Source organism: Mustela nivalis (genome assembly GCF_964662115.1).
Source record: "Mustela nivalis genome assembly, chromosome: 18".
NCBI lineage: Eukaryota > Metazoa > Chordata > Mammalia > Carnivora > Mustelidae > Mustela > Mustela nivalis.
This window is the reverse complement of record NC_139037.1, coordinates 47,731,264-47,853,659: the sequence shown is the minus strand read 5'-3', so window position 1 is coordinate 47,853,659 and position 122,396 is coordinate 47,731,264. Positions and strand designations below refer to the sequence as shown.

At 48.3% G+C, this 122,396-nt stretch overlaps 2 protein-coding genes across 42 annotated transcripts; one reads left to right on the top strand and one right to left on the bottom strand.

Moving 5' to 3' along the window:
- Nucleotides 1-69,035: 69,035 nt before the first annotated feature.
- DUXA (double homeobox A) lies at nt 69,036-91,741 on the bottom strand (the record flags this gene model as incomplete). The annotated part of the gene is given in 6 exon segments (XM_082711124.1): nt 69,036-69,170; nt 84,798-84,908; nt 84,912-84,977; nt 90,113-90,258; nt 90,905-91,013; nt 91,598-91,741. Coding segments are annotated over 6 exon segments (711 nt in total).
- A 10,326-nt stretch (nt 91,742-102,067) lies between these two features.
- LOC309852581 (uncharacterized protein) lies at nt 102,068-121,139 on the top strand. Of its 41 annotated transcripts, none has more exons than XM_082709506.1 (8): nt 102,073-103,092; nt 103,357-103,552; nt 103,995-104,278; nt 104,614-104,740; nt 111,214-111,297; nt 113,180-113,275; nt 114,160-114,514; nt 117,041-121,139. In XM_082709506.1, exons 7-8 carry the CDS (start codon nt 114,439-114,441, stop codon nt 118,666-118,668), a joined length of 1,704 nt encoding a protein of 567 aa, XP_082565632.1. In that variant the 5' UTR covers nt 102,073-103,092; nt 103,357-103,552; nt 103,995-104,278; nt 104,614-104,740; nt 111,214-111,297; nt 113,180-113,275; nt 114,160-114,438; the 3' UTR covers nt 118,669-121,139. The 41 variants fall into 41 exon arrangements, with proteins under 41 accessions (XP_082565626.1, XP_082565627.1, XP_082565624.1 ...); XM_082709505.1 differs by having other exon boundaries at nt 103,357-103,711; nt 104,060-104,278; XM_082709500.1 differs by lacking the exons at nt 111,214-111,297; nt 114,160-114,514 and adding an exon at nt 105,138-105,413 and having other exon boundaries at nt 102,068-103,092; nt 103,360-103,402; nt 104,060-104,278; nt 117,041-119,422.
- The last annotated feature ends 1,257 nt before the right edge of the window (nt 121,140-122,396 follow it).

Below are 122,396 nucleotides of genomic sequence, written 5' to 3'. Positions count from 1 at the left end.
GGAGCCTGGATGTTTCTGTGTCCTTAGCCCCTCCCTCCCTCCCTCCCTCATTCCCCCTCTGTGTCCCAGCAATTCTGCAGGCCCCTCCCTCCCCTTCCCTCTCCCCTCACCCCCAGCTGTGGTTCCCATGGCAACAGGCAAGGGTGGCCTTTGTCCTGTAAAGGTCTTCAGGGAGAGCAGCAAACAGCAGTGAACAGCAAAATTAAGCGGCATGGGGAGGGCTCAAACCTGCTCCTTGTCCATCCACCGGAGGCCCTGGCATGTTCTTTTCTGGATTTAAAAAGCACCATTGGGTGTTTGTAGAATGTCGCCTCATTGGCCTCACTACCTTAGACACCCACGAGCACCATGATGCAAGCATTATCTGCTACAATTACTCATCGGTAGACTATGGATTCACGCCAACAGTAATGGCAGATCTGTTCTAGGATTCGGGGATAGAACAGTGCTTTTCAGCTGGGGCCAATTTTGCCTCCCCAAGGAGGCATTCTGGAATATTCTGGTTGCCACAAGCAAAGGGGGCGAGTGCTGTCAGCAACTAGTGCATAGAGACGTTGTACAATGTGCAGGACGCCAGCCCCCGACAACAAGGAGCGACCCAGCCCCTAGCGCCCGTCGTGCCCAGGTTGAGAACCCCTTGGCTGCAGTGATGCGGAAGAACCTGCCCTGAAAATTCTCGTGGTGCTTACTTTCTGAGGAAGGAGGCAGACCACAAAACTGAATACGATTTGTGTGCTCTGATAAGGAAAGAGGGAGTTAGTGGACGAGAGGGTGACTGGTGTCAAAGTGGTGGAATGGTCAAGGCAGCCTTTCTCGGGTTGTGGTAAATGAAGAGAGAGAGGAATAAAGCCAGGGAGCAAGTCGTGGGAAAAGAATATTCCAGGGAGATGGTAGAGTACATGCGAAGGCCCTGGGGCAGAAACACATTGAGCACACTCAGGGGAGAGCAATGAGACCACAGTGGTTGAAGCGTATTATTAGGCAGGGCGAGGAAGTGGAGGGGGCAGGGGTGGATCAGGAAGGGCCTTGTCAGTGTAAGAATGGTGGAATTTGCAGGTCAGCTTTTAGAAATTTTAACATTTTTAGTGTCATCAGGAGTAATTAAACATTTACTGTATGTCGGCCTTTCTCTGGGACTCTGGAGATCACCAGGGCACAAGGCATGATCACTGCTTTCTTGGGGCTCCAAGGCCACTGGGAGAAAGAGACCAAACAGTCACACAGAAGCAAACTGCAAGAAGAACAAATATGTGTTCAGTGACTTCTCTGGGCTGTATGGCCTCTGGGCCGGGGATGGGGCCCACAAATGACAGAGGGTGGGCGCCTCCATTAGTGAGGTAGCCAAGACACAGGAAGAAATGCATGTCTTAGATGGTGGGGCGAGTCACTGAGATGAAGAATCCTGGAGTTTTTAGAACCGAGCAGTTTCAGATCTGGCTGGGGCTCCGATGGCTGGTGCATCACCACTATCATCATCACAGTCACTGTCATTATTAGACGGTAACTAATGTGTATTACGCCCACTGTGTGCCGGGTACGGGCCTGGTGTTGCACGCCTAGGACACAGCTGCAGGTGAGTGCGGGGACCATCCCACTTTACCAGCAAGCTCCAGAGCGCAGAGGAGAGAAGGGTGGTCCTGTCCAGTTCCAACTGCAGAGTCAGGCCGCCCTGCATGGAACCCATCGCACCTCGACCCCCACACCCTCTGAGCTGCCTCCTCACGTGAAGAAAAGAGGACCTGCCTCTCAGGGTTCACATGAGCCTTACATGAGCAAAAGCACAACCGCCACTCAACAGACGCGATCAGTAACAGCACACAGCACTCGGACTTCAAGGTAAACAGTTACTGTAATATTTAAAACATTTAAATGAAAATATTTTTTAAAATATTTTTATGTAATATTTTAAAATCAATAATGAAAACCCTTCATGATGAACCAATTATTAACATTTTATCTATTTATTAAAGGGAGTTTAATTCATTTATTTATTTTTTTTTTAAGTAATCTCTACACCCAACATGGGCTTGAACTCATGACCCCAAGATCAAGTGTCACACGCTCTATCAACTTAGCCAGCTGTGTACCCCACCTTTAAATATATTTTTTAAATTTCCTCACAGTATCTATCACTTCTTTTTTTCCTCCCATAGATTTTGTTTATTTGTTATTTATTTGAGAGAACTTGAGCAGAAGGGAAAGGGAGGGAGAAGCAGGCTCTCAGCTCAGGGACATGGGGCCCGATCCCAGGACTCTGGGATCGTGATCTGAGCCAAAGGCAGAGGCTTAAACCACTCAGCCACCTTGGCGCCCCTTAAATGTATTTTTAAGGGGTAATTCTTTTCCAGAAATAGATTTTGAATATATTGTTGATGAATTTGCTTCCATTCAGTCCGGGAAAGTAAAATTATACTACTCCTGAGGGTTTTTTTTTTCTTTTATATAACTAAGCTGTTTAAACATAAGATAATGTTATAAGGTTTAGTATATTTACCTCCAATTTTTCAGTATTTATTCAGTGAGTTTAATGTTCTGGGGGGAAAAAAATCACTCATTAAAAATTTACATAAAAAGCATATATTAGGGACACTTGTGTGGGTCAGCGGTTAAACGTCTGCCTTGTGCTCTGCTCACGATCTCAGGGTCCTGGGATCAAGCCCCACATGGGGCTTCCTGCTCAGTCGGGAGCCTGCTTCTTCCTCTGCCTGTGGTTCCCCTTGCTTGTGCTCTCTCTTTCTGGCAGATAAGTAAGTAAAGTCTTTAAAAATAAATAAGTCCCACATATATAGGAACTCACATTTTTTCCTTAGCCCCAAGCTTTATCATGGCACAGCACACATGGGACTTTATTTAAATTTTTGACATTCCGTCCTTCCATCGTGGCTTTTTTTGGCATTCATTTTGATTTTTAGCTTAAGATGCAGATCATGCAGAGATGTCACAGAAGCAGGAATTCAAATCTAAGATCAGGGCTGGAGACGGTTTTTGTCAAAGTGGCTCTGGGTAAGGGCAGCTCCAAGGGAGTAGAAGGGATGTGGAAGCTGACCACCAAAGTGGGCCCTAGTGACTCATGGTCCTGGTCCTCGACCCTCAGTGCGGTCCCCTCCCGCAGAGGAGACAGCTAGCTGAACTGTGTGACCAGTAGGACATCCCAGAACTGTCCACGTGGGGTCTCCAAGGCGGGCATATAAGCGTGGCATCTTCCCACGTGTTCTTTCCCAGCTCGCTTGCTCTGGGGAAGCCGCGTCGTGTGGGCACTGAGACGCTCTGGAAGCCGCTCTAGGCCAGGAACTGAGGCTTCCTGCCCCTGGGCTGCATAACCTGCCAGGATTTGAGGAAGCCACCTTGACCGTGTACCATCCAGCCCCACTCAAGCCTCCGGCTGACCACAGCCCTGGTCAGCATTGTGCCGGCGGCCTTGGGAGAGATTGAGCCAGAGGCGCTCCACTGAGCCGCCCCCGATTCCCAGAATCATAGGCGTGTCGCCCGTGGTCCTGGGTATCGGGGTAGCTTGTTAGACGCTGTGGGTGGCCAGCGCAGACCGGAAAGTGGACCTGGACCCAGTCCGGAGCCTCCGCTGGGTAGAGGAGCATGTGGGGGAGGAGGATAGATCGGAGGGAGCTTAGTGTCCCTATGAGATGGCCAAGGCCAGTGAGCTGAGGGCAGAGGACTGAGCCATCGGATTTAGGAATGTGGAAACCACTGCCCCCCTTCTCGGAGGGCCGTGCTGGGGAGGGAGGGAGGGGGAAGGCGGCACCCACCAGGAGAGTGGAGGTCTCCACAGTGAGCGCACACTCAGAGCACATGCATGCAGCCCTGGGCCTCGGGGCGGCGCAGAGTCAAGTTCCTCTGACTTGCTTCCAGTCACAGAGGGGACCTGTTCTGGGATGCCTCTTGACAGGAATGTGCTGAGCGGACTGTGGCTGCTCTGTTCTGTGAGGCTCCCGTCTCGAGCACAAGACTCTGCTGTTTGGAGGTTCAGGGCAGGAAGGAAGGAGAGGGCTGAGAGGCAGGAGGCCGGGTGCCCCGTACCCCGCCTTTCACACAGTAGAAAGAGAGGCTTTCTTCTGTGTCTCTGCTCACAGACGCCCCTTCACACACACACCCGGCCCGTTCCAGGAACCGCCGTGCTATCCGCGGGCCAGAGAGAGCCTTGAACTCCCAAATCAACAAACTCTGGGAGTATGAATTGAAAACAGACCCTCGCAAAGAGGCCGTGTGTACATTTGGAAACAAGAGAGCTCACAGTATTTCTTTCTTCACAAGACAGAGCGTGGCATCGAAGAGCTGAAAGGAGGGAAGGAGCTTCAAGGACGTGTTTGTTCTGGAAGATTCGGTCCCATATGGGACGTGAGGTTTGGGGAGTCGCGAGGCGTTGATTTCCTCGTCGGTGGGCGTGTCGGAGGCGGGTCTGTCCGAGGGCACAGCCTCCCAGGCACGCGTGTCAGATCACAGAGTGCAACGGCGTGCACACACACACGTTAACAGTTCTGGGCACTGTTCTTACTTACGTCGGGCAGCACCACGTGAGGGTTGAGCTGCGGGCTCGAGGCGAACCCCTAGCCCTGCCTGCAGGGCACCTCCCAGGCCAGAATTCAGAATTTGGTGTTCACTCTGTTAGCCGTGGGAATTCCTCAAGGGACGGTCCTACCAAAAGCACACGCTGTCCTGGGACCACCCACAAAGCAGTGGCAACATATAGAGCCCAGCGACGAGGTGGTACCCGGGACCTCAGAGACCCAAATCAGCTTCCAAGGTATTCATGAGCCCATCTCGTCAGGACTCCATGACGGGAGCGTGGGGAGTGTGGGAGGGAATGCTGAGGTGGAGGCCGTGGTCCTGTGCACAAGTGGGTCCTGAGACAGGTGTCCTGCTCCACCGCTGGAGCGTGCACTCCGGGGTGGGGCTCCGCTCCCCTCGAGCGGCCAGTTCGGGCCCGGACGTGGTCGTGCGCACCAGGCTGCACCTGACCTTTACAAATACGGGTTGTCTAGTCTTTGCTGTCCCCCGCAGGCGCAGAATCTGTGTCGTGCCCATTTTACATATGAGGAAACTCAGGTACAGACAAGGAGCGCTTCACGAAAGAGGAACTGGTCTGCTCTTGTGCCTTGATTACCTTCCAGTGCCTTGCAGATTGTAGACGCTTGGTAAATGGCATCGAAGGAGCGAGCGTACGAATGACTAATTGAACCAGTGAACCCTGGGGGCCCCTGGCTGAATCAGTTGGTGCAGCACACAAGGCTTGATCTCGAGTCGTGAGTTCAAGCCCTACACTGGGGGTGGGGATGACTTAGAAACAAACAAGCAAACTTTAAAATAAACGTATGAAGGCCGGGTGGTAAGAGGTGGTGGGTTTTGTTTTTGTTTTTAAGATTTTATTTATTTATTTGACAGAGAGAGACAGAGATCACAAGTAGGCAGAGAGAGAGGGAGAAGCAGGCTGCCCACCGAGCAGAAAGCCCAAGGCGGGACTCAATCCCAGGAACCTGAGATCATGACCTGAGCGAGAGACAGAGGCTTAACCACTGAGTCACCCAGGTGCCCAGGAGGTTGTGTTTATGGCACCAGCACCAGCAACCGCTACTCAGCTAAGCACCTGCAATGACAGAGTCAGCAAGAGCTTGCAGCAGGAGCTTACAGGAGCTTGCAGCGGGTCTGCAGAGGCTCCCACCACAGGAAGCAGATGGCAGGCGAGCAGGACACCCGACCACTGGTGGGAAAGTGCCATGGGCAGGCAGCCGTGGGGAGAACCATGTGGCAGGGCTGTGAGACCCAGCAGTTCCGCTCCCAGGTCTGCACCCCAGAGAGCTGGAGATGCCTGCACACCCATGTTCCCAGGAGCCAAAACGTGGAAGCCTTGTGTCCACGGAGGGGTGAAGGGATGAACAAACGTGGCACAGCCACGTGCGGGACCATGATTCAGCTTTAAGAGAGAGGGAGGTCACTCACCACAGCCTAGGGCTGTGGAATTTGGAGCCACAGAGGCAGGGTGGTGGCTGTGAGGGCAGGGGCAGAGGGGGAGCTGTGGGATGATGGGGACGGCTTCAGTTTGAGGATGGTGCACGGCAGTGTGAATGCACTCAGTCCCACAGAACCGCATGCCTAAAAAACGGTGGAAAGGGTAAATTTTATCACATGTATGCTTTGCCTCCATGAAACATTTTTTTAAATGCGCATTGACTGTTGGTGAGATGTCTGCACCTTTAAGGGTCTCCTCCCCTCGGAGGTGCCCAGGCTGGTGGGGCCTCAGCAGCTCCCTTCCCCAGGAGCCTTCACCAGCCTCTGCATCAGGAGCCTGTTGCCATGGAAACTGCAGCACAGCGGAAGGAGGGGCTGCGAAGGAGTGGAGGGAGCCTGGGAGCCTGGAATTTTCCAGGCTCTGAAATGGCAATAAATGAATCAATTAAAAACATGGGTCTTTGTCCCCAGTAAGACCGCTGCCCTTCCTTCCTCACTAGGGATGGACACGGTGCCCGCCTAGGGGCCAGATCCTGTCCAGGCAGGTGTCCCCCATGGGTCCCCCTGAGCTTGCCATCAGTGAATGGAGCATGCCAAATGAGTCTCATTTTCAGGCAGACTCTCTCCACTACTTTTCCTGAAGTAAAAGTCTTTGTAAAAGATAAAACATCCTGACGGCCCTCCTCTTTCACATGTTGACTTATGAAGTTTTCGTGCTCCTAGAATTCAAGTTAGGCCCAGGTCTTGGCTCACAGTTTCAGTTAGTCTACTTGACAGGGAGCCTAACTGGGGGCCAGGAGCACGCCTCCCTTCAGAGGAGTCGTCCAACCGCTCCATCAGCAGACGGGCCTGCGCATTGTCTGGGCTTGCTGGCCCCGCAGGCAGGGCTGTGTCCCCTTCTAGGTCTTAAGGTCCTTTTCTAACACTGTGCACTTGTTGGTGGAATTTAGTTCCCTGAGGCTGAAGGCTGAGGTTCCCACTTGCCCACAGGCATCCTGTCACATATGTGGCGGCTTCCTTCTTCATGTCCAGGTCACTGCCTTTGTGGAGATCCTCTGAGGCTCCGGATGAAGCTGCCTTTTCGTCTGCATTCCACTGCATATTCTCATTGACAGGTGGGGCACCTCCCAAATGAAATACAGGCAGTTCTCCTGGGCCCCCAAGGTACCTGTATGGGCTGAACGGCAACCCCCCAAAACTCATGTTGAAGCCCTAGCCCCCCTGTGTGCTGGTATCAGGATGTGAGCTTTGGGGGGTAATTAGGCTTAGAGAGGGTCACAAGGGTGGGATAAGTGGTGTTCGGAAGAACAGGGGGAGACCCCAGAGCATTGTCTTCCCATAGAACAAAGACACAGCCAGAAGGCAATCGCGGCCAAGCTAGGAAGAGGGTCCTCGCTTGGACTTCCCACCTCCCTGCCCTCTTGCTTCAAGTCCACTTAGACATACTGCAGCGGGGCCCAGCCTCCTCCTCTCCGCTCCCCCCCCACCCTTGCTCTATTTCTGACATTTCTCACCCCGACTCTCTTCCCAGGTCTCCAGCTAGATGCAGCTCTGGGAGGGCGTGGCCTTGGTCCCACCCCACGCTGACTCCTGCGTGTAGCACAGCCAGTAGTGGATATCCCCCAAATCCATGTCGAGGGAGTAAAGGAGTTTTCTGGAGTAAATGAATGAATGGTTCTTCTGACTGCTGAAGGCCTAGGCCCATTCAGTACCTGTTGTTGCTTCCCTTTCTAGTCCAGAAGCCTCGAACAGAGCCCAGCACACAGCTGGACTTGGTATTTGTTGACCAACTCAGTGAGTAAATGATGAGGACAGGTGACCCCTCGTGCATCCCTGGGACTTGGGGCAGAGGAGTGGTTCCTCAGTAGGGTCTGCAGAGCCCATGGGGTGCTCTTACCTCCCCCCATCACTCCACAGCACCCCGGTACATTGTGATGGGCAGCCTCCCCAGTTTATGGTAATTCTCCATCCCCAGGGAGCCTGGCTGTTAGTTGGCCAGCCAGCCTCTTCTCCTTCAGTGGTGACTGGCCAAGGCTGTTGCCATGAAAACAGCTGCAGTGGGAGGAGGGGACAGAGAAGGGATCCAGAGAACCTGGAATGTTCTAGAATGTGGCTAAAGATTGTGTGTGATCTAGTAATTGTGGCCCAGCCTACATCAGGAACTTAATACATGTTTTGAGTGAAGGAATACCTGGGCCTCAAGGAGTGACCCTGTGTTAGGGGAGGGGTGTCAAATGCCTCATTTCCACTTGTACTTGCAATTTTCTTCTCAGTTTGGGGACGGAAACCGATATAGTTGGCATTTGAAGTCGTCCATCCACTTACCTACCCACCTGCTTGCACACTGACCTGTCAGTCCACCTGCATTAATTACGGTTTTTACCTTTCCGGGTCTTAGGATGTTTTGGTATCTCTGGGGGGTGGGTTGACGATGAGACTTACAAGAGAATTCTTACAAGAGAAGTCTCCCAAGGAGAATTAACAGCTGCCATATGCAGACCGACTGATCCTACTCACCTCCTTCCCCTGACTCGCCGAGCCTCGTCTCCCCTGAAGTCATCTTGGGGCAGATACGATGCATGGGAGCCCATCCCTTCCCTCCCTAGAGACAAAGGGCTCATCTCAGTCCACCTCTGAGTGCTCAAAGGATGCTGCTTCTACCAGAGGCCTTTTTGTTGTTGTTGTTGACACTTGGGATTTCTTTAGGGGTCCACAGAGACCCAAATAGTCAAATTCTGACCCTGCCCCAGAATGCATTTTTTTAAAAAATCAACTTATTGGTGTGTAATTTACATACAGCTAATGGTTTTTGTTTTTTTTTTTTTTAAAGATTTTATTTATTTGACAGAGAGATCACAAGCAGGCAGAGAGGCAGACAGAGAGAGAGAGGGAAGCAGGCTCCCCGCTGAGCAGAGAGCCCGATGTGGGGCTTGATCCCAGAACCCTGAGATCATGACCTGAGCCGAAGGCAGAGGCCTAACCCACTGAGCCACCCAGGCACCCCCAGCTAAAGGGTTTTGACAAGCGTACACACCTGGGTAATCAACACCTCAGTCAAGCTGTAGAACATTCCAAGGATGCATTTTAATAAAAAATAAGGTCTGTGAGGCACAGCTGAGGCACTGGCTGACTGACCCCACAACTGTCACCTCCAGGGAGCTCGAGTTTTCCTCTTCTCCTACTCACATAGTCCAGCCTCAGGTGGACCTAAGTGAACACCTGTAGGATAAAATTTCGAATGGAAGCATCTCCAAGCAGGCTCTTGTAGAAAACAAAACAAACAAAAAACACACTGTAAGGGAGGAAAGATAATTTTCTCACTACCCTTCTGAGTTCTTGGCTGAGATCCCTGTAATGAAGGACAGATTAACGAGCGTAAAACACAAGTTATTAATGTGTACACCTCGCGTGTATGTGGGAGATTTCCAGGCAAAAAGTAACTCCCGGAGGTGGCCTAGGATGCAGGCTTGCATACCATCCTGATAGGGAGAGGGACAGGGATGTGGGCCTTTTCTGGGAAAGTAAATGATTTTTAGGAAAGGAGATGTGATGGTTTGTGCCAGTCTGTCTGGGGATGGTGTCTGCTTCTGGTCACCCCTCCTGTGACAAGAGCTAGTCTTCCCCAGGTGGTTAAACTCCCCAGAGGGACTGACGATGTTGCGTTTCTGTCATGACTCGGGGGACTGTACTGTAGATCGATGAGGGGCTCACAGAAAGCCCTTCCCTGCATTTGCTCTTTTCCAAGGGCCTGCAGCTCAAAATAACCCACATCCCAAAGTGGAGTATTTGGGGGCAGTGCATTCTGATATCCGTCTACATCATACCTCTGTCTTCCTCATCATGCTGCTCCCAGGGTCTGGCATACCAGAGCAGGCTCTCAATGCATGTTTGTTGAGTGATTAAGTAAAAGAAGGGAGGAGACTATGGTGAGGACACTGAATGTTTACGGCACCGGGCACTTCTGATGTGAAGACATGGGACTTTCTCGACCCTGTGAGCTCAGAGCCAACTTTGTGCCCTTGCACAAAGATGCTGTAGAAGGACAAGCACAGAGGATGTGCAGGAACCGCTGATGAGGGCCCCTCAGCTCCCCACCCCTCACCCAAGCTGACTATACATGGGGAGCTACAGCCTGTCCCTCCTTGGAGCCCTTTGGTTCCTTAGCAACCCAGACAAACTCAGCCTGTTACCATGGAAACTGCTGCTGGGCTGAGGAGGGGTCAATAGCTGAAAATCAGCAGAGAGAACCTCAGAGGATGGAATATACTGGAAACTTGTATTAAATCAAGTGTATGTTTAAAATCCCTGCCTGGAATTCGCTCGTTTCTCATTCATTACTTGTGAATAACTAAAAATATGGGTCCTTCCCCTGTGCACGGCTGGTGGGAATACAAAATGGTGCAGCTGCTGTGGAAAATCAGTCTGCTGGTTCCTCAAAGCAACCAAGCATGGAATTACTGTAGGATCTAGCAATTTCGCTTCTAGGTACATTGCCCCGAGAATGGAAAGCAGGGTCTCGAAGAGACCCCTGCACACCAATGTTCATGCAGCATTATTCACCAGGTGAAAGCTGCCCAAAGTCCATGGACAGATGATGGAGCAGAAAAACGGGGTGTGTGCAAACAGCAGGATATCATTCAGCCTCAAAAAGATGGGACATTCGGGCACATCCCACAGCAGGGATGAACCTGGGGACATGATGTGTGAAATAAAAGCGCAGAAAGCCGATCCCACGTGAGTCCCCATAGCCGAGGTACTCGGAGTGGTCATAGTCCGAGAGACAGCCAGCAGGATGGCAGGCGCCCTGGGCTGGGGAGCGGCAGCGGGACACCACTTCGGTTCTGCCCGCTGGAGAGAGTTCAGCGATGAGGGTCGGGTTGCCTCTGCGCTGCACTGAACACTGGAAGTGGTCAGGACGACAAATTTTATGTGTGTGCATTTCACCCCAGTTGAAAAAATAAATACAGAAAACTGCAGGTTCTAGGGCAGGTGTTTCCATCTCTCTGAAACGATTCTGGTTGAACTCTTTTTGTGTAAAATCAGAATATTAATCAGTCCTACCTTGGAAGACGATAGTAACAGCATGGAACACATGGGCTAGCATCTTTTCAACTAGAATTTGACCAAAAGTGGTTGGTGGACTGGCCAGTGGGCTTCCTTTGGAGAATTTTCCCTAAAGGTGAAGCTTCCACTCATCACAGACTGTTTAATTTTCCATACCGGGGATCCCTTCCCTCTGTAGCTTTCTTTAGCAATGGCGTCCCCGCCATGTTAGCATTTCGTCTGCCACACTGGAGTCAGGCCAGCTGTCTGTGTACATGCCCTGTCTACACTGGCTTCTGGTTTGGGACTAAACATGGGTGCGAGGAGCACCCCTACCAGCTGAAATCCTGGGCTGCAGAGGCCATATGGCTTCTGTTCCAACCCCAGTGCCATCACTGGCTAGCAGCAGAATGTTCCAGAGATTGTCCAACCACTCTGCCTCATGTCTAAATTTAGGATAATAATATCATCCACCTTGTCCCTGGGCGCCCAGCACAAGCAGACACCACAAGCCGAGCAAACGCACTAAATACGAACATGATACTCTTGAAAGGCTTCTGTTTTTGGATGATATGATTAATCTAAGGGTCCTCAAATAACTGTGAGCTCCACGAGGGCAGGGAGCACATCTGACTTGATGTTCCGTGTAAACCCAGCTCCTGGCCCTGGATCTGACCCACAGAAAAAAGTCAGCAGCACTAGGATCAATATTAATAATTTGTTAGCAAAGCCACATGTTTTGAGAAGCATTGCATGATGTGGTTACCTTCGACTCCCTTGCACACACCCGGCATATTTCTGCTGCAGGACCTTTGGACCTGCTACTCTCTCTGCCTAGATTTCTCTTCCCCCAGAGGGTCTCGTGTTTACTGAACTGCTTCTTGCTCACATAGTACCATGGCCTTAGCACTCGTCGAAGACAGTCCTTGCCTTCCATATTAAGGCCTTCCCGTTCTCAGGCCTGGTGAACGTGTGAGGCTGTGTTAACCCTGCTGTTCCTCATCTCTCTCCCTTGCATCAGGGTAGGGAGGCTCATCGTATTCTCAACATCTTTCTTAAGGCAAGGGCCAATCTTTTAGAACCCACGAATGTGTCTCCCACTGGAACAAAGCACAGGGTTGCCCAACATTAACTCTCTGCCCTAGACAGGAGCATGGTGCAGGGAAAGGCCCCAGTCTATATCTACCAGACAGACAGCCTGACGGATCCTGAGGACAGACAATGCTGTTAGAACCGGAGGCTGCAGGAGACGTGTGATTTCTACCTGACTCTCAGAGCCCCCCGCATGTGTGTCTTTGTTCTTGTGCAGACCCCGTTCAGAGGCACCCAAAGACGTGCCTGGACCATTGCGGGGGTGTAGAGCTGAGCCCCTTTTGAGTCTCCGTGCCCACCCCTCCTGTTCCCACCGCCCTGTATTGGTGAGATTAGCCAACCCTTGGCCTGCTCCGTCTTGTCTCCAGATTGCTGTGGCCCTTAGCAACAGAGGGAGGCTCAGGCTGTCGCCATGGAAACTGCAGCTGAGTGGAGAAGGGAGGGTGGGAAAGGGGCCCAGAGAGCCCCTAAAACTGGAATGTTCCAGTCTGGAAGCCTGAGCTGATGCACAGTATGCCTTCCTTAAATAGTTACTCATTGAATGGAAGAGCCTCAAGGCAGGCTCTCCCCGCTGCTCATTTTATCTCCAGTGGAAAAAGAAACCCCTTTGCTGAGCAGATTCTCTCCAGTGCACTTTTTTCAACGGTAGTGAAATGCACAATCCTAACCGCTGGGTGTTCTTATTTACAGAGCGCTAACCCAGAGCTAGGAGCTTTCTAGGGATGGCACGCTTGTGCCCCACCCCCCGCCTCAGTATGATGGTATTCGGGGATGAGGACTTTGGATGAGAACTTTGGGGGTGATTAGGTCACGAGGGTGCAGCCCTCCTGGTGGGATCATGCCCTCTTGAGAAGAGACAGGAGAGATGATCTCTCTCCCCGCCCCGAGAGGACACAGGCAGACAGGAGCAAACTAGGGTCCTCACCAGAACCAGCCTATCTGGTACTTGACCTGGGATCTTCCCGCCCCCAGAACTGCAAGGAATATGCACTCCTGCTGGGGCAGCGTCCCAGCCTGGGGTAGCTCGGGAGGGCAGCCCGCACTCCGCTGGGCAGGACAGCAGCTGAGGCTGATTCCCGCAGCCCCCCACCCCACAGCCCAGCCAGTCTGCAGTTGCCCTGTCGCTGAGGAAGAGAATGGTTGCCATGGACACAGCGCTCGGTCAGGGTCCCGGAGACCCATCCATTTGCAAACCATAGAGTCTTTAAATGCTAGCCATCTGTCTGGCAAATTATTTCCTGGAATGGCATCTTGCATGTGTGTCCCTAGCTTTCTTCCCAAGCGTTGCAGTCTTCTGTGAGACTCCCCCCATCAACCGTTCAAAGCAAGTCTTATGGGGAGTCTCTATTTCTGCCTCTTTTGCCACAAAGAAACCTAATCTAAAGTGCCTTGGCTTTTGTCCCCCCAGCAGTAAGAGATCTGTTTGAATGCATTGAAACTATCTTGCTAATTTGTTGTTTTTCTCTTGGTGAGGCTGTGGATTTTAAGGGGCAAATTATTTCAGGCACCATTATAAAACAAAAATGCAATCTCCTAAATTACAGCAAAAATGACAAAAATCTGAAAAATGTCTCAAATTAATGAGATTCCTTTTTTTTTTCTTGCGCACACCTTTTACTCTGTTCTTGTCTAGGATTTCACTATGATCTTCGCTGTCACTGTGTGATTTTGGGGCACTCTACTTTCGTTTTTTGCCTGCCAGCCTCTCAGAGCTCTCCGCAGTGTCTGACACACAGCAGGAAGTCAGCAGCGTCAATGAACTAAGGAATGAATTTTGCTTTTGAAAAACTAGAGTCGTAACATTTTATATTTTTTGGCTTTCCGTCTCTGTCTCTCTTTTTTTTAAAACCTGAATTATAACCCAAACACATTGCAAATCATTAGCTGGCCTGGTACATTGCTAAGATGAACACGGATATGATGCAGAACTTTAAAAAATCAAAATGTACACAAGGATTTTGTCAAAGAGCCGGTGCCTAAAATCACAGTGATGTCCTTTCATTTATTCTAAAACATATTTTTTTTGTTGGGGGGGGTTAACATCTTTGTCATAATTGAGTAGATGGTAGCTTTCTTTTGCCAGGGTGCCTAAAATAATTCACAACTTAAAAATCCGTGGCTGCAAACAAACGAAATAACCAGGGAGTTAGCTTTTGCGGTCCCTGCTGCAAGCACAGAAACTAGTTTTCAGCGTGTAGGAATACACAGTTTACGGATGAAAGCTCTACTCTCAGATGTAAATATACCGAGCAATTTTCTTTTACAGATTAATGACATTTAAAAAGCATCTATCATTTCTTAAAGAAAGATTGGCCTGAATGGGACCTCAATTATGATAATTAGATAATTCTAATTATCTAACAAATTAATGCATAAATATTTTCTGAAGACAGAGGGTTGGTTTTTTTCAGTCATTACAACTTTTTTTTAAGTGTAAAAGAATTTCTTTACATTTCCCCACTAATGACAATTAATACACTTTGTAATGAGCTCATTAAAGCAAACAAAAAAACCCCCACGATGTATCAGTTATAAGGCAAGTCAGAGTGACTGAGAAAGAAATCTGGAAACCTGTATTCTGTTTTTACTTTCGTAATTTTGTTACAGTGAAAAGCTTATCTCATTGTGTCACAGACGTCCTACACATTCATATTAGAAAATAACCTTATATTTGAATAAACACAAAATATGAATCGCAGCATTTCCAAAACACAGAGAGTAATGTTAGATGTTACCAAAAACAGGAAATGGAGCGAGCAAAGCCAGCACACCTTTTTCAGACCCCAAGCGATCAGAACAAGAGCTTTCAGCTTCAGAATAACAAAAGACACCTGTCACTCTCCTAAAATGTCAGATATCTACAGAAGGCTTTCTTTCTTCTTCTTCTTTTTTTTTTTTTAAATAAATGCACTGCAATGTTTCAAAGTTTACATTTTAAGGTTTGGAGTTTATTAAATATATCAGCACATCTGGTCACCAAATTGTGGAAACTGACACCTCACAGCTGGAAACACTTAGGAAAAATTATGTTTGCTTGTTTTTAGTTGAAAGTGTTAAGATTAACAGGGATGGGTACATTAAATGAGTTTGGAGGTTGGTATGCCCCAAGATGGGTCTTTATAAGCAATTCTTGGCGATTCAGAGATGTTCTTTTAGAAAATGAGGTCCATTATTTTTTTTCTCCTTAAAAATACTACATCCTCTTTAAATGTGCATACGTGCTTCTTCTACAGAGAAGCAGCTTCTGCCCAAACCCCAATGCGACTGTCCCCATCATCCCCTCCCCCGACTTTGCAAAATTCCTCTGCATCTCAGGCCCTCCTGGACTGGAAGACATTCAAACTAGACATGCCCCAGCACTCTCCCCTGAAACTCAGACCTACGTGCAGGAACTGCCTTGCCCACCCCCCTGAAGAGGTTTCTGCTGCCCGAGGAAGGGGGAGAGGAAGACTCAGGACACCCAGAGTTGGTGCAGGGCACCCCAAGCTGCAGGAAGTAGACCCTTAGCCCACACCTGCCCCTTCCGTGTGAGAGTGCCGTGTAGGGAAAGAGGGAGAAGGGGACAGTGGAGTCTTCCCTGATTCATGAGATACACGGGAGTTTCTTGTACAGTGAGTCTAGAGGACCCTGCCTGTGTCTGCCAGAGCCTCACAGAGGTGCTCTGGGAAGCTCTCACTTCGTTCATTCCTTCATTCATTCATTCATTCATGCAACTGATACTCGCTGTGTTCAGGCCTGGGAATACAGTGGTGGACAAGACAGGAACAAGTCACACTTTCACGGGGTTCAGATTCCCCTGGACAAGAAGCTGATCAGCAGAGAAACAAGTAAGAGTGACTTCTAATAGTGGTCCCCGCCATGGAGAATGGACAGCAAGTGCTGTGATTTTGTCTGCAGAGGTTACTATAGCTAAGATGCTGGGAAGGGGGCAGGGATTTCTCCTGAGACCACTGTGGAGAAGAATCCAGCCACAGGAGACTCCAGGCAGAGTAGAGACTGGAGGAAGCACTGAGCACAAGGTCTCCGAGGGAGGGAAGGGCTTTGCACGTCTAAAGGGCAGTGAAAAAGGCCGGTGCTGGTGGAGAGCAAAGTTTTTGGGGAGAGTGTTGCAAGCATGACTGGAGAAATCAGCTGGAACAGAGCCACCCCTCTGTATATCTGTTAGATAATGTGAGTTTGAAAAAACATGAAGGTCTTTCCCGTTAGGCAGATACAAGGGCTATAATAATATTCTAGGATTGCCATAACAAATCACTGCAGATGGGAGGTTTAAACAATAGGAAATTTCTTCTCTCCCCGTCCTAGAGGCTAGAGGTCCCAGATCAAGTGTTGCCGGGGCTGGCTGCTCCCCGGCCTCTGTCATTGACTTTCAAACGCCGTCTTCCCCCCATGTCCTCACATGGTCTTCCTTCTGCGTGGGTCTGTGTCTGCATCTCCTCTTCCTGGAAGGACACACACCAACTGGATTAGGTCCCACCCGTATGGCCTTGTTTTAACCTAATGACCTCTTTGGAATTCCTCTCTCCTAAAGGACTAAGAATTAGGGCTGCGACATAGGAATTCTGAAGGGATACCATTCAGCCATAACCAGGGCAGAGCTGACAGGCATGGGAGGGTCGTAGGGTCGCTCAGACCTTGAGTGCATCCTGGCACCGCAGGCCAGGCCCCCAACCCCATGTGTGGGATGCGTGGGTGAGTGGAGAGAGGGGGCAGTGCCCCTGCCAGGGCCGTGGCTGGGTGGGGCATGATTTCCGACCCTTGACACAGAGAAGCACTGTGGTGGGCTCTGGTCCAGGGACTGCTCCTGGGTCCCCCACGGCCCCCCCTGCCCTGCCTCCACCCTGGCTGGACGGGGGCTCGGGTTGAGGCCACAGACACCTCAGCTGCATGAGGAAGGAGGGCATGGCAGAGTGAACAGAGGGAGTCCCCAAGGCTGGGCCTTTCCAGAATCGGGTGCAATTCCTCCGCCGGGCATGCGGGCGACACTGAATCAATTTTGCCAAACGAGGACACGCACCTTTCCAGGCAATTCGGCTCCAAGCACCTCAGAGCCTAGAGTAGGCCCCTTGCGCAGGGGAGCGCTGGGAGCGCAGGGAGCACAGAGAGCGCAGACGCAGGCAGGAGGCTTTGTTCATGTCTTCTCCATTCTTGACATTTACTGGCCACACTGGGACTTGAGATCTCAGAAGGAAGCCGTTTGGACATTGCTCGGGGACCAGGCAGCGGGTTAGGGGCACGTGCAAGATTCTCCCTGCAGCCAGGGGTGTGTCCGGGAGGATGGAGGGGAAGCTTCTGGAAGCTGAGTGGGGCGTGGCCGGATGTGGGGGAGCCTACGCACAGCAGACAGCACTGGGCAGCCTCCTACACATACACAGCAACAGCAATGATGACAACCGGCCTAGGAGGGAGCTCTGCGAGGCGTTAGAGATGTTTAGGGCTGGGATGGTGACGACAGTTTCCACATGGGCATGCTTATCCCTAAACTCATCCTGCTGTGTACACGAAATATGTGGATTTTTACGTGTCAAGAAGAAGGGCAGGAAGAAGGTGACAGAAGCAGGCTGGCCTCCTCAGCACCCCTCACCAGCCACCTCCCATGTGACTGCGCCCTCCGAGTCAGTTCCTGCCTCCCACGCCCACGCCAAGTGTCTGCTCTCCTGGAGGAGGGAGCCCCGTGTGTGGGATGCTCAGATCACTGATGACACTTTTTTTACATTGTCTCAGAAAGCTGGTGGAACATGGAGTGTGCGCGTTCACTCCTGCTGCCCGAGGGGCCACCCAAGGCCCGAGACCCCTACTTTCCCCTCCTGCTCCTGCAGCTCCTGCCCCCAAGCTGCCAGGTCCCTGTGCAGCCGGAAGGATAGGGAACAGGTGTCTGGGGCACTGAGACCCTTCCCAGGGGCTCCCCGGCTGGCCCAGAGCCAACCATATCTCAGTGCACTGGCCCACGTGGAAGGAGGTCCAGCGTGAACAAAGACCCGGGATTCGATGTTGTGGGGACAGCATCTGGGACCTTCCCACGCCTCCCTGCCCTCCACAAGCCAGAGCCAGGGCCTGCCACAACACCGAAACTCGCTGGGAAACGTTCAAGGGTTTTTCCAGCTGGTTAAGCACATTCTTCAGGAAGCATTAAATCACATACACTTAAAATGAAATAAATTACATGAAAAACAAATGCGTCCTTTCCTAATTAGGTTACCCGAGTCCATGTCCTTGAGGCTGCTTCCAGGCATGGAATCTGTGGGTGGGAGAAGTGACACCACGTGCTGCCGGGGTCCCTCTTGTTCCTTCTCACCGGGTCTGAGCACAAAGGCCAGCTCAGCACAGAATGGGGGTGTCCTGCTTACAATAAGCACCCCATTTTTCAAAGACAGGTGGCAGGCAGTTGGCCGACCCCTGCACTAGATGGTAGGCCCTCTTGACCAGAATGGTCAGGCTCCTAATCTCCTCCAGGGTTCTCCCTGATGCCTGCACTCCAGCCACACTGGCCTCCTTGCAGGTCCCCAAGCAGGGCAAGCGTCCAGCCTTGGGCCTTTTCAAGGTATAAATTCCTTTGTCCAGAGTGTTCTTGATTTTCCATGACTCCCTCCCTTCCTCACCCCAGTCAGGTCCAAATATCACCACCTCCAAAAAGCCCTCCTTGACCACCCACTCTAAAATATTGCTCTCTGTGCCTTTTGTCCATCCTAGCATTCACCGCCACCTGAAATCTTGACTTTATGTTCAACTTAAGACACGCCCCCCCCCCAACCCAACTAGAATTTAGCTCTAGGGAACCGGAGCTCTGTGGGTTGGTTCTTTGCTGTTGGGCCTGCCGCAAAATACGCTCTCAGCAAGTATTGTCTGAGGAAGTGGGTGGGCGAAGGAATCGTGAGGGCCTGGAAAGCTGCCTCTCCTAGTCGTCTCTCTGCTCCGGAAGGGCAGACAAGGGCTTTCTTTCGGCTCATCATTTCATTCAATTGTCCAGTGAGGGAGAGGGAGGGGTGTTCCATCAATATTTCTGATCAATCAGTATTCTGGCAACGTGACTCACTGGTGTGTAGAAGACACTCAGGATTTCTAAGCACGACCCCAAAGGCTCCTGACGCCAGTTCTCCCCTTCTGCAGGGACTCTGCTGATGGTGACGCATTTCAATGCGCAGGAAGTACGCACAGAGCCTCTGGTGCAGACTCTGGCCTGTTGCCATGGAAACTCCAGCCTGAGTGGGAGGCCAGGGGCTGGGGAGGAGGAAGGGAGGGCAGCAGAGGGTGGGACCCTGCAGGCTTTGCCAGTGAGATGGTGGGTTCCAGCCACCGACCCCAGCCGGGGCTCTCTCCTGCCGGACACCCCTCCAGACCTCTTCTCACGTCGCCGTCCTCACTCTTTACCCTGTGCCCCCCACCTCTTGTTCGTACTCCTTGGGCATAATAATATCCACCCCGCCTGTGCCACTGTCCATTCACCAACCCCCTCAAGTTTTTTTATTGTGGGAAGACACACATAAAATTTATCCTAGTCGCCATTTTCTGAAGCGCATAGGTCAGTGGTAATAGATCGAGTCACACTCTTGGGCGGCCATCACCACCATCCGTCCACAGAGCTCTGCATCACACCCAACCGAGACCGTGTCCTGGGGAGATGCCCTGTCTCCAGCCCCGCCCCCAGCCCCTGGCACCTGCCCTGCTGCCTCCTGCTTCCGTGACTCCGACTCCCCTGGGGACCTCACAATCATAGTGTTTGTCCTTCTGTGACAGCTTGCTTCACGTTGCACACTTTTGTCAAGGTTGGTTCACTCTAACAGGTGTCAGGATGTCCTTCCTTTTAAGGGTGAGTCATGTTCCACGATGTACACACGCACCCTCAAACACACATTTTGTTTCGTCATCCATCGATGGACATTTGAGTCTCTTCCGCTCTTTTGCTGTTGTGACTAATGCCACTCTGAGTATGGCTGCGTGGATATCATTTTGAGACCGTATTTTCAGGGCTTTGGGGGTGTATACTCAGAAACTGGTGGAGTTACTGGATCATAGGATAATTCTTTCTTTAATTTTTGGGCGGACAGCCATACTGTTTTCCAGTGCCCCGTAGCCCCCCAGTTTTAACCACGATAAACAAGCTCACTGAGATGGGCTTCCAGATCTGGCATTTACCATGGGCATATCCGTGGTGCCTTTTAGGGAAACTAAATGTGTGCCCTGTTCCCTTGGTTCCCAATGTTGAACCCATGCAAGAATAATAAAAATGATGTATGGTGTCTAGTTTCACGGACAATACTATAACACTTACTCTATACCGTTCAGCTCTCTGAATTCTCATTTCTTCAAACGCTCTTGAGATACGTTCTGATATTACCAGGGTACATATAAGGACATGGGGGGACACAGGAGTCAGGAAGTTGTGGAGACTCACAAAGCTAGTGAGGGACACCTGAGTGTCAGAGGATTTGTCTTGGGGAACCTTGACCTGCTGGCAGTGAGCTGGGCTTGGTGGTGGCTAGGCTTGCGCTGCTCATGCTGAGTGTCGTCTGAGGCGGATATCCGGTTCACAGGTGAATGCATGTCTCTGCATCTCATGAGGGAGATCTGGACTAGGGATGGGACTCTGGGGGGCACTGGAGACCACAGAGTTGTATTACTCCAAGGATGCTATCCAAGCAGATAACACTGTGAGTGGGGGTCTCACTGAGGCCACCTGGAGAGAGTGGGGCACACGACAGGGGCACTCAGACCCTCACCAACTACTCAGAGTAACAGCACAAACATTACCCAACTCCACAGGTGTTTGCATGCAAGGAGGAGGCCGTTGGCAGCCATCCTTCTTCTTTCACCACCGCCGTAAATACATACCTATCTCCCGAAGTCGTCTGCACAGATGAGTGGTGCAGACAGAAAAGAAGAGGCGAGTTCTTGGATTCAGAACTGATGGAGAAGCATCCAGCCAGCCAACCCTCATTCCTCTAAATACCCACCCAGCCTTCACTCATCAGCCTCTGTGTTCACCCACCCACTAACCAGCCATCAGTCTACCCGACCACCCATTTATGGACCCATCTAACCACCCACCCTCCGTCCACCCAACAGAGAACTGGAAATACGTCTCAGAAAAACAGTGGCGAACACCTCAGTGATAAACTGAGTTGTGTGTTTATTCACCACATGGAAGCTCAAAAGCCCAGCATGTCTTGCCACCAGGGACTGTGACGTCACCCCTGGGGCCTGTCTTCCTTATTCTCTCCTCATCAGACCCACTGGCCTCTGTGTCCTTCAGCATCACAAACACGCTCCGTCTTCAGACATGGCCAGATGCCACCCTCTCTGCGCACGTGTCCTGCAGACGGAAGATGCACGAGGAGGACCTCGGCCTTGGATTCACTCCATTGATCACGTTTAACTCCACGCTGACCCACGCAGGACCCTGATAAATGCTTGCAGGAGGAACAGGATTGTGCGGCTGAAAGAAGGAGTGATCCACCAGTGGTCAGAACCTGGGCCTTATTTCTCACAGCTCTGTTTTCCAGCATCTAGAACCTCGCCCCACCCCTGGCCCTGCACCCACCCGTCTGCTCCACCAAGCTCAGCCGACTGTGACTCAGGCTGTTGCCCTGGAAGCCAAGAGGCAAGGGGCTGGAGAAGGGGACACAGAGAGTCTATCGAGGCCCGGACCCTGGTCCCACCTGGTGTGCAGCACTCCCTTAACACATGTAGTAAAGCCAATGTCGTGCATCCCTAAAGCACAGGGAGTCCCTTTATCCAAGGGACCCTGTTCTTCCAGGTATTTCTGGTGTTTCTATCCCAAGTCCTGGGTCTTGGGATGTCTTCTCTGCAGCAACTCTGTACCAGGACCAAAAGCAGGTCTGAGAGCAAACCTGACCTCTGTGTTATCCACCATAGCACAACAGTGACCAGAGGCTCTTACCACCCGGGGAACTGATGGGGGAACCCCAGGCCCAGGGTCAGCATGTGCAGCTGAGCTCAGGAGGGCAGGAGGCAGTCACTGACGACCCCCGTGAGGCTGTTCCTGCCACAGGGAACAGCAGGTGCGAAACAGAACAAGTCAGCGACGGCCAGGGACCTCTGGAGCAGAGGCTGGGAGGAAGGCGGCGGCAGGTGGCTGAAAACCAGACACCAGGGCCTCCCAGGGTCTCCCTGAACTGGGGTTTAGTGCTCTGAGGTCACCATCATGAAAGTCTTTGTCTTATCTTTGAGGTTCTGTTCTGCACATGGAGTCCACCGGGGCAGGGAGCATGGCTTGGAGAATCACCTCCCAGGGATAGGTTGTGGGCCCTTGGTTCCCTGCCCCCCGCCCCTGAGTCCCTGCTGCCCTCAGAGTATGGGTCCTGGCTGGGGGGATTGGGGGTCAGCCCAAGCCACACAGCAGGAGACCCCGTGTGGGCCCTGCCAGGGCAGAGTCCGCACCGGGGGATGATCTAGTACCCCAAAGAACAACGCCATCGAAAACCTTGTGTTTGCTCCCCGCAGGGAAAGGAAGGGACGGCAGCCAGGCAGGAGGCGCTTGGACCAGGGGCTGGCAGAGAGTAGGCCTGTTAGCAGAGGACGAGGGAGGAAGCTGGCAGCAGAAAGAGAGGCTCCAGAAGAGGCAGAAGCCGGAGGCCTTTCTTGCTACCATCTCCTGCTGCCCGAAAAGAAGCAGATGTGGAATTTGCCCTTGGCCCCTGACCCCGAGCCCCCAGGCAGGGAGTCCAGCCAGGCCTGGAGGCTCCACCACAGACCCGGCCTCTGCCCGGGGAAAAGACTGGTTCTCTTGGAAACCACAAACCTGGGTCAGAGACCTGGAGGTGCCCATTTGTAAACCATGTTTGAGTTTCAGACACCACTGGAGCAGCTATCCCAGGCAGATACGAAATAAGGATCGACCATCTCCAAGCTGCGTCTGGCATGTACCCTAGGTGCTTCTTGGATCCGTGGGGAGAGTCCCCCTGTGGCTGCTGGCACTCTTGTTCTGTGTACACTGCAGGGCCCACCTCCTGACACACCATAGGTTCCAGACCTAGGAGCTTGGTGAGCTCAGAGTCGGTGGGGGGTCTTGGTGGAAGACAGTCCTGGGCAGAAAGACCAGGAGGTTCAAAGGCCCTGGGGCGGGAGCAAAGCCTGGGGATTCAAAAATCAAAGGAAGAGGGCCATACAGCCAGAGGTGAATCTGGGGACACTCTGGCTAGCCAATTACCCAAAGCTGACCCGTGGGGAGATGCAGTTTATTTCAAGAGCAGAAGGGAACTCCTGGGTCTCACATGTGTTGCTTCTTTTATTTTTGCCTGGCATCTGAAGGAAGCATCCTCTTTAGCCTGCAAAGTCCGGGCCAGCTCCTGGTGATGAGCGCCAGAAAGGGCCCTGCAGGCCCACCCCCTCAAGTGGTGGAAGGACGGAGGGCCCTTGAGGCCCTCGGGATCTTATTTTATTTTATTTTTAAAATGAACATACAGCACAGCTGACCTTTTCTGAGTGTGTCGTTCTAAGCTTCAACCCAGCCACGGACTCTGTAGCCAGCGGTAGGAGTTCCTCAAGGCTCCCCAGGAGTGCCCTTTTCAGTCACATCTCCTCAGCCCATCTGTTCTCTGTCACCACGGCTTTGTCTTTCTGAGAACTTGTGTAAATGGGAGGCGCCTGGGGGGCTCACTCAGTTGGGCGACCGACTCTTGATTTTAACTCCGGTCACAATGTTGGGTCTGGGGATCAGGCCCCGGGTCGGGGCTCACACTCAGTGGGGAGTCTGCTTGAGGTTCTCGCTCTCCCTCTGCTCTCCCCCCTCCGCCACCCTCTCTCCCTCTCTAAAATACATACAAAAATAAAAAGAATTCATGTAAATGGAATCAGACAGTGTGTAACCTTTCAAGGCTGGCTCCTCTCACTCAGCATACTGCCCTGGAGAGAATTCCAAGAATCCGCTCTGTTTTTATTGCCAAGTAGTATTCCATTGAAATGCTAAAGGTTTTTGGTCAACCTACCAGTTAAAGGGCATTTGGGGCTGTTTCCAGTTTGGGGCTATTAGCAATAGAGCTGCTGCAAGTCACTCACGGATAGGTTTTAAAATTTATTTAAATAATATTCTTTATATAAGTCACTGTGTATAAAGTCATATCCTTTCAATATCTAATTAATATGCAAAATTGTGAATAAGATAGGCAACATTAATTTTTGCATTAAAAATTTTCTGTCATAAAAAAAATAAATTTTTCTGTCATGGGGGCGTCTGAGTGACTCAGTAGGTTAAAGCCTCTGCCTTCGGCTTGGGTCATGATCTCAGGGTCCTGGGATCGAGCCCCTCATCGGGCTCTCTGCTCAGCAGGGAGCCTGCTTCCCCCCCCACCCCCCCCCCGCCCCACCTGCCTCTCTGCCTACTTGTGATCTCTCTCTGTCAAATAAATAAAATCTTTTTAAAAAAATTTTCTGTCGTGGTAAAGGGTACATCACAAAATTTGCCGTCTTGGCCGTCTTCAAGTGGACGACATGGTGACCCCAGCAACTCGGGACCTCGTGCCCACATCGCTCCTTTCCACTTTCAGGTTTCCCATCGTCCCAAACACGCACAGGCTCCCTGTTTCCCCTTCCCCGACTCCTGGAAACCAGCGCTCTTTTCAGACTGGCCTATTCTAAGACCAGAGGAAAGTGCCCTTGCGCCCAGTTCACATTTTGTGCCTGGCTCGTTGGTGTCAAGTAATGTTTTCAAGGCCCCACGAACAGCGTAGCAGAGCAGTAGGATAAACCCCATTGTCTGGGCAGGTCCCGCTTTGTTTGGGGCACGATTATTCACAGTAATGCTGCTCTGAAAGGAGGGACAAGCACCGGGGTGAGTCCCTGGTCCTTCAGGTATGGACCCGGACGTGGGGTCCCCAGAGCACATGGTAACTGTTGGCTTCCCATTTTGAGGACCTGCCCCATTTCACATTGCCATTGGCCACACACAAGGATTTTCGTCCCTCCATACCTCTCCCGACAGTACACAAGCCCCAGGAGGCAGGGACTGTCCCCTTGAGCCCCTGCAATGCCCAGCATTGTGCCCGACATACAGTCAGTGCTCAGTCAGATATCTCTGATGGAGACTAGGCTATGTCACCCCAACATATGCCACGTCGGACGCCAGTTATCTTGAGCTGAAGGCATCTGAGTTCCTGAAGTCCCTTATCTGTGCAGAACCAGAGCCTCTCAGAGGGACTCAGTGTCACGACTCCTCCCAGGATCAACTCAATCTCTTGTGGGAGGCGGGAGGCGCACCCCACCCACACAGGCGCCTGGAGGATCCTCCAGCTGCCTGACCCCCTCCTGCTCCCCGAGGGGCCCGGTTATCTTCCCAAACACCAGTGCTGCTCTGACAGTGCCTTTCCTCCCTCCCCTCCCCTGCTACGTGAAGTGCAGGGGCCCCGAATCCTGACAGCTTTGAGTCAGTGCCCGGCTTTCTCCCACGTGTCACCCAGGGCCGTGCACGTGTGACTAGACCAGGACATGGGAGCTGGTGAGGAATGAACACTGGGTTCTTTGGGGCAGGGGACCGGCAAGGACAGGGACGGGACCGTAGGGGACATGGAGTCTGGAAAGGTGCAGAGCCCCCGACACCGCTGAGAGCTTTGGGTTTTGTTATTTGGTCAGAGTGAGTGGCTAAGGCTGATGACTCCGGGAGCACAGAGGAGGAAAGAGTCTCTTCCTCCCACACCTCGGGTTCTCGGGAGTGCGGGGAAGAAAATCAGGGCCCAGCTCACGGGAGGCCCCTCATAAATGCTGACTTCAGGCCTGGGCCTCCAGGAATGACCCTGAGAAATGTCTGTCACATGACTGTTATCAGAACGTTATGGGGAGAATTTGCCCCAGCCTGGGGGCAGAAAACTGTCGGACTTTCATCTCCATTCCAGGATACAAACATCTTCATCTCTGTTTCTCAGAAGAATCCCATAGCTTCAAGTCAGATAGCAGCCAAATGTTGTTTGGGCAGGACTGTAAACCCGGATTATAAAGGCGGATGAGTTTTCCAGGCATATCTCAGTGAATCCCCAAAGAACCATGATTCTCCTTTGCTAATGAGCAGACTTGTGGCTCCAAGAGCTTAGGACACATCTGGCTGGATCGAGCTGGCCGTGGGAAGATGTTTGGAGGAGACCCTTCCAGGAAGGGAGAGCAGCAGTACTGAGGCCCTGGGGCAGACTGATTTCGTTCTCTTTGTGGAGCAGGAGAGGGGCAGTAATACAGGAGACGAGTGAGAGTGGGCATCAGGACAGGACAGGGAGTGGGGGAAGCCGTGAGCAGGAGATAAGCAGGTTTGATCCTGCTCTAGCACTCGTGAAGGGCCTCCTGGCTCCTCAGCCCTGGATTCAAACCTCCCCAACCCCCTTTCCTTTCCTGTACTCCAGCTGCAGGCTCTAAGGTCACCCCCGAGCCTGCTGGGCCCCCACAGGCAAGGGTCACTCCGTGGGAGGATGGGGCTGCCTCACCGGCTTCAGACCAGCCTGGCGGGGGAGGGCGACGCTCCCCCATGCTAGCTCTGCATCAGAGGCCACATTAAATGTGAGCGGGGCTGCTTCAGGAAGACAGGACAAAGTCCTCTAAGTATCTCCATTCTGTTGGAAGAATCCAGGGAGGCCCTCCTGTGGGTCGGAAGCTATTCTAGACACACGGAGTATGTTGAGACCCCAAATGGGTCCCTCCTGAGGTCCGGGACTGGCTGGAGAGACGCCTTCTCCCTCACTCACTCATTCAGAAATGCATTTACAGGCACACAGCGGGACATTATTCAGTGCTAAAAAGAAGTGTGCTTCCAAGCCCTGAAAGGAGGAGGAGGAAACTTCCACCACATTACCAAGGGGAAGGAGCCAATTTGCAAAGCCCGCAGCAGTAGGTAGGATTCCGGCCCTGCAGGCAGGAACGCTATGGAAGCAGTGAAGAGAGGAGAGGTTGCCAGGGGTCAGGGAAAGGGAGAACAGGGGGAGCACAAAGGTCTTCTAGGGAGTGAAAGTACTCTCCGTGAGACCATAATGATAGGTTCGGGATTATTACTGTACATTTGTCCGAACCCACAGAACGTGTAACACCAAGGGGGAACCCACAGCTTCACAGACCAGTGGTGTCTGAAACTCAAACATGGTTTACAAATGGGCACCTCCAGGTCTCTGACCCAGGTTTGTGGTTTCCAAGAGAACCAGTCTTTTCCCCGGGCAGAGGCCGGGTCTGTGGTGGAGCCTCCAGGCCTGGCTGGACTCCCTGCCTGGGGGCTCGGGGTCAGGGGCCAAGGGCAAATTCCACATCTGCTTCTTTTCAGGCAGCAGGAGATGGTAGCAAGAAAGGCCTCCGGCTTCTGCCTCTTCTGGAGCCTCTCTTTCTGCTGCCAGCTTCCTCCCTCGTCCTCTGCTAACAGGCCTACTCTCTGCCAGCCCCTGGTCCAAGCGCCTCCTGCCTGGCTGCCGTCCCTTCCTTTCCCCGCGGAGAGCGAACACAAGGTTTTCGATGGCGTTGTTCTTTGGGGTACTAGATCATCCCCCGGTGCGGACTCTGCCCTGGCAGGGCCCACACGGGGTCTCCCGCTGTGTGGCTTGGGCTGGCCCCCAATCCCCCCAGCCAGGACCCACACTCTGAGGGCAGCAGGGACTCAGGGGCGGGGGGCAGGGAACCAAGGGCCCACAACCTATCCCTGGGAGGTGATTCTCCAAGCCATGCTCCCTGCCCCGGTGGACTCCATGTGCAGAACAGAACCTCAAAGATAAGACAAAGACTTTCATGATGGTGACCTCAGAGCACTAAACCCCAGTTCAGGGAGACCCTGGGAGGCCCTGGTGTCTGGTTTTCAGCCACCTGCCGCCGCCTTCCTCCCAGCCTCTGCTCCAGAGGTCCCTGGCCGTCGCTGACTTGTTCTGCTTCGCACCTGCTGTTCCCTGTGGCAGGAACAGCCTCACGGGGGTTGTCAGTGACTGCCTCCTGCCCTCCTGAGCTCAGCTGCACATGCTGACCCTGGGCCTGGGGTCCCAGCGAGGCACCTGGGTGAGATTAGAAAGGGACAGGGGGGAAATTTGCAGCATTTCCTACTTTGTGCACTGTGACCTTGCTTCCCAGCCTAGGGTGATGCCTCCCTCACCAGGGAACACTTGGCAATGTCTGGGAATGTTTTCTGTTGTCACAACTGGGGAAGGGAGGACAGGCTCCTGACATCTGTTGGGGGGTAGTGTGCAGGGGATCAGGGACCATACAGAGCACGAGAGGGCCTCCCCAACAGAGGATGGTCAGGTTTGACATGTCCGCAGTGCTGAGGTTGAGAAAACCCATGCTTGTGTGGGATTTCCTGCAACAAGCGTATCTGAGAGTGGGTCTGCCTCACGGCAGGGAACATGAACCGTGCTCAGGGCCAGCTGTGTGCTGAACCCCCTCCCAGGCACGTAGGACAGGAATCCGTTATGTCAAGCCCTGAGGAGAAAAGACAGCCGGCCCCAGGAAATTCGGGAAAAGCTGGCTATTGGCAGCCTCAAGGGACCTAATCTGCGCACGGACAGCTGCAAGTTGCCGTTTGGCGGGTTTGAGGACAGACAGCCCAGCCCTGCTGGCCATGCCGTGCTATTCCTGAGAAGGTCCTCTCTGCCTGAGGTCTGCAGATATGCATAGTTTCCTGGGTGTCTTCGTGGGCCCAAACAGGCAACCCTGGGAAAATTCTACCAGGGTTGTCGAGCTGAGCCTTTGTCTGGCAAATGGGCCAAGTCTGGGATTCCAAGTGCATCTTCTGGGGCGCCCGTCAGAATGTTCCCTTCATCTGCGCCCCCCTCCCTGCCGTTCAGGACTGGACTGAGCCCTCCTGTGAGGTGTGTGGGAGGGCAGGGTCGTAGTGCAGAAGGGCTCTGTGAGTGAGGACCCCCCAAACCCCAACCTCCTGGTGTTCACCTCCCCCGCCACAACCCGAAATCGGTAAACCAGAACATGGTAAAGGCAACAAGCCCTCACTCCCGTGATCACATAATGTTACTTAAGATGCGATCTTGCCCGCAGACTCCCTCGAGGGGCCCCTGTGGGTTTATAAAGTGTCCATGTGGGGAGAGCACAGGCAGCAAGCAAAGGTGGGTGGCCACTGGGGGGGGCGGGGAGTGGGGCCTTCAGCAGAGGCCGGGTCCTGGGCTCCACGGCCACAGGCAACAAAGTCTGCTAACGAGCCTAGAGTGTTTGGCATCAGATCCAGGGAGGCTCCGAGGCCTCCACGCCATCCTGTGGCCACCTTGACTTTAGCCTCATAAGGCCCAAAGCCAGGGACCCAGTTCAGCTATGCCTGCATCACTGACCCAGGGAAATGGTGGTGGTTTGAAGCCAAGTTTGTGGAGAGTGTGACACGATTGGAAAACTCCAGTACTGACGAAAAATGGGTGGGTGGTTTTCTATTTTGCAAAGGATACAAGAGGCCTTGTGAACCATGATTCCAAAACCATCCATCAGAAAAATAATAGCTGAACGCATCTGACCACATATGCTTTGAAGATGTATGTGGGGTGGGGCAGTGAAGGGAGGGAGAAACTGCCATCATCAAGGTCGATGCTGAGCTATTCTTGGGGAGCCGTCAGACCCTGTGATCACCCAGCACAAACCCCCAGTGGGTTCCCAATGTTCGCATAGCAAAGAGGAGGAGTGGGTCCAATGGGCGGTGAGGCCTGTGGAATTTCCTCTGTGGGGGAGCATGGGGGAGCAACATTTTGCAAGACGTGGGGAGTTTGGAGCATATCGGGAAGCTTCCTTTGCTTTACCTTCTTGATTCATGCTGCATTGCTGTGAAAAAAAGAAAACAAATGGATGATATTATTCCTGTGTGCATGTAAATACACACAATACTTTTCCTTTAAGTAGGGGCTGTTTTTAAGGAACTCACAGCAAGGAGTGAGTACGTAGTGACTACGTGTGGGACATTGCCATTAGCACCCAGGATGCTGGCCATTGCATTCCAAATGGAAGGGCGGGTTTTTCAGCCTCTGAGAAACCTGGGAATGATTACAGCCAGCGGTACCCATGGAAACAATCAGCAGAACCATCTCAGTGGATTGGGACGCCTTGCCTTTCGTTTTCTTTTTTCTTTTTTGCCATGTGGAAAGAGACACCTCATGCGTGCAGAGGTGACCGTGCTGCCCCTGAGAACCCACCGTGTTATCCTTCACGTCGAGTAACAACGCATGAGCTTGTACAGCCCGGACCCCCGTCACGCATTAATCGTGAATTTGGGGAGTGTTGTGTGCCCCCGCCTGGGCCATAGTTCCCTGTGCACACGCTGGGCAGGGGACGATGTTGTACTTGGGAAGAAATTGCAGACCAAAAAGCCTGGCCTGATTTGGAACTTTTGCAACCTCCGTCCTCTCTGAACCTCCGTGTCTCCCTGAAATCCATCAGCACATGCCGTCTCCACGGCAACCCTGGGTGGTCTCAGGTGCACCCTCTGTCTGCAGGCGACCTCTGTGGTCCCCCGTCGCGTCTCCTCATGTGGATACCCTGTGCACCCCCTCCTCTCCCTCCTCTGACTCTGCCCTCAGCCACAGGTCTAGCTCACATCAATATGTCACTCGATCACGCAGAAACAGGACAATTTACTCTTGTCTCTGGTGCAATCGCTCCTCTTAGGAGACGAACACACTCGCAGGATGTGTCTCAAATGGAAATCTCACATCAGCTACCTCTTAACAAAAGCAAGAGGTTTTTCTGTTAAAATAACTCATCTCCCCCACCCTGACCCAGTGTCCTGAGCTTCCGTTGGGCCTCACTGGCGCAGGGCTGGGCTCTAAGGTGGCCGGGGGCAGCCTCCCAGGCGTCTGCCAGGCCTACATTCAGGGAGCCCCATGTCTCCTCCAGGGGACCAGGTCCACCTTCCTTCCTGCCCTCAACCCCCCATCTCACAGGTCCAGACCTTCTGTACATTGCTTCCCCCCCACCTAAATGGCACATGCCCGGAGACAGCCAGCTCGGTCCCTTCCGCTCTTTCCCCCCCAGATTTTCATCACAAAGCTACCTTAAGTGAGTACATTATACATTTTTTTAAAAGTCAACACCGATTTGTGCATGACTGAGGAAGGAGAAAAGGGGGAATCCTTCATTGTGGCAGAATGGGTTTTCAGCATTGCTCCCAGAGATCACATCACTGCTGCAGGGGTACCAGGCTGACAACTGGGAGGGGTGAGGCCATGGAGGCCGAAGTCCCCACTCCCATAGCCTCCTCCCCGTCTCGTCCATGGCTCTCTTTCCGTTGGCCTCACTTCCTGACTTTTGCTGCAACCACCTGAATGTGTATGGTGTGTTCACTGGCATTTATGCCCTGGTTTGTCCCGGCACCAGTGTCAGCCCCCAAGCACCGAGATCCTCGCCTGTCCAGTTCGCTTCTGCGTTTCCAGGACCCGAATCACACTGATCCTTCCTGATGCTCCTTGACGTACACACTGTGAATGAAAATAGGGGGCATGTCCTTTGGTTCAACAATACTGCTTCTAGAATGTATCCCGAATGTGTGCCAGATAACAGATGAAGTGATTTTCTCTGGCTTTTCTGGAACCAGGAAACAGTGGAAACACCTCCACTGTCCATGGTTGGGGAACGGCTTAAGGCAATGTTGGTGTCGTCACACTATGGAAGATTCTGCTAAAGTCCAGAGCCGGTGAAGAGCCCAACGGGAATTGTCGCAGGAGGAGGACATGGTGCCACATTGTAAAGACTATCATTTTGTATAATGTGCAACTATGAGAGTGTACTTATACAGAACAACACAGCATGGTCCTATTTGTAAAACTAAGCTCTAGGGTGAGATAAGAAATTTGTGTTACAGGAATTGACTGGATAGGCAGAGTGAGAGGTGGGAGAGAGATTTCTTTTCATCCTGTCGGTTCAGTACTTTTGTCCTTCCTTCAAAATGAATTACCGAGAGCAAGTATAACTACATACAATTAATGATTTCTGTTTTATAAACTGAGACAGAGGTTAACATTTATGTGATGTGCTCAGTCCTTTCCAAGTAAGGGTCAGGAAAAAAAAAAGATTAACAAATATGATAAAATTATTTACAGTTTTACGTCATGGAAAGAAATGTAAACAGCATCCAGACAGGGGTCATGCAAAAACAATTGGAAAGTGAAATTTTAAAAATACCACTTACGTTAATATCTGACAAATATGCAATTCCTAGTGCAAATCTAGCAAAAGATATGAATGACCTTCACTCTTAAAAAAAAAAAAAAACAACACAAAATGCTGCTGAGAGAAATTATATGAGACCTAAATAAACAGAGACCTAAGGCTTTCTTAGATGTGAGAATATTAGGACAGCCATTGTCCTGAAGTCGTTTTTACAATCCTGGTGCCATTTTTTGTGGGAATGGATACATTGATCCTAAAGTTTGTATGGAATGAGGAGGGACCGAAAATTATCTCCCCCCCAAAATCTTTGAAACAAAACAAAGGACCAAAGGTGGGGGGGGGTTACTATCAGCTTTCAAGACATCATATAAACCTACAGTAACAGCAATAAAATGGTGTGGTCTCTGCATCCTGAGAAACATATAAATCAATGGAACAGAATAGAGAGTCCAGAAATATATTCACACGTATATGGTCAATCGATTTTTTTAAAATTATTTATTTATTTGACAGAGAGAGATCACAAGTAGGCAGAGAGGCAGGCAGAGAGAGAGGAAGGGAAGCAGGCTCCCTGCTGAGCAGAGAGCCCGATGCGGGACTCGATCCCAGGACCCTGAGATCATAACCCGAGCCGAAGGCAGCGGCTTAACCCACTGAGCCACCCAGGCGCCCTGGTCAATCGATTTTTGACCAAAGCTCTAAGACAACTCGACAGGAATGGACAGTCTTCCCAGGAAATGGTGCTAGAACACACACATAACTTAATTCAAGATGGATATTAGACCTCAGCATGAAAGCACTTCTGGAAGGCATGTTAGAAGAGTATTCTCATAACAATGGAAAAGGTGAAAGTTTCTTAGGAGACAAAAGAACTAACCATAAAAAAATGTAATAGATTGGACCCCATGAAAGTAAACATCTCTGCATCAATATGCAAGCCGTACACGTATATAATAGGTAAATCTGCGAAGGACACGGAAAAGAATGCCTACAACTCAATCAAAACACAAGGAACATGAATTTAATAAAGAAGATATGAGGGCTTCTGGTTGGCTTTGTCGGCAGAGTGTGCAACTCTAAATTTTGGGGTCATGGGTTGCAGCCCCACGTTCCAGCCCCACAAGTGTAGAGGTCACTTTAAATTAAAATCTTTAAAGAATTAATTAAAAAAAAAAAGATGTGTTAATGGACCATGAGTGAGTGCTTCAAAAAACACACAACTCAGTTGTTGGTGTGAAATACAAATTGAACCCAAAACGAGATATTTGAAATTGAAATGGAAAACCCTGGAAACACCAAATGTTGGCAAGGACTTCAAGCAATGGGAACTCTCACACGGCATGGAAAAGAGTGTAAAACGGGGCAAGCATTTTGGAAAAAAAGTGTGACAGTTTCTCAGAATATGATCTCTACACCTAACATTTAGCCACTTTACTTGTATGTATTTCCCTCAATGGTTTGGAGACCCACCTCCACTGAGAGAGTTAGACAAAATCGTTTGTAACAGCCTTATTCACGATAGCCCCAAACTGGAAACAACTGGAATGTCTGTCCGTCAACAAGAGGAGTGAGGAACAAATTTTGAAACATCCATACAATAAAAAATACTACTCAGAAAAAAAATTTACTGATACATGTCATAAAGGTCTCACCTCTAATGTCACTCCCTCGAAAAGTCATTCCAAACCCACCCTGGCTAACATAGTCCTTCCACTCTGGTCTTTGTCATCATATTACTTTGTTTTACTTCCCCCATCATTTATTATTTTTGAAAAGTGTCGTTTTTATCTTCCTGCTCAAACACACAAGAATTTAATCTGAGGTCAGGTATCTCGTCGATTTTGTGATCCAATGACCAAGTGGGCGTTCAATTACAACTAAACAAACAAAAAAGACATATTCTTGAAATGTAGATGTATTGGTTTCCTGATTAATAAATCACAAGAAATGCAAGGGGCACCTGGCTGGCCCTGTCGGTGGAGCAGGAGACTCCTGATCTGGGGGTTGAGTTCAAGTCCCACATTGGGTGCAGAGATTATGTAAAAAAATAATAATAATAATAACATTTTTAAAAGAAATCACAAGAAATGCTCAGTGTTTTAATCCTGGTGTCTCCAACAGTACCTGATCCATATTAAGTGTTCTCTCTAAATATTTTTTTGTATGAATAAATGAATATGTGAAGAAACAGAATATTATTATTACACTTAAAGAAGCTGCTCATCCCAAAGCTGGTGTCTTTGGAAGTCTGAAAAGGTCCTCACAGCCCTTTCTTGGCTCTCTTGTAAATACTGTGTTCGAGTCCTGTCTTAATAAGTAATAACTATATGTTCTGCTGGGGACACAAGCCCTCGAGCTGGCTGCTGTGGCATTCCTCTTCCCCTGAGGCCCTAGCCTGCAGTGGGGACAGTGGGTGATCAGACTGTACCTTCAGAGAGGGCAGCTGGAATGGGGAGGGAAGGACTTGGGACCCAGCAGAGAGAACCCAGCTAGGCCTTACAAGCTGGAGTTCCTTTTAAAATAAGGATATGGGGCACCTGGGTGGCTCAGCGGGTTAAGCCTCTGCCTTCAGCTCAGGTCATGATCTCAGGGTCCTGTGATCGAGCCCCACATCAGGCTCCCTGCTTAGCTTGCTTCTCTGCCTACTTGTGATCTCTGTCTGTCAAATAAATAAATAAAATCTTTAAAAAAATAAAATGAGGATATGAAATGACCTTTTATTTATTTTTAATTTTTTTTTTTTTTAAGATTTTAGAGTAATCTCTATCCCCAAGGTGGAGCTTAAACTCATGACCCCAAGAGTTTCACACTCCACAGACTGAGCCAGTCAGGTGCCCTTAAAGTCACCTCTTATTTATTTCTATTTTTAATTTATTTTCTTAAATCACTTTTTAAGATAACACTGTTCACTGGGATAAAATAGGCACAAGGGTTAATTTCCCAAACGTACAGACTTCTTAACAATTAGGAGACAGAAGACCGGCAACCCAAAAGAACAATGGGGAAAAGACATGAATTCTCAGATAATTCACCAAGAAATTAATGAAAATTATATAAAAGTAAATAAAACCAAAGTTGAAAATAAAGATAACACATAAAATAAAAATATTATAAAAATGAATGTAAAATGTTCACACTCACAATAAGACTAACACAGGCTGAAGCGATACTGAGATACCAATTCTCACCTGTCAGACTAAGAAACCTTTAGCGCATATGGACAGAACATAAATACTTGGACAACGAAACACATGAATATGTACATGTAATGGTGAGGTGACGGAGAAACAGCTTCTCTCATCTGGTGGGACTGCGGAGTGGGATGATCCTTCAGGACAAAACTACACCCCCACTTTCCTTTCAGCTGAACCACTTCTGGAAATCTACCCTAAAGGGACAGCTCCAACAGCAGGAAAACATGTTGGCACAGAGTAATTCACTGGAAGATTGAGATTGCAAACCATCAGAAACCCCTTAAACTCCTGTCCGTGGTGGGGAAAAGTCACCCCCAAATTCAGAGGGGTTCCAATGATAAGTCATATCTATCCATTCTGGCCCATGGAGAATTATCCCACAGCTCCTGGCTCTGGGGGATATAATCACCCCCCTTGGGGGGAAGAGAACCGCCATTCATTCAGTTACTGGTGAGCTACTGATCTGTCTCCAACTCTATGCTAGGCACCATTTAATGCCAACACCCCCGGACAGAAAGAGCCAATGGATTTTGCATTGTTTCACAATTTAAAAAAAACAACAACTTAATTTGTGAATAGTTGCTACATTCACGTGATAGGAAACTTGACTGATGTAAAAGGGAAATTACCACAGTTTCCTTCCATCCTCGATCCCCAACTACTGAGTCCCCTTTTTCGAGGCCACAGGGTACCAGATTCTTGGTGGATCCTTACAGAGATCCTGTATTTGCCGAAGAAACGTTTTCTGTTTGTTCCGTTCTTAACACAAAACATGATGTTATGTGGGTTAGGTTTTGTGTTTCACTTCTTTTCTGCACGCAATGGTGCATCTTAGTGCTGGGTCCATAACAGCATGTAGGAATTTGCCTCGCTCCTTTTCATGACTGTATAGTATTCCACTGCTGGCCCCACCACAATCTGTTTTATTCCCTCTGCCTAGACGTTTAGGGTGTGTCTAATCTCGTGCTGCCACAAATTCTGCTGATGGGAGTAAAGCTGTTAAGCAAGTGCAGGCACAGCTGGGCAGGGAGATCCTTGCACAGCAGCTTACGCTGGACTTACCCGGACAGTGTGGGCACCCACCAGAGTCACCTCAGGAACGCCTGGATGTGTCGGACTCTACTTTGCATATCCAGTCCATCACTGAACTCTCCCTGAAGCTCTTTGTCTCCCTTGCAAGGTAATCTGAGGTCTACTTAGGCTTATAACATTTTAGGGCCAAAATCATTACCCTGATTCTGGACTAGTATGTATGTAGGATTTATTTACTTACTTCATAGAAAAATATTTTATTTATTTATAAATATAGAGACAGTGTGTGTGTGAGCACAAGCAGGCAGAGGGGCAGAGGGAGAAGCAGGCTCCCCACTGAACAAGGAGCCTGATGTGGGGCTCAATCCAAGGACTCTGGGATTGTGACCTGAGCCAAAGGCAGATGCTTATCCGACTGAGTCACCCAGGCGCCCTGTACTATTTCTTAAAATAAATGAAAGCCAGGGTGTCTGGGTGGCTCAGCTGGTTAAGCAAACAACTCTTGATTTCAGCTCAGGTCATGATCTCGGGTTCCTGGGATAGAGCCCCGTGTTGGGCTTGGCACTTGGTGGGGAGGGCCTCTGGTCTAGGATTCTCTCTCTCTCTGTCTCCCTCTGCCCCTCCCCCTGCTCACACACACTCTCTCTCTTCTTTCAAATAGATATCTTTAAAAATAAAATAGAAAATAAACGAAAGCCTATTCGGTATATTGAGAAGAATCTATAATATTTGATGAAGCAGATGTTTTCAACTTCGTGTGCTGTTCCCATCAACCTCTTCCTGGGTTTCCAAGGCGGCATGCATTCCCCTTGCCAGTAATTGTTCTGCTTTGCCTTCCTGTCTAAGGGGCTGACATTTACGTGATAAATGTCATGTCTCAGAATCCGGCACAAAAAGACATCTCTGTGGACCTGCTAAGAGCCATTTTCACTTGCAGATTTCCAACCTGAGCTGATCTCCCCGTGTTCACATTACTCAGACAATTTGGAAAATGACTCGTCGTTAGGGAGTCGTGATTCTCTGCAGGGCACGATCTCTTAAGTTGCTGCAAAACAGAAAAGCTCTCCACATCTTTCCAACAAGGCAAATATTCACCTTTTTTCTTTTGGGTATTACGGGATTGTCTTTTCTTATAGCAAGGGCTCACTCACTAATTTTTTAAAATGTCCACATCATTTTTCCTCGTGAGATACACAATACAAGAAAAAAGGTGCATCTAGCTCATTTGTTCAGGTCAACATGTAATTGGAGCTATTTTCTTTTTTCTTTTTTTTTTTTTTTAAGATTTTATTTATTTATTTCACAGAGAGAGATCACAAGTAGACAGAGAGGCAGAGAGGCAGGCAGAGAGAGAGAGAGAGGGAAGCAGGCTCCCCGCTGAGCAGAGAACCCAATGTGGGACTCGATCCCAGGACCCCCAGATCATGACCTGAGCCGAAGGCAGCGGCTTAACCCACTGAGCCACCCAGGCACCCAAACTGGAGCTATTTTCCAGGCTGATGAAGGAGAGCTGGCTTCCCAGAAGCCCACTCCCCTCCAGAGCTAACCACCATCTTGCTTTTCATAATAATAATTTCTTTGCCGTTCTTGATAGTTTCACTGCCTGGGTAAACCATCGTTTTGTTGTTGTTGTTGTTGTTGTTGTTGTTGTGTTGTTGTTGTTGTTGTTGTTTTTGAAGCGTAATCTTAATTGTTAAAATTTTGGTAATCTTTCTTTCCTTTTCTTTTTTTTTGTTTTTTCCTACTTCTCCACATCTCTCCCTTCCCTTCCGTTCATGGCAAGTGAAACTGGTTTGTTTTCCAATCTGTTGTGGGGAGTCAAGTATCTCTTTCTATCTTTTTAAAACTTGAATTGTGGGAAAACACACATAACATAAAATTTACCCTCTCGTCCGTTTCAAGTATACGTTCAGGGCATTAAGGACTTCCATATTGTTGCACAGGATATCCCGCCGCCGCCCCCCGCCCCCCGCCCCATCTGGAGCTCTGGGTCTTTTCTACCTGGAGCTCTGTCCCCATCAAACACCATCTTCCCACCCATGCCCCACCCTGCCCCAAGCCCCTGGCACCAGCGTTGACTTTCTGTCTCTAAGCATTTGAGAACTCTAGGGACCTCACAGAAGTAGGATCACATAGTATTTGTCCTTTCATGACTGGCTTACTTCACTTGGCATAATGTCCCCAAGGTGCACCCATGTCGAATCTCTTGTCCAGATTCCCTTCCTTTGTAAGGTTGGTCACATCCACTGCGTGGATACATGTGGCTTGTTTATCCGGGCATCTGCCGATGGGCACTGGGTTGCTCCCACCATGTGGCTACTGGGAATAAGGGGCCACTCCCTGTTGGTTCCTGGGACACTCAGGGTTCAGAGCCCATAGGAAGACGTCGGTCAACATTTATATAATGACAGAAGGGATGAAGGGGTTAATCAGTGAAGAGGAGGAGATGGTCATCATGCCTCCCACATCCATACAGCTGCTGGATGATTCTGACCACCCTCATTGTCCCCCCACCCCCCACCGAGCCCAAGGAGGCCAGACTCACTCCAGGTTTGCCCTCTGTAAAGCTCTTGTCCGGAGACGGGATTCGACATTCATGAAACACAGGACTGAGCCAGCGATTAAAGTCCCAAGTCCATGCCTCTCCTCTGGACCCCTATTAGGCCACTTTGAGGGTCCTCTTTCCCAGCACCCACATCACCAGCTCTGAGAGCTCTCACAGCTGTGGGTGACAGAGGCAGGCCAACCACCTGAGAAACCACCTAGAAACTAGCACCACAGAGAGCTGAAGAATGATCCCCAACATTAAATATAAAAGCCAGGTCTTAAATAGTAGATATGATGATGCTATTATTTGCTGTAGAAAATATGAAGAAGTGTGGTTAGAAACACACACACACACTCTCTCAATAGCTCTGAAATGGTAAACATGAAAGGTTGTTCGTGGGCACAAGTGGGCAGGAGGGAAACAGTGAGTAGGTAGACATGGGAGGTAGGTTTGTTTCCACTCCTTCTCTCCTGTTAGCATGCAAATCGCCACCTTTTCCAAACACCAAAAATGACACAAGCAAGCATATCCAGAAAATTTTAGCTACAAAATAAAGTCCAGTTGGCTTCCAGAATTCAGCTTACACCAAAAGTGCTCCCAAATGACTTAAAGGCAGACACTATGGTTAAAATAATAAACCAAACAAAAACAAAGTTTTAATTCTTGGAAAAAATAACCAAGGTGCAACTTAATCAACATACACAAAATATCCACTATATGCCATATAAGAAACAATTGATTGCCTTAATATATAAAGAACTCTTTAAAAATCAATAAGGTTGGGGTGCCTGGGTGGCTCAGTGGGTTAAGCCGCTGCCTTCGGCTCAGGTCATGATCTCAGGGTCCTGGGATCGAGTCCCACATTGGGCTCTCTGCACAGCAGGGAACCTGCTTCCCTCTCTCTCTCTGGCTGCCTCTCCGTCTACTTGTGATTTCTCTCTGGCAAATTAATAAATAAAATCTTTTAAAAAATTTAAAAAAATAAAAATCAATATGGTAATTATCTCAAGAGAAAAAAAAAACCTATGGCAATCAACAGGTGAATCATAAGAGACATGCGAACACACTGGAATCCCAATGAGCAGTGGCCATAGTAAGAACGTTGCCCCCCCAAATTCATATGTTGAGACTCTAAACCCCAAAGAGATGGTTTTGGGAGATGGGGTCTGTGGGAGGAAATTAGGTTTAGATGACCTTGTTAGGGTGGGATCCCGGTGATGGGATTAGTGTCCTCATAAGTAGAGAGGACAGAGAGCCAGCTTTCCTCTCTCTCTCCACCTTGCGAGGACACGCAGAGAGGCAGCCAAACTAGGGAGACAGTCCTCCATCTTGGATTTCCAGCCTCCAAAACCACGAGAAACAGATGTCTGTTGTCTCAGCTGTCCTGCCTGTGTTCTTTGGATGCAGCCTCCCAAACTGAGTAAGACCTGGAGGATCAGGGAAAATGGGTGCTCGCAGAGTTCCATGGAGGGTCCACTGGGGCGGCCATTGCAAGCCACATGACCCCGCACTTTTTCCTCAGGAAATAACAGGTGCACGTGGACATGTGTACGGAGGTGTTCACTGTGTCACCAGAGAAACAGGAATTGGGAAGAACTCTGGATGGAGGGAAGAGGAGATGTGACTCGGGAGGCCGAGGGTGGAGGGACATGGGGCCACAGCCAAGGCACGCAGGCGCCTCTGGAAGCCAGACACGGCCAGGGACAGAAAGAGCGCCGCCCTGTTGTTTGTGGACTTTGGTCACGAGACCTACCCACTCTGAACTTGGGACTTGCGGGGCTGTAAGATGGTAAGTGTGGCCTGTAAGCCACAAGCTCGTGGCACTTGGTGTCAGCAGCCATAGACATTTGTGCGAGCCCTAATATCCATAAGTAGAGAAAGAGGTCACTGCTTCTGGGGTGTTTTGGATGGTATTTATGGACGTGGAAGCAGACCTGTGTATACGATACAACTGTGGGAACTGTTGATGAAATAAGGAGGTAACACATGCGGGTCTACTGGTCTAACAGCTCTGTTGAGGGGTGGGAGTGGGGCGGCCAGTTCAGCAGTTGCCATGGGAACAGCGGGGGGTGGGGAGGGAGGAGCTGGGAAGGGGCGGAGAGAGCCCTGGCTGTAGGTTCCAGAATTCCTGTCAGACAGGGCACCGAGGGGTTCAGGGTGGGGACGGAGGCTGCAGGGCCCATGCAGGTGCATTTGCGTGTGGCCTCTGAGGTCCTTCGTCAGAGAACGGCATCTCAGACTGTGGTGTCTCAGATTAGGGGAACCATCTTTCCTAGCTCGTTGGGCTGTTGCAAGCACCCGATGATGTTTGCAAAGCATGTGGCCCTTTTCTGGGATTTTCTATGGTGACAGGTAGAAACACACAGCAGGAGAATCACTTGATGTGGGGGGAGGGCTGAATAAAAGTGCAGATCCCTGGGGCTTCGTTCAGTCCAGTGAGGAAGATCTCTCAGTGCGAAACCTACACGTCCCCTCCAGACAGAACGGGTATCTCTTAGCCTCCTTCTTTCCCCCTTCCCTCCCCTCCTTCCTGCCCGCCTTCCATCCATCCACCCATCCATCCATCCATCCATCCATCCAGCTGTCTGTCTATCTAAACGTAAAGAGGAATTTTTTCACTATTATGAGCTGAATTACTTTCTTACTCTATTAGCTGACATTCTCCATCTACTCTAGTGCTCCCTGAAAGCAGAGATATTTCCATCTTCTACATTCCTTTAATTCATAAACCACAGAAAATCACTGTTACATGTTGAAGTGTATCTCCCCCAAACTCATGTATTGAACCCCGCCCTCACAGCCCCAACCCCTCAGAATGTGAGTGTACTTGCAGACAGAGCCTTTTAAGAGGTCATGAAGGGTTAAGTGAGGTCAGCAGGCCTAATCCAATGTGACTGGTATCCTCATAAGAGATCAGGACACGGACACCCACACGGGGAGGACTGCATGAGGACACAGGGAGGAGACGGCATCTGCAAGCCACGGAGAGAGGCCTCAGGAGAAAGCCGCCCTGCCCACACCTGCATCTCGGACTTCCGACCTCCAGGACCGGGAGAGAACACATGTCTGTTGTTCAAGCTGCCCAGGATGGGTGCCTGGTTTTGGCACCATGACAATACCCAGGAGACAGAATTGGTGAACATCTAGAAAATTCACATGCACATTTCCCCTCTGGCCCAGAAGCCGATTAATCAATACTTAACCCAAATTGCAAACACACACAACCTTGAATCTGCAAGGACATCCCACGAGTTCATCCAGAAGTCATGGCAAAATCCAGATGAAATCACATCTGTGCAATTAGACTGTTCACTGCACTGGGACTTGACTGCTCCTATGATGCAACAGGGACACAATAGAAACTCCTCGGGAAACCGGTCTGTGAGACTGTGGGGTCCACACATGGAATGTGCTAGGCCGTAGGTAAGAATACACACGATGTCCTCGTGCACTGCTGGGGGATGATCCCCAGGACACTGTGTTTAGTGGAAAAGCCAAGGAGCAAAGAATGCAGCGTGGGCTACTCTCTGTTTCTGGGAAAGGCAAGGGGGCAGTTTTGGTGCCAGTCCACGTGTTCAGTAGCTCCGCAGAGACACAAAGGGATTGGCGATGGGGTTTACCTCTAGAGCAGGGGTGGGCAAGCCTTTTCTCTCCCCAGGCCTGCCTCCAGGAGGGTGAAAGCAGCTGCAGAGAATTCATAAGGAAGGGGCATGACTGTATCCCAGAAGAGCTTCATCTGAAAACACAGGGAAGCCAGATGTGGCCTGTGGGGACAGTTATGTGGGTCTCGAACTCACGACCCCAAGATCAAGAGTCGCGTGCTCCACCAACTGAGCCAGCTGGCACCCCAGGAAGACGTCTCTTTTTCAGTCTAGAGCATGGATCTGGGGGATGAGGGTCAAGACTGAGAAAGAAACCTGTCAATATGTCTCCCTCCGCTGAGTTCACTGAATCCTCGAGCAGCACCTACGTGAGAGCAAAGGCTTTCAGCCTCAACACACAGATTCGGAAACCACTCTTAAGATAATTTCACGAAGGCCAGCCGGGAAGTGGGAGGGCCAAAATGCACCGTTCCCCATTCAACTGACCCTTCCCTACCTCATTCCTTTTATACCAACATTCCCCCGGGGAGTCAGACAAACATGGCTCACTCTGCCCCTGTCAGTACCTACTGAGGTATAAAGAGACCCCTGAGCTGGCAAGGGCCTCGCACCCTGACCTTCTCTCTGTTCCTGTTGCCATCAGGCCTGACCCCACGGCCTCTTGGCTCTGCTTCCAGAACACTCCAGATGCATCCATCCCTCCGGCCCAGCCTTGATGAGCACAGCAACTTCTGCCCTCCCCCACCCCGACCACCTCTTCACTATTTTCTTTCTTTTAAAAATGTACCTAAGGTTTTTATTTAACTCAAGAAATCCAAGTATTACCATGTCAAAACCTCATCCACATCACTGTGATGAATAACAGAAGTTACGCCCTCGGCTTCTTTTTGGGTTTCGAGGCCCAGTGTGCACGTCTCTACTATAGCACATCGCCGTGTGAAAGTGAAGTGTGACCAGATACACTTGGTTTGCTGTCATGCACCTTGGAATGTCCCTGTAACCCAGCCGAGCCTTGCCGTTCGGATCTGGATTTGTACCGGCACCCACGGCTCCGCTCTCCACTTGTCCAGGCCCGGCTTCTGCGATCCCCCAACAGCTGGGACGGTGCGCTGGGTTCTCTCTGAGCCTGGCTCTGCTCGCTGAGCAGCTCTTCCCCAGGCTAAGCTGAGCTGCTTCAAATACAAGGGTCTCCTTTTCAGAGGCTGAATTGTATTCTGTGGTATCTGCAACCCACAACTGCTTTATCTCATCATCTGTCTATGCACTGTTAATTAGTTCAAGTCTCCTGCCTGTTTTCTGACTGTGTCACTCGTGTCAAATACCCACAAGTGTTTTCCTTCCTATTCCATCACTGATTTTATAGGTAAGCAAGCTGAAGCACAGAGAGGTTAAGTGACTTCCCCAGGAAGGCACAGCTTATGATAACCGGAAGAGCCAGAAAACAGGAACCCAGGTCTTGTCCTTGGGGGAAAGGAAACAGGGAGGCCCTCACCCCTATAGACAGATCTTAAGAGCATACAGTCATTCTGTGTTCTGAGAAACAGCTCTGGACCATGTTCTGGAATCTGATCTCTCGAGGAGCTCCAGATGGCCTGGCTTGTACCCACCTCGGGGCCTCTGCACCTGCTGTTCCCTCAGCCAGGAAAGTCCTTCCCCAGGACATTCTCCTTGTCAGCATTCAGGCGCCAGCTCCAACATCATTGCCTCGGAGGCCCATTTCCTTCAGTTTGTTGACTTGCTTGTTGTCCGTTCCTGCCAAGGGTATTTAAGCTCCGTGCGGTCAGGTGGCTTGTCTGTGCGCAGATGGGCTTCCGACCCCAGCCCCGTCTTATCCAGTCCTCTCTCCAGCCCCTGAACATTTGTCATGTCTGCAAACGTACCACAGTCCCTGTTGCTATACCGCCCAACACAAGAGATGAGCAACACATGCTCATTGAATGACATAATGAAAATAGCAAACGTGGAAACTTGGAAATGGACTGTTTTCTTAAAAATTGGCAACCAGAGGATTAGAATCATGGAAATTGTCTTCTCCTCCTGAGAAAACAAATGCTCTTTTTGTTCCAGTTCTTATTCTCTGGCTCCTAGAGGAATTCCGTGTATAATATCAGGTCAATGAGAGGAGTTTTCCTGCGCCCCGACAGTAAGACCATTCTGCCGTAAGCTCTCACAGCCCTGGGCACCTTTCCTCTAGTAACGCTTACCATGGACTGTCATTTTTCCTGATACACATCTGTATTGGTCAGGTTCACAAGAGGTACAAAATGGTCACATCGTTACAAAGTCTGGCAGGTCCACACCCTGCAGGGGGCCAGGCAGCAGGTTGAAGATCCAAGGTAGAGCTCCTGCTGCAGTTCAAGTGTGAAGGTCATCTCCTCTTGCTTGGGGAGGTTAGTCTTTGTTCTGTTCATGCCTTTGATGGATTGGGTGAGACCCACCCACATTAGGGAGGACAACATATTTGACTCAAAGTCCACAGATTTAAACACTAATCTCATACCAAAAAACACCCTGAGAGAAACACTCAGAGTAGCGTTTGAGCAGGTGTTGGGAAGCCGTGGACGGCCCAGCATCCATCTCCCTTGCTGAGAGGTAATTCCCATGAGGTGAGGACCAGATCTGTGTTCTCTCTCTGCGCTGCCGTGTGGTGGCTAGCATGGAGGTTGATGCAGAGCTGGCGTCACTCAGTGCTCATCGTGGGAAACCTGACGCTGCAGCCACTTCCCACACCTGGGATTCCTGGGGAAGCCCCTTTTGGGGTTTCATGGCCACCACATTCCTCTTTTCTAATCTAATCTTCAGCGTGGTTTTCTAGAACATTAATGTCAACAATACCTAATCTGACTGTGAGCATCCTTTACTTAAATACTCATGGCAGATCCCACCGTCTACCAAAGAAAGCTTAGCTTGGCCCGTATATCGCTCTCATTCTGTGGATCCGACAATGGTCCCCAAGCCTTACATTCTCAGTGTACACACCCTGTGTAATCCTCCTGGGTATGGCTGGGTGGTCTTGCTCCTGTGATTGTGTTATGTTCCACAGCAGAAGGAAGAGCCCCCTGAGTGGGCCTGACCTAATCAGGTGGGCTTTTAAAGGAACAGCAGAGGATGCCAGAAAGACACACGACTTCTGGCCTGGAAGAAGAAGCAACAACGGCTTGTTTGTGAATTGCCTATGGGAAGCATGCTGCAGGGAACCAGGGGCAGCCTCAGGGAGCTGAGAGCAGACCACCCCCATGAGAAAAAGGGTCTCGGCTATCCAACAGCAAGGAAATGAATTCTGCCAACAGCCAGTCTTTTGTGTGTGTGTGTGTGTGTGTGTGTGTGTGTGTGTGTGTGTGCGCGCGCATTTGGAAGCATGCCCTGAGCCTCAGGTAAGACCACACCTTCATTTCAACCTGAGACCCCAAGCAGAAGGTGCAGCTAAACCCTGCCTGAATTCCTGACCAGAAAATCCACGAGATAACAAATTTGTGCCATTCTAAGCCGCAGGACTGTGGTAATTTGTTACGGAGCAGAATGTGAGCACACCTTCCATACTTTCCATCAAATGCTGGCACCAGCTGGGCTCAAGGGCCATAGCCCCAGGGAAGTGGAGCTGGGAGGTCCCAGGTTCGTGGCCACAGATCTTGCGACGGCGGTGAGGCTTGAGCTAGAACACACATTTTGGGGCCCTTGAGCAACACAGTTCATTATAGGGACGAGCTGGGAGTCACGAGGACCTGGTCTGCAGCCGGGCTCTGCTCCCTCTGGTTAGTGCCAAAGCCTCTCTGACCCCGAGCTAGTTATCCACAGGGTAGGGGTCAGGATGGTGCCTTCCCTGTGAGGTCCTGGAATACAGGGTTTGGACTCCTTCCTAAAGCACGTGGCATGGGGCCAGGAATCCTTCCACATGTGGGATAGACATACTACCTGAACCCATCCTCGCCAAGGCCTTCATCCATGTGTCTGTAACATGTGTATAATGGCACACATGTGCCACACACACAGGCACGCACACAGCGAGGCTCCCACACAAATGGAAGCTCCCCCTGCTCCCACACCTGTATCAGTGGAAATCGTGCATTCAGCATATAACTGACACCAACTGGCTCCAAGACACCGTGAAGGGTCCCCGGGACAGAAAGCTATTTCCTTCAAAAAGAACATTGCGAAATGAGCAGTTCTCAGATTGCAGAGGGAAAAACTGGTTAGAAAGAGAATGTGGTGATAACAGTTTGCCAAACAGATGGTTAGTATTACTCTTTTTTCTCGTGTTTTGGAAAGGGGTGTCTCCACACTGCGGTCTGTACCGAGCCAGGTCCAAGAGAGACATTCCTGTCCTTGGTCCCATGGACGTATGTACTGCTGGTATCCGGCCTGGCCGTTAGCTCAATGGAAATTCCGTGGGATTCTGGAGCACTGAGGGTCCGTCTGGGCCACTCGGCCAGCTTCCCTCACACAGGAGTGTTTCTTGCTTCTGTCGCATTCAGCAGGGCCGGGACTGGGGTGAAGCAGGGGAGGCTCTCAGCTCGGGTGTAAAACCAAAGTGTGGGTTTGAGCGGGCCACAGACATCTCAGTAACAAGAGAAACAATATTTTAATACAACACTTAAAGTTTCACAATTAATGCAAAAAAAAAATCAACGGTGAACAAAATAATGTTTTAACTGAAGTGGATCTGATAGGATCAGTATCATGGTGAGAAGAGGGAGAAGAGTTGCACAGTGTAGCATCAGATCCCATCTTGAGCAAGAATTTAGGTTTGGGGTGCATCGTGGGTTATTTCTACATGATTTTTTAACTAACAAGGTATTGCATTCAAATATTATCTTGACTCTTAGGCTGCCCGTCCCTCTCTTGCCTCCTGTCACTCTGCATCCTTTCCTGTCGACTAAATGTCTCCTTCCTCCTTCCCCACCACCCTTGTCCTCTCTGCCAGATATCACATCTGGCCTGAATGGCCGTGGCAACCTCCGGACCATCCTGTCCATGCCCTGGCCTCGTCCATCTCGTGTGATTCAGGATTTAATCTTCCTTCGGGCCTTTTCCTCGAAGGCCACGTTCATCTGTCAACGAGTCCCGCTGATTCCACTGTCGTCCCCCACTATCTAGAAACATCTAATCACTGACCCCTGCCCCCATCAGCTTTGGTGTGCGTGGTCACACCTTCCTCCACCCTACCTTCTCCACTCTCTTCCATTCCCCTCCCAGGGTTCCCAGAATGTGGGGCACACTGCACTGTTGTGATGTCATTTCATGGTTCAGCTTTTTTTTTTTTAAGATTTTATTTATTTGACAGAGATCACAAGCAGGCAGAGAGGCAGGCAGAGAGAGGGGGGGAAGCAGGCTTCCTGCTGAGCAGAAGAGCCTGATGTGGGGCTCGATCCCAGGACCCTGAGGTCATGACCTGAGCAAGGGCAGAGGCTTTAACCCACTAAGCCACGCAGGCGCCCCTTGCTGATTGCTTTCTAAACAAAGAGAACTTTACGCAGAGCCTGGGCAAGCAGCAGCCCCTGGCCCAGGGGTTCCTCGCTCAGCACTGTGGCCCCGGGCCAGGAGAACCGTTTGTGGCGGGGGTGTCCTGTACAGGGTGCCTGTCTTGACCCCCCAGATGCCAGTAGTATGGCCCTCCCCTATGTGGTGACAACCAAAACCGTCTCCAGGCAGGACCAGCAGTCCTGCAGTGGGCGAAGTCACCCTTGGTTGAGAACCACTGGCATAGTCACACTTATTCACACTGTTTAGTTTCTACCGTGTTTCCTTTAAAAAGCGGGAGTGCCTGGGAGTCTCAGTCAGTGAAACATCCGCCTTCGGCTCAGGTCATGATCCCAGGGTCCTGGGATCGAGCCCCGTGTCGGGCTTCTGCTCCATGGGGAGCCTGCTTCTCCCTCTTCTTCTGCTGCTCTCCATGCTTGTGCTCTCTCTCTGTCAAAAAAAAAATCTTAAAATATATACATATTTTTAAAAACAACTTCATTTTTTGGGACGTCTGGGTGTCTTAGTTGGTTAAGCCACTGCCTTCGGCTCAGGTTCCCACATCAGGCTCCTTGCTCAGCAGGGAGCCTGCTTCTCCCTCTGCCCCTGCCAGCCACTCTGCCTGCTTGTGCTCTCTCTCTCTCTGACAAATAAATTTTTTAAAAAAATAAGATCTTTAGGGGCGCCTGGGTGGCTCAGTGGGTTAAGCCTCTGCCTTCGGCTTGGGTCATGATCCCAGGGTCTCTGGGGATCTCAGGAGCTCTCTGCTCCGCGGGGAGATTGCTTCCTCCTCTCTCTCTGCCTGCCTCTCTGCCTACTTGTGAGCTCTGTCTATCAAATAAATAAATAAAATCTTTAAAAAAAAATCTTAAAAAAAAGACCTTTAAAAAAAACTTCATTTTTTAAGGGCAGTTTCAGGTTCATGGTAAAATTAAGAGGAAAGTACAGAGATTTCCCATGCACCCCTGCCCCCACTCCTGCACTGCCTCCCTACTATCCACATCCCCGTCCAGGGTGCATTTGTCACCACTGGTGAGGCCTTTGTCGACACGCCATTGTCACCCAGAGTCCATAGTATGCACTCAGGACCACTCGTGGCACTTTGTGCACACTGCGGGTCTGGACGGATGTGAGGTGACATGTCTCCAACCTGTAGCATCACCCAGTATTTTCATTGCCCTTAAAGTCCTCTGGGCTCCACCTGTTTGTCCCTCCCCCTCCAACCCCCACCAGCCACTGCACAAACGTCACACACACACACACACACAATGCAATCCCTTGCGCGCTCACACACAGCTAGTCACAATCTCTCGCACAAGAGACCCACCGCGGTCGGCTATGTGTGGAGCAGCACCCTTCCTGTCCCTCACGTGGCTCTGGAGGTGGGGACTCTGCTGCCTCCCCAAGTCAGCAAGAGAGTCTGTGCTGTTGGATTCCTTTTTTTTCTTTTTTTAAGATTTTATTCCTTTGAGAGAGAGAGACAGAGACAGAGCACGAGCAGGGGGAGAGGGAGAAGCAGGTTCCCCGCTGAGTAGAGAGCCCAACTCGGGGCTCAATCCAGGACCCTGGGATCATGACCTGAGCCGAAGGCAGAGGCTCAGCTGTCTGAGCCCCCCAGGCGCCCCTGTGCTGTTGAACTCCACACACATGTTTCCAACATGCCACACGGACGTTCAGACATGGATGGAACATGAAGGTGAACGGTGACCGGAGCATAGGGGCCGGAAGGACATGCAGAGGAAGCAAATCTTCTCTTGGAGGCCCCATGAGCCATTCTCGGTGCCGGAGACCTGGGGACTTGGTCTGGATCTTATTTCTTTTGCTCTGATTTGGTCAGACACATTCTATTCTTCTGCTCTGCCCTTTCTGCCCTACAACAGCCTCATCTGGAGTCCTAGCTTTCACTCCTAAGGAAAAGTCCCCTGAACCCCATCCCCAATTGTAGGAAAACCCGTGTGTGTTGTAAAACCACCAAGGGGGGTAGAACAGTTTGGTACCAGGCAGGTTGGGGCGAGGGGTGCTTGATGATGCCACAGACTCCTGCCTAAATAGGGGTGCATCTTGGAACCACACGACTGGGGGGACTCTGCTGTCCATGATGGTCTGGGACAAATTTCCTGGCGCCACCTGAGGTTAGAAACAGCAGCCCCTGGTCAGCTGTTGCCCTTGGCCACCTCCAGGGAAACCGTGTGCTGGACAGAGGCAGCTCATTGTGCCGTGACGGGAGGATTAGCTGTTAGGAAAGCCAAGCCCGTGACCAGTGTGTCAGGTATGTCCACCCTTGGGCTCCAGGATCACTAAGGTTTGCCTTGTAGATCTGGTTGGTGCCAAAAGCTGGAGAATGGGTCTGTATCTTGAGGCCCCCAGGGAGTCATGACATGGACATCACTGAACGGACCCAGAGAAAGAAGACAAATTGCACGTCACATGGAGGCTGCAGGTGGCACGCAGAGTCGGGGGCTGGGACATTTGTGTGCCAGGACTGCCTTGGGTGGTTTGCTCCCCCATCGCTGCTGGTTCTGTTTCTCTCTCAGAGTTCCAATCAGGGTGCTTTGTGATAAAAGGGGGACAGGAAGCAAAGTGGGAAGTGGGCTACTTGGGGAGGGAAACCTGAGGCCAGAGGGGCCCAAGGTGTCACCGGAGGCCTTAGTGGAATGTCACCATCTCCCTGGGCAACGGATGGACATCCAAAGCCTTGGGTGCGGAAGGACTTAAGCAAGATTGAGATGTGAGATTATGAACCTATACAGTGAGAGAGCCCCTCTTTCTGACAGTTTTCAGGAGGGCATCGGGGTTTGAGGCTCAGCAGGGGAGTGGTCAGGTTCAAGGTCCAGAACGGTTACAAGTGCTTTGAGTTTGACGAGAGGCAGTGGGGGTGCCGTGTGGAGGATAGCCTGAAACCATGCAGAAGTTGACAAAAGAGCATCAGGAATCCTCTTAGATTCTTGGTTTAGACGACGATCTGCCCACAACCCCCTCCTCAGCCTCTCATATCCACACTCTCGTCACCCCACCCGTGAATTTGTTTAAAGCAAATCCCAGACATGATACTATTTCATCCCTAAATATTTCTGTGTCTGTGTCCTCAAGAGAAAGACTCTTGCGTGAAGCTGGTGTGAACCCATGCAGGGCAATGGTCACGAAATAGGAAGAGTGTAAATGCATTGCCCAATTTGCTTTTTTGTCAGGATTCTGTTGGTCTCCACAGTTCACATTCCACTCGAGGCATCTGGTTTCAGTTTGGTTTGGTTTGGTTTGAGTTCTAGTGTGTTAAGTAATCAATTGCTTTCATACCAATTATACAGGAGTGCTCCCAGAATGGAGCTACTTAAAAAAAAAATTTTTTTTAATCTTTTCCTTTTGGGGGGCACCTAGATGGCTCAGTCGGTGAGGCGTCTGCCTTCGGCTCAGGTCATGATCCCAGGGTCCTGGGATCGAGCCCCACATGGGGCTCCCTGCTCAGAAGGGAACCTGCTTCCCCCTCTCCCTCCGCCCCTCCTCCTGCTCATGTTCTTTCTCTCAAATAAATAAAATCTATACATGACTTTGAACCCCACGCTGGGTATAGAGATGACTTTAAAATCTTAAAAGAGAGAGGGAGATCGGGGCACAGAAGGAAGACCATGGGACACAGGGAGGAGGTGTCCGTGTCCAGGCCAAGGAGAGAGGCTTCAGGGGAATCGTTAGGAGATGATTTCTGTCCTGCAAGCCTCCCAGGCTGCATGCTTTGTTCTGGAAGCCCTAGCAAACTCATTTGGAGGGGGGGGGGCAGGGAGTATATATAAAGAGCTGATTTGTTTTTTTAAAGATTTTATTCATTTGAGATGCAGCCCTGCCTCTCCTCCTCTCTGCTCCCCTTTCCCTCCACGGAGAAGGGAAGGAGTCTCCAGCCATAAGCCTTTTTCTTTCTCAGGTTCTGCCATTCTTTCCAGTTGTGTGGTTTTAAAGTGAACGATATTCTCAGACGACCTCTGCTGGCCGCTTTTCGCAGCAGGTGATAACGGTCTGTCCCTGGGCAGACACCCGGCAAACATGACTGCGGAGCCCTGGAGATGTGTCCAGAGCAGGGTGACATGGGCTGTGAACTTCAAAACACTCACTGGACCTTGAAGATTGTGTGTGAAATAAAGAAGGTGAAATGTCTTGTTAACAATTAGATTGATTACATGTGATCAAGCTATGGTTTTGGGGCACCTGGGTGGCTCAGTCAGTTGGGCATCTGCCTTCTGCTCAGACTTGATCCCACGGTCCTGGGATCGAACCCCACCTTGGGCTCCCTGTTCATCAGGGAGCCTGCTTTTCCCTCTCCCGCTCCCCCAGATTGTGCTCGCTCTCTATGTCAAATACATAAATAAAATCTTAAAGAAAAAAAATAAGGAAGTGAGAGCCAAGATTTTAACTCATAACTCCCTGGAAGGCCAGAAAAATACAGAAGATATGCTCCAGTCCAATCACCCCATGAGACTATGGTGTGACAGGGAAGCACAAAGTCATGCATCTATCCATCACCTAGGTCTTACCCGTACTGTAGGCCTCCTATGTGCCACGCACTCCTGAAGTTGGGGGTCCAGAGGGAACTCAGACAGACGGACTCCACTGGCAGGGACACACTTCTCCTGAACAGGAGACAGGGACAACGCACAGTAGGAGCAAATAAAAAATAAGAGGGCAGCTGAAGGTTATTTGGAGAAGAGAGAGAGGAAAATTATCGGGGCGAAGTCAGTAGAAGATCCTAGGAAGTGTTTTTCTAAGGCAGAGCCCTCCAATCCTCACACGTGGCAAACCTCCCCTCGATGGTGAACCTGCAGAGGGAGGCTTAGGGTCCCCCTGAGAAACTCCTGCCAGGTTGGACCTGCCAGGCTGGGGCCACCTGAACTAGTCCCCATTGGCCTCGAGCCCAGGGCTCCTATGCAGTGTGCAAGGGGGTACAGGTCGGGGGGAGAAGCCATCTGCCTACGACACCCATCAGTGATCCCTCCACAGCCCTCAGGGCCCTCCTGCATTACAGGGTGGGATTTGAACAGGCTAATTCCTGAGCCTGAACCCACCCAGCCCCCTCCTTCTGCCGTGCTGGCTGTGGTTTCCATGGCAGCGGTGGTCACCAGGTGACAGCTCCCAAGGCTGGGAAGGTGGAGGCAAGGGCCTTAGTCTGTGGGGGCCGGGGTCCCCATTAGCAGTCAGCTCATGACTTCTATGCAATTAAAATGCATCCTCAGACAGGGTCTTTGCAGAAGGGGAGAAACCAGTCTGCACAGGTCTCTGCAGGCTGTGTTGGAAATCCCAAAACCCCTGAAGGAGCCGTGGCATAAACTTTATCTGTCCTCCAACTCGTTCATTCATTCATTCATTCATTCCACCACTAATTTATGTCACAAAGAGTTATTCGGGTATTTTTTTTTTTTTTAGTTGTTCAGTTTAATAAATGAGGAGCATGGATGATTCTATTAATATACTAATTCTACACCTATTTTAAGCCCCAGGCTTGGTTCTATGGATGAAGGGAAAAAACCTCAGTGCCTCCTTTCCTGAGGTTTTGGTCTTAGATGTGTAGGTGCCCACGCAGAAGTGTCTATAATACGTTCAGCACCCAAAAGTCTCAGGACGACAAAGCCATCAGTATTGTTTTCAATTTCATCTCCTTCCTCTTTTAACAGTAAAACAATGTAAGTGGTGGTTACTTCGTAACTCAGTGAATGTGACAGTTGTGCAGAGAAAAGCCCACTCCCTCCCCCATCTCACGCCACCGGTTCCCTTTCCGGAAGCCCCATCTGTCACACGTTCTTGAACGCATCAATATTCCAAGCACGTGATGCTCTCAGGCCCCCATTTTTTTTTTAACAGAATAGTAATTTGTCCTCTGACTTACTTAACGCATCCCATCCTCGTGGATACTGAGGTTGTGTGCGATCCTTTGTTATAAGAGACGATGCCACCATCAGATCCCAGGTACACGTGCTATCTCACATGTGTGTGAGCCAGCCACTTCTGGCCAGATACTCCTCATAGTGGTGCTTCAGGATTCCGGGTTCAGGCATTCAGATTTGGCATGAAGAATGGCTTGTGTTCGTCTACACGCCCGCCCATGACGAATGAGCGCTGAAGACATTTCAACCCCAAAATATGGTTTTCTGATTTCTCTTGAATATTTCAGAAAATGTGAACGATGCTGCGCTCGATTTCATGCACGGAAGTTGTTAAGCAGTGTCTGGTAGCCCTTGTCTGCTTCAGGATAAGGCTCTCTGTCCCCTTTACTGCATTCTCCATCCCGCCCTGCTGTCTTCGGAGTCCAGACTCCATCGGTGCCCTCTTTGTATGCTGCTTGAGGTGCGAGCTCCCCTTCCGAGGAGATGTTACTCTGCATGCTTGAGAACACTGAGGCCAGGCAGACAGGGTTATTACTGTTAAGAAAATGCCAGTCCTTTTCCACAGTGGCTGTGCCATTTCATGCCCCCACCGATGGTACTCGAGTGTTGCCCTGGCTTCCCATCCTTACCAACACTTGCTGTCTTCAGTCTCTTGATTTTTCCCCAATCTGGCGAGCGAGCGGTGGGAGTCAAATGTTTTTAGTGAGTGGAGGGAGGGATGCATCTTTGCGGTCAAGGAGAGGATTCCAAATGGCTTAACTGTGCACCAGCCCATGTCTGTTTTCATCCTATCTGTGACCTGGGCAACACTTACGAGTATCTAAGGTGGGGGGCTCCTCCGCAGACTTCAGAAGCGTCTGCAAGCTTGGGAGGCAGTGACTTCTGATACTGATGTCCCATGGGTTGGTGTCCCATGATTGTTTCCAGAGTCAGAGATGCCCTCCTCCTCCTACCCGGATCCTGCATGCCAGCCTTGCCACCTCAGCTGGCCTGCCTTCCTTGATGGTGTCCCTCCATCATAGCATCCTCTATAACCCCTTTCCATTTCATAGCTCTTTCTCCTTTCAGAAAGCTTCTGTCCCTCCAGACAGGTCACCGATGTTCCCATAGGTTCATAAACATTTACACACAACACACCTGCTATATGCTGAGCCCTGGGATGGGCGGAGGGGCCAGGAGGAGATCAAGAAAGGGAGGGTCCTCATGGATTAGAAGAACAAATATTATGAAAATATCTATGCTACCTAAAGCAATCTACATATTTAAAGCAATCCCTATCAAAATCCCATCCATTTTTTTTTCAAAGAAATGGAACAAATAATCCTAAAATTTATATGGAACCAGAAAAGACCTCGAATAGCCAGAGGAATATTGAAAAAGAAAACCAAAGTTGGTGGCATCACAATTCCAGACTTCAAGCTCTATTACAAAGCTGTCATCATCAAGACAATATGGTATTGGCACAAAAACAGACACACAGATCAATGGAACAGAATAGAGAGCCCAGAAATAGACCCTCAATTCTATGGTCAACTAATCTTCGACAAAGCAGGAAAGAATGTCTAATGGAAAAAAAGACATTTGTCTCTTCAACAAATAGTGTTGGGAAAATTGGACAGCCACATGCAGAAAAATGAAACGGGACCATTTCCTTATACCACACACAAAAATAGACTCAAAATGGATAAAAGACCTCAATGTGAGAAAGGAATCCATCAAAATCCTTGAGAACACAGGCAGCAATCTCTTCGACATCAGCTGCAGCAACTTCTTCCTAGGAACATCGCCAAAGGCAAGGGAAGCAAGGGCAAAAATGAACTACTGGGACTTCATCAAGATCAAAAGCTTTTGCACAGCAAAGGAAGCAGTCAACAAAACCAAAAGACAACTGACAGAATGGGAGAGGATATTTGCAAACAACATATCAGATAAAGGGCTAGTATCCAAAATCTATAAAGAGCTTATCAAACTCAACACCCAAAGAACAAATAATCCAATCAAGAAATGGGCAGAGGACATGAACAGACATTTCTGCCAAGAAGACATCCAGATGGCCAACAGACACATGAAAAAGTGCTCCACATCACTCGGCATCAGGGAAATACAAAACCACAATGAGATGCACCTCACACCAGTCAGAATGGCTAAAATTAACAAGTCAGGAAATGACAGATGCTGGCGAGGATGCAGAGAAAGGGAAACCCTCCTACACTGTTGGTGGGAATGCAAGCTGGTGCAGCCACTCTGGAAAACAGCATGAAGGTTCCTCAAAAAGTTGAAAATAGGGCGCCTGGGTGGCTCAGTGGGTTAAGCTGCTGCCTTCGGCTCAGGTCATGATCTCAGGGTCCTGGGATCGAGTCCCGCATCGGGCTCTCTGCTCGGCAGGGAGCCTGCTTCCCTCTCTCTCTCTCTCTGCCTGCCTCTCTGCCTACTTGTGATTTCTCTCTGTCAAATAGATAAATAAAATCTTAAAAAAAAAAAAGTTGAAAATAGAGCTACCCTACAACCCAGCTATTGCACTACCGGGTATTTACTCTAAAGATACAAATGTAGTGATCTGAAGGGGCACGTGCACCCAAATGTTTATAGCAGCAATGTCCACAATAGCCAAACTATGGAAAGAACCTAGATGTCCATCAATAGATGAATGGATAAAGAAGATGTGGTGTGTATATACAATGGAATACTATGCAGCCATCAAAAGAAATGAAATCTTGCCATTTGTGATGATGTGGATGGAACTAGAGGGTATTATGCTGAGCGAAATAAGTCAATTGGAGAAAGACAACTATTATATGATCTCCCTGATATGAGGAAGTGGAGATGCAACGTGGGGGGTTGGGGGGTAGGAAAAGAATAAATGAAACAAGATGGGATTGGGAGGAGAAAAACCATAAGAGACTCTTAATCTCACAAAACAAACTGAGGGTTGCAGCGGGGGGGGAGAGGATGGTGGGGTTATGGACATTGGGGAAGGTATGTGCTATGGTGAGTGCTGTGAAGTGTGTAAATTTGGCGATTCACAGACCTGTACCCCTGGGGATAATACATTATATGTTTATTAAAAAATTATTTTAAAAAAAGGCAGGGTAGCCATTCTCACGGAATGGAACTTAGCTGGTCTTGAGGGAAAGGCGACAAAAACGAAATGAGGGTGTGGGAAATGGGGAGATGTTGGTCAAAGAGCACAGTTCCAGGGGCACCTGGGTGGCTCAGTAGGTTGAGCCTCTGCCTTCAGCTCAGGTCATGATCTCAGGGTCCTGGGATCGAGCCCCACATCGGGTTCTCTGCTCAGCGGGGACCCTTCTTCCCCTCTCTCTCTGCCTGCCTCTCTGTCTACTTGTGATCTCTGTCTGTCAAATAAATAAATAAAATCTTTAAAAAAAAAAAAAAAAGAGCACGGTTCCAGTCGTGGGAGATGAATGAGTCGTGGGGGTCTAACGCACACTGCGGTGACTCTAGTGAACTTTAGTGTACTGTTGCCTTGACATTTGCTACACACACATATGCACGCACACGCACACACATAAGCACACAATCACGCACAGATCAGCCCCATGTAAGGTGATGAATGTGTGGATTCGCTTGCTTGTGGTAATCATTTCCAAACACGTATCAAAATGACGTAAATGCATATACCATTTTTGTTTGTCAGTTAGACCTCCCTAAAGCCGGAACTGGGGGTGGGGGTGGGGAGTGGCGGGGGAAAGAAAGGAACAAAGATGCTTCAGGTGCTCAGAGGAGGAGAGTAAAACAAAGCCAGCGGGAAGGGCCCCAGTCAGGGAGTGTTCTCCCACGTCTGCTGGTGGGAAGGGCGGCCCATGACTCTGCGTCTCCATCATCCCTCTCTCCCCTCCACACACACACACAGACACACACACACACACACACACACACCCCTATTAAAACCCTCACCACGATCCGGGACTCCAGGGGAGACATTTCCCACTTTGAGAAGAGAAAACTGAGTCCTAGAAAGGTGAAGTCACTTTCCCACAACCCTGTGTTTTCATCCAATCCCCACACAGATATTTACTGAGAACCGTTAGTGTGGCAGGCTGGGATTCTAACCCACACAGAGTCTAGAAAGTTCCATCCGCAGTGTTTCTCAGCCTCCTCCCCACCGCCACTCCCACCCGCTGCAGTTTCCATGGCGACGGGCAGATCCTGCCTACCTCATTGAAGCCAGCGAATTCTCTTAAGGACCAGGGCAGAGTAACAGATGCCAGAAAAGTTGAGCTGGGGCTGGAGGGAGGTCCGGGTGGGGTGGGGGCACAGGCCTGAGGTACCCCCCTCTGGGATTTTGGGCACGTCTTTTGGGCACATCACAATTTAAAATGGGCACATTTAAAATGGTTTCTCACCACAAGGGGAAAACAAAACCAAACAGAACAAACAAAACAACAACAACAACAAAACCCTGCCTGCCTGTGCCTTTGCAGACACGAGTAGAAATCATGGGTTTCTGTTCCATGGCGGCTACTGGCACTGACGATGGAAACAGCCTTTGTTCTTAGCTATACTAATTAGTTACTTGGCTAATTCAGTCATTCAACAAGTATTTATCCTTAATTTTTCCAGAAACCAAAATTAACAGATTGGAGGAGATCCAGGTTTGGCGGCAAGAATGGCATCCGTGAATGACAGAAGGAAAGAGGCCTATGTTGGAGGGTACCACTTCCAGCCGATCAGTGACCAAGAGTTTTCCATGTCTCTCTGACTTTCAAGCATCTGTCCTCTTGCCAAATATGTACTTGCTATCTCAAGCAATCATTAAGCAAATATATTAGGGGCTAGTCCTAAATTTTGGGAATTCAGGATAAACAAGATAGATAAGGTCTTTGCTTTCTTGGAATGTTCACCACCATGCAGAGGTGCAGAAAGCAAATGACTGAGAAATAAATTAGCAAGATTATTTCTCACTCTGAAGCAAGGTCTGAAGCTGTGCAGTGGGCATACAATGTGAGCCCCAAACCTACACCAGGTCTGTAATTTTAGATTTTCCAGGAGCCATATTTAAAAAGGTAAAAAGACACCAGTGGAATTAATCTTAAAAAAAAAAAAAAAAAGATTTTATTTATTTGGCAGAATGGGCACACGAGCAGGGGGATCAGCAGGCAGAGAAAGAGGGAGAGGGAGAAGCAGGCTTCTTGCCAAGCAAGCAGCCAATGTGGGGCTTGATCCCAAGACCCTGCGATCATGACCTGAGCCAAAAGCAGAGGCTTAACCAGCTTGAGCCACTCAGACACCCCAGTGGAATTAATCTTAACAGGTTTTACTAATCTTAATAGGTTGTATTTAACCCAATATATGCAAAATATCACCATTTAGACCAAGGACACTAATGCAATAGAGTGATTGAAGAGATATCAATTTTTTTTCGACTAGATTTTCAAAATCTGGTGTTTGTTTCACAAGTACGACATCTCTCCATTGGGATGGGCAACGTTTCAAGCACTCAGCCATAAGCTTGCGGCTTATATTGGAAGACAGACTTAAAGAGCACTGTAAGGAAAACTACTGAGTAAAGAGAGAGGGATTTGAAGGTGGGTGGATACTTTGGACAAGATCTTTTGCTTCAGGAAGTCTGGAGAGGAGCCCAGGAATTGGCATTTCTACAAACCTTCACTTGCCAGGTGATTCTGAGCCGGGGGATCTCCACGGCACCCTCGGGTCGTCAGTCCTGGGTAGGCAGGGAGTGATTTAACAATCTCCCCCTCCAAGTCCTAGTAGTGGGGAATGACGATTATGCCCATTTACAAAGGGCAAACTAAGCCTTCAGAGAGGTCACCTCCCTTCCCAAAGACCCTGTATTTTCATTCCTTCACAAATGATAAACACGGGTCTTTACGGACCACCCGCTCTGTGCTGAGACTGGAACTTTGCATCTGTACATTGTGCATCTTGCAGGCCTGGAAACTTCCAGTCTCCAAGCCCTGCACTGCATCTCGTTCTCCCCTTCGTACCTCCGCTCCAGTGGTGGTTTCCATGGCAACGGTCTCTGCAGAGCAGCAGCTCAGCCCCCTTGAGCTGGCAAGAACCAGTTCATGTCAGAAGGGCCTGGGCTGGGGATGCTGTGGCTGGGGGTCCGTTAAGGCCTGAGATCCCCACCCCACAGTTCTGTTCACTCAGGCCTTTAGTATCATTAAAATGTCTCTTTGGAAGGGAGGGGGGAGTCTCTTTGGATGGGGTTTTTGCAGAAGAGAAAAAAAACCTAATTGACCAAGGGAATTGCTGCTGATTCTTAAAGAAACCGGGGGTTTGCGACCCGTCATTGCAGGTGCCAGCAACATACCCGTGACCTGTTCTCTGTGCTCAGCAGCACCTCATTGTCCCTTTCGCACAAGTTGATTGAGTGCCCGGGGCGCGGTGGCACTTGAATATAATTGCAAAACAGCAACAACAAAAACCCTATTATAAGGAGTGAAAAATAGGGCTGTGAAGCTTCAAGGATCTTTCTCCCCAAGAAACACAAGTGTGAGGGGTCCATTTACTCTGGCTTCAAAAGATGTCGGGCACCTGTTTCCCAGCACCCGTTCGCACCCAACCGCTCTGAGAACTAGCGGTAACTTGAACAAAACCAAAGGATTGGCCACAACTCAGAGCTCAAATTCCCTTACTTTTAAGATCTGTGGAGGGGGTGGGCGGAGGGGGGCAGGAGTTGCAAATAGAGACTGGTTTTGGCAGCACATTCAGAAACGGATCGCTATTAATTTCGAGACGCTGCTATTATTAATCACAATTCAAATTCTTGGGGCAGGTGCTTCGCAGTGGAACTTTGGGTGCCTGGGGAAATTCTCAATAAATTCATGCCTCAAAAAGAGAAGCAGATGGCATGAGGGACAAAGCCTTAAACATCTGCTGGAGCAAATGTTTGCTTGTTTTTGTCCACGACACCGTAGAAACTGCTAGTGTTTTCTTCTAATGGTTACGGGCATTTTCACCGGGCTAGTGTTTTCTTCTAATGGTTACGGGCATTTTCACCGGTTTGGGGTTTTTGTTTTGTTTTGTTTTTCAGAAGCCCGGCCATTCGGCTCTAAAAGACTGTGGTCCTAAGTGAACAATGGCAGTTTCAAGGGGGAGAATGAACTTAAAGTGTTTATGTTCATGATCCTAAGCAGAATGGACAGAGGATGAAGAATTCGGAGATTGTGGCAAACATCCCTCCAGAGAGAAATTCTGAAACACACAGAGTACGAGGGAGTCTAAGCCAGCCAGAGACGCAGAAGTCCCTTAGTTATTCCTGCTGGCCTCCCTCTGCTTGGTCATACGCAAACCTCCCTTTTTACAAACTCGTCTTTATGGCCCCATAACTTGCAATAACACGATTGGAAACAAATGCAATATTCTTCAAGAAGGGACTGGCTAAATCCCAATGGACGCGTTCAGTGGAATTTGGTGCAGCTGTGTGGAATTCTAAGGATGTTCTTTAAGGACTGGAAGAGTCAAGTGCACAGGGAAGTGAAAGTGAGTTGTATAATAGCAGAAGGGTGGCCACCACTGTGGAAAAAGGGGGAACGGAAAATGTATCAAAATCTATGTATATAATGCACTACAATGTCTTATATTGCGATACATAATATGTATGTAATAAATACTACAGAAAGCACGTGTGATAAAATAATAATATATAAAAAGACATATATATATAGGCTACCTGTCTTACAGCATGGAGGAGGCACTGGGTGGCTGATGAACACAGGTGACGTCCAAGGTTGTTGAAACAGACTGAATGCTGCCTCCTTCCAAAAGTCATATGTTGACAGCTGATCTCCAGTGTGATGGTGTTTGGAGGTGGGGCATTTGGGAGGTAATTTGGTTGTGAGAAGCCCTCATGAATGGGATCGGTCCCCTGATAAGAGGCCCCACACAGGCTCCTGGGTGGCTCAGTGGGTTAAGCCTCTGCCTTCGGTTCAGGTCATGATCTCAGGATCCTGGGATCGAGCCCCGCATCGGGCTCTCTGCTCAGTGGGGAGCCTGCTTCACCACCCCCCCGCCTGCCTCTCTGCCTACTTGTGATCTCTGTCTGTCAAATAAATAAATAAATATATTTTTTAAAAGGCCCCACACGGCAACTATCATTAAAACACCAAATTGCATGTTTGAAAGTTGCTAAAAGAGTAGATTTTTTTTTAAAGATTTTTTTTATTTATTTGACTGGGAGAGAGAGCACAAGCAGTTGGAGCAGCAGACAGAGGGAGAGGGAGAAGCAGGATCCCCCCTAAGCAGGGAGTCCAAAGCAGGACTCGATCCCAGGACCCCGGGATCATGAGCTGAGCCGAAGGCAGATGGTTAACTGACTGAGCCACCCAGGCACGCAGCCCCATTTACTGAGCGATAGCAAAGTGACAGCACAAAGCTCCTGAGGAGGGAGAGGACTCGCCCCAAGAGTAGATCTTAAACGTTCTCATCACAAGGGAAAAAAAACTGTGAGTGTGTGTGGTGACGGGTGTTAGCCAGACGTATTGTAGCGCTCATTTCACAGTACACAAAAACATGAAATCCTTACGCTACACTCTGAAAGTCATAGAACATTATCTGTCCATGATACCTCAGTGGTGAAACCAGAAAGCTCCCGGGAGCCTCCTTGTGCCCTTCCATCGTGCGAGGTTGTGGTAAGATGAGTGCCGTCTGGGAGCCGGCGTGCGGGCTCTCTCCAGGTACCCATTGCTGGCACCTTGACCCTGGACTTCCAGCCTCAGAAGCAGAGCTTCGGGTTCTGTGTGTGACTCCAAGAGGGGAAGACGGGTCTATCAAACTCTTCTGCCTTTTTTTCATTTCTGAGAAGTCATCAGGTCCTGATGTGTTATCCTTGTATATACTGTTGGGTATCGTGTAGCAGAATTTAGACCTTTTACGTGTCTGTGCGTGGTGAGATAGGCCTGCCATTTTCCACTCTGAGGACACCTCTGACAGGGCAAAAATAGGGATTTCTGTTTCCACGGCGATACAAGGATGGCCAGGTGAATGGCCTCAAAGGGACCAAAAAAGACTGATAATACCAGTGGCCCAGTTGGGAGGCCCAAAGCAAGGCGCCAGCCCAGTTCCCAGGCCTGAGTTGCTGGTAGTCAGGTCTAGGGCCAAGAAACATGCCCCGCACGTTAGAGACGTCGGCAGGCGTCGGGGGATGGCGACACTGACACAATGGACCGTGCAGTCGGTTGACCACAGAGACCCCAGAGAAGGGAGCAAATGGAGGATTTCTTCTGGGGCTTCATCCTGTGGAGAACTTGCTGGATCGCCTCTTCCAGGCCAGCCTGAAGCATGAGGGATGGAGGCACGGTGGTGTGGGGAGACTGGGGACGGTGGGGCTGGGGAGAGAACTGATGGGAGCTCAGTGAGAGGCAGTGTGAGAAAAGAAAACCACCAAGAGAGCTCGTGCTCAGGGAGAAAAGGCAGCGAGGAGCTGACCATCTCTCCCACTGCCAGAAGACAATCATCACGAGAATTTTCCACTGAGCTAAAGGCCAGGCCAGATTCCAAGAAGTATATGCATCCCATGTCATCAATGATGGGGAAGGTTTCTCTTAGACATGAGACAGTGTGGACAGCATCTGGAGACATCTGTTTAAGATCATGTGTGTCTGAATACCCCCTTGTTGAGCAAATTGCCCCTGGACGCGATCCTCTGCTGGTCTTCATCCAAATTTTAGGAACTGACAACACTGGATTTTATAATCTGTGGACGTTATTTATTTAGAAGTGTGCACCATGGTGTCTGGCACACCGTAAGTGCTCCGTGGAGCTCTTCTGGGATCAGTTTCCCCAACTCAGAAAGAAGGAAACGTTTCGTGTTAACCTTATGCATACCTTGTTTTTTAAAATGTAAGCATATATTTTATATTTTCCTAAGTACGTGCCTTCATGTGTGTAGGTAAAGGCATATCCATAAGGATTGATAAATTCAGGTGAAAGTTAATTTCCAGGGTTTGGGGTCTACACCTGGTGCGATGACAAATGCTTTATCCAAATCAACTCACTTCCCCACCCAAGGAGTCCCAGGGGTGGGCACAGGGAAGTCTAATCTCCACTTCAAAAGACAAGGAAACTGAGGCGGGGAGAGAAGAAGCTGTCCCACAGTGTGAGTGCCACCAACCATTTTGCCCCCAAAGTGAACACCTCACCTGCAGCCTGTCCTCCACCTCCGGTGGACACCATGCTCCCTCATCACGCTCCCTCCCTCGGGGCTTCATGCAGGCCCCGGCTTTTATCACCAACATCTGGCCAGAATGCCTGTCCGGGTCAGAAAGACCTGAGCGGGGTTGCCAGAGATCGCAAAAAAATAGTGCTGGACACCCGGGTTATATGACTTTCAGACAAACAAATAATTTTTAATAACCTTTGTTTTAGAAAAGATTAAGATTTGGTGAAAAGTTGCACAGGCCTGCAGAGATCTCCCGTAGACCCTGCCCCTGGTTTCCTCTATTACCAACAACCTAGGTTAGCATGGTTTGCCACCGTTAAAGAACTACTACCAAGAAGTTGTTGTTTAACCAAAGTCCATTACTATTAATTCAGATTTCCTTCACTTTTACCTCATGTTCTTTTACTATTCTGGGATCCCAGCCAGGACATGGCATCGTATTTTTAAAGCATTTTATTTTTATTTACTTATTTTTTTAAAGATCTATCCATCTGTCTTTTTTTGAAGATTTTATTTATTTGCCAGGAAGATAGCACAAGCAGGGGGAAAGGCAGGCAGAGGCAGAGGGAGAAGCAGGGTCCTCCTGGGCAAGAAGCCCGATGCGGGACTTGATCCCAGGACCTGAGATCACAACGGGAGCTGAAACCCGTTGGACGCCCAATGCACCGTGCCACCCAAGCACTTCTCCACCTCAGGCTCCCCTTGGCTGTGGCAGCTTCTTCCGCGTTCCCTGTATTTGATGACCTTTTCCAGTTTCGGAAACTGGAAAGACATTTTGTCGAATGTCCCTCAGCTGGAGCTCTCAGATGTTTTTCTCATGACTGGACTAGGGTTATGGGTTTTGGGGAAGAAGACCCCAGAGCGGGAAGTGCCATTTCTTATCACACCATATCAAGAGTACATACTGTTGATGTGGCTCGTGGCTTGACCACCTGGACAAAGTAGTGTTTGTCAGGCTTTTCCCCCACAAAGTTACTCTTTTCCCCTCCTTTGTATATTTCCTGTCTAGAAGGAAGGAAGTTACCAGGTAGGGTCCACCTCTAAGAGTAAAGAGTTGTGCTCCACCTACTTGAGGGCAGACAATCGACACCAATTATTTGGGATTTTTTCTGTACAGGAAATTTCTCTGTTCCCCCCTGCAAAACTAATATTTATTTATTTATAAAGCAAGATCTAGGCCCAACATGGGTCTTGAACTCTCGAACCAAAGATCAAGAGTCACGTGCTCTACCGACGGAGCCAACCAGGCGCCCCCACTAATAATTGATTTGATGTGTAAGTATGTCTGTGCAATCTCTTAGACACACATGAGAAAGTTACTTGTTGTTTATCTGAAATTCAAACTTAAGTGGGAGTCCTGCATTGCATCTAGCGACCTTATCCCAGAGCCATGTGTCTACGGGCATTTTTGACATCCCACTATTGGATATCCAAAAGGCATCTCAAAAAATCGAATCCCAGTCAAAGCTGCTGACATCCACTCTCCCCGACACAGCCAGCTGCTTCTGCAAGTTTCCCATAAAGGCATCTCCTTCCTCCAGCTGCCCAGGCCGCAGAACCCAGGAGGATCCTTGACTCCTCTCATATCTCGTTGCCCATCAGAAGATCAGGGATGATCCTCATCAAAAACATATTCAAAAATTCAACAGCTTCACACTGCCCTGGGCCACACCACCAGCAGCTCTTGATGGAATGATGGCAAGAGTCCACCACATGTAATCCGTTCTCCCAACCTCTGTTCTTGCCCCTGAGTCTGTCTCAACACGGCCTTGTAATCCTAGTTATCCTGCATGGAAACCGGAGGATGTCCTTCCCATTTAGTCTGCCCGTGGGTCCCATCTTGCTCGGAGTAAGGGTTGCACTGAAGGCTGAGAGTGCCATGCCCTTCGCTTCCCTACGTCAGCCATCTTTACTCCAGCCTCTCTTCAGTGGCACAGACCTCCAGGCAGGACAGAAGCGACTCCACATTGTTCTGCTGTCGGGAAAACGACAATGCACCCTGTCTTCACTCACTCCTCTCCAGCCCCCCTACCGGGAGCATCATGCCCCCCCCTTCCATGTCCCCCATCTCTGCTTTGCATTAATTGCTCCTGAGAAAGAGGAAAGCAGCCCCTGATCTCCAAAAGGAACTGGCCTGGCGTGTCATGGGAACGGGAAGCCCGGCCATGGGGTGCGTTCAGCAACTGTCCTCCAGCACGTTGACCTCAGAAGAGTCCGCTGTGTAACCAGACGGATCAGGACAAGACACGTCCGTTCTGTGATCACGTCTGAACCCAGACGCGGACACTGTCCAAGACGCAAAAATGAGCAAGCAGCCCTTTGTCCTGGCCGAGGCTTCCTCGCCCATCACCATGCTGGCCCAGCTCTAATTGTCCCCAGACTGGCTGAGACACCTTGACACCCCGTCACAGCTCCACCGTCTGTTGGGACCACATTGCGTCTAGAACGAAGGCTTGCCTCCCTGGACTCTTCCTCGGAGTCCCCTAAAGCGAATCCAAATTCCAGGCTAGGTCGCTCCTGACCCCCTCTCACTTCCAAGGGGCCTTCTCTTGCATTCCAGAGTTATCCCCATGTTCACCTCTGGGGGTCTTCCTGGACGCTCCTTAGCCCTAAAGGTCACTGACATCCTCATCATCATGTTTATCCTCTGTCACCCATTGCACCAGCATGCTCTGAGGACGGGAATTCTGCCTGCCAGTGACTGGCTGGACGGACAGTTTTGAATGATGAACTCTGAGCTCAGGGGCCGCGGGGCGCCGTCTCGACGTGGTGGAGCATACTCCAGCCTGCACCCTCTGTACCCCAGCTCCGGGCGCCCTTCTCCCGGCTTCTGGCTTCCCGCCACCCCGCCTGGGTGTCGGTGGCCTTCGCGCACCCCCCCTTCCGCTTCTCGAAATGCCCTGGTGTCCCTCTGGGGAGGTCGCTCCCCTCTTTGAAAAACAATGGATTGAAGTGAGTCCAGAGCGAAAGCATTCTTCGTTTTCGACCCTCTTTTCCCCAGTCGGGGACGTTGTAGACACTGTTCCGGCAGCGCCATCTCTTGACTGTTGGCCTCAGTCACCGGCAGCTTCTCCGCATCCACGTGCGGCTCCAGCCACCGACCCCAGGGCTGGGGAGGAGGTGGCTCTGCCCCTGAGCCGCTGACCTGGACCTTCTGAGTCCGAGTTCCTGCCCTGTCCCTCAGAAGTCACTGAGCATATGGGAGCTCACCCTGCGGATGGGGGGCCCCTCCAGCCGCCCCTCTTCCTGCCGCCCCTGCCAGGAGGCATTTTCTCATCCCCCCACTGCAGTGCTTTCCCAGCTGCTGCCTCTGTCCTCGCTCTGCACCCCCCAACCGCGACTTCGGCGTTCCAGAGACCTGCTCTCTCTCAAAATTGTTTTTAAAGATTTTATTTATTTATTTTAGAGAGAGAAAGCTGAGCCGGGGGAGGGTGGGGAGGGGAGATTCTCAAATAGTCCCTGAGTCAAGCACGGGGGGTGGGGCTTTATCTGACAACCCTGAGATCATGACCTGAACCGAAAACCAACTGAGCCCTCAGGTGCTGCTCGGAGCAGGTTTTCGGCACTGCTGTCCCTTCAACAATGATACATTAAGAGGGTGCCTGAGTGGCGCCTGGGTGGCTCAGTGGGTTAAGCCGCTGCCTTCGGCTCAGGTCATGATCTCAGGGTCCTGGGATCGAGTCCCACATCGGGCTCTCTGCTCAGCAGGGAGCCTGCTTCCCTCTCTCTCTCTGCCTGCCTCTCCATCTGCTTGTGATTTCTCTCTGTCAAATAAATACATAAAATCTTTAAAATGCAAACTATTTAAAAAAAAAAAAAAAAAGGAGGGTGCCTGAGTGGCTCAGTCAGTTAAGTGTCTGCCTTCGGCTCCGGTGGAACCGACTCCTGAGTTGGGCTCCCTGCTCAGCAAGGGGCCTGCTTCCCCCTCTCCCCTGCTTGTGCTCTCTTGCTCTGGATCTCTCTCCTGTAGAAATAAACAAAATCTTTAAAAAAAAAAAAAAGAAAAAAGAATACATTGAAGATTTGCTCCTCTCCAAGCCCCACTCTAGGTCAGGGACCCCCTGGGGGACAAGGTTGACTGTGTACTTGCCCAGAGGTAGCTCACACTGTAAGGCAGGAGGACAGATTGTTAGCAGACGAACCAACTTTTTTTTTTTTTCTTTTTTAAGATTTTATTTATTTGAGGGGCGCCTGGGTGGCTCAGCGGGTTAAGCCGCTGCCTTCGGCTCAGGTCATGATCTCAGGGCTCTCTGCTCAGCAGGGAACATGTTTCCCTATATCTCTCTGCCTGCCTTTCCATCTCTCTGTCAAATAAATAAATAAAATCTTTAAAATAAAAAAATATATATTTTATTTATTTGAGAGAGAGTGAGCATGAGAGGGAGAAGTTCAGAGGGAGAAACAGACTCTCCACAGAGCTGGGAGCCCAATGTGGGACTCAATCCCGGGACTCCAGGACCATGACCTGAGCTGAAGGCAGTTGCTTAACCAACTGAGCCACCCAGGTGCCCCACGAATCAACTTTTAAAAATCATTTTGGAGGGCGCCTGGGTGGCTCAGTGGGTTAAGCTGCTGCCTTCAACTCAGGTCATGATCTCAGGGTCCTGGGATCGAGTCCCGCATCGGGCTCTCTGCTCAGCAGGGAGCCTGCTTCCTTCTCTCTCTCTCTGCCTGCCTCTCAGTGTACTTGTAATTTCTCTCTGTCAAATAAATAAATAAAATCTTTAAAAAAAAATCATTTTGGATACGGACACATACAGGCCCTGAAGAAAATGGAGCAGGTGACATTTTAAAGAGTGAGCAGGACCTGGAAGGTTCTGCTTCCTTAGTCTCAGGGACCCCAGACCCCTGCATCCGGGCGCCCTGAGGCCTGAGCTTTCTGGGCCCCACTGTGAGAAACAGGCTCTGAAGAACCAGATCTGGCCGGCATTTATAGGATGACTGGCTTCATGCTCATGCCAACCCTATGATCCAGGAGTGGCTGCGATCCGTGTTCTAGAAGAGGAGCCTGGGGCTTGGACAGGAAAGGTCCCTTGCCAAGTCTCAATATCCTTGGTCGTGCAGCTGGGCTGACTCCCACACGCCATCTGACTGCACAGTCTGTGGGAGCTCGGGCAGGTCTCTGGGCGCCGGTCCCTCCTCCAGCACCCCCATCCCTTCACCTCCAGCCTGGATTCCCTGTGACAGGAAGAGGAAAGAGGTGTACTCACGGCTAGGCTGTCATCATCTGGAGGTTTCTTCCTCACGGTCTGGAGGCCGGGAGTCGGAAATCATGTCACTGACAGATTTGGGGTCTGGTTCAAAGACAGCACCTTCCCTGTGTCCTCATGTGGGGAAAGGGGTATCCTAGGATCCCTTGAATGACGGCCCTGGTCCCAGCATGAGGGCCCCACCTCTCAAAGGCTCACCGCCTCGTGCCATGGCCTGTGGCTTAGATCTCAACAAGTGACTCTGGGGGCATAAAGACTCACTGTCCCCTGCAGACCCCAGACCAGTGTGGCTGGCAAAGGAAAGGCTGAGCCTGGACTTGAACTGCCCCTGGCCCCAAAAAGCCTATCAGGTATGTTCTGGCCCCAATTAAAATGGGAACTTAAGAGTCCTCACACCAGGATCAGAAAATGCAATGGCGTTGCGGTCTTCTTCAGACACCTACAGAAATCCCACGTTCCAGTCAGCCCTGCTGAAAGTACGAGGGCCTTAAAATATCGCTTATATGACTGAAAATCAAGTATATGATGGGATATTACTCAAGCACGAGAAAAAAAGAAATCCTGCCACTGGTGGCAATGTGGTTGGACCTGAGGGCATCCTGCTGAGGTAAGCGGGACAGAGAGAGACTAATCCAGCCTCGTCTCACTTACGCGGAACCTTTGAAAGAGACAAAGTAGGAGCGAGAGTCCGACTCACAGAAGCAGAGCCCAAGGGTGGTTAGCAGGGCCCGCAGGGGAACACGGGCTGCCGGTCACGGTCACGGGTAAGAGCCTCCGGTGAGGAGGCGGGGGAGTTTGGGGAGCTAATGCGCAGCGCGGTGACACTGGGCAGGAAAGCTGCTTCTGCCTTTCAGGCTGCTTCCAGCTGCTTCCAGGATCAAACTGACAGGAGCCAGATGGACAGGAGGGAAACATCCGGTGTTGAGTCCTGTGCTCACGCAGGAGGCCCAGTCACAAAACTGCCATGCGAAGAGATGACCGCGACGAGGGGTTTTTATGCCTTTTAGACAAAGTGACAGTGAGCAAACGTGCGGTGGGGAGCTTTGATTAGTGAAGAATTCAAAACAGAACTTGGGCCGGGGGAGTTAGTTAGTGACAAGTGGTGGCGGTTTCTGCAGACTTCTGGCTCTGAAGCTTCTAACCCAGCCAATGAGAACGTCTCTCCGACTGTACAGGCAGGGCCCTTCTTGCAGTGGGACTTAGTTCCTGTTTTCTGGAGACAGGGGCTTTAGGTTACGTGCGGAGGTTTTTGTTTTTTGTGTTTCGCACTGGCTGTTTCTTAAGAAATTTTTTTTTAAAGATTCTATTCATTTGACAGAGAGATAGCACAAGCAGGGGGAGCAGCAGGCAGAGGGAGAGGGAGAAGCTGGCGCCCTTCCGAGCAGGGAGCCTGATGTGGGACTTGATCCCAGGACCCCGGGACCATGACCTGAGCTAAAGGCAGCCACTTAACTGACTGAGCCACCTGAGCTCCCCAAGAAACTTTAAATTTAAAATAATCAATATGCTAAAATGGCCCTTTCAGAGGCAGCCTGCCCTTGGCCCCTGTAATTACTGTGGTTAACAATACTGTATTGTGTACTAGAAATTGCTGAGAGGAGACATGACACACGGCACACACACGCACACAGAGTCACTCAAATAAAACCACCATTTTTTTTTAAGATTTTATTTATTTATTTGACAGACAGAGATCACAAGTAGGCAGAGAGAGAGGGGGAAGCAGGCTCACTGCTGAGCAGAGAGCCCGATGTGGGGCTCTATCCTATGAGACCATGACCTGAGCCAAAGGCAGAGGCTTAATCCACCAAGCCACCCAGGCACCCAAAACCACCAGTTTTAAAAACAAAATAAATATTCGTGAAGGAAATGGTAACTGTTTGTGTGGGGTGATTCTCAGAAACGGTTCACATAAACGTGACAGAGTGTGATAGACGCGTTGGCATTTTTGCGGGCGTGCACAGACGGGGTGTGAGATGCCTCAGCATCGTGTAGACAAGGTCGAATTGGCACCGGCCCTACCCTGCTCTTCTGTATCTTTCTTCAATTTATTTTTCTTTTTCCAATTTTCTCTTTATTTTCCCTTATTTTCTCTTTCCCTTCCACAAACGCTCCTCAGCCCAAGGGGAAAGGACAAAACCCAGGAACTTTCTTTTGCTTCCTTCTTATCTTCTCTGTCTCTCTGCCCCCTTCTCTCTCTGCAGCAGAAAGTTCCAGAAGGAGAGGAGTGCAGCGGGCTGAGGGATATGTGAGGGCTTCGTGCTTGGGCGGGGAGCACAAGGCTGGCTCTGGGGTCTCTGGACCCCTCTCCAGCTGCAGAAACACCCGGAGCCTCAAGGGAAAACATTTCTAGTATCACCATTTTAGGAGTGAAGGAAACTTTCTCCAAAGACCTCTCGGCGGACACCATCTCACATCCCATCGCCCAGATCTGGGTCACCTAACCGGCCCTAACGCAATCACCAGCAAGGAGAACAGGACCTGCCGGAGTGAATCAGACCCACCGAGTTCACTCTTGTAGCTCGGGATGGGGTCACTCTTCCATGACTCAAGTGCTTGCCCCGGGTTTGCACACACCTCATTCCCTTTCATTACTCAGGCCTCCGCACAAACGCCACCTCCTCAGAGGAGCCTTCCAGGAATACCCCACATAGAGTGACCTTGCCCAGGCACCCCTCTTTTCTGTTCTCCCAGCATTTATCACGATCTTAAATCGTCCTGCTCATGGATGTTTTCCACCAGGTAGACACCATCATTCTTGGCATTTTATGGGCAAGGAAAGCAAAGGCATGTTCTTTGGTCCCTTTAAGAGTCAACATGGAGTCTGCACGGATGTGGGTGTTACCACTTTGGCTTTGCCCCACCATTTACCTGTGTTCCCCTAAATTGTGGATATGGGGTGCCCTTGATTTTTTTTTAATGATAAATCTGAAAATTACTATAATTTGGGGCACCTGGTAGGTTCAGTCGGTGGAGCATGTGGCTCAATCTCAGGGCTCTAAGTTTGAGCCCCAGGTTGGGTGTAGAGATGAGTTAAAAAATATGATAGTAGGAGCACCTGGGAGGCTCAGTCGGTGAAGCCTCTGCCTTCGGCTCAGGTCATGATCTCAGGGTCCTGGGATCGAGCCCCACATCGTGCTCTCAGCTCAGCCGGAGCCTGCTTCTCCCTCTCCCACTGCTCTTCCCCCCTCGTGTTCTCTCTTGCTCATTCACTCTCTCTCTCAAATAAATCAATTATCTTTTTAAAAAATATCAATAAACTTAGAAAAATTACTCTGATGCCCCTAAAGAGCCAGGCAGCTGTGCCAAGTGTTCCTAGGTGGAACCCATATCCTTGGACTTGGCCAGGACCGCTTTAGCACTGGCTAGTGCCCTACCCGTGAAATACCGGGAATATCTTCCGTGCCTGTCAGAGTCGGGGGCAAGCAAGGGTCTCACGGACAAGGAGCTGGCAGAGGCAGGGCAGGAGCGCGGGCAGTAGGGGAAATTCGGTACTGGTCTGTGGGGCTTCTCAACCTCTGCACTACTGACAGGTGAAGCTTGATAATTCCTTGCTCTAGTAGGATGTTCTGTGTCCCAGCCTCTACCCACCTCTGTCCCCTTCCCCCAGGCCAGCTATGACAACCAAAATGTCTCCAGGCATCCCCAAGGGTCCACTGGGAGGCAGAATCACCTCTGATTGGGGCGCCTGGGTGGCTCAGTCGGTGAAGCCTCTGCCCTCAGCTCAGGTCATGATCCCGGGGTCTCAGGATCCAGTCCCACATCACGTTCCCTGCTCAGTGGGGAGCCTGCTTCTCCCTCTCCCCCTGTCTCTCTCCCAGTTTATGCTCTCTGTCTCTCAATTGCTAAAAAAAATAAAAATCTTTAAAAAAGAACCACCTCGGGGCACCTGGGTGGCTCAGTGGGTTAAAGCCTCTGTCTTCGGCTCAGGTCATGATCCCAGGGTCCTGGGATCGAGCCCCGCGTCGGGCTGTCTGCTCTGCGGAGAGCCTGCTTCCTCCTCTCTCTCTCTCTGCCTGCCTCTCTGCCTACTTGTGATCTCTGTCTGTCAAATAAATAAATAAAATCTTAAAAAAAAAAAAAAAAAAAGAACCACCTCTACTTCAGAACCACTGCTCTAAATGGTTGAACTCAGACTTGAGCCCGCCTCAGAACCCCATGAGGGTGGGAGGCAGGGACTTGGCAGGGGCTTGGGTAAACAGTGCTGGGCCCCTGCCTAGAGTTTCTGATCTGGGGGGTCTGGAAAACTTACCTGGAGGATTCTCTGCTCTCAATAGTCAAGATTTCTGTCTTTTGTTGCTGTTGTTTTTCTTCTTCCTCTTTTTTTGAATAAAGATTTATTTCCTGTTGCAGGGAGATGCGAAAGCCATCAACATACGGGGGTGAGCTAAGAGCCCACCGGGACGTGTGCATCATGCTAAGGTATGTGCAGCCCAAGAGGAAGCGATGATCTTGCGCTCCTGGGGACAAAGGCTCCCGTGTGCTTGGGGACAAAGGCTCCCATGTGCTCGGTGTCACCCTGCCTTGCACCTGGGAGCCTGACCCTGCAGACTTCCGTGGCAGTTGCCACATGCAACCACTAGATGGTGGCAGAGGCCAAGTCATTAAGTGGCCCGTCTCCTGGAGAAGCCAGCCATGGGCAAGGGGTGGCCTTTGAAGGCTTTCTTCCCTGCTTAACACAGGAATCCCCACCCTTTAGACACTCTGGTGCTGCCATTATGGAGTTTTCTAGATTATCCGACTCTGCCTAACAGTTTTCCATTAAATGGCTCGATTTATTTATTGATTTTTATTTTTTTAGGGACAGTGAGCAGGAACGCAGGGAAGTAGTGGTGAGGGGCAGATAGAGGGAGAGAGAGAATCTCAGATAGAGGCTCCCTGCCCAGCAATGACCCCAAGCTGGGCTGCATCTCACAACCCTAAGAACATGATCTGAGCTGGAACCAAGAGTCCGAATTCGGCTTAACTGACTGCAGCGCCCAGTACCCCCCTACCCTCATGTACCTATTTTTAAAGATTTTATTTTTGAGTAATCTCTACACCCAAAGCTGTTTGCCCCACTGAGTGAGTGAGCCAGGCCCCTCTTTAAACAGCTTTGAATGTTTTTGCAAACATAGGCCTTTCAAAAGCAAGCAGGGCCGTGCTGGGTGGAGAACTGACCACTGCTGTGAGTACATGAGGTTCCCAGAAGGAGCCGTTTCCCTTCAGGCCTGTCCTTAAAAGGCAAGTGGGTAATTATTAGACATTTTAATAATGTATTGACACCAGCTGCGCTTTCTTTTTGAAGCACTTAGTTGGACTTAAGAGCACTCTGCAGCATGTCCGGCATGTTCGTGTATATATATGGCCTTAAAGTGACCGCTCACATTGGGAAAGTGAGCTCGGTCCTGCGCACGTGGAATAGCTGGCGATGAAGACGCAGCAAGCGGCGCCATCCGGGACAAGCAGGTTCCCGAGACTGCTCCAGGCAGTCGATTTCAGATATTTTTAAAAGATTTTATTTACTCATTTGACAGACAGAGATCCCAAGTAGGCAGAGAGGCAGGTAGAGAGAGAGAGGGAAGCAGGCTCCCTGCTGAGCAGATAGCCCAAAGCAGGGCTCGATCCCAGAACCCTGAGATCATGACCTGAGCTGAAGGCAGGGGCTTAACCCACTAAGCCACCCAGGCACCCCAGGGATCTATTTCTGAATGGGAGGGGAGTGAGGTGTGGCTAACCAACCGCCCCTAGTGACCCAACAGAATCCACTTCAAAGGTCCATGCAAGAGATTATTGAAACTTGGCAATGGGAAGCCAGGGGAGGTGCTTTGAGGGAGGAGAAACAGGACTTTCTGGCAGTCGGAAAGTAGGCAGTGTGAGAAAAGTCAAGGTTTAAGGCTGGACCACCATATCCCTGGCTTGGGGATGATGGAGGATGTGGGACTCTGCGCATTTTCCCCACACACAGGGTAGGCACCAGGAGTGTTATATGGTATCAGAACTAATATTCCGCTCTTTTAGTGCTCTGGAACGTCACTATTAACTATATGTTTCTGAAATATTTTTTAAAATTTACCCAAGAACTCTGCTCAGCCTTTCCTAGAAAATCACTCATCTGAGATTTTCAAATGATCATCTACTATCTTTCTACCCTGGAAACCTGATCTGTGTATGTGTCTACTTCTAAATCATTCAAGACTCTGAAAACGTGTGCGTTCTGTCCTTTTTTTTCCCAGCTAGGTCTGCCAACCACGGGACTATTTACAAACTTCAGGCTCTGATATTTGCATATCAATGCCTCTTCTGTTCTGGCTTCTGATTCCTTGTTGACTGCTTTTGTCCTTACTGAGGTTGGTCTTATATCAGCTTCTTAGATTTTCTGATTTTTTTTACAATGTTACTGATACAAAGTTGACCTACAATAGACAAGAGGTACTTAAAATGAACAATCTGATGCTTTCTGATAAATGTATACCTTCAAAACCATCACCGCAGTCAAGACAGGAAACCTATCCATCACCCCCAAAAGTTTTATATGCACCTTTCTTTTTTTTTTTTAATTTTATTTATTTAGTTGACAGACAAGAGATTACAAGCGGGCAGAGAGGCAGGCAGAGAGAGGGGAGGAAGCAGGCTCCCCGCTGAGCAGAGAGCCCGATGCAGGGCTCGATCCCAGGACTCTGAGATCATAACCTGAGCCGAAGGCAGCAGCTTAACCCACTGAGCCACCCAGGCGCCCCTAGGTATGCATCTTTCTAATCCCCCCACATGCGCTCCAGCAGCCCCCTCCCCAGAACACCACTGATCTGCTTTCAGTCACTATAGACTCACTTACATTTTCCAAACTATTATAGAAGTGCAGTTATATGATACACATTTTCGTGTCTGGCTGCTTTTTTGTATTGTAATGATTTTGAGGCTCCTTCATGTTCCTGTGAGTAAGAGTGGTTCACTCCTTTTCCCCCCGCCAAGTAGTATTCATTGATGGCTATACCACAATTTATGCATTCATCCACCAGTTAATTTTAGTATATGTGCTGCCGAAGCGTGCACATCCACCAGTTAATTGACGTTGAGTTTGTTTCCAGTTTCTAGCAGTTGTCCTGAGTCTGGCGGCAGGGGGCAAATGTGGATGCAGTGACATTTCTGTAAGATCCAAGGGAGAGAAAATGGTAGTTCCAACCAGGATAACAGTGTTGAGAAAATTCTAGATATTTTGAAAATGGAGCCACTGGATTTCTGACCATTCAAAGACAATAGGAGATTGCATGAGATTTCCATTAGAAATCCCCCTCCCATTTCAACCCATGTTGTCTGGGTAGAACTGACCCTACACTCAACTCTAAGAATGTTCCAGAGCCTAACTAGTCAGTGAACCCCACCTCCAACTCAACCACACGAATGGTCCTGAGGTTGGTACATATCTCAGGCACAGCCAGTGAGCACACAGGAGGCATTTGCTAGGGTTTCTGGAAAAAAGATGATTGCTCTCTTGTCCCCAAAATGACTTGGTGTGATATGATGTGTTCCTGCCCAGAATACAGAGGCTGGGGCTACCAGGAGACCCTGAGGTAGAAACTGAGGATCAAGTCAACACAGTGGAAGTAGCATGAATAGAGAAAGAGAAACTAGATTACTGTCAACATTGTTTAAGCTGCTGGATAGAGCCTCACCCAATTCCCACATATCAGCCCTTCCTCTGGCCATCCCTATCACGTACATCCAGGAATCCCGGATGTTTTGTTTTTTTTTTTTAAGATTTTATTTATTTATTTGACAGAGAGAGATTACAAGTAGGCAGAGAGAGAGAGAGGAGGAAGCAGGCTCCCTGCCGAGCAGAGAGCCCGATGCAGGACTCGATCCCAGGACCCTGAGATCATGACCTGAGCCGAAGGCAGCAGCTTAACCCACTGAGCCACCCAGGCGCCCGAATCCCAGATGTTTTTAAAGCCTATCTGAGATCGCTTTTGAGATAGTGAATGGAGGAGTTGGTGCTCTGGATGAAACGTGCATCTAAGGTGATAGACCAGAGGGACAGACAGTCTGTTGCTTATGGGAGATGAGAGAGAAGCAGGGATCAGTGACCATGCTCCCAGATACCTGGTTTCACAACCCACTGAAGGAACAAGTAAACAGGAGATGCAGCTTCTGCAGAGGGATAGGGTAAATATTGGGGTGTTGAAATTGAGAGATACTACCCAAATGTACAGAGAGGCATGGCACTGGAACACGTGGAATGATGCACATATGCATGTGATGTGCTCTGTGCCACATCTCCCTGGCTGTTGAGGGTTATTTCAGCTTCAGATCTCTCTCTTCATAGAGAGGAGAGGGCAGAATAGTGCCAAAAGCACTTTTATGTATAATGACATTGGAAATATTTTATTAAGTGTGTGCAAATCTTGTGTTCCCCCAAGGACCGTGTCTATTCTTCTTTTGAGTCTCTCTGTACTGAGCAGTGAGTGGGTGACCCAACAGTGATGGGCATTGGAGGCCGGGCCACTGAAGGATGGCACATCTGGGCTACTAGGAAAATATTTAGGCCTAGTAATCTTGGAAGCTCCAAGATGAAAAGAAAAAAAAATTGATCTGGGAGCCAAGGTGGGATTTGGGGGAAGATTAGGAAAATCCCTGCTTACAGGGAAACCAGTGTGCCCAGAGTCCCACAACCATGCGTCCAGAGCCGCTGGGGTTTGGAATAGATGGGTGCAAATTAGGGACTGGCACCTTCTGGTCAGACAGACCCCTGGATACATGGTTTGGCTGATGGGTGACACTTTTGTGGGAAGAAAAAGGCATCTGTTCCTCAAGGCAGGTGGAGCAGAGAGCAGGGACCATGGCCTGGTGAGCAGACAGCGAGCTGGATTTCAGCTCCTACTTCCACCCTGGGTGGGAGTTTCCATGCAATGCACAAACTGCACAGTTGTACACAGTGGCCCGCCGGTGAGCACATGTTTCTTTATGGGTAAGAGCACGGGCTTGGGAGTCCTGTTACCTGGGTTCGAAGCCAAGCTTTGCAGTTTGCTGTGTCCTCAGACAAGTTTACAACCTCCTCGTGCCTCTGTTTTTTTTCTCATCTCTAATATGGGGAGGATACCATGAGGATTCAGTGACCTAACACATGTGAAGTGTTAAAACAGGGCCTAGGCTGCCAGGGGCGCCTGGGTGGCTCAGTGGGTTAAGCCTCTGCCTTCGGCTCAGGTCATGATCTCAGGGTCCTGGGATAGAGCCCCGCACTGGGCTCTCTGCTCAGCAGGGGCCTGCTTCCCCCTCTCCCTCTGCCTGCCTCTCTGCCTACTTGTGATCTCTTCGTCTGTCAAATAAATAAAACCTTAAAAAAAAGAAAAGAAAAGAAAATAACTTTGCTAACTCCAATCCACTCCTGAAAAGTAACCACAATGGCTCATCCTGTAGATACTGTTCTCAACCTGGACACCAGTAATAAAGCGTTTTCCTTAGTGGAACCTGGGGAGCTCAGTTGGTTAAGCATCCAATGCTTTTCCTTTGCATCTTTTTTTTTTTTTTTTTTTAAAGATTGAGCCATCCAGGCACCCTGACTCAGGGGGTTCATAGCAAATGAGGTGGATGAGAAAATTTACATTCATCTTAACCCTGGAGTGTTCAGGACTGATGGGATCCCCGACACACAACCCACTTCTTTTGCATGAACCTCCCAACACTTATTGGCTCGGTTTGTTCTTCAGATCCACATCCTTCTATTTGTTTGTTTGTTTGTTTGTTTGTTTTAAGAGAGAGAACATGTGAGCAGGAGCAGGGGGAAGGACCAGAGGGAGACACAGACTCCCCACTGAGCAGGGAGCCTGATGTGGGGCTCCATCCCGGGACTCTGGGACCATGACCTGAGCTGAAAGCAGATGCTTAACCTTAACTGAATGAGCCACCCTGGGGGCCCCAGATCCATGCCCTTTTAAACCTAAGACTGCCTGGAAACCTTTCAAAGGCTCACGTGTTCTTCTAGAAAGCTTTCTTCTAGAAAGCTGCCCCTCCAGTGCCCAGCACTTCCTTCCTCAATAGCATCCATATCGGACAGTCTCTCCGACCCTTTCTTACCTGGAACTCTGTCTGAAATCTTTTCCTCTAGATCCTCGCGTAGTTTATGCGTTCTCCTACTGTCACTGTTGGCTCAAAACATCACCAATTACCTTGAGGAACCCTTGCCCCCAAACTGCTCAAATTACTTTATCTTCATTTAGTATTTATGCCTTCGCTTCATTTAGTACTTTTTCCAACTTCTGGGTTCACTGTCCACCTGCCATTACTAATATTCATGTCTTCTTTTCAGGTGCCTTAGTGTAATATTTTAGGTTTCTTCATTTGGGTTGTGTACATTCTCTTAAAATTTATCCATCCTTAGTTTGGGTTCTATAACTGAGCCCAAGTCCCTCTGCCTGACAGGCAGCAGAGCCACTCCCTGGTTCGCAGCAAGAAAAGGGTTTATCTAAGAGGCAGCTAGGTGAGGAGACAAGGAGGTGGGAAGTAGAGCTTCAAACCCACCTTCTGGAAGGGGGAGAGAACAAGTTTTTTATAATCACAGGAGTTGGGGCAACATGCATATTGCTGAAAAGGGTAGGGGAGCCTGACTTTTCATGAGTAAAGATGGAGCTTGCATAATGAGCAAACATATATGTAACATATATCCCCTGTTCATTTGGGGGTAAAGAAGTCACCAGAAGGAAGCAAAACCCAGCCCCTGATGTCGGGAGAAAGGGAAACAACTTAGGGCATGTTCCAGGAGCTGGGATAAGCTGGATAGGGTCTGGGCTCATTTTCTTAAGAAATGCAGGGCCTGGGGCACCTGGGTGGCTCTTGGCTAAGCGTCTGCCTTCGGCTCAGGTCATGGTCCCAGGGTCCTGGGATCGAGCCCCGCATCAGGCTCCCGGCTCAGCGGGAGCCTGCTTCTCCCTCTCCCTCTGCCTGCCATTCTACCTACTTGTGGACTCATTTGAGCTCTCTCAAATAAATAAAATCTTTAAAAAAAAAAAAAAAGAAAGAAAGAAAGAAAGAAATGCAGGGCCTTCCTTGTTCACTGGCTGGGGGCTATATTACTTGACCTTGAGTTCTAGGCTTGTGCAGTCACTAGTGGGCTTGTTGGTGGGGTCTGAAAAGACACAGTAACTTATTGGGGGAAACAGTTGCCTAAAAAATAAGATTAACATTCTCTGCTACTTTTAACCTCATTAACCCTAGGGCACTGTTTCAGTTTTGCTGTGATTAAGATAGAGTTTTACATTATACTTTCTAACATACTAATGCCATCAAATAAATAGGTACCAGTGTTTGAAGAGCACATTTATAAAATTGGAAAGATGCTGCCGATAATGTTGAATGAAACAGTTCACAAAATGCTTTCTAGATCTGCACCCTTCAATAGGGTAACCACTACCACATGAACTATACACTTTTTTGCCTTTTTAAAATCTAAATTCAATTAACTTATAATATATTATTAGTTTCAGAGATCGAGTTTAGTGATTCACCAGTTGCATGAAACACCCAGTGCTCATTCCATCAAATGCCCTCGTTAATGCCCATCACCACGTTACGCCATCCCCCCACCTCCCCTCCAGTAACCCTCAGTTTGTTTCCTAGAGTGACTATACACATTTAAATTAAAATAACTTACGGAGCACCTGGGTGGCTCAGTTGGTTAAGCGTCCAACTCTTGGTTTCAGCTCAGGTCCTGATCTCAGTGTCATGAGATCAAGCCCCACATCAGGGCCCCTCCCACTTGTGTTCCCTCTCTCTCAAATAAGTAATGCTTTAAAAAATTAAAATAAATTAAAAATGCAGTTCTTGTCACACTAGCCATATTCGTTCTACTCAGTAATCAGCTGTGGCTTGTGGCTATTAACAGCACTAAGAAAGACTGTTTGCAACAACACAGAGATTTCTGTTGGATAGCTATTGACCTATGAACTTAATTAGAATATGAACTTAATTAAAAATAAAGTATATATGGGGTGCCTGGATGGCTCAGTGGGTTGAGCCCCTGCCTTCGGCTCGAGTCATGATCTCAGGGTCCTGGGACCAAGCCCCGCATTGGGCTCTCTATTCAGCAGGGAGCCTGCTTCCCCCTCTTTCTCTGCCTGCCTCTCTGCCTACTTGTGATCTCTTTCTGTCAAATAAAAAAATAAAAATCTTTTTTTTTAATTTTTATTTATTTATTTGCCAGAGACAGAGGGAGAGAGAGCGAGAGAGCACAGGCAGACAAAGAGGCAGGCAGAGGCAGAGGGAGAAGCAGGCTCCCTTGCCGAGCAAGGAGCCCGATGTGGGACTCGATCCCAGGACCCTGGGATCATGACCTGAGCCGAAGGCAGCTGCTCAACCAACTGAGCCACCCAGGCGTCCCTAAAAATCTTTTTAAAAAAATAAATAAATAAGGTATATATGTCACAGATATCTTCGTGGGGGGGGGGGCACACATCAATTAAAGGTTCTCCATCTATTACATAACAGATTTATTTAACTTTTAATTTTTAGAGAATGCAACTTTATTGACTGGGTATGAAATTTCAGAATATTTGAAATTATCACACTCCTTTTAGAAATCCCTATTTGACCAGATACTTTACTTTTTAAAATATCTGCTTTAGGGGCACTGGGCTAGCTCCGTCAGTAGAGATGTGACTCTTGATCTTGGGGTCATGAGTTCGAGGTCACAATGGGAGTAGAGCCTAGTTCAAAAAAAATATTTTAAAATTATTATTTAATATTATTATTAAATATTTTAAGATATCTGCTTCATAATATCTGTTTACTTTAAAAAATTCTTCATCATATGGTCCAAAAATTCACTTCTGGGTGTATATCTAACCCAAAGAATTAAAAACAGAGATTGAAACAGATATTTGTACCCCCTGTGTTTATAGAATCATTATTCACAATAGCCCAAAGATGAATGCTACCTACATGTCCATCCATGAATAAATGGATAAACCCAAGGTGGTGAATGCACATGATGGAGATGGAGTATCATTCAGCCTTAGAGAGGGAGACAAATTTGACACAAGCCATGAGACAGATAAACCTTGAGGACATAATGCTATGTGAAAGTCAGACACAGGGCCAAGGAGGGTGCCTGGGTGGCTCTGTCGTTAAGCTACTGCCTCCAGCTCAGGTCATGACCCCAGGGTCCTGGGATCGAGTCCCATATCAGGCTTCCCTGCTCTATGGGGAACCTGCTTCTCCTTTTTCCTCTGCCTGCTGCTCCCCCTGCTTGTGCTCTCTCTCTGTCAAACAAATAAATAAAATCTTTTAAAAAATAAAATAAAACAGCCAAATTATGGAAGCATTCCAAGTGTCCATCCATAGATGAATGGATAAATTACATATGCATATATATGATGGAATATTATATATAAAGAATATATATAATGGAATATATATAATATAAATAAAAATAAAGACTATATATATATATATATATATATATATATATATAATGGGATATTACTCAGCCATAAAAAAGAATGACATCTTGCCATTTGCAACAACATGGATGGATGCAGAGACTAACATGCTAATGAAATTAATCAGAGGGAGTGCAGCTGGCTCAGGCAGTGGAGCATACAACTCCTGATCTTGGCGTTGAGAGTTTGAGCCCCACATTGGGGATAGAGATTACTAAAAAACAAAAATTAAAATAAATAAAGACTTTTTAAATAGATGAGACACCTGGGTGGCTCAGTCAGTTAAGCATCCAACTTGGTTTCAACTTAAGTCATGATCTCTGGGGTGGTGGCACTGAGCCCTGTGTCAGGCTCTGAGCTCAGTAGGGAGTCTGCTTGAAAGAGTCTCTTCCTCTGCCCCTCCTGCCACTCAAGTGCCTCTCCCTTGCTCTCAGTAAATAAATCTTCTAAAAAACTTTTTTAAAAAGACACATGTTAAAATACAGTATACTAGTCAGGGAAAGACAAACACTATATGATTTCACTCAGATGTGGAATTTAAGAAACAAAACAAATGAACAAAGGAAAAAAGAGAAACAAAAAACCAGACTCAATTATAGAGAACAGACCTGCGGTTACCAGAGGGAGGTAAGGGGGAGTGGGGAATAAAGGTGAAGGGGACTGTGAGTACACTTACCGTGATGAGCACTGAATAATGTAGAGAATTTTTGAATCCCTCCCTATACAGTACAGCTGACACTAATATAACACCGTATGTTAACTATCCTGGAATTAAGATTAAAAAATAATAAATCATTGGGGCGCCTGGGTGGCTCAGTGGGTTGAGCCGCTGCCTTCGGCTCAGGTCATGATCTCAGGGTCCTGGGATCGAGTCCTCTGCTCAGCAGGGAGCCCGCTTCCCTCTCTCTCTCTCTCTCTCTCTCTGCCTGCCTCTCCATCTGCTTGTGATTTCTCTCTGTCAAATAAATAAATAAAATCTTTAAAAAAAAAAAAATAATAATAATAAATCATTGGCTATTGACAAATGGTTCAATCTCCAGACCCTCTCCCTTTCCTGGAGGTCAGGGAGGAAGACCAGAAAGTGCCAATTCTCTGATTTCTCTCATCACTGGAAAGTCCAAAGATTTTAGAAACTGTGCTAGAAATGGGGATAAAGACCAATAAATGTTTCTTACTAAAAAGCACAATTACTGTGATGGCTGGAAAAATGCTCTACTGGTATGTTTATTTTCCTTGTTCTCCAGATCTGCTGGACTCTGGATCTACGATCAAATCAGTCAGTAGGTTTGTGTGGTGCCTGTATCTGTCTCTGCTCCCTGAAGCTCTGCTTATCATCTCCAACAGGCTCAACTTCTGGAAAAGCTGAAAGTATGCTTAGAAGAGAGATTTAGATCCCAGGGTGAAGACATAAAATATACTGAAAGTCTCGCTCTGGAGAAATAAGACAGTTGAGAGTGAGACTGGTGCCATTTTGTGTAGTTTCTATGCCCAATGGGCAAAGATAAGAAAGAGAAATGGGGGCGCCTGGGTGGCTCAGTGGGTTAAGCCGCTGCCTTTGGCTCAGGTCATGATCTCAGGGACCTGGGATTGAGTCCCGCATTGGGCTCTCTGCTCAGCAGGGAGCCTGCTTCCTCCTCTCTCTCTCTGCCTGCCTCTCTGCCTACTTGTAATCTCTGTCTGTCAAATAAAATAAATAAAATCTTTAAAAAAGAGAGAGAGAAATGGAAGAAGCCAGTTTGTATATTCAAACGTGAAAGTAAACTCACTCCCACCTTCCTAGTCCAATGTGGAACTTACTACCCCCTGGGAAAGCCACACACTAGGCGGCCCCTGGCAGAACACACCTAAAGACTGATTCTTCTATTAAGTCAACCATATCTTCCACAAAAATTTACTGATTGCTTACTATGTACCAGGCCCTGGGAAGACAACAGTGAACAAAATTCCCATTCTCCTGGGGTTTCTGCATTCCAGCTGGAAAAGTGCCCAGTGGAATTCCTTGGGGGGAACCATAACTTGGGGAGAGCCTTCAGACACTATAACCAATCCCCTTACTGCATGGAACCTGATAAGGCATCTGAGTAGGTTTGTCTTCTAGCTTTATCCTTCTAACCTATCCTTCTTCCAGGTTTATCCTTCTTTTGAGTAAGAATATCTTCTAGTTCCCAAGAGATAGTTGGGTTTGCCTCCACCATGTGGGACGACTGGACACTCAGGAGGCTCGGCTTGTGAGCGACAGCGGGATTACCTTGAATGCTCTCATCCCAGAGATCCTGTTGCTGGTCTTGTCTCTGTTCTCAGTCTTGATCATGAGGTTCTCTTTTTCTCTGGACATGGAATCTGGATCTCCGATTTTGAAACCAAATCTAAATGGGTAAAACACTGAGAATTAATTAAAGCAAGTGACGTCTGGGAGTTTTGCCATTGCTTTTGTCATAAGGCAGAAGGAAGAGTGGGTTTGTTTTAGGCTTAATTTCAAAATCACTGTCATTCCATATGATATCTAGGAAAGTCTATTGGGTCTGGAGATAAAGCCCAAAATTCTGAACCTCACACATAGTACTTGCATGATGGGTTTTATACCCTCTTCCATGACCCAGGATATTTTCTTTTTTTAAAAGATTTTATTTATTTATTTGAGAGAGAGAGATCACAAGTAGGCAGAGAGGCAGGCGGGGGTGGGGGGAAGCAGGCTCCCTGTTGAGCAGAGAGCCCGATGTGGGGCTCGATCCCAGGACCCTGAGACCATGACCTGAGCCGAAGGCAGAGGCTTAACCCACTGAGCCACCCAGGTGCCCCTAGGGAAATATTTTCTATTCCACAGTAATACATAATGGATTGCTACTCCCAGCCTCTGCCCATAAATTACACTACAGGTAATTTAGACACATTAGACACAGACATTAAATATATGTATACATTTTATAATAACATAACTTTAGAAAAACACGTGCTTTTATATATTACACACACACACATGCCTGTCCCACAGCTGCTACTTTTGGTTTTCACAGAGGTTGCAAGCAGAATAAAGCACAGATCTGGAGTCCAAAAACCAGGCTTTGGAAAAGTCACATAATATCCTGGAAACTTTCACGTCCTTCCTGACGGTCTAGGCCACCCTGCAGATGAATGCTGGTCTCAGAAGCCCACACATGCATAGCCCTGTACGTGGCGTCCACACCCAAATCCTAACCCTCTTTCTCCGTCTGCCATGCTTGTGATGGCCACAAGAATTAGTCCCCTGTTGACGAAGCCATTCAGATAAGTTCTCATTTTTTCTGCACCTACCCATATCTTGATCTTAAGGAAAAATGTATTCAGCTTTGAATTCTGAGGAGAAAAATAGCCCAAAGAATATTGGAATGACCTTATTAGGACATGATTCACTTCATCTTCTACTGCTGACTTCTGTTTTCTTCTCTCTCCGCTCATGCTCTTTCAGAATCCCGCCAAACCAATTACTCAAAAGTCAGTCTTCCATTTCCATTGGGCTTCTCTGTAAAATCTCCAGCCTTCACTGGGACGCATCCTCTCCTCCCCAGAGCTTGGGAGCCTTGTGGAAGCTGCCTCCTAACTATCCGTTCTGGGTAACCCAGGCGGACACCTCCCACCTTGTGGGACTCCTTATATTCTTCTAGAACCCCATCCTCCTGCTGGATAACACCCGTATCAGCCATCCAAGCCAAACACGCCGTATCTTCCAGGTTGGTTCATCTCTTTCCCTCTCCGTGCCATCCCTGTCCCCCACACCCTGTCCGTGCCCTGTGTTAGTCTGTGTCCATGCCGTCCCTTAACCCCTTTCCATGCCTCAGCCTCCTTGACTTTTCCCTGATTGTCCAACCTATTTCCAGTCTCTGTAGCAGAGTCCATTCTTCACTCTGGAGGAAGAGAAGCTATTTCAAGGTTTAACTGTAGCATGCTTTCTCCTCCTCTGCCTTAATTCCTCAAGCACGTCCCTCCCACCCAAAGGATGAAATATAAACCCTTCCAGTGAACACTTTCCAAGTGTGTAATCCACTTCAAGACCTCTGAGCATGCCTGAGCATACAGGGATTAATCAGAGATGGGCCCCATCTCCCGGCTCACAGGCTAACGAATGATGTCACATTTGGGTTTTGTGTCCACAGTCTTAACTGGCTACAAGTAGCTGGTCCACACTTGGAGCTCCCACAAGTATCTTTGACATGCTAGTTCACCAGCCCGTAGACAGATCTGCGATTCTCTGGAAGCTGCAGGACTGCTCTTCGGAATCTGGTCTCCCGCCAGTGCTGCCCTTCCTAACCCCCTCTATCTGGGTCTTCCCCTGGGGAGTTTCCCGACTGTCAAGCCTCAGATCAAGTTTTCCTCTGTGAAACGATCTCTGCCAGACGCATCTGATTCCCTATTGGTACCAAACTCATTTGTTCACTCGTGTTTATCTAGAAGGTGAATTTGTGTGATTTTATCGCACCATCGAAACTGCGGTTCATTTGCCCATCTCCCTTACTATTTTCCAAGCTTCTGTTTTCATGAATGCCTCACCAGGTAAGCCTGCTCCTTGCACACCGCAGATGCTTGTACAAGTGCAGCATGAAAGACACAGAAGGGGGGAGGAAGAGAGCAGAGAGGATGGCACATCAGTCCTCCTCCTGTCATTTGGTTCCTGGTTACTGCAAGGAGCACTGGTGTGGAAATACACACGCAGTACACTACTCTGGAAGAATCACACTCCGTTGGAACCCTGCATTGCTGGGACCCCCAGGTGGCTCAGCTGGTAAAGCGTCTGTCCTCAGCTCAGATCATGATCCCGGGGTCTTGGGATCAAGCCCCGCGTCAGGCTCCTCTGTCAATGGGGATCCTACCTCTTCCCCTACCTGCTGATGCCCTTGCTTGTGCTCCTTCTCTCTAACAAATAAATAAAATCTTCTTTTTTAGTAAAAGGATCCTACATTTTTGAACTAAATGTTAAATCTCTAAAGTAGACAAAATACTTCCAACCTCATGGGATAATTAGAAAGGTTGAGAAATATGGCAGATCTAAAGAGTTTAGCCAAATGTCTGGCTTGAATTCAAGGTAAAGTAACATTCCTTCCTTCCTTCATTCATTCAATGAATTCTTATCATCATGTGCCAGGCACTGTTCAGAAAACAAATAGGAAACCATCCAACGTGCCCCTTCCTCACCGCCCTCCAAATCCCACTTTGGCCAGTGCCGCAACCATGACGCTGAAGCCAAAGAAGCAGAATCAGCAGCAACAGCAGCAGCATCCCTCGATGCCAGAGCAGGAGGGAAGAGACTGGAGATGAGAAGGCCAGGAGTCCCACTGGCCCACGTAACCTCCTGACCAATGGAAAGCCTGATGACCCTAAGTCAGCTCTTCACAGAGGTCCTCCAGAATCAAGGTCTAATGATTCTACCACTGCTGAGTCCCCCACCTCCTCCCTGGGCAAAGGCCCAATTCAGGGAGGCCAAGGCCCCAGGTGTGGTCCAAACAGTTGTGGTCGGTAGAGGGGAGACTGATGCTGAATCTCCTTTTCCCAGACGGGATCACCGGGGTCCCTTCTGGGGAGGCTTTCACAAAGGGCAGAGAAACTCTCGAAGGTTCAAAAGCTGGTCTCTTATCAAGAAGATCTGCCTGACCAAAGATGGACCCCAGGTCACGGGAGACAAATCCAACTTCCCTGTATTGCTGACACTTAGCCAAAAAGGGTCACTGTAGAGGACCTCTGTGCCTTCTACCACACAGGCATCGGCGTCCTCCTCTGGGAGACCGCCTTCCCATCCCGGCTGGGAAGAGCCTGCGGTGGCCTGAAGGCCATATATTTCCCTGTGCCCCTGGGATGGCTACCATGAGGCTGTTCCCCCCACCACCCTCTGTCAGGAACCCCCACCTGTATCTGCCACCTCCCCGATTTGGGGTCCAGAGCTGTCTCTACAGGTGAGGGACTCTGGCTGCTTTTTTCCAGCCCAGCTAGTATCTTTATAATCATTGTGTTAAATTCCTGTTCAGACATCTCACTTCTATCCATGCTGATTAAATCCCTGGCTTCGAGTACTACCTCCTCTTCTTTCTTATGGGATGAATTTCTCCTCATCACTTTATCCAGAAAAGAAGAAACAGAAGAAGCAAAAACAACTCCTACTTTCCAAAAGGTGGTTGTTTTTCTACAAACAAAAGAATTGGAGTATTTGTTTCCTCAGACCTCTGACTGATTTCTCAGGTGCTAAGAATGATTTGGTAACTATATAGTTGTATTTGAGCAGTGAAACAAACTTAGGGTCCCCCTACTCCTTCGTCATCTGGACTCCTCCCCCTGGGCCCAGAGCGGCATCTTCGGTGGTGTGCAGTGTGCACTACTTCTGACTAACCTCCAGACTCCCTTTCAGGACCCCATCTTTGCTCCCTTCATCTGCCTCCTGGGTCCTCATCCCCCTGTCCAACTGGCCACTGAACAGGAAACCTCTTCAGTGCCGTTGCTTCTGCAGCTGTCCCCGGTACTGCCATCAAATCCTGAGAGCCCTGGAGAAGTTTCCCGCCATTCTCTTCTTCTACCTGCTTGTTTCAAGTCCTTTCTATGTGACACGCCAGCGTGGCCAGCTGCTCTGTGGTACCCACCAGGTTATTTGACTTGGACTCAAGTCTGCATGGATGCGGGAGTTTCCCCCTGAAAGGCCACTCTCCTTGCTTTTGCATCTCATAGTTTCCATGTCAGGAGTGTGATCCCCACCACTCTAGTCTGTGATCCCGGTGCTGGTGAAATTGGGCATCGTTGTGTAGCCTTTCACAATGTGGGCGGCATCTTTGTGACTTCCTCATGCTACAGTTAAGATTTTCTGCCAAAACGAGTCAGGCTCTTTGGTGTTCTCTCGATTTTCCACACCTCTCAATGTGGGAGAGTTATGGAAATTTCCAGAAGACTGCCTCCCTGGTCCTCCCCATTCTTCTACTAGTATAGTTTCTTCTAGGTTTGAGGCATTCACTAAAGGCTCTGGCAGACTACCCTATCTCCTCTCCAGCCCACTTTAGTTAGACTATGTCACTAACAGGTCACTAGTCCTTTTGTCTGAATTCTGTGACTCTCCACCCAGCTGGCTTTTGGGTGGAACCTGAACAACACTGTTGCCTTCCTCCAACCTTCTGCTACATCCCTTGCACTGGTTGCTTCCTATGAAAATGGCAATGGACAGGCTCAGTTTTGAACTGGTTCTGAGGAAATGGGTCAAGTATGTGGGCAAGAGGGTAAGAGCCACTGGAGAATGGAGAATGAATTTTTTAAATTTTTTTATTAGTAATAAATGCAGTGAAAAGATGAAAAGAAAAATATTGATTACAACAAAAAACCACCTGAAGGGGGTAAAAGCTGGCTGTGAGTGATCCTGGGCTAGAACCTACCAGATGGAGGGAACAGCTTGTGGAAAGGCCCTGGAGAGGGAATGTGCCTGTCATGTCCACATAGCTCCCCTTCCCATACGTCTCTGTCTCTAGGACATGGAGCAGTTGAATTCTTCATCACTTACCTGGACTCTCGACTCTGGAACGCCAATTTCTTTAGCAAGTTGCTCTCTGGTATTGATCCCAGGATAAGGGTTGTTCGTAAACGCCTGGATGAGGGTGTGTAGTTGTGAGGGAGTATAGCTGGAACGGTGCCGTCTGTCTTCTCTGCCTGGGACGAATGTGAGATCAAGGGTCAAAGAACATTTCAGAGGTCAGTTTACATATTCAGACAAGGAGCCCAAACATGCCCCACTCTGTCTCCCATCTAATTTGAAGCCTGTTGCTTCTCCTTAAGAGGGCTTTGCCCCAGCTTATTACAGGGAGAAAGTTCTAGAAGAGATGCAGTATATGGCTAGGTTGCTGGTTCTTTCCAGTGGAAAGAATGTAAACAGAGGAGAGTCTCAGGTCCATGAACCTGGACACCCAGATGTTTCAGTCAGTTTAAGTTTTGGACTTTGGCTCAGGTCATGATCCTGTAGTCCTGGGCTCAAGCCCCGCCCCATTAGGCTCCGTACTCAGCAGGGAGTCTGCTCCCTCTGGGCCTCACCCCACTCTCATGCTCTCTCTCTTCCTCCCTCTCTCTCTCCTATAAATAAATAAAGTGTGAAAGGAAAAAAAAGATGAAGGTTCGTGATCCATGAAAGGAAAAATTTCCAGGGGCCATGTTGAACCCTGAACCTGAAGACCCGAGCAGGAAGGAGGTCCAGAAAGAGAACATTCTTTCCTGCTAGGAGCAAGAGTTAGCTCCAGCGTAGACAGGCACTTGGGCACCCGAGAGGCCCTGCCAGGGACCAGGACTGGCGCAGACTATTTACTCTGAATCTCCACTTCAGCATGATCTTGGTCTTGGCTTGATTCTAAATCCTCATCAGGTTCTGACTTTTTCTGGGACTTGTGCCTAGCTCTTCGATTCTGAAACCAAATCTTAAGTGAGGAAAACAAAATGAGAGAATTAAGTATGTTTATGTCATCTCAACCCCATCACTACTTTTCTTCAAGGGCGTATATGTGATTCTTACTAGATCAAAGCTCGGGATTATTACTGATACCTGTCAGATCTGCCGAAGTCTTAGGTCAAGGCTTGGCATTTAGCATCTCCACAGTCTGGTCCCAACAGGACTGTAATAATCTTTTAAGTTACTAAGTAGATACTGCAGTTATGTATTTTACAGGTAGTCCAAACATTTCCTCTTGCCTGAAGGAGTACCTGCCCGCCTTCTTCCCACTCCTTCCGCTCTTTCGTCCTCAGTACCCACATTTGTGAAGTCAGACAAAGAGCAACATCCTTGTCAGTTCTGGGTGTCAGTCAGGACGCCTCAGGGCAACCCTCTTAGGTCCCCTCCCTCTTTAGCTCTGTACTGTCACTCAATAAGCTTTGCTTTGTTGCCCCCCACAAAGATACTCCATACAAAGCTCTTCTCAGACTCCTATGTAGCTCTGCTCGATCAGCAGATTCCTTCTCCTCCCTTTCCACTTTTAGTCTTGAAGATATAGAATTTGTGATTTACCTGGACTCTAGACTCATCAGTGTTGACTTCCAAAGCCAGTCTTTGTTTGGTAGCATAACCTGGGTAAGGATTTTGGTCAAATGCCTTAATGAGGATTTTCAGTTGATCTTCTGTGAACCTAGTGCGATTGCGTCTCTGATTCATTGCTACGGTCTCTGTGGAAAGGTCAGGAGAGAGGAAGCATTTCATAGGCCGGCTTATACATTTCAAATTTCAGGCTCTACCTAGACTCTGGTTTACCCTTTTCATTTGGAATCCACCAGAACCCAGTAGGAAAGAACTCTGCCACAATTATGAAGCCTTTAAACACAAGGGTGATTCTTTTTTTTTTTTTTTTGTAGATTTTATGTATTTATTTGAGAGAGACCGAGAGCACAAGCAGGGGGAGCAGCAGGCAGAGGGAGGAGGAGGATCCCCACTGAGCAAGGAGCCTGATGCGGGACTCAACCCCACAACCCTGGGATCATGACCTGAGCTGAAACCAGATGCTCAACGAACTGAGCCCCCCAGGTGCAACCACAGGATGATTTTGAGCTTTGCTAGTTGATCTGAATACCATGACTGGGAAGTTAAAGTCTTCTATTTTCAAAACCCATGGAAAATGGATGTGTTCTCTTCATATAAATTAAGAACAATGAGTCAAGAAGATCACAATTACATTATAATCATGAATACTTGAACCCATAGAAATGAAGGACAAATGAAGTATCATTAAGCCCCTCTCAGTTTTTCTGATTAAAAGTCTGATACTGGGGCACCTGGGTGGCTCAGTGGGTTAAGCCGCTGCCTTCGGCTCAGGTCATGATCTCAGGGTCTTGGTATCGAGTCCTGCATCGGGCTCTCTGCTCAGCAGGGAGCCTGCTTCCCTTCCTCTCTCTCTGCCTGCCTCTCCATCTACTTCTTATTTCTCTCTGTCAAATAAATAAATAAAATCTTTTAAAAAAAATAAAAAAATAAAAGTCTGATACTTAGGGATGCCTGGGTGGCTCAATCGGTTGTATCTGCCTTCAGCTCAGGGTCCTGGGGTTGGGTCCTACATCAGGCTCCTTGCTCAACGGGGATCCTGCTTCTCCCTCTGCTTATTTTTTAGATTTGAACTTTTTTGAAAGGAATGTCTACCCCCAGCCTGGGGGTTGAACTCACAATGCTGGTGAGTCGTGAGTCATCTGCTCTGCCACCAATGCTGGTAAGTCCTAAGTCGTCTGCTCTGCCCCACTGGACCAGCCAGTGGTCCTGAAAGGGGAAAGCTAACTTTATTATTACCCACAAGTCTTCTAAAATCATGCTGATCAGTCCCTTACCTATATCTTTGACCTACTTTGACCTTATACCCTGGAATAAGTATGTCCTCCAGCCGCCACACCTAACTTCTCTGTCCAACCAGGCCAACATCCTCCTACCCCAGAGCATGGTGCTTGTTCCTCTCTCACTGTGATGCTCTTCCCACGGCGACCAAATAACCTGCTCCTTTACGACAGGCTCCAGCTTGAGTGCTGTCTTCTCAGGGTCCTTCCTGACTCTACAGTCTAAGGCCCATGCTCCATGCACCAAATAGTCTGTGACAGGATTTTTTTTTAAGTTTTTATTTATTTGATAGCTTGCAAGAGAGTGAGAATGGGAAAGGGGAGGGGGAGAGGCAGAGGGAAAAGCAGGCTCCCCCCTGAACGAGGAGCCCTATGTGGGGCTCAGTCCCAGGACTTGGGACCATGACCTGAGGAGAAGGCAGACATTTAACCGACTGAGCCACCCAGGTGCACCTGTGATTAATTTTCCTGTTGGCAAGTGATTGGCTCTGAAGTTGGCCTTAGGTGAAAAAACTCTCTCAGGATACCACCCGTATTACACTGTCACTTACATTATTCTCTGTGCACAGGCCCTCGACTATCCATTCTAAGAAAAAAAAAATTCCTTTACAATAAAAAGCTTAAAGGAAGGCCCTTAAGTAGCTGTAGAACTTCTGACTAACCCAGACCAACCCTCTAGGGAGCAGGGGGAGGGATAAGCAGATTAGGGCTTCCTGAGACACTGACGCATAGAGGCTGGGCTGGGAGGAAGAGATGAGGAAGGGCAGAAGGAAGATGCAAGTTGAGGAAGGAGCGAAGTGAAGAGATCAAAGCTGAGTAAGATTGCTTTCTTTCCGTTTTTTTTTTTAAGATGTTATTTATTTGTTAGAGAGAGAGAACAAGCAGAGGGAGAAGCAGGCTGAGCCGAGCAGGGAGCCCGACATGGGACTTGATCTCAGGACCATGACCTGAGCCAAAGGCAGACGATTAACCCGCTGAAGCCACCCAGGTGCCCCAGCAAGATCTCTTTCATCAGCCCAGGCACATGCTTTAGTCCAAAAAGCTAAAGGCTCCTGGAAAGCAGCATCAAGATCCAGTTCATTTCTGACTGGGGAGTGGGGGGAGCAGGTGAGAGGAGCACCAGGTTCTGGACAGAGTTACAGCTCAGTCATTGCCAGGAGAGTCTGTGCCCTAGAGGAACCAGTGACCCACGTGCATGTGCGTAATGCAAGTGGAAAGTCACTGCCGTAGTGCCGTTAGTAGTGAACTTCTTAACTGTCCACCAAAAGGGAACTGCATTTCTAGACAAAAATGCCAGCAAGATATCTGAAGTAAACTTTATTTTAGGATGTTTGGATTTACAGAAGTTGCAAAGGTAGTATGAGGAGTTCCCATATGGTCTACATCCAGTTTCCCCTATCATTCATTGTGCTTTTTAAAGTCATCTCTGCACCCAATGTGGAGCTCAAACTCATGACCCCAAGATCAAGAGTGACTCGCTCTACCAAATGACAGCTGGGTGCCCCTCCCCTATTATTAACACCTTAGTACAGTATATTTGTCACAACTAATGAATAGATATTGATTCATTATTAGTTACTAAAGTCCATACTTTATTCACATTTTTAAAGTTTTTATTTAAAAGTTTTTACTTTGGGGCGCCTGGGTGGCTCAGTGGGTTAAGCCTCTGCCTTCTGCTCAGTCATGATCCCAGGGTCCTGGGATGGAGCCCCGCATCGGGCTCCCTGATTAGCAGGGAGCCTGCTTCACTCTCTCTCTGCCTGCCTCTCTGCCTACTTGTGATCTCTCTCGATCAAATAAATATATAAAATCTTTTGAAAAAATAAATAAAATAAAATATATATATATTTTTTTACCTAATATCCTTTCCTGTTAGAGGGTATTCAAGGTACCGTCGTGCTACATTGGGTCATCCTGTCTCTTTAGGGTCCCTTTGACTCTTCACAGTGTCTCAGACTTTCCCAGTTTTCCATAAAATGGACAGTTCTGAGGAGTCCTGAGCAGATTTTTTTTGTAGAACCTCGTTGGAGTTTATCTGATATTTTTCTATGATTAGACTAGGGCTATGTTTTCTGAGGAAGAACCAAATGGGATTTTGAGAGCAATCTAAAATGTACAGGGAGAATAAAAGCCCACAAAATGGATTATATATTTTGTTTAAAAAGATACAGATGATAGAGTTAATTACCGGTAAAATAGATTAATACAATTTTTTTCCCTATGGTATGCATGCAGAAACAGACAAGTAGACAAATGGAACCAAATAGAAAGCCTGTTACATGTGAGAACTTGGGATGGCTACAGCCTCCAGAATCCGTGCCGGGAAAGGATAGTGTGGGGTAAGGAAAACGGCTGACTGTATGAAGAAAAACGAAGTTGAGCCATACAATAGACAGCATATTTTAAAATGCCAAATTAAAGACATGTAAAAGGTTATAGTAAATGGAAGATGATGTACAAGAAAACCCATGTTACACTGAGATAGAAAAGAGTTACTTAAATAAAACGCCAAACACAGATGGGAAAAATTGCTGGAATTGAAAACTGAAGTTGAAAAGTTAAAAAATCAGATAAAGCCATACGCTTGTAATGATGGGGGTTTTAACTGTTCAAAAACGTATTTCTAGAGTCCCTCAGCCAGACCCTCCGCCCTCCCCTAGGCACTGTGAGCAAAGCATACAAGATAGCCATGGCCTCATGGAGAGTCAGGAGATAGCAAACAAGTGAAATGTTGTTGTCAGAGGGTGAATATTTCTAGGGCAAAAAAGGAAGGAGGGAAAGGAGAGGATGTATAGGGTATGGTCACAATTTTAAGTGAAGTGATTAGCAAAGACCTCACTGAGAAAATGACTTGAGCAAAGACTTGAAGCGAATGAGAGAGGAAAAAGCCATGTTGACATTGAGACAGGTACATTGCGGGAACTGGGGATAGCAGCGGGTGCCTGCCTGAGCTATTTAAGAGAGAGCAAGGTTAGACAGTCTGGAGAGGAGGATATAGAGCATGAGCAGGTGAGGTCCTAGTCCTTAGGTGGGGGTGGGAAGCCAATTATATAGGGCCTTACAGGGCCATCTGGGGATGGACCAAGAAACAGTCAGATTCCTAAAATATTTGAAAGTTAAAGCCAACAGAATTTCCAGCCTGATTAGATGTGGGTCATAAAAGAAAAATGGCTCAAGGACTTTTTAAAGTCATCTCTGCACCCAATGTGGAGCTCAAACTCATGACCCCAAGATCAAGAGTGATTTTTTTTTTTTTTTTGGTTGACATGTCCCATGTGAGGATAAACTCAGGCAGGAAGAGTTCGGGTGGAAACATGGAGAGTCCGGTTTGGTTGAGTTGGGGACGCTTGTTAGAGACAAGTCAACATAGACAGACAAACCCAAGGTTGAGGAGAAAAGTTGAGCCTGGAGAGAGAAATCTGGAAGCTTCTTTGATTCCAAAGATATTCTGGTTTCTGAACTTTCTTATGGCTCCCATAGTTTCTTAAATGTGTCTCTCTCCCTCCCTTTCCTGAAGCAAAAATCTATCTTGTTAGTTCTTAAATGCCTGTACCTTTCTGAAACCCCCAATGCTCAATGTTCAGAAAACGCACATTTTCATCTCACATGACAGAATCTGGTTTTCCCTAACCCTAGTACAGCTTTTTCAAAGTTTAAAAATGGAATTCCCACAACTTCTGGCAAGCCCAGTAGCCCAGTAGGTTTTTAAACCCAATTTTTAGTCCACTTCGCTCTCCAAACCAACAAAATGGAAACTTAGTCAGGTGTGAGGGGTGCTTACCGTTCGGAGAGTTCTCTGGGGCCGTATTGGAACGGCGTTCTGAAGTCTGAGGATCAGACTGGGAGGCAGCTTCAAGGATGGGCTTATATCATCAGCCGGCTCTGCCCCTCCTGTCTATTTAATCTTTAGTGATTCTGAAGTTTTATCTTTGCCAGTTGAATTACTTCTTAGAACCATAGACCCTCTTAATCTAGGAAGGGCTAGATAAGCCTCCTATTCTTCCATTAACGGAGATTTAATCATTTATACTAACCCTAACCCATTACAGGACAATCTCCAAGGCCTACTGTTTTCACATTTTTTCAACGTTAATTATATATATATATTTTAAAAGATTTTATTTATTTATTTGACAGACAGAGATCACAAGTAGGCAAAGAGGCAGGCAGAGAGAGAGAGAAGGAAGCAGGCTCCCTGCCGAGCAGAGAGCCCGATGCGGGACTTGATCCCAGGACTCTGAGATCAGGACCTGAGCCGAAGGCAGAGGAGCCACCCAGGTGCCCTATATACATTTTTTTAAGTTGCTTTTTAAAAATGTTCTTCACTTATCTTTTGAAGTGGTGACCTTTTCTTATTAAATTAAAAGAGTTCTTGGGGTGCCTGGGTGGCTCCATTGGTTAAGCTTTCTGCTCAGCTCGTGATCCCAGGGTCCTGGGATAGAGCCCCACATTGGGCTCCCTGCTCAGCGGGGAGTCTGCCTCTCCCTCTCCTTCTGCCTGCTGCTCTGCTTGCTTGTGCTCTCTCTCTTTCTGTCATATAAATAAATAAAAAAAATTTTTTTTAAAGATTAAAAGAGTTCTTAGTGAGCCTGACTTGCTCAGTCTGTAGAGCATGTGACTCTTGACCTTGGGGTCATGAATTCAAGACCCATGTTGGGTGTTGGGCATACAGCTTATTTAAGGAAAACAACAAACAAATAAAAAGCAAATGAAAATTAAAAGAGTTCTTTTAATTAGTGCCAGGATTAGGGATGGAAAGTGAAGTTCTCACCTCAGGAGCAATTTAAGAGGGTGCAAAAAATTCTTTCTTCAATATAAATCATATTTGAATGCAATACTTAAAAAACCAAAAATTAATTGTAAAAAGTCCATGTATATAAGATATTAAAAATGTAAATAAAAACAAGATCCTACCCCACAGGGGCAAGAGTGGTTTCAGGTGAGATTGCCTGTGCAACGAACATAAAGGTCTCTCCCTTGCAATCTCTTCTCGAGGTCACTGATTAGCCTTGATGGAAGGTGACAAATTCTTGTAGTTGTTGGTAGCTGCAATCCACAGTACCACAGGATAAGAAGGAAAGTTTCATTTTATTACACATATATGTTTGTGTTATTTTAAAACACTTTAAAGAGGAATTAGATAAGTAATACAAGTTTTATTTATTGAGATATTTGACTTCTTTTTGGTTTTTAGACAGATTTATTTATGTATGTATTTGAGAGAGGGGGAGGGGCAGAAGGAGAGAGAATCCTAAGCAGACCTCACACTCAGCTCAGAGCCCTATTCAGCGCTCAAACCCACAACCCTGAAATCCCAACCTGAACTAAAGCTGAGAGTCAGCCGCTTAGCTAACTGTGCCACCCAGGCACTCCACATGAGCTATCTGACTTCTAATAAATAAAATGTGATCAAATATTAAATCTTTCCTGAAAGTTCTTTAATCAGGACAATAACATACTTATCAGGAAACTTTTATACTATAGTCATGTAAAACAGCGGTAAGTTGTATGTCATTCACTTCTGCATATTAAACCTTTTTTACTATATTTTCCACCAAATTGGTCTAGACACCTAGAGCACAATTTTCTGCCATTTGTATTTATTAATATGTCTATTTTTGATATATATTTTAATGTATACCTACTTGGATTTAAATATCATAACTTATATGATTTGTTAATGATTATAAATTAAATATTTATTGTACTTATTCCAATTAAATACTATATTTATTTTAAAATATATATTTTAAATTTATACTAAAAATTTTAACATATATGTGGCATCTAAAAAGCCAATCAGGGGCGCCTGGGTGGCTCAGTTGTTAAGCATCTGCCTTTGGCCCAGGTCCTGATCTCAGGGTCCTAGGATGGGGCCCCCCATCTCTCCCCTGCTTGGCGGGAAGCCTCCTTCTCCCTTTCCCACTCCCCCTGCTTCTGTTCGCTCTCTCCCTGTGTCTCTCTGTGTCAAATAAAGAAATAAAATCTTTTTTTTTTTTTTTTAAGTGAAAATCAGGGCCCCTGGTGGCTCAGTGGGTTAAAGCCTCTGCCTTCAGCTCAGGTCATGATCCCAGGGTCCTGGGATGGAGCCCCGCATCAGGCTCTCTGCTCAGCAGGGAGCCTGCTTCCCTTCCTCTCTCTCTCTCTCTCTGCCTGTCAAATAAATTTTAAAAATCTTTTTTAAAAAATAAAATAAAATAAAAAAGTGAAAATCATTGGCCATTGTGAAAAAGATGTTCTCAAATTTTTGTCAGTGAAAATCTCTGAGCTTGTGGAGATTAGATTACATTTCAGAAGAGAGGAAACACAATTTAGGAAAGATGGGGAAATTCTCAACCTCATCAGTGTCTGGGAAAGTAAATCACAACCATCATTAAATTCCATTTTACACTGATTTCATTGGCGAAATATAAGCAGTTTGACAATTCTAAGTTGTTGAATAAGATCTAAATGAATAACATCTCTTGTCTCTTCCAAAAACTTGGAAACTTCCAACAACTTGGCATTTATTGGGGTGCTAGGGTGGCTCAGTCTGCTTTCAGCTCAGATCATGATCCCAGGGTTCTGGTATTAAACCCTGCAATGGGCTCCCTGCTCAGCGAGAAGCCTGCTTCTCCCTCATCCCTCTGCTTGTTGCTCTGCCTTCTTGTGCTCTCTATCTCTCTGTCAAATAAAAAAATAAAATCCTTTTTAAAAGACTATTTTAAAAAAACCTTGGCATTATCTTTAAAAACTGAAAATTTTTGGACTCTCCCATGATGCAGCCATTTCCATCCTGATTTTACAAGGGAAACTTTTCCATATGTTTTAAGATTTTATTTATTTGAGAGAGAGAGTGTGTTTAAATTTTACTTCTAACTCCTTAGGATCTCTGGATGGGCCTGAGAATTAAATTGACATAAGACAGATTAGCAGGAGAGAAGCTTATAAATTTATTTAATGTAAATTTCACCTGATACACAAGACTTCATAGGAAAACGAAGATGCAAAGAAGTAGGAAACCTAAGTGCTTATATGTTAAGTTGAACAAAGAGAGGCAATTGTTCAAAAGTAGCTAAAATAAATGGGGAGACTAAAGGAAGATAAAAGTTATCTTTAAAGAAAGATTTTATGTATTTATCTGAGTGAGAGAGGGAGTACAAGCAGAGGGAGTGACACAGGGAGAGTGTCAGAAGCAGGCCTTCAGTTGAGCGGGGAGCCCAACTCGGGGCTCAACCCCAGGACTCTTGAGATCATGACCTAAGCCAAAGGCAGAGACTTAAACTACTGACCCACCCATTGCCCCCAAAGTTATCTTAACAAGGTCTGTTTATATGGATTTTCGTTTGTTTGTTTTGACTTCTCATGTCTGGTGATAACAATGTTTCTTTGCTCCCAGCCACATTTTTGTCACACTTTGTCACATTTGTCACTAACACTCATCCTTTTTCCCTCCTGCTATCCCTCAATCTATCTTTTTCTGAACCATTTAAGAGCTTCATACTTCATGTCTCATATTTGCTTGTATTTCTGAGAACAAGGGTATTATCTTACACAACCAGAGGACAATTTCTAATGTCAGAGAATTTAATATCAGGTCAGTAGATTCATTTCACCCGGATCACATTGCATTCATCATGTAAAGTCCATTGTATGTAATATGGTCCATCCCAGTAATGGGCCAATACCAGATTTTATCTAGTTAGGCAGAAGCATGACTTTTTACTGTCTTTATTTGGAGATTAAGTATGGTTTAAGGAGATGTATGTGGGTGCCAAGTTGACAAGAGGTGGAATATGATGGCTAGTTTTATGTATAAACTTGGCCAGTTATTGGATCAAACACTGATGTAGTGTTGCTGTGAAGATATTTTATAGATATGCTCAACATCTACAAATGATTGGCTTTAAGCAAAGGATTTTATTTGGTAGTGGGTGGGTCTTATCCAATCAGTGCAATGGTCTTATGAGTTTAAGTAAGAGTTCCCAGAGGAAGAAATTCAGTGTCAAAACTGCAGCATTAGCTTTGTCTGGAGACTTTCCAGCCCACCAGCCTACCCTCTAACCTATGGATAGAGTAAAACTTGCCACGCCCCACAATCACATAAGCAAATTTCTTGAAATAAATCTCATATACGTACTGTACCTATATATGTATATGTAATGCCCATATATACACCGTATAGTTATAACAGGTGTACATGTAAACATTTATAAAACATATATCTTACTAGTTGTCTGCAGAACTCTTGATAGATCTTCATTCCTTGACTTGATTAATAACTTGTCACTATGATTCTCTCTCATCTTAGAAATATTATCTCAAGGGCATGTCTATACTCCCTGATTCCAGTTCTCAATCTGTATGCATCCTCAAATCATCAAAAATGCATTTGATTCTCCCAGCTTCACAGTTATGGGGGGGAAAAAATCACCAATGGTGACTTCTAAGATTGCTTAATGTAGCTCCGGGTGGACATTAGAACCCTTAATGTGAGTTTGTTGGTTTCTTGACATCAACAAGTTAACAAAGCCAGACTGGTCCAGGATTCATGCTCTGTCCATTCTCTTCTCCAGTCTACACTCATTACTCTGATGGTCTTACCTAGTATCATGATTTGGAATATCGGTGTAAGCTAGTAACTCCCAAATGTATGGGTAATGTCCACACAAAAGGAACAAAGCTTTTTTAAAATCTTAAAGAGAAAGAGAGTTTTATTTAAGCTCAGGTTAGGACAGCTAACGGGTATACACAATCTTCACAAAGAAGAGAGTGCTCTGGGAAGGAACATTTGGTGCACTCTTATATTTTTGTTTTTACATAAAGAGTTACAAATAATCATGAACAGGCATTCCAGAAAGTTACAGACTTTCTCTTATGCTTTTAGTATATGTAAAACTTTATGTATGACTTTAATCTTAGGGGAACCAAGGAGGGTTTTTTTTCCCCCCTTTTATCTTTATGTTTAGAATGCTCCTGTTTGGTTTTGGTTTTTGTTTTTCAACAAAGCAGATGAGCAATGTGTGCTTGGGGCAGAAATAGAGACCATGCTTTGATGTTTGCCAAGTCAGCCCCAAAACAGGACCCACAAAAACGGAAAGTTGAAAATTTTCCTTTATTTCATCAAATTTTCCTTTATCAGTGATCGGTAACACATGCTTTGTGGTCTCACAAACATTTCAGACACCCCCCCCCCCCCCCCCCCCCGCTCACAGGTGGAGTCCCGAGTCCCCCTCCAAGCTTCCTCCATGTGCTCCTCCCCACCTCACAGGATGGCAAATCCATTTCTTGGTGATCTGGGCCAATTACACGACTCAGAATGTCATTCATCGCATGAAAAAGGCCCAGGAGAGTGTGCAGCTCTCTGCGGAGAGAAAGAGGACTTCCGGTGTCCTCCTTGGCAGGATTTTTACACGACTTTTTTGGGAGGATCCGGGAAGGGGGTACCAAAAGGGGAAGTGAGCAGGCCAGCCTCGAGTCGAGGGCGCGGTCTCTGCCCTTGCATGACCTGCTTCCCGAGCCTCAATTTCCCCAGGCCCAGAACGAAGGCTCTCGCTCCTGCCCCTTGCCAGTCCTCTCGAACTGAAAACAGGACGACAGGCTGCTCAGTTGCCCGCGATTCTTTCCCTGTAAGGAAACTCCTGCGAAGACCCGCCTCGCGCAGTAGGACACGGAGCAGGGAAAACCACAGTACCCAGAAGACATCTGAGGTGGCGCTGGCCAATGACAGCCCCGGACGGGGCGTCTCCTGCGGTTTGCGTACCGGGGCGGAACTTCCGGGTGTTTTTTTTTTTTTTAACTGCCGCCGCCATTAGCCCCTGCCGTTCGCCCCGGAGAGGCGTTGACTTGCTGAGGACCGGGCCGGCGCCACAGCGGCTCCACGCCTGGAGAACGAGCCGGGAAGGAGGAGAGGACTCACCGCGTTTTGTAGGGTCCGGGCCCTCTGTGGCGGGCGTGCCACCCCCCCACCTCCGGCCGCCCCCTGGGCCGCGGCCTCTGCAGCCGCCCTCATCCCCGCAGTCGCCAAGGGCAGCGCCCGCGTCGTGGTGTCTTTTGCGCGGGGGACGCAGCGGTCCGGCCTCCCGCTGTGCGCCGAGGTCGCCAGAGCGCACGGGAGAGGTGCGGCCAGCAGGGTGCCCCGGTGCTCGCCGCTGCAGCCTTGCTCGACCGGGGGGCCCCGTGATGGCGGCGCCGCCGACCGGCCAGGCGCAGGTCAGTGGACGTTGGTTTTGGGACTGCTGTTTTTCTCCAGGGGCGGGCGGGAGCCGCGGCGGCCGCCGGACGCATGTCCACAGGGGTGTGTGTCGGTGTGCGCGGCTGGCGCGTGATCCCCGGACTCTCAAGTGTGCGGTCTCTAACTTCAGTGTGGGAGGAGTGAGGGATGCTTCCGCCCGGGACTCCAGTTGTTCTTCGAGTAAATTCCACCCCCCCCCCTTGCCCTGGGTTGAGGCACGCTTTCCACCTGCTCTCCTCCAGCAGGCGACCTGGGGCACCGGACGGAGGCGGACAGCTTTTCTGACAAGTGCGTGGACGGAAGTGGGGGACGCGGGTTGTTGAGGGAAGCCGGTGGCTGCTCCCCGTGGTCCTGCAGGACGCTCCACCGACCCTCAGCACGCCCGCCGCGAGGCCAGTGTCTGTGGCGTTTGCAGCCGGTTGTGCTGCGGGTCCTGAGGTACCCTAGCCCCAGGGAAAGGACTGGCAGCTCAGGAGGCAGAAAGGCTTATGGTTCATGGTGGCATCTCCCAGACGCATCGGAGGGGCCTGGGGAGCAAGTCCGGGCCCTGCAGTGTCTCCAGGGAGACTCCGCCCTTTCAGCTGCATTTCCCATGAGGTTGGTGAGGAGGGCGCAGCTCCTCTGTGCATGTTCAAGGAAATATTTGGGGGGAAGGAAATGTATTTAAGAGCAAAACCCAGGGTAAATGCTTCGCAGCCTCCATCCGCTGCAGTCACTCTGGTTAGGCCGGAGGGCCCGGTTCGGCTTGTTAGTGCTTTGCTAGAGTAGTCGTTCCTGAAACCGCACTTTGGGTGGCACGATGTGAGGCTGCTGGCCTGGCGGGGCTCCCTCAGCCTTTCAGGGCCGGTGGCACCAAGATGATGAGGTGTTTGCCTCCCAGGCTGGAGACACCTGCAGATCCCAGAGCCCGCTGAGCACTGAGTCACTCCTGTCTAACTCTCGCAGCTGTTGCTGAAGTGGGAACTATTACTACTGTGTTGGTCCAGAAACCAAGCCTCAGAGAAGTGATGTCCTCTTGGTAACGCAGTTGGCAAGTGTCGGTTTCAGGAGTCTGGATGCAAGCCACAGGAGACTGACTTAAGACCTGGGGACTTGTAGTCCCTTTATCCGGGATGCGAAGCCCTCAGCATGGGGCAGGCAGCTAGCAGGACCAGTGAGGCTCAGGTACTGCTGTTACTGACACCGTTATTACCATGCTCGCTCATTCCTCTGACGTCCTAGAGCCCTTGCTGTCTGCATCTCCCAGTCCTTGAGTCATTTTCATTGTCTGTGTGACCTTCCAGGGCCTCCCACGGAGGAGGCTTCTCCCTTACACTACCGGAGCACATCCAGAGCAGGGCCCACCTCCCCCTCGAGCCCAGCACAGAGCTTGGCCCTCAGGAGGTACTGGGTGATCGGAGCCTTGATCACTCTGCATCTTTACCAGGGATGTAGGGATGAGCTCTGATCCCATCCAGCAGCCCCAAGGCCAACGCTACTCTCTCTCTTTGACTTTGCAGATATCTGTGACCTTTGATGATGTGGCCGTGACTTTTACCCAGGAGGAGTGGGGGCAGTTGGACCCGGCCCAGAGGACCCTGTACCAGGAGGTGATGCTGGAAAACTGTGGACTTCTGGTGTCTCTGGGTAAGTCCTCCCCACTCCACCATGGGGACACCTGCTGCCTCCTTGTCAGAGCACCAGGCCTGGCTGGTCAAGAAGATCTCTGGAGCCCTCCCTGTGACCCTCCTCCCTGCAGCTTCAGCCATTTTCTAGGTTAATCTCTTTGGACCTGCTCTCCTGTGTCTGTTTGGGCAAGAAACAGTTCCCCTTTGGCTCCTAGAAAACCGTGGAAGGAAAGGGGGTGTTCTGCAGAACCCAAGGGGAGGATTTCCAGCTGGTCCCGTGAGGCTCTGGTAGAGGAACTGGGAACCACGACGATGATGCCGTGGCTTCTGGTCTCTTGTCCTGGCTTCTCTCTCTGGCTCTCTCTGCTATTGTCTCTGTATATAGGAAGGTTTTTTTTTTTTTTTTGCCTCATCAGGTAGTGACAGGACTGGCCACCGGTCCCTGCTCTCTCCGGCCCCCAGATGCCTCATCTCCGCATCTTGGCGTGCTTATACTGTTCCTCTTTGTCTGTCTGCTGCCGGGCCGTGTGGGGTGTTCTTGAGGCAGGAACGGCCACCGGAGCCAGTACTTCTCTGGACCTGTCACCCCAGTGCCCAGCACAGACTGGCCTCCATCCGAGATTCTGATTTCACATTCCAGAGGGGGAGCTGACTGCACGAGCCTGATTGACTCAAGTGTCCTTAGCAGGCCTGTGAGTGATGGGATGTTCTCCAAGGAGGGAGTGAGTCAGGCAGGCCCCCGGGAGGCCTTTGCCTTCAGTGCGGACAGATACTGTCCCAAAGGACATGGTCCCAGTTATGGGGCTTCTCTGTGTTTGTGCCTCCGTGATGGTCCCGAGGTTCAAGGGCCAGCATCCTCTGCCGGGTCGAGAGACGTTAGAGTAATGCTCCTCGGCAGCTGGCAGTTGTGCCCCCAGGAGACATTTGGCAATGTTTGCGTGCCCTCTGGGTTGTCCTGCCGTGGGTGCAGCTGGGACTGGCATCTAGGATTCGAGTCCGGAGATGGCCGTAACCCTCTCTGATGGATGAGACAGCGCCCGCTCAGTGACGAATTGTGCCGCCTGCTGCGTCCCGGGTGCTGCGGTTGAGAAGCACCAGCTTCGGTGTTTCTCTCCTTGGGTAGAATCAGCACAGGCTGTTCAATTTGAGGGAAAGGGGAACTATAAATCCAGAGCCGAGGATGAGACGTGTCTGTTCTTGGAGAACTGGAATTACGTCTGCCAGTGAGAAGAGAAAAAGCAAAACTAGAACAGCCCGATAGATGAAATATTTCGTAACAAAATGTTTCAGAATAAAAGTCCACGCTCTCCTCCTGCTGACCTCACCCCTCACCTTCAGTGCTTTCCCGGAGCTCACTCTGCTGGCTGTCATGTCTGCTGCTGCGTGTTCTGGGGCATTTCAGCCTCTCACACGGTCGCCCCTTCCCGCGCATAGTCCCCACCTCTCCATCTGTGTCCTGACCGGCAGCTCTCACGGAGGATCCTCTCTCCACCTCACATTCTCTCGTCTTCCTGGTTATAACCCGCTATGCCTGTGGTTCTCATTCAGGGACAGTGTCATCCCTCCAGGACACTGGGCAGTGTCTGGAGACATTTTTGGTTGTCCCAGGTGGGATGGAGGTGGGACAGGCACTGAGTGGGCAGAGACCTAGAATGCTGCTGGACATCCTTACAAAGCACAGGACAGTTTTCTTCCTTGTGTTCTTAGCAAAGAATTATCTTGACATAAATAATCATGCTCATGAACCTCAATAATTATGCCAGGTTGAGAAGCCTTGTTTCAGAGAGGTTAGGAACAGTGCATCAGTTGGCATTGAGAGACGCCCTGCCATAAGTGTTCCTGGCAAGTCTGGGTTTAGTGCTGAATCTTAATATACTTTCTTCACTCGCCTCACACTCTGATTGTGGGTACTTTTCCCTTTAAAATAGAGGGAGTAGCCTTGGGTTTGCAGCCCTGCGTAGGCAGCTTTAGGACACTGGGACTTAATATCATTTAGATTTCATTGCTGAGTTTTCTTGGTGACCTGCCACCAAAGGAATTGCCACCAAATGATTCTTTCTCCGAAGAGAAGAGAAATTAAACATGGATCACGTTAAAAAGCAGGTCATGATCATCAGCACAAATACCCTGAGCACTGACCAAGCAGGATTCTTCAGGGATCGTCACGCTCTACTCATTTAAATTCCCACAGCATTCCGCCTGTAGTAACTTGTACTTCCAGGATTTCAGTTTGTAGAGGTTACTTAGTGACAGAACGGGGAGGTTAATGCTGTTGTATGTCTTACATTTCTATATGTGTGTATTTGTGTGCATACACGCAGGCACACATGTACATACATGCCTTTGTGTGTGGTAGTTGTGTGTAAAAGAAAAAATCTTTTTCCTCTACTCCGCACCTTCTGATATCACAATTTTGTTTTCATACCATGCATTTCTGATGCTGCCCCCCTGGGGTTAGTCCTGATCCTGCAGGTTAAGGGCTTAGTGGCCTAGGCTGGCCCCTCCCCCTCCCACACATCCACTTCAGGTGCCAGGTACAAGTCCAGGTTGTCACCCGTTCTGATCAGCTGTCTATAAGTCAGAGATAGGACCCCTTTCTCACAGTTGATCGTTTACCATGGTGGCTCACAGAACTTAGGAAAAACTTACTTAATATTACCTGTTTATTATAAAGAATTATATTTAGAAAGTGCTAAATGGAAGAGATGCAAAGGGCTAGGTGCTTAGGACAGGACACTGAGTGCCGATGCCCTCCAGGCTTGGCACCCTTCTAGCACCTTGTGTGTTAACCAACCTGGAAAGTCCCTGAACTGCTTTAGTTGGGAAGGCTTCATTACATAGGCATGATTGATAACTCACTGGCCAGTGGTGATTGAACTCAATCTCTAGCCCTTCTTGCCTCCACAGAGGAAGCTGGGATGGAACTGAATGTTCCAAGATTAGAATCACATGATTGGTTCCCCAGACCTTTCCCCCCTAGGAGTTTTTTAAAAGTCACCTCAGGAACATAATAGAATTCCTAAAAGAGGAAACCAGAAAAGGCCCTGTGTCTAATTTCTGTCTTAGGAGAGGCAGTCTGTGGACATTAGTTGGGGTGAAGGTTTTAGCATCCGGGTGGAGTCACCTTCATGGTTGAGGTACTGGTCTGGGACGATGTTGTCTGGGTGTGTGACTGGGGTATTTTTTGCAAGTGAGTACCCTCTGGAGTTGGTGGGGGTTTTGCCATGTTTGGTTGAAACAGTGGTGTTAGTGTGGAGTGTAAGTAGGTCAAGAGGCCTTTTATTAAGGCAAGATAGAGACCCTGTAGGGGTTCTTTGTCACACTGGAATTTGAAAAGGAGTTGTTTGAAGTGACTAATTTTGTCTTTTACTTAAAACAGCTATTAGGAGCAAGTCTGGGGCATGTTTGGGCCCAGAAAGCTCTATTGAATGTCTCTTCCCAGAGCATAAGTAGCATTGCATAATTTGAGAAGTGAAATGTGTGTCCATTGTCTACAACTCTGAAGGGGATAAGGAATGTCCTGGCAGTGCCTTGTATTGTGGCCCTTGCATGTGTAGAGATAGATGATTTTGACTTCTATTTGGAGTGTCTGTGAGACAGGAGATTCTTTTTTGTTTTGTTTTGTTTTTTTAAGATTTTATTTATTTATTTGAGAGAGAGAGAGAACGTGAGATGGGAGAAGGTCAAAGGGAGAAGCAGACTCCTCGAGGAGCTAGGAGCCCAGTGCGGGTCTCAATCTCGGGACTCTGGGATCATGACCTGAGCTGAAGGCAGTTGCTTAACCAACTGAGGCACCCAGGTGCCCAAGAGACAGGAGATTAAGGGTTCTTTACTCTAAAGCAGACCATTTTTAGGCAATGGCCCAGCAGATTATGATAAATGTAGAGATGGGACCATTTATTATTTAATCAGGGCATCCAGCACTAAGATAACCCCCAATGTTTGTCCAAAGTAATGTTTGTTAGGTCCCATTTTTTATTTGGAACATTCTGGCTAAGGGATAGAAAGCAGCCGCATTCCACTGAGCTGCATCATGTATGATGGGAAGCAGTGTCCTTTTAATGGTCCATGAACTCCTGTACCTGTTCACTCTTAACCTCAGGGGACTTTCCAGATAGCCAAAGGGTCTGGGGGAGGGGGGGCTGACCTCCTGCAACACCTTAGCATCTGGCAGGGGACTAAGGACAGGAGAAGCTGCCACCTCCTGGTGGAGTTATGCCAGAGGACCCAGACTGGGTTCTGTTCTGCCTTAGAGAGTTCTCAGGAGCTGTGCTGAGCTTGTTCTGTTAACAGTATTTTGAGTAGATTTAGAGTCTTTGTCGGGGGGAACCCCATTTAAGGTGGGCTGATCTGTAAACAGCAGCAGTAGTGAGATTAAATAAAGTCCGTAAATGAGTAATGTAGTCACCAGGCCTCAGATAATATCGAGGTAGTTGTATTAGCTAAAACTGTCCCCATGGTGGGACTGAAAGACATTGGATTTATGTATGCATAATGAATGCATAAGGCTGTAACCGATATACCGTACCTGTGTTACTGGAGAAAGGTGGGTGTGGTGAAGATCTTGAGTGCACAGATTGCACGGTGGCAGAACCGTGGGGCCAGCCTCCCAGGCAGCCTGGAAAATAGAAGTGTTGACCTTCAGAGTAAAGGCAGGCTGGCAGAGAAGCTGTTGAGGTACTAAACAGGGTTAGCCAGATCTGTGAGCCCAAGATAATCACTGGGTTGTTGATTGGCTATCATTTTTTATTTATATGGGGTATTGGCAGTATGGATTGTATGAATCAGCTCTGGCTGCCAGACTGTGTGGCTTAAACAACAGCTTATTTTCGTGTCATTCTGGAGTCTGGAAGCCCCAGACCCGAGGTGCAGGCAGACAGGTTTCTGATGATCTCTTCTTGGCTGTGCCTTGGTGCTCCGTCCTCACATGGCCTTGCCTCTGGCTTGGAAAGCCCCCTTAATCCTCTTTTAAGGACACCAGTCCTACCAGATTGGGGCTGGTGACATTTAACCCTAATTACCTCCTTACCGACCCTTTCTCCAGATATGATCACATTGGGAATTTGGGCTTAGTAACAACATTTAGGGGCAGACACACTTGGTCCTTCCCAGGAACCCTAATGGATTGACCACCGCATTAAGATTGTAGTAACCCACTGTGAGATGCCCTTTGTTTTTTTCCCAGAGTTAAGAGCACATAAAACTGAGCTGTCAAATGGAGAAGCAATGGGACAGTCATTCCTTTATTGATTAGCTGTTATGTGAAGCTTTACTGCATGGAGGCCCTTTCCCAGCTTCCTTTGGGCCATATTCATTACCTTAACTGGTGTCTATGGGTCCCATTTTACCGGGTCAATTTGTAAGCACCAAAAATTTAATTACATGTTGTGTCAGAGCATCCATGCCCAGAGTGGAATGTTTTAGGACAGTGGGTATGGGTATGAGTAGGGGAAAAATAGGCAAGTCTACAGTTTAAGTGAGACATACCTATTTTTCCTTTGCATTTTGCTACTTTTTAAGTTTGGGCGGAATAATATCTAAGTGGAATCTCCAATATGGCTATGATTTGAGCCCTAGTATTGATTAAATTTGTGAAGTTTTGTCACTTGGTGCATTTTAGCAAATTATAAAGTTAACTCAGAACCTGTATTATAGAATCAGAAAAGCCATTCAATGCCGTGTTTTCTTTTGGTGATATAATTTTTTTGGAATACAAATTTTGTGATGCCGTACATAATTTTTTTATATAACTTACGTGAGCTTTTAGTATGTAAATTTTGCATTTCCAGTTGTCAAATTCTAGACTTTTAGTTATATATCGTGTGTTATTTAGTTATCTTTTTATTTTTTTAAAGATCTTATTTATTTGACAGACAGAGATCACAAATAGGCAGAGAGAAAGGAGGAAGCAGGCTCCCTGCCGAGCAGAGAGCCCGATTGGGGGCTCGATCCCAGGACCCCGGGATCATGACCTGAGCTGAAGGCAGAGGCTTGAACCCACTGAGCCACCCATGCGCCCCTATTTAGTTATCTCTTATTTTCTCTCTCTGTATCTAGTGCTTTGTTACTCTTTTGAATCAATAAATAGTTTAGAATGAGTCATGTATTCTAGACCTGGTGTTTCCTTGGTACATAAGTTTTAAAGTGCACCCCCTCCTTTTTCTCTTGGGCTTTCAGCTTCCCGAAGCCCCATATTGAATTTGTCTCCCACTGGTGAGAGGAGCAGCAGGGAGGGCCTGGGGCCTCTGGGTAGCAGCCTCCTTGGGATGGCCCTGGTCCACAGCATAATTGTTTTTGTCACCTCTCTGTCCCTGGCTATTTTTCATTTCTTTGGGTATTTACCCAAGAAGCTTCTGGCAGTCCCAAGTGGCCTTGTGAGTGGTGGCCTCCTTTTCTAGGGTGCCCCAGGCACCCTAGAAAGGGGCTGAGCTGATATCTAGAGGAGCAATGGCGGCAGCATCGGTATCCTGATTGTGTTGGTTTGATTTTAAGGAGGAGACTCTTGGCCTGCTGATGGGCAGCAGCTGTCAGAAGTCCCTAAACACATTGGCCAGAGGTTGTACAATTAAGAATAAGGTGAGAAACATCCTGAGGTATCTTAACGGGGAGCAGGAACAAGATATTCTATACACTTTTTTTCTCTCCATTATACATTGAATCATGGGTCTCCATGAATGGGGTCCCTTACACCCTGCTGGGTGAGGGGTCAGACTGCAACAATGGTGAGATTTGCCCTCAAGCAATTTAAGCCTGTTGTGCCAAGGCATCTGAGGAGGGCGTGCCACTCTGTGTTGCTGTGGATCCCTTATATCACATGAGGGACCAGTGCTGGGACACTCTACCAGGTGTGCCTCTAGAAGGACGAGCCAGTGTGATTGGTCTGTCACAGTTAACCCAGTGGTACTGCCCACCAACTGCTGGCCCAGTTGGTTAAACCTGCGTCCCAGCACAGTAGTCTCTGGGGACACCTCAGCCTTGCATGATAACTGGTTATCCTAGTTGCCCCTGGGGGCACATCCCTCCCCCCACCCTCTAAACTTGACCATGGAAAGATTTTGATGAGATCCATCTTTCCAGATAAAGTGGCAACTAGGGAATCAGCCCTCACAGACCCAGGTTATCACACCTGAAACTACAAAAAGACTTTGCAGAGGATCTAAAATAACACTTAGATCGATGAAGACACCTTGTTTTGAATGAAGAGTCAGTATTTTAAATGTCAGTTCTTTAAATTCCATAAATTCTTTTCCACTTGAAACAACATAATGTATGTGAATAGCTTGACACAGTCCCTGTGTATGGTTATACCCTGTAAATGCTATTTTTTCATTTACTGTGGGGATTAAAAATTCCTTAATAACGTGGCAGAGGAATGAAGCACCTGGGCCCAGGAGGCACACTTCAGTGAAGATGTGTCAGGAGCATGACCTGGGAGCCGAGACCAGAAGCGTTAGAGCTGGCTACAGGCACGGAATGGGCCTGGGGTCGCAAGAAGCATGACTCCCGATAGCTGAAGGGGAGTCTTCCTCCCCTTTCCACCAACCCATTACTGGGCTCTGTGCTGAGTGTGTTGCAGATGTGAGCGAGATTTGCTCAGTGACAACTGATAATCTTGGGCTGTTGTTCAGGATCCACCAGATCTGTGGGTCCTGGTGCCTCTGCCCTTCTCTCCAGAGTCCTGTGGCTGTTTCCCCTCCCTGCATCTGTGTTTGGCTACGTGTGACAGAGCAACTCGGTCTTCACCCTGAAGAAAATTTATTATCTTACATAATAGGAGGATCAGGAGTGGGACTGGCTCCCCCATGGGTGGGTGATAACCCAGCGGTGTGTTTCTGTACTTCCTCTCTGTGGTCTAGGTTTCTTAGGCAGGTTCCCTCACAAAAGTCCTGGGATGCCACCAGACAACAGGAGCAGCAGATCCCCTTATTCAACCATCCTGGAAAAGAGCTTTCTAAAGTTGCATACCTCTGACTGTTAGTGATTGAGGAATGCCACTTGCAGGTTGGTAGAGACTGGCTTTTCAACCTTCCTTTGATGTCAGAATCATCTGGGGAGATTTTAAAATCTACCGATAATGGGCTTCACCTACAGAGATTTTGTTTCCATTGGCTAAGAACCCAACATCCCAGGAGGTGCTGATGCGCACCTGGGTGAGACTCACTTACTTGGATTGGTTAAAAAACACTTTCTGGAAGGAGGGGGTCTTATTCCCTGGGATTCTGTGTGCTGGAAGTCAGGATAGATGTTGTCTACACAGCCAGCACTACTGTCTAAAGTCTTTGGATCCCAAGAGTGGTGTTCATGCCTATTTCTAGGCGACAGGTTAGTATTTTATTAGTTTGGATGGGAGTAGCTTCATTCCAAGGTCATAAACACTTTCTGAAGTCCCAGACTAGATTGAGGGATTTTCTTTCTTTTCACACAAACCCTAGCATCTTCTTTCTTTCTCTGTGATCAGGGTGTCCTGTTCCTAGACCTGAGCTGATCTACCAGCTGGAGCACAGGCAGGAGCTGTGGATGCTGAAGGGACACCTGTCTCAGAGCGCCTATGCAGGTATGAGCCAAGGTGTGGGCAGGTGGGGGACTCTCCAGGCTCGAGACCAGCAGGAGACCGCTGGCCCTGGTTCCCTGGGGAAGCTTCTTGTTCTGGCTTCTCTGCTGCTTTGGAAGCCACGGAGCCCTTTGACCCGAAGTCAGCATTCTTGCCAAGGGGCCCAGAAGGTCGCTGACTCCTCCCACCTCCCAAGTTTCAAGGAATGGTCCTGCCACCCAAGCAGGTTAGAGACTGGAGACAGCCTCCGAGAGTTCCTCACACCCCCAGCTCCCTCCAGCCCCACTTCCGGCCGTGCCCCAGTCCCGTGCATTTCACATCTCCTCCGTCTCCCAAACCCATCACTTGCACCGCCTCCCTCACACCGGTCCCCAGGCTCAGTGCACATTCCCATCATCTTTTCTCTGGGGGTTGCTGCTAGCCTCATAACCAGCCTCTGCGTCTGCTGGGCCTCTGGTCAGCTCTGTGTCCTGCACGAGTTACCTCAGGGGCTCGGACTCACTTCCAGGGCTTCCCACTGCCCCAGCCATGATGTCTCAGCGGGTCTTGGGGTTGAAAGTCAGGTCCGCCTCCTCCATTGCTTGATCCTCGACCCTACTGCACTTGTTCAGGCTCCAGGGTCTGCAGCTTCCCCTACCATCGAGCGGGAGAGGTCTTGCCCTTGGCCCTGGCCAGTTCTGAGTCAGAGTCTAGAGCACACCTTTGCAGGAAACTGTTTTCTTCATTCATATTCTGCTTGTTGTGTAATGTGACTTCACTTTTTTTCGACTCATTATACAAATGGGCTCAAATCCTCACAGTTTGAAGAAAAGTAGTAAGAAAGCTCCTGTCTCTCAGCGTGTTCACCAACTTTGCGCTCCGTTACTCACACGTTCTGACTCTCATAGGTGCTGCTTCCAGGAGCAGTCCTGTGTCGGTCATCTTGCATGAGATGGTGGTGTCTCTGATGTCTCCTGGGGTGACATGTTGGATTATAGGCCATGCAGGCTCACCTGCTCATTGGCTAACGGCTGTGGTGTTCTGAAGGACATGTACCAGCTCACACTTGCCCCGGGACTGCGTGGAGGTTCCTTCGGCCTCTGCTTTGTTCGGGACTCGGTACTGTAGGGCTCCTTGGTTGCTGACCGTATTCTGCCCAGTGTCTGGTACTCTCAGGTGTCAGGTCGATGAAACTGTATCTCATGTGGGCTCTGCTTGCTTTTCCTTCCTGGAGGACCTTTGGCACCTGCTCATATGATCTCGGTCAGTCTGTATTTTCTCCTTGGAGTGTCGTTTCATGATAAATACCTATTTTTCTATTATCTCACTCGGTGTAGTCCTTACACTTAACTATCATTGGTTATGGGTGCTGCAGCTATAATAATAATTTTCAGTATTGTTTTTTCGCTTATTTAAAGTGTGTTTTCTTGAATAGAGCTTTTTATTTTAGTGTAATGTTCTTACATAATAATGATTCTGTCTTGTGTAAAAATCTTGTTGTATTCCCCAACATCAGGAAAATAGTCTTGTTTATTTTATCTGGATATTTAACTCCTTTTGATCTGAGGTCGAATTTGAATGAGTGTGAGATCGGAATACAGTTTGCCAGGGTGACATCAGTTTTTCTAGCTCTGTTTACTGTTTTTTCTCTCTTTTTACAACTGAGCTGTCTGCCTCCTCTACCATCCACCAGAGTCCCGTGTGTGTGTGTGTTTTCTGAGTTCTCTGTTCTTTTTCTCTTCTCCATTTGTCTTCTCTCTGTGCCAGTACCACCGTGTCTGAGTACTCTCATCTGAGGTGGTAGGTATCCTTCTCCTTAATCTTGCCTGTCTGATCTTTCCTATAAGTCCTACCATCGAACTATGAGGTTCCTTGATGACCCAGTTGCCATTTTATAGGGAATTGTACTGAATTTTTTTTCTTCACTTGGGTAGCATTGTCAGTTTTATATTATTAAGTGACCCTCCCCCCCCACGCTGGCTCGGGTTTTGTTGAGTAATTATGGACATACAGGTTTCCCCACTATGCCAAATTAGAGTGTTCCTGGGAAACTTCTCAGGACATAAAGTGTGGAAGAAATTACCATTGATTTATATGGAGAATTTTTTCACCATGGATGTCTTCAAGTACAGCATTACTGTGTTCTCATGTAGATCATGTGTATTTTGCAAGTCTGTTCACCATACTGCTCCTCGGGCAAACCAGACTCGTGTCCAGCCCAGTCCTGCTCACTTCCTGCCTTATGAGCCTTGTCCTGGGAGGCCTCACTGTCACCCTTGTCAGAAATTTGGGAATCCGGGCGCCTGGGTGGCTCAGTGGGTTAAGCCGCTGCCTTCGGCTCAGGTCATGATCTCAGGGTCCTGGGATCGAGTCCCGCATTGGGCTCTCTGCTCAGCAGGGAGCCTGCTTCCCTCTCTCTCTCTCTGCCTGCCTCTCCATCTGCTTGTGATTTCTCTCTGTCAAATAAATAAATAAAATCTTTAAAAAAAAAAAAAAAAAGAAATTTTGGGAATCCTGTTTTCCTTCTGTCCTCCCTTTCCCTGGATCCTCATCAGTACCGTCTTCGTGCATTCAGCCCCTTTGTACATTCTGTCTCCTAAGGCTACTGTGACCTTTGTACTTTTTCTTTTGTGGTGAGTCCCATGATGCCAGTAGGACTCACATCATGGGCACCTCCTGTGCAAGAGAAAACTCCCTTGGATCTCTTGTTGCACGCAGCCAGCCAAGCTCAAAGCTAAGAACACAGAACTCCTAAGAGTACCACATCGTCCCAAGTCATCTGAAGCCACTGGAAGCTCAAAGATTGCCCAGAATTACCTTCAGGCTTAATGAGCTGATAGACTCAGTAAACTTCCTAAAAACTGTTACACTGTCCTCTCAGTCATGTTTGGTACAGACAAAGGTACAGCTTGAAAGAGGAGCCAAAAGTGTTCCAAATACTGAACTCCTGTGTCTTCAGTGACTTGGTACCTCCTTGGATCCATATGTGACAATAGGTCCGTGGATATTGCCAACCCAGGAAATTGGCCGAAGCCTCAGTATCCAGATTTTTATTGAGCCTTCATTACAGAAGTGTGTTTGATTGAGTCATTGCCCATGAGACTCAGTCTCTAGGCCTTTGTTCCTTTCCAGAGGTCCAGCTGATACCTGGTGACTCAAAGCTTCACTCTTTCTAATTACATAGTTGAGTTTTCCGATGTGGCCAGACCTTACCCTGTGAGTCATCTCTTTGGTATAAACAAGGGGCCCACGATGAGTTATATATTGTCATAAAGTATCAGGTGCATTCCTAGGCACCCACATGAATGACAAAGACAGGTCTGTCACTCTGAAACTACACAGCGTTGAGAGGTTACCTCCTTGGAGCTGGGATAAAGATCATACTTCTTTTGGGGGAAAGTTAACTTTACACACTTTCTGTCTTCTATCAGGGCTCCATTAGGTACCCTTTTCTAGTGTTCTTAACAACAATGTCCTCGCTTAGACAAAACCAAACATACAACATTCTTATTAGTCTTTCTGGCTACATCCTGTACGGAATTGCAGCGGTGTCTCCACTCCAGACCCGTCTCCTATCTAGCTTCTCCTGGGTCTCCCTTTCATGGTGTCAACAGTCTAATACCTGGGGGGGGGGGGGGGGAAGAAATTGCAGTCCCGAGATTCAGAGGTAATAAAACATAACAGAGACAGGCACTATTTTCATCTTCATTCTTTTCACTGAAATGCTGATGATATATTTTCTGTGTTATCATTACTAACAGGCCTTTCTGTACATTGGGTTTCTTTCAGATGTCAAGGGAAAACCCACGACTACAGAACTTTCCAGTTGTGCACCAGCCCTGTCTGGGGGGGCCTTGTTCCAGGAACTAAGACAAGGAGACCCAGGGAACTTCCAGCTGGGCCAAACCAAGGATCAGAGTGGGTCATCAGAAATGCAGGAAGGACACTTGAGACCGGGCTTAGAACCCAGGAGAGAGAAGTTCCCTGAGAAAACAAGCCCTGAGCTTGATGGTTTAGGGGCAGCTGATGGCGCGTGTTCACAGACGGCACAGGAGCTGACCCATCCAGGAGGTGCTGTTCATGACCATGACTCATGTGGATCAGGTAAAGATCCCGTGATTCAGGAAGAGGAAAATACCTTTAAGTGCAGTGAATGTGGGAAAACTTTTAATAAAAAGCACCTTCTTGCTGGACATGAGAAGATTCACTCTGGAGTGAAGCCCTATGAATGCACCGAGTGTGGGAAAACATTTATTAAGAGCACACACCTCCTCCAGCACCACATGATCCACACGGGGGAGCGACCCTACGAGTGCATGGAGTGCGGGAAGGCCTTCAACCGCAAGTCCTACCTTACCCAGCACCAGCGGATCCACAGTGGAGAGAAGCCTTATAAGTGCAACGAATGTGGGAAGGCCTTCACCCACCGCTCCAATTTCGTCTTGCATAAGAGGAGACACACCGGCGAGAAAACCTTTGTGTGCAAAGAATGTGGGCAAGTCTTTCGACATAGGCCAGGATTCCTTCGACATCACATCATCCACAGTGGCGAGAATCCCTACGAATGCTTCGAGTGTGGCAAGGTCTTCAAACACAAGTCCTACCTCGTGTGGCACCAGCAGACTCACACTGGGGAGAAGCCCTATGAGTGCAGTGAGTGTGGGAAAGCCTTCTGTGAGAGTGCGGCCCTCATTCACCACTATGTCATCCACACTGGGGAGAAGCCCTTTGAGTGCCTAGAGTGCGGGAAGGCCTTCAACCACAGGTCGTACCTCAAGAGACACCAGAGGATCCACACTGGGGAGAAGCCATTTGTGTGCACTGAGTGTGGAAGGGCCTTCACCCACTGCTCTACTTTCATCTTGCACAAAAGGGCCCACACCGGAGAAAAACCATTTGAGTGCAAAGAATGTGGGAAAGCCTTTAGCACTAGGAAAGACCTCATTCGACACTTCAGCATCCACACTGGGGAGAAGCCCTTCGAGTGCTCAGAGTGCGGGAAAGCCTTCAACCGCCGGTCAGGGCTCACGAGGCACCAGCGGATTCATAGCGGGGAGAAGCCCTACGAATGCATGGAGTGTGGGAAATCCTTCTGCTGGAGTACCAACCTCATCCGACACGCCATCATCCACACCGGAGAGAAGCCCTATAAGTGCAGTGAGTGTGGAAAAGCCTTCAGTCGCAGCTCGTCCCTCACTCAGCATCAGAGGATTCATACTGGGAGAAACCCTGTCCGTGTAACTGAAGTGGGAAGACCCTTCACAAGCGGGCAGTCCTCAGTCACCCTCCGAGAACTCCTTTTGGGGAAAGACTTCTTGAATGTAACCACTGAGGAAAACCTTTTGCCAGATGAAACATCTACCGTGGCATTAGATCGGACCTACCAGAGAGAAACCCGCCAAGTATCTTCACTGTGAGGAAATCTTCCATCCCAGACCATCAGTAGTCCGGTAGAGATGCGTTTTAGAGATTGACCGAGCCCAGAGCCTTATTCTATGTCTGAGAATTCATCTGTGAGGGAGAGAGCAGGGTTTCTTGTGCACGAGGTAAAACCCTTAGCTGCATATTTCTCCTTCACTTCACTGCAGTGTTATCTCAGGAGTTTTTATAAAAAGAAGGTGGAGATGTAGAAGAGCGAATGAAACGAAAATCTTTGGGGACTTCTCTGCCCAGCTTACAGCACTTTGTCGTGGATTCACATGTTTACGTGGGACCAGGGCAGCGTTGCAGACGCAATGGGCCTTGTCCCCGTGCGAGTCACGTACACGTTCATCGCTGCCCAGTGTCGGCAGGGTTAGCCCGTTGAAGACAGGCAGTAAAGTGATAAATGCACATGTGAGAACACATTTTATTCCACCAGTTAAGACTCTAAAGCTTACATTTTTAGAAAACTTTTTTATTTGGTTTTAAACACCAAACAGACTTTTTTCAGACTTGTTCTTGGTCCATCTGTTTAATTTCTATAGCTGTGTGGTAACCCTCAGAATCGGGTAACGTGCTTCCGCTCTCTTTATTTTTATTTAAATTGATTTAGCTTTCCTAATTCCTTTGACTTTTCATATAAATCTTAGGATACCAAAAAATCTTACTTGGATTTCTACAGGAATTGGTTGAAATCTGTAGCTCTGTTTATTGAGAATCAGCATCATGAACACCGTACATGGTATGACATTTCAGTTGTTGAAGTCATTCTTGATATTTCACTACTGTTTTATAGTTTTTCATCATACAGTTTCTGTACATTTTTGTAGAGAATTGTATCTAGGGGTTTTGTGTGTCTGTGTGTGTGTATGTGCGTGTGATCATAAATGGCATTGATTTTTACATTTTCATTTTTCCATATGATCTTTAGTAGTATGTAGAAAGGTAATTGTTGGAGTGATATTTTGGTATCCTGCAACCATGGTGAACCCATTTCTTTGGGTAGAATCCTCAGGCTTTTCTGCAAAGACATGTCAGCTGCATATAGAGTTTTATTTCTTCCTTCCCATCTATATATCTGTTACTTTGTTTTCTTACTACACTAGTTATAGTGTAGTAAGTAACCTGATGTTGAATAGTAGTAAGAAAGAATGCCCTTGACTGATTCCTCAAATTAGGAGGAAAATGTTCAAGTTTTCATCAAGTATGATGTTAGCTGAGGCTTTTTTTCCCTCCCCAGATTTTTCTTATCAAGTTTAGAAAATTCCCATCTGTTCTTAATTTGCTGAGTCTTTTTTTGTTATGAATGAGTGTTAGACTTTTTGCCTCCATCAAATGATGTGATCATCTGATTTTTCTTCTGTAGCCTGACTGGTTGTGAATATTGAACCAGTCGTGCATCCTTGGAATAAACCCCATTTGGTTGTAGAGTATGAATTTTCTATATATATTTTATATTAAAACATTCCATTTTGATTATATTTTGTTGAGGAGGTTTTCCTCTAATTTCTTGAATTCAGAATAATTTATATGTTGGATACATTGAATAGCTTGAAGTTTGTCCTTTCCAAGGAATTGTTCCATTTCATCTAAATTAGTTTATAGACTTGTTTGAAATATTTCCTTATTACCCTTTTAGTGGGAGCAGTATTTGTACTTACATCCCATTTGATTCCTGATTTTGGAAATCTGTCCACTCTCTTTTTATCTTTGTCCATCCTCTTAGACATTTATCAATTCTACTGATCATTTTGGAGAACCAGCACTTTATCTCACTGATTTTTCTTTTTCAAGTTTTTAATTTTAAAGATTTTATTTATTTGACAGAGATCAGAGGCAGGCAGAGAGAGAGTAGGAAGCAGGCTCCCAGCCAAGCAGAGAGCCTGATGAGGGGCTCAATCCCAGGAGCCTGAGATCATGACCTGAGCCAAAGACAGAGGCTTAACCCACTGAGCCACCCAGGTGCCTCTTCACTGATTTTTCTCTATTGCTGTTCATAATTTCACTGATTTCTGTTCTGATCTTTATAGCTTCTTCTTTGGTTGTATTTTACTTTTTTTTTTTTCTTTTCTAGTGTTAGCATTGGTAGTATAAAGTTTTCTCACAACACTGTGACAGCTGCATCCTGCAAGCTTTTATTACAGTTTATTCAGCTCTAGTGTTTCTTGATTTCTTTAGAGACTTTAATGGGTTCATGGATTACTGTTTAGTTTTCTAGTGTTGGAAGTGTTTTTGTTATCTTCTGTTACTGATTTCTGGTTTGATCTGTTTAAATTTGTTGAAGTGTTTATAAAGTGGTCCTAATCTCAGAGTCCTGGGATTGAGCCCCATGTCAGGCTCCCTGCTCAACAGGAAGCCTGCTTCTCCTCTCCTTCTTCCCTCTGCCTGCCATTCTGTTTGTGTGCGCTCGTGCATGTGCTCTCCTTCTCTCTCTCAAATAAATAAATAAAATCTAAGAAAAGAAAAATAGATTCTATCATTTTCTGCTTCAGGTATTTTAAAACTCTGTTGTTTGGTGCATTCACGTTTAGTCTTGGTGTGTTATCTTGTGTGTTGACCCTTTCATTATGTGATGTTCCCTTTTTTGTCCCTGTTCATTTTCTTGCCTTCGAAGCAAACTTTGATATTAATATAGTCCCTACTGCATGTTTTGATTAATGTTTGCATGGCTTTTATTTTTCCATAATTTTATTTTGAACCTTATTTGTATCATGACACTTGGAATAAGTTTCTTGTAACAGCATATAGTTGGGTCTTAATTTTGTTATCCCTTCTGCTTTTCATCTTTTAATTAGTAGATTTACATCACTTAGATGGAAAATAATTATTGGTGTGTTGGGGCTTAAGTGTACCATTTTTTAATTTGTTTTTGTTTGTGTTACCTTTGTATCATTCAACTTATTTTCTGGTTGTTCTTGTTATTTTGCTTTTCTGTTTTGTGTGTTTTTGTTGTTTTGCCCCTTCTGTTGGTTACTTCAACATTTTTTAGAATTCCATTTGATTTATCTATAATGTTTTTGGGTATTGTCTTAATTTTTGTATTCTAAGTATTTACGTACGTAAGTTATCACAGTCTAATATTATTAGCATTTTAGCACTTTGATTATAGAAACCTAAATTCCATGAGGTTCCTTTACATTTTCCATTTTTAATATAATTTTTCTAAGTATTTCCTCTTTTTATACATTGAACACCGTGTTGGGTGTTATAATTTGTGCTTGGGCTGTCACAACATTTGTTAGAAAACTCACGAAAAGTCTGGTCTGTTTACCTCTGTTACCCATTCCATTTTCTTTCTCCCTTCTTGAGGTCCCAGGCCTTCTGTTAACATCTCCCTTCGGTTTGGCAAATTTACTGTAGCCTTTCTTCTGGGGTAGGTCTGCTGTCAACAAAGGACTTTGTTTTCTTGCATCTGAAATTGTTTCTCTGTCCCTTTCATTCCTGACAGATGTTTTTTGTGGAATAAAAGACTTGGACTTTACAGTTCTTTTAGTATAAGAAAAACATGTCACCTCCCTGTGTCCTCTATGGTTTCAGATGAGAAACCTGCTGCTGTTCAACCATTGTTCCCCTGCCTGTGCTGCGTCATTTCACGAGGGCTTTCAGGGTCTTTTTGTCTATAGGATTCATCAGTTTGATTATAGTGTGTTCTGGCATTGAACTTTTGGAGTTCTCCTGTTTAATATTTGTTCATCTTTTTAAATCTGAAGATACAGGTCTTATG

Coding starts and splice junctions, on each gene's coding strand:
- LOC309852581 (XM_082709471.1), top strand. CDS start 102,604: ATGACAGCCCCGGACGGGGCGTCTCCTGCGGTTTGCGTACCGGGGCGG. Junction 104,741..113,179: donor TGGACTTCTGGTGTCTCTGG/GTAAGTCCTCCC, acceptor CTCTGTGATCAG/GGTGTCCTGTTCCTAGACCT. Junction 113,276..117,040: donor GTCTCAGAGCGCCTATGCAG/GTATGAGCCAAG, acceptor GGTTTCTTTCAG/ATGTCAAGGGAAAACCCACG.